Consider the following 144,179-nt stretch of genomic DNA (forward strand, 5'->3'; position numbering starts at 1 on the left):
GAAGAGGGGTTGCAAGAAAAAAATAGAATGTCAGAAGCATTCACAAACCATTAACATCAGGGAGGCAGAAATCCACAAAATGTCTTCTGTAGGATCAGTGTTCTGCAAAGGAGTAGCCAACAATACGCGTAGTTTATGAAGAGAGAAAAATCACATCATTTCTGCTTCTGGAGTTGCTGTCTTGACTCTGTTCTTATGGTGTGTGTTTCTGAATATGCCGCCCGTGCCTGTCTCCCAACTTGCATACGCTCCCTGTCCCACCTCTGTTTCACTCTCCAAACTCTACTCTCTGGACAGCCTCAAATACAGATACTAAAACAATTTTCCTCAATCTCAATTTTTAAAAATGGTGAGTCATGCCACTTGTCTGCCTCTCTCTCCCTGTCACGTCCTTTCTAATCCTTTTCCCAGCCTGGTGTCCTATGCAGTTCCTTTGAGCCTTCCCTAACCCTAACTTTCCCTACAGCCACACATGTGCCTCTCTTAGGTAAAATTCACCTCACTCATTTCAAATTCCAGCCTTGAATCAGTTTAAAATCTCCCTCATCTTCTCTGGATTTCCACTGGACATGCTCTTACTCCTCAGCATGTATGTGCTTATTGAAATGGTCTAACTCTGGGTCCCTAACCCCCAGGCCACCAACTGGTACCGTTCCGTGGCCTGTTAGGAACCGGGCCACACACAGGTGAGCAAGTGAAGCTTCATCTGTACTTACAGCTGGTCCATATTGCTAGCATCACTGCATAAGCTCCGCCTCCTGCCAGGTCTGTGGCAGCATTAGATTCTCATAGGAGTATGAACCCTACTGTAAATTGCACACGCCAGGGATCTAGATTGTGTGCTCCTTATGAGAATCCAATGTCTGATGATCTGAGGTGGAGCTGAGGCAGTGATGCTAGTCCTGGGGAGCAGCTGCAAATATAGATTATCATTAGCAGAGAGGTTTGACTGTACAGTAAATGTAATGTGCTTGAATCATCCTGAAACCATCCTCCCCTGTCCCCTGGTTCGTAGAAAAATTGTCTTCCACAAAAGCTGGTTCCAAAAATGTTGGGGACCACTGGTAACTGACAGTTTTCTTTGCTGTGTTTTCTTTTCCGCCCCCCCCACCCCGGACTCTCAGAGGACAGCCCCTCAGTATTGGCTGTCATTTCTTCTTGCAATTCTCCTCTTACCCTCTGTGCTAAGGCATTTTTCTGCTTTTTCACTTTCTATTTTCTAAGAGATCCCTTTGTAAGACTATCCCCTAAGGGAAAGATACTCCCGCAAAAATTCTAGCCCTTAATTTTCTGTTTTTCTTTCTGCATCACCCTTGAAACTCCTGCTTTGTTTAAGTAGATGACTCTCATTTTTGTGTCTCCAGCAGCTTGAACTGGTATCTCATATATTCAATTGCCTAAAGGCATCTCCACTTAAAAGACCTTGTATTCCTGCAAATCTCAACATGTTCAAAAGTGAATTAATCTTCTTTCCACAATTGGATTCCTTTTTCAAATTTTTATTTTTATTTTTTCAGTAAAACAATTGTCCCTGGCTGGTTTTCTTCCATTGTCTATATTCGATTTGTCACCAAGTTGTTTAATTTCTTCCTTCAAATTTTGCCACATATTTATTATTAGAACTCTTTTTTTTCACTGTCACCCTAGCAAAGGTTATCATCATCTTCCTCCTCAAATTAAGAACAATTGTGTTAGATTTCTTGTTGAGATATAATTCACATACCATAAAATTTTCCATTTTAATGTACAAAATTTTGTGGGTTTTACTATATTCATAAAGTTGCACAACTATCACCACTATCTGGAACCACTTCTCTAGAACATTTTCATCACCCCCCAAAGAAACCCTGTACTGGTTAGTAGTCATTTCCCATCCTATTAGCCCCTCCCCATCTTTCAGCCTCTCATAACCACTAATCTACTTTCTGTCTCTATGGACTTGCCCATTCTTGATATTTTGTATAAATGGAATAATACAGTATGTGGCCTTTTGTATTTGGTTTCTTCAGTGAGCATAATGTTTTCCAGTTACAGCCATGTTGTGGCATGTATTGGTACTTCATTTCTTTTTATTGCTAACTAATATTCCACTGTACAGATATATGCCACATTTTGTGTGTCCATTCATCAGTTGATGGACATTTGGGTTGTTACCACTTCTTGGCTAGTCTAAGAACATGTAACGCTTGCTGTAACAAGTAAAATGACATGCAGTTGTATAAAAGTGTGAAAGTAGAGATGGAGAGAAATGTGCAGACTTGGTATCTATATTTGTAGTAGAATCAACTGGATTTGTTGATGGATTGGATGAGAGGGATGAGAGAGAGAAAGTAATCAAAGATGAGTCCATAAACTTATGGATTCTCTTTCCCTAGGGGGGAAAATATACTTAATGACATAGAGAAAATGTTGCCTATAAAAGGATACTTGGAGTCTGAGCATCTGTACCTTGGTGAGAGAACACTTGTTCTGTATCTTTTTCTTCAAAGAACTCATTTATGCAAGTGGATTTAAATCTAAAACTTTCATGTATTTATATGTGGTATAACATATGCATATATATATACATACATATATACATATGGGTGTGTATATATATATTCAGATCTGCTGAATATTTTTATGTGACTGTCCAAATACTACAGAGAAAATACTAAACTTGTAATAATACCTCCTAAAGATGCTCCTTTGGCATATGATGTCTGTCTTAGTTGTATATGTCACCATTTACTCCTGTCGCACATACTAACAATGTAAGACTCACGCTTGGCTGTGACCTTTATTCTAAATCCACTCAGGCCCCTAACCATGCCTCTACTCTTGCCATAATCAGTTGTCAAACACTACTAATTTTAACTCTGAAGTCCTTTGTATAATCCACTTCATTCATCTTCTTACCCTCATTCCTGTTATTTCTTACATATACTCAATCTATGACATATCTCTCTCTATCTCCAGATTTGTACCCTTAAATTTATGGTCAGAACAACTGCCAGCATTATCCAGATAAAATGTAACTCTGACCTGTTTTGACACTTAGAAATTTTTAGTGATTTCCCATTGCCTAACTGCAACCTGGGTTAGGGCCTTACACATCCCTAAATAAACTGTGTATCACTGTAATACACATGATACATACAGCATGTTCTATATACTATATATATTGCAATTATCTGTTAATATGTTGTCTTATTTTTTATTTTAAGATAAAAATAGAAATTTTAAGCTAGTTCCTGAAATATAACTTATTGTAAGCTTCAATTAATGCTATTTAAATGTATAAATTGTATAGATTAAGATAGACTAGTATAAAATAGATTTTTTAAAGTTTTATTCCTACTCCAAGCAAAAATTAAAAAATAATAACACTGTCTACAGTGCTGGAAAAAGATACTTCATGTAAAGATTTAGCATCTGAACTCTAGTATCTTAAATCTAAAACTGGTAATACCTACTGGAATGTTGTACAACACAAATTAGAATACAGGCGATTATAGAACTACTTAATAATTTAGTGCTTTAAGTGCTTGTTTTCTTATCTTCATAGTGGTTACAAAAAATAAAAACAAAGAAAAATGGGTTTAAATGGAGAATTGTCTGCTCTAATAAAAATATATATAAAAAGAAAAGTGTGAATATTATTAGGAGAAAAATATAATAGCACATACAGAGCTCTAAATCATACTTTAATGATGCAAGCAACCTTTCCAAAGACAAATTCACCCTGAGTCATTCAGAAACCTGGTTATTACATGTAGTTAATATATTCTTTAATTACTTTCAAGCTGAAGTTAAATACTTCTAGCCTCAAGGCTGAAGATCTCAAGGCTATCAAATTTTGAATTTGGAAAACCTTTAGGTTATACCAGGGTTTTCCACACAAAGTGTTTTAAATCAGCAAACATACAAAAGACTCTGGTGTTTAAAATTTAGACTGATTTTTTGTGGTTCTTTGAAGTTCTGAAACTTTGAAATCTTATTCATTTAGGTGAAGGTGTTGGTTGGTCTTCATACTCTGGGATAGGGCATTTATAAAAGTCTTAACAGCCAATAAATTCTTCCTCTATTTCCAAATCAGTGTGATGGATAGTAGATCAGTATATCAATACTCCTCTCCTTACCTCTACTACACCACCAAAATTCTGTTAATTCATGTTAACACCTTTAAGAATTAATCAAATCTCACCTGTTCTATGAAGCCCTCTTTAATTAATTTGATCACTTTTCTAATGATCATGCTCCTCTCTATTCTCTATGAACTTGAATTTTCAGTTTCTCTTTTATCTTTTTTTAAATCTGTTTGGACTTATTACTATTTTCCCATTATTTCTTCCAGACTATAAATGTAATATTGGTGGTGTAGTAGACATGGCTGATCTCAGTCCCATCATTGAATTCATCTGTGGCGAGGCTTGACCTGTCTCAGCACACCAAGAGTTTCTCATCTCTTTTTTTTCTTCTTCTTCTCTCTTGAGGGATTCTTTGGTACCCTAGGAGCTTGCTTCACCACTTATAGACATAATCAAGAAGTGCAGGGAAATAAATGGGCACAAGTAGTCGGTAGAAACATGACACAATCTCCCTGGTCTCTGAAGGATGATGTAGAAGCATTAGTCACTGTTTCTCAGATGGTCCCCTCAGTTAATTTGTTCATTCATGTTCATTTTTTATATTTTGTCCTTGGTATTCTCTTCTACTTTCTTACTCACGGTTCTTGGAATAACCTTCCAAGTAAATTAGCTGTCCTTAATTTTTTGTTGTAAAGTCAACTTCTGAGTAAATCCAGTTTATGACAGTGTTTCAACAAGCCCTTGTGGAGTGAACCAGCACAGTGCTGTGACTCAGACACCATATCAGTATCGAAGATCTACGTGAGAACAAGAGAAGTACCACAGTCATATTGGGAGAGGGGCTACATGTTTCTTCAGAGTTTTCCCACCTCCTTCTTCTGAATTCTCTTTCCTTGTTTTAGAAAGTCTTTTTTCAGGGCCTGGTTTTATCATGCTTGCTCCACATTCCTGGACCCTCAGTGTTGTTCTTTACCCATCTCCTCTCTTAGGGCAAGTTCCAAAATGCCTGATCTCACATTGATGATTTCATTCCCTCCAAAATTTCTTATGTTGCAACTCATTTTCTCTAGGATTTGCTCTATATAAACACATTTATGTCCAGACCCAAGGCATACTGTACTATCTTTTCTTTTCAGAATAATTTGCCTTTTAATGGGGGGATCTTTGAGAGATTCATTGCCACAGCAAAGACACGAATTACATGCAATCATGAATTCTAATTGGAAAAATTCCAGGCACTGTGTTAGGTTAGTAGAAGAACTAACGTTTAGAAAAAAGGGAGCTATTTTACATTAGAACAAACATATAGTGGCTTATTCCAACTGCTTACTGGGCTGGATTTGGCTATAGACAACATTCTGTCCACCTTAAAGTCTTCTTTATAGTAAAACAGAAATGTTTCCCAAACCATGACTCAGTTATTTTCTTTGTTCCCTTTGCTGATCTTCATTGTAGGTATGGAGCAAGGCTGGGTGAGGTGCAGAATGGCAGAAGGCAGCAGGAGAGAATCTGAGCATGTTTTCCATTCTTTTCTACAACCAATAGCATAGAAATATATACTTCCACTCAGTGAGTGGGAGCTATAGCTGTCCAACCTAAGTGTAAGAATTGTTACATTTTGACTGCTGAAATTTTTTGTATGCCAGTACTTTCACCATTATTATTGGCAAGTTCAGTTATCTTTAACCTTTTGTAAGGATGTTCATGAAAGGATGTTCTAATAAAGATTTGACCTTCAGTTTAAAAGTGTCTTCACATCCATTTTGTCATTAAAATTATTAGATTTTCCCATTAGATTAGCAAGGGAGACATTCTCTCTTTCATTTTAAACTTATAAATACCTACAATTAATCTATTAGTTGTACCTGACTATAAATTCAGGATAGTTGAAATCTGAAATACCTCACTTGTGAGCTAATTCTATCAGTCAGTGTGTAACACAGTTTTTAGCCTAATTTCAGCACTTGGCACACCATATCATACCTAATATTCCCAATAAAATCATTAATCAATATGCTGTTCTTGTCAACATCTAGACTAGAACTTTTTAACATGATGATTCACACCCTCCTACTACTTGACATTGATCATAAATCACAACTCTGAAGGTATAATCACTCAAGCCATTAGGAAGACAACCAATTGGACACTTATTTGACTCAAAATGGCTTAATTTCATCTATAAAGATATTTCTTTATGGCATCATTTTAATACCCTCTTTTAGAAGACAGTCTGATTTAATATTGGGCTTATCCCTTTATGGTTGGCAGATTTTACCTCTACCCCAGAGATTTGCCATTATTTATGATTTCTTAAAGCTCATTGGCTTTGAGAACTCTTCAAAAGTATCATGGAATCTAATTTTCTGACTTGGGCAATTAGAGCACATTAAAAGAACGAGCAAACTGAAGGAGAAGGTGACATCTCTGAGTGGGGGCTAGGTGTCAGATGCTGTGCGAAAAACTATGATTATGTTTCCCAGATGGATAAGCTACAGATCCAAGTATCAGTGATCTGTGTGGGGTACCACTGCTACTAAGGGTTATATGCATGGTTGTTGCACTGACCCAGGCCTGTGCTTTAATATTGAGGCAGTTAAGCTCTTAATTCTGGAATTCAGTTTCCTCTTTCCATGTTTTTCCATGTCTATATATATACACAAATACATATATATACACACACATATTTTTCTTTTTATTCATCTGAATTCAGAAAAAAACAAAAAGTTTTACTTTTATTATTTACAATTAATAATTTAACATCACTGGCCTCAGGGGTTAAATCAATCAATTCCTTGTATATTTGGGGAAAGAGGGAAATATATATACCTCCCTCCCACTTTTTATTTTATTTTTCTTTGTTTATTTGCTCTTCATTAATGTTTTTCTCTAATAGTGATACATTTAGGACTATGCCTTTCAGGCACAATTTACAGATCTTAAACATTTTTTTTTTATGTTTGTTCTCTACTTTAGTCCTTTCCTTTCATCTAAGCTAGCTCTTATCTATCCAAGCTCATTGAAAGGTCCCTGTATGTTGACATCATTATTATTATTTATTTTAATATTTTATTTATTTTTTTTTATTTCATCCTATTGTTATGGGGGATACAGAATTGCAGGTTACATACGTTGCCCATGTACCACCTTTCTCCCCAAGTCAGAGCTCCAGGCGTGTCTGTTCCCCAGACAGTGCGCGTTGCACCCATCATGGAGGTAAATATCCCTCCCTTCCCCACCCCCCCTTCCCGAGTCAGCACCTTCAAGCGTTACCATTCCCCAAACGGTGCGCAATGCACTCATTGTGTAGGCATACCCCTATCCCCTCCCCCACCCCCCACCTCAGTCTGATATCCGATTGGTGTCGTTCCCACATGTGTACTTAGGTGATGTTCAGGGAAACCAATTTTCTGGTGAGTACATGTGATACTTGTTTTTCCATTCTATTTTAATATTTTAAACAGATTAATTATTCAATTGATATACAATAAACTTCACACATTTAAACTGTAAATTTCATAAGTTATGATTTACATAAACCCCTGTAAATCCATTAATGCAATCATGATAATGAACCATCAACATTTTTCTCATGCACCTTTGTAATTCACCCCTCCCACAATTTCTTCCCTCTGCATACCATCCCTAGGCAAACACTGATCTGTTTCCTGTCTCTATAGACTAGTTTTCACTTTCTATAATTTTATTAATACATGAATGGACTAATACAATATGTACATATTGGTTTGCTTTTTCTTTATTTAGCATCGTCATTTTGAAATCCATCCATGTTATTGTATGTATCAATTGTTCATTTATTTTTACTATTGAGTATCATTCCATTGTACGAATATACCACAATTTGTTTAAATATTCACTGTTAATGGACATTCATGTTGTTGCCAGTTTGGGGGCTTGTGCAAATCAAGCTGCCATGATCATTCATGCCCAAATCTTTGTAAAGCCATGTACTTTCATTTTTCTTGAGTAAATATTTAGGAGTGGAATGGCTGGGTATCATATAGTAGACATGTTTACATTTTTAAGAATCAACCAAACTATTTTCCAAAGATGTTAAACACTTTTACATTCCTACCAGTAGTATATAAGAATTCCAGTTTTTCCATATCCTAGCCAACACTTTTAACTATTGTAATACCTATGTAGTACTCTCACTGTGGTTATAATTTGAATTCTCCTAATCATTAATGATGTTGAGTATCTTTTTGTGTGTTTATTTGCCATCCATGACTGCAGAACTCTTGCACATTTAAAAAAAAAATGGCATTTTTCTTATTAAGTTTTGAGAGTTCTTTCTTTACCTCGGATGATAGTCTTTTACTAGCTATATGATTTACAAATATTTTCTCCTTACCTATTGTTAATCTTTTGATTCTCATTACCTTTTGAAGGAAACTTTCGCAGTCTGGAAACTCTCTCAAGGCAGTAAGCTGGGACAATCACAGAGCTCACCTCATGTAGTTCCTGTCTCTTACATATCCTGTCCTTGTTGCTTGACAGGCAGTGTCATGAAAACCAGGATTTCATGTATTTTTTCTGTTCCTTTGGTTGTTTCAGGAGGAAGGGTAAATCCAGTCCCTGTTTCTCTTTCTTGAGTAGAAGTTGGAGTCCCCTGGTCCACGTGGATGGTTTTAAAGACCTCTGTCTTTTCTCCTTCATCAGGAGGATATGCAAGTATATTGTTAGATTGTAATCTCTGTAAGACACATAATTTCCTTCAACGTGTTTTTCCATTTATTCTTTTATTTTCTTTATATTTTCCCCCTCTGTTGCAACCTCACCTGCATCTTAGGGTAAGACTTGAAGTCTAATTTCACAGTATGATCCAAGGAAACACATTATGTGTCCTGTCCCCCTCCCCAGATGCTACAGCCCACTGACTTTAGAGAACATCTGTGCACCAGAAGCTTGGGCTTGGTCCTCAGGGTCACACAATATCTTGAGCTTGTTACTCAACCTCTCTGAATATTTGGCACAACTGGCCTCTCCTAAAATACAATATTTTCCTCCAGTTACTTATGTCTAAATCTCTGAATGTTTCAGACTTCTAAAAATCAGACTTCTGCTCTTTCTATAGCAATCTCTTCCTAAGTTTATTTCATCTAGACCATCTCTATGTAGATCTCTGAAATTATTTCTTTGACGTCTCCCCTGAGACTCAGATTTGCATACAAGGCCAATTCAACCTTTCTGTTTGGCTACCTAATAAACATTTCAACTCGATCTCAATACTTTATCCATAAACACTTCACTTTCCTCTCATCCTCTGCCCAGGCAATCAGCAAACCTTCTAGGCTCTACCTCTAAAGTAAATCAAGAATCTGACCACTTCTCTGTTTCTCAAAAAGTCTCATTTTATCCTAAATCGCCACCAACTCTCATCTGAATTACTGTCTTACTGGTCTTGCTTTTCCTATTCTTACCATTATTCTTATACAATATCCTTTCTGCTTCTACTTTTGCCCCATATAATATATTTGATTTATAGTAACCAAAGTGTTCTTTCAAAACATCAGATCATATAGCTGCCCTGACTAGATGTTTTAATGGCTTCCTGTTGCACATAGAGTAGAATCCAACTGCCTTTTACTTGGCTCACAAGGCTGTGCCAGTTCCGACTTGCCCCCTTCTCTGTCTTCAGTAAGCTATGGCCTCACAGGCCATTTTCTCTCTTGCCAATGAGCCAAGCTCTTTCTTTCCTCAGTAACTTGGTGCCAGCTGATCTCTGCGCTCCCTCCATGTGTTCACAGGGCTTCCCTGTCCTTGCTATCTAAGTCTCTATTCATATATCACTTCCTTAAAGAGAACTATCCTGATTCACTTAGCTAAAGTAGCCTCATTCACACTGTAAACCTGGGATCTACCATTCTGCTCCCTGCTTTGATTTTCTTTCACCTAGTGATATCTAAAATTGTCTCAATTATAATTATTTATGTCCTTATTGATTGTCTCCTCCCTAAAAAAAATACTCCATTTCTCTTTTTTCCTTATTTACCAGTTCTTAAAACAGTGTCTGACTCAATATACATTGTTAACTAAAATAATAGATGTGTAATATTTTCTTACTGAATTGAATCTATTTAGTAAAGTCTAAGGCATGTCATTGATCATCATTATTCTTCTATCCTTACTACTCTTTGAAGGCATGGGTATTTTTTACTGGTGTTTCTACCATATTCTCTTCCTTCCAGTATTTCTACAGGTGGTAGATTTATTGTAAAGAGGCCTCAATTTTCTAGCATTTTATCTTCCCTGCCCTTTCCTATCTGACTTTGTAGTTCCTTGCCTCATGATATGTGTTTTGTTTCCCCATGCTTTAAATGTGAACTGAACTTGTGTGGCTTTGGCCCATAGAAGGCAGCAGAAGTGACCCTCTGCCAGTTCTGAGTAAGGGAATAAAGATGCCTTGTGTGATTTTGCTCTTCCTTTTCTCAAATCCTGTCCCTTCCATGGGAATGAGGCCGGGCTGGCCTGCTGGAGGATGACACACTGGAGAGGAGACATAGAGCTGGCTGACTGCTGGACATAAAACAGTGTTCAGTCAAGATTAAGAAAGGTGCCTAACAGAGCTACAGCTGATGACAGATGAATGAAGGAGCCAGCCAGTCCTGCCAAGAACAACTCCCATCCCACCTATAGATCTGAGAACACTAATTAAGGCTTATTGTTTTACGCCACTGAGTTTTGGGGTGGTGTGTTACATAGCAATAGCTAACTGATTCATTCTCATTTCCACTTCTTCTCTCTTAAGAGTCAAATAGTAATCCTTCTATAAGCAAGTTAGTGAATTTCTACATATGATTATACTTTTTGAAGGTATAAGTTTTAAACAAATTATACATAGTTATGCATGTTAGACTCTCAAGTTCATTTTGTTTATTCCCATGTTTTATGTATTTTCTTCGTATGTTCCATGATAGCAGAAACTAGATCCCTTCTTAACCTAACACATAGTTAAGTGTTTATAACATTATGGATGCTTGACATACCTTTATAGAAGGAATGAATAAATTAATGAATAGATATGTATTCCTAGTGCTCTTCCAAATTATTTTTGCATATAACTGTTCATATTTTAATGGCACACATGATGCTTTCCATTGTGTATAGTTTGGAATTGTTTTCTTTATCTGAATGCATTTATTTAAAAATGTTTATTAGCTACATCTTGGGTGTCAGGCACAGAGATTTGCTCCGGGCTATATCAATGAACAAGGCAGGCAAAGTTCCAGCCCTCAGGAAACTTAGAGTGGATTGTAGAAGATAGATTTTAAATACATGTGATCAGAGTTATTTTAAGAACATGTGTCTTTATTTCATTTTATAATATTTTCTCTCATAAGGTATGTTCTTGCATATATTGTTTTAAAAAAAACCTTCCTCAGTTGGTTTCTAAGTAGAATGATTGGTAGCGCTTTTAGATTATCTTCTTCTTTTATTCACCTCAGTTTTATATTCCATATCATATCCCTTTCTGATCATTTGTTTACAAATTACTTTACCGAAAAGGCAGTATGTGCCAGACCCTGTACTAAATGTAAATGCTGTTAGGTTATATGGCTGGATGGACTGCCCTTTCCCCTCACCAATAATGCCCTATTTTCTTCATGTGTCTTTGTTATTTCTGCCTTGAGCTACCTTGAGCTACAACCAGGAATTCCAGAAAGGAGAATATAGAGCAACCTCAGGCAATCATGATCATAAAATATTCAGCCTATGTGTGAGTATGCTGGAGAGAGGGCTGGGCTGGCAGGTGGTGATGCCTTTCCTGCCCATCAGCTTCTACCAGCATATGGGCCAAGGCAGCAGTTTCATTTCGTCCTGCTAGGGAATTTTGCTGACCACTTCTGGTCAACCTTGGTGCTAAGAAGGGAACATTATTGATGCTAGTATTGCAAGGGAGTTCTGTTGTAGAGAAAGGGTCTGGAAGGAGAAGCTGAGTGGGGATAATTTGAAAAAGGAGTGGTGACTGAAATCCTGTTTGACCTTGACATTTAGAGCTACAAAATCCCCCAAAACTCAGTCTGACTCAATTGCAGAAATCCTGTTTGACCTTGACATTTACAGCTGCAAAATCCCCCTAAACTCAGTTTGACTCAATTGTTGAGCATTCCAAGGTGACTTCTTCTCTAGTGGTGCATCTGGCTTCTATCTCAGGGAAAGTAAAGTGAGCACAAATCCTTTTCTTATTGTCTTGAAATCCTACTGATACATTGGCATTTATCAAAAATGGATTGGAATTTCCTTTATTTATGAATTGGAAGAAAATATCATGATGTAAGGCTTTCCTATACACTTAGAAATATATGTGCTTTATTTAAAAAAAATCAAGGAGATGATATTAAAATTGATCTCTTTCTTATAAAGTGACTTCTGCCTAAGTCCATTTGCATGGGCTTCACTATCGCCTCAACAGTATTTTTGCTCTTATATAAGCTTATAGTTGCCATTTTCACTTATAACTGAAAGTGCTAGAAAGTTAGGAAGTTGTTTTTTGTTTAGGGATTTTAATTTTGCAGTTACAGATTTGGGATAAATTCTATTCTCAAGGACATTTATGGGATAAAAATATGATAGTTGTTATTTTTTATACCATCTTCCCCTTGGCTTATCTCATTTTCCTATCCAAATGTGATCTCCCTCTCTCTCTCTCTATTGGTATAGATCAGGCTCTGTGCTAAGTATCATTACATTATACTAATTAGACCGCGGTGTAGTCTGCAACCTTTTGTAGGTGACAGTTTAGTTTGAAATTTTAGATTTCTTAGACCTAGTGATTCCTGTCAAGTCATGCTGCACAGGGATCTACCACTTATGCTTATAGCATGTTATATTGAATAAACCACAACACAGGTGAAACAATGACCAGCTTATTCTAAAGAGAAAAAATACTATTTTATATTTCTTTTGTATTTTAAAGTTTTAAGTATGATTTCTCATGCACTTCCTTTCATCAACCCAGCAGTGCTCTGAGTAGCAAGGCTGTTCTGAAGGATATGCATTGTCATTTTTGCTAAGCTAAACCTACATTTTCCATACTTTCCTTCCCTGGGTTAGTGTGGAACCCAAGAGAGAGTTTGCATTAAGTGGTGGAAGAGAGGCAGCAGCCATCTTTCTTTAACAATCAGAAGCTCTGGGCAGGGGTTCTAGTGCTGTTTCAGCTCATAAAGGTCCCTTATCTGTTGGATCACCTTACTGGCACAGGGCAGCAGCCAGGTCCACAGCTCCCTGGGCATCTGTCAGATCTTGCTTCACCTTTTCTGACTTCTAGGTCCAGCAAATATTTAGGTCCATAGAAAAGGGCACCAGCTTCTCCTGCAAGTAACCTGTATTGTTGAAGTTGAAGACATACAGGTGACAGTGAGACACCAATCTGGGGTCTGTTGTATCCTGTGACTCTCAGTTGGTTCTTCTTCTTCCTCATTTTATATTTTTTTTCTTTCCCAACTGCTGAGATCAGGCTCCAAAATCACAGGGACAAACCACAGGCTTACATAGATTGTTTAACCAACCTTACAACAATTGTAAAGTTAAATTCCTATAATAAATCCCTTATTCTATGCCAGTCATAGTAGTTCTCCTTTTCTGATTGAACCTTAACTGACAGAGATAGAGAATAGTCTCCCCTTGTCTTCAGAGAATACGTTGCAAGCCCCCCAGCAGATGCTTGAGGCTATGGATAGTACCAAACCCTATATATACTATTTTTTTTTCCTTAGTGAGAACTTTCACCTTTTCACTTAAATGAAGCACTTCATGGCTTCTCTTTGGCATATCCGAATTGCCAGCATCACTACTCTCTCACTTTAGGGCCATTATTAAATTAAACAAGGGTTATTTGACCACAAGTACTGCCAAGCCATGACAGTCAATCTGATAACAGAGGCAGCTACTAAGAGACTAATGGGCAGCGAGTGTAGACAGTGTGGATATGGTGGACACAGGAATGATTCACAGCCTGGTGGGAAGGAGCGAGATGGTATGAAATTTCACCTCACTACTCAATTGGTGCACACTTCAAAACATATAAATTGTTCATTTCTGGAATTTTCCATTTAATATTTTTGAACCATAGTTGACCACAGGTAACTGAAACAATGAAAAGTGAAACCACGGATAAGGAGAGAGGACACTGAGTTATTAGGCTACTTTTGTTTATGAGGAAATGGAGTCTTCAGAGGAAATTAAGTAGGTAGTAAATGATAGACGTAGACAAAACTCAGGTTGATATAAGCCCATGAGCTATAATAATTTAATGAATTAAGAGTTTAGGGTAGGATGGAATAGACTGGGACACTTGCTAGAGGTGGTGGAGTCCTTACTTGTGTTCTCAAAACTAGAATGAGAGGTCATTTACATGAAGAATTAGACCATAAATCTAATTCATGGTATAGAGCTTCCACGTTTAACATCTCTGGTAAATTCTCTTTTCTTTCCTTGTATTGCTGCTACCAGTTTTGCTTTCCTCTAACCATATTGTTGAAGTTACATCTAGAGTCTAGTAACCCTTTAATTTCTACAGCTAAGCAGCAGATCTTTCTTATAATATCTACTCAGAAACCACTCTACCTTCTATATTTCCTTATTGCTTAGATCCATGATTGTCACATATATAGCTTACTTTAATTTTATATGATCAGTTTGGCTATAGCATTCAAGATTAGAAAATGTCATTAGCTAAGCAAAAGTAAGACATTAACTATGCAATTTCTCTATTGCATGTTGGTAGACAGAATGTCAAAGGGAACATCTCCAAGTAGGTCACTTAGAGATAAAAGGAGATTCCTGCCACAAAAAAATCTTTTTTGAAGACAGCACTTTAACTTTTCAATGTATTTCCAGTTGAATTTCATCCCAAATCATTGGCTTTGGATAATAAATGATTCTGAATACATTTTTATAGTTTGATATAAAATTTAGAATTATCGATTCAACTTTTCACTTTATTCTTTTAATAGTTGTTAAAGTAAATATTAAAAAACACTGAATAATAACTGGTGTCTACCACAGGAAAAAAAATCATTAACAAATATATTATTCAGATTTTGGTAATGGATAATCTCTTACCTCGACTATAGTATATAAATGTCTGGAATATAAATTTAAGATTAAGAGAAATGTCTCTTTTAAATGGCCAATATGTGTTTCTGAAAGCAAATTTTCCAATGAGCAAATGACTGGCATGGGAAATGCAGCTAAATGCAAGGTCTACGCTCAATCACTTGACAGACATTTTGACAATATGTTCTGTATTGGGAATTATCCTAGGTCCTGGGCATACAATGACAGGCCTTACATGGTCCCTTCTTTCCCTTAAAATAGGAGATAACTAGCTAAACACATGTGTTGTGCAGTACGCACAGGCTATGATTAGGGATACACATAGATAAAGTTAAGAGCCTGAGGAAAGGCCAATCCATACCTCTTGGATGGACCCTGAAGATATATGAGGGTACATTTGTGCTGGATCTTAAAGCACAGAAGCCTCAAATCTATGCTTCAAACCAAGCAGGATTACAGCACAAGAGAAGTCCACAAATAAAAGGGTAGAGAACTGCCAATCATTCAGTGTCCTTAGAACAGAAGAGTGCGTGAGGAAGAAAATCAGAACATAAATGTGGAGATATGGGTAGGGGCCAAAACATAAGTATTTTTTAAAATAGTTATTTTACAGTACAGCATTAGAAAAGTAAATGGTAGAGGAGCAGCCTTATTAGCAAATTAATTCAGAGTTTCCCCCCTTAACTTTATTTTCCATTGAGTAAGCCAGGATGAATAGTGGAAAAAATATTTCAGTGTATTCCCGTAAAATGTATTTGGTTTTTGAACAGAAAATTACGTTTTTAAATCATCATCATCATCATCATCATCATAACTTTTAAGTCAAAACATCAGATTCATTTTGTCTTCTGATCTTGAACCTAAAATACTAAATGCTGTCAATATTTGAACAATGACTACATTTTTATAAGTAGGTTGTTGGCCTTAATTTCCCTAGAATCTATGCCATATGTGCTATGGTGACATATGAATTCTAATAAGGAGAGGTGGTTTCTGAAGTACAAAGTTGGCAAGATATTCTTGGTGAATAAGAGCTCAGATTCCTAGTTATTGCCACAAGCCAGTGTTTACTGAGATCTAAGTAACATGAAGTAGATCAGAGGGGAATTAGCACATCCATCAAAAAAGGAGAAAATGAAGCCTCTATCTCAAAGGACCCTACCATTCTGGGGATATGGGCTGTAGGGAATCATACTGAATAGTAAGGATCTCTGGTGCACATTGCTAATTGCAAAAAAAATATAAGTTTTTAAAATTCCATGTCAGTGGCAGTAGAGTCTGTGCACAGCAAATCATTTGGGATTCATGTTTCATCAGTGAGGATTTAAGCAACAGATACAGCACATATCTCTTCAAATGCAAGAGCTCACACTTATCTTCCCCTACCCCAACACACACTCCAGTGAACCACAATCTCTATGACTTATGTGATTTTGATGGTAGAAACGACAGTATATTAGCATTCAAGACTTTGCCAGAAAAGCTCTGGTTAGAAACAGGAATTTCTTTAAAGAAATTAAATACGCCTTTCAGATAGTCTCTAAAACCGCTAGTTTTTATGCCCCATTATAAGGGAGAGAGAGGGAAAGGTGAAAGAGAGAGAGAAAGAGAGAGAAAGACAGATTTTTTTCTCTCCCTCTTTCCGTTTGACCTTGTAGAATTGCAGAAGTTAAATGGAGCACAGGTTGGGAACATCCATTGTTCTCATCCCAGCTGCTCTGAACTCGTAGAGCACATTGTCAATGAAATGGAAAAGAAATTAGCAACTCATTTTGTGCAGAGTGAACTTTGTCTCTCTGTCTTGCTCATGCTTGATGGGCACACTCTCTTTGATAAATCAGTTCCTTATGCCTTATTGCCATGCATGAACTGGAAGTAAGAAATGTCAACAGTACTCCCCTGCTTCCCTCAGAACTAATCAAGTTTTTTTTACCTGCCAAGGTAGTAGTTAACTTTGATTCAGTTGTCTCTTTTGGGGGGATCAGGTTGAGAGGACAATTAGGAAGATAATGGGAAACATATCACTCAAATGTCCCAAACAACTAGGCATTGAAATAGTTATATGCTATATATGTTAGTAGTGATGTGGGAAAAGGCTGATTCTATGTGCTGTTGGAAGGAGGTTGTACCTCATTGCACATTTCCAGAGTCCTTGTAGGCAAAGTTTAATTAGCAGTTAAGGATGGGTTCAAATAGATTTAAAGAATTAGTCATTTTTGAGACTTTTATGGGGAAACAACTTAGTTGTGTTTTCAGCCAGCCAAAAAGAAAAAAAAAAAAGAAAAAGAAAAAGAAAGAAAGAAAATCAGCAGGAGCTAGCTGAATGTGCAGATGTGGCATCATTGGAGCATCTAGAGATGAGGGCAAACTCAGTATCTGCTGAGTAGCCAACAGTTCCAGGACAGTAAAGGCTATTTTAAGGTCATAGGAATCACTGTCTGAATGCAGTGCATTGGCAATAGCAAATATTCAGGGAAAACTGGTGCTCAAAAAAGACTGAAGGTCAGCATTTTTAAGAAAAAAAATTTTTTGAAAGTGAATATGTTCCTTTATAAATCTACATTTCATGAATAATGCCTTGGGAAAGGTGACCTCCTCTGGCAATCCAGTACAGGGCCACTATTCTTAATCACTCTCTTCTGGGTCTCAAAGTACACAGCCTTTAAGTGATAAGAGAAGATGAGTTTTCTGCAGCTGTGCCAAAATCTGTTTTGGGCTCATTGGCAAGAACGTATTTGGGAGAGAAATAGATGGTGCATTGGTTTGGATGGCTCCAGAAACTGAGGGCTGGGTAATCTTTTATATCATTTCCTCTTTACTGTGTGTCAGTTGGGGTAGACCAGTATAGGAGCTTGTTTGTTATCAGTAACATCACAACTATCATTTCAATCACTTAGAAATTGCAGTTAGATGCATAGAAAAATTATAAAATCTAGAAAAAAAATAGAAAATTTAGAGGTAGTTTTTAACACAAATTCACCATGGATCTATGCTTTTTATACTTTTTTTTTTTTTTTAAGCAGAGTCTCACTTCATGGAGACAGAAAAAAAAAGTTGTAATCTAACTGACTGTTTTTTCTTTCCATCATGGAATATTGAACTTAATGCCTACACAAGCATGACGTTTTTTCATCCAGGCCAGAGTGTGGTGATGTCATCATATAGATCACTGCAACTCCAAACTCCTGAGCTCAAGTGATCCTCCTGCCTCAGCCTACCTAGTAGCTGGAATACAGATGTGCACCACCACACACAGCCAATTTTTATTCATTGTTGGCAGGAATGCAAATTAGTACAACCTCTATGGAAAACAGTATGGAGAGTCCTCAAAGAACTAAAAGTAGACCTACCATTCGATTCAGCAATCCTACTACTGGGTATCTACCCAAAGGAAAAGAAGACTTTTCATCAAGAAAACATCTACACTTAAATGTTTATTGCAGCACAACTCACAATTGCAAAGATGCGGAATCAACCCAAAAGCCCATCAATTCATGAGTGGATTAATAAAATGTGGTATATGTATACCATGGAGTATTACTCAGCCATAAAAAGATGAAATAATACCTTTTGCAACAATTTGGATGGAGCCAGTGGCCATTCTCCTAAGTGAAGTATATCCAGAATGAGAAAACAAATACCACATTTACTCGCTATTAAATTGGAACTAACTGAAGAACACACATCTGCACAGAGGGAAGTAAAACTCAGTGCAAAATAACCTGGGGTTGGTGGGGAGAAGGAAAGGGGAATAAACTAACCTAATGGGTAATATGAAAACTATTTGCATGATGGGCATACTTATAGCCAAATTTCAAACATTAAAAAAAATCCAGTAACCTAAAACATTTGTAACTCATTAATATTTTGAAATAAAAAAAGAAAAAAACAATTCTAAAATTTGTGTGGAACCACAAAAGACCCTGAATAACCAAAGCAATACTGAGGAAAGAGAACAAAACTGGAGACATCACACTCTGGCTTCAAAAGACTTTAGTAACAAGCAAGGCTTCAGTAACCAGAACAGCATGATATTGGTGTGAAATAGGTCCATAGATCAATAGAACAGAACAGAGAACTTGGAAATATAGCTACATATTTACAGCCATCTGATTTTTGATAAAGGTACCAAGAACATACATTGGAGAAAGGATATCCTCTTCAATAAATGGTGCTGGGAACACTTGATATGCACATGCAGAAGAATGAATCTATTCCCCTACCTCTCACCATATATAAAAATGGATTTCATGTAAATGTAAGATTTAAAACTACTAGAAAAAAATAGTAGAAATGCTTTAGGACATTGGTCTAGGCAAAGCTTTTGTGGCTAAGCCTTAACAAGCATAGGCAAATGGACAAGTTAAAAACATTTTACACAGTAGAGGAAACAGTTAACAGAGGGAAGAGACAATCTGTGCAATAGAAAATGTTTACAAACTATTCATCTGACAAGGCACTAATATCCAGAATAACAAGGATCTCAAATAACTCAACAGGAAAATAAACAAATAATCTAATTAAAAATAGGAAAATGATCTGAATAGACATTTCTCAAAAGAAGAAAATAAATGGCTAAGGATATAAAAAAATGCTAAACATCACTAATTATCAGGAAAATGCAAGGAAAAGCCACAATGAGATATCTTTTTCCAGTTAGAATGGCTATCATCAAAAATGGAAAAAATAAATGCTGGGGAGGATGTGCCAAAAAGGAAGCTCTTATCGACTCTTGGTGGAGATGTAAATTAGTATAGCCATTATGGAAAACAACATGGAGGTTTCTCAGATAACTAAAAATAAAACTACCATGTGACTCAGCAATTCCACTTCTGGGTATTTATCCAAAGGAAAGAAAACCAGTGCATCAAAGAAATGCCCGTAATCTCATGTTTATTACAGCTCTGTTCACATTACTCAAGTTATGGAATCAACCTAAATGTCCATCAACATATGGATGAATAAAGGAAATAATGCATGTGCAATGGAATACTATTCAGCCATACAAAGAATGAAATCCTGTCATTCACGGGAACATGGATGAGATTGGAGAACATTATGTTAAGTGGAAAAAGTCAGTCACAGAAAGATAAATACAGCATGTTCTCTTTCATATGTGGGAGCTAAAAAATAATTGACCTCACAGAAGTAGAGAGTGGAATAGTGGTTATTAGAGTCTGAGAAGAGTAGGGGAAAAGGGAGGATAGAGAGAGGTTGGTTAGCAGATATAAAATTGCAGTGAGATAGGAGGAATATCCATGAATATGGTTAACAACAATTTAGTTAATATTTTTGAAAAGCAAGGACAAAGGATTTTAAATGTTTATAACACAAAGAAAGATAAATGTTCAAGGTGATGGATATACTAACTACCCTGCTTTGATCTTTATACATTGTATACATGTATCAAAATATTACTTTGTATTCCATAACTATGCACAATTATTACATGGCAGCTAAAGATAAAAGGAAAAATAAAGATTTAAAAGAGAGAGAGAAAAGGAACAAATTACAAAAATTAGTAATGACTAAGGGGACATCAGTAAGGATTTTACAGAAATTAGAAAGAATTTGAGTAAATCAAATGAATAACTTTATGCCAACAAAGTCCACCATTTGAGTGAAATTAACAATTTGCTAGAGACACAGATTATGAAATTGACTCAACAAAGAATAGAAACTCTGAATAGACATATAACAAAGAAATTCAACTGCAAATTAAAAATCTTACCACAGAGAAAAACCCAAAGCAAAATACCTATGGTAGGTTTTATCAAATATTTAAAGAAGAAATAATATTCTCTCTCACAAACTCTTTCATAAAATAGAAAAGAATGGAGAACTTTTTAACCTGTTGTAAAAGGCCGATGTTAGCATGAACAAAAGCCATATAAAAACTTAAAAAAAGGATAAGTATCACTAATCAATAGAGGCATAAAAGGGTTCAACAAAATGTTAACAAATATGTAAAATAGATTTATATACCATGACCAATATGTAACATGAACAAATGTGATTTATATCAACCAGGAATGCAAGGTTGGCTTCATATATTAAAATCAATTAATGTAATATATCATATTAATATACAAAAGACAAAAAGTATTTTATTTCCTTAATAAGAAAGCATTTAAAAAAATCAAACACCCATTTATGTTCAAATATTCTCAAAAATTTTAAAAGGCAACATCCTCAACTGATGAAGGGTATGTATGAAAAACCTACAAATGAGTTTTAACTTAACAGTGAAAAAATGAATATTTTAGTTTAAGATCGGGAGCAATGTGAAAGCGTTTACTCTTGTCATTTCTATTAACATTGCACTTGCTCTTTTTGCCAGTTCTAGAGAATAAATAATTGTAGATTTACAGAAAGTTATTAAAATAGTATGAAGAGGTACCAGTCACCCAAAGCTAACCCCTTACATGCCTATATTCAAAACCAGGAAACTGATATTGTTATAATCTTCAGACTTCACTCAAGTTTCACCAGTTGTACATACAGTAATTTGTGTGTGTATATGTGTGTATGTGGTTCTATGAAAATTTATCATATGCAGATTTGTATAACCATGACAACCATCAAGACAAAACTATTCCCCTCATCATAAAAATATCCCTTGTGGTATTCCTTAATAAGAACACATCCTCACCTTACTACCACCTTTAATCTTTCTTACTTCTTGACAAGTCTTCTCACTCTAGACTTGACACCTCTTCCCCAAGGACTTATCTTCATTTCTCCTCGTTTTCCAATGTATTTTATATTCTGTTGCAGGAATAATGTGTTTCAAAATCCACAATTGCTACCTGGTCTCCAAAGTCTTTTCAGACAACTATCTTCCACTAAACAGAATTTATTAATAGTTATTTTCTGTGTGTTCTATTTAGCACTTAAAAGGAACCACCATAGACTGAAAAAATCAAGTTTTCCTACCATTTTTGTCACATTTTGCATTCCTAAGAACAAAGAATATATTTTATTTCTATTTGCATCCCTCATATCCTAACACTATATATTTTACATAGTAGTATTGCCTGAATCCACCATAAATTGAAATAAATTGCTATCTAATTGTTATTTATCTGTGTACCTTATCTTCCTACTTTTTCTTCCTTGAGGTAGGGGATCAGACCATATTTTCTCATTCCCTTCACAGTCCCTAACAAACACTATGCATAGAGATTCATTATATTGTTAAATTGAATTAAATTCAATCAGAAATTTTAAGAAAGGGAAGAAAAAGTGACAACCAAGTTCTTTTCTTTGATTTTGTTGCTTATGTATTGCAAAGCTTTGGATAACTCACCTAAATACATAGTACTTCATTTCCCTCATCTCTTAAATGTCAATAATGATGCTTTTCCCCCTCGGTCCATGTGGAAATAATTAATGTCTTTTGTAAGGGCTTGAAGAATGCTGGAGAGGAACACTATTAATCACCATCAGTAGCAGCAGAAGAAAGGACATTCTAAGTACTGATATGTGTATGATTCTCTGCCGAGCAAGTTAAGTGGGCAAGTTCTTTGCCCTCTGGAAGCTATCAAAAATGGACAACACATTCAGAGGTAACATACTCAGAGAAAATATACACTCAAGGGCACCCAGGGAAATGCCGAAACAAGATTGTAGACTTCCTGAAGCCAAGTCTTAATACAAGCGGACTTAACATAGTAAATAAACCAATCACATCTTGAAAAAAATAATTTTCTCATTGGCATGTATTAGGCGGGCTTGATGCCAACTCTTATTGACACCTTAACAATAAGGGTCAAATGAAGATAAAATCCAGGCAGGTAAAGATACATCAGGTACATAAATAATCCTGGGCATACTAGACTGCTGAACTGGAAAGAGAATGGGGTGTGTGTGTGTGTGTGTGTGTGTGTGTGAGAACCATGTAAGTATGTGAATGAATACAGCTCAGTGGTGGGTTTGGAGATAAAGCAGGTGACATGTAGGAAAAACAATAGAAAGAAGCAGATTGTCATGATATAAATGTGGCCCATTAATGACTTTTTAAAGCTCATCACACTTGTTTAAGTAAAGAAGAATGCCCTGATAGGTGGTAAGGCTTGGCAGGAGAAGTTACTTAATAGTAGTAATGGTATAAATAATTCTGGTTTGAGCAAGAGTACAGAGTTGGGATAATAAGTAATAGATTCTAACTTCCTATGAGCTAAGCAGAGTGTCTGTCATCCTAGCCCAATGCCTTGGATAGATGTCTGGCACCTGTAAGAGAATAAAAAACAATCAAGAAACTGTGTTTTACCAAAATTATCACACAATTAATTGGTCACATAGAAGAAAAACAGGAATGAAAAACCACACTGAGTAGTTTGACAGAATGTTCAGTGTTTGACCAGCTATGCTGGCCATGTATTGACATGTAGCCACTGCACTGGTTCCTATTAATCCTGGGCTTAAGATGGTCTATAATGGTGTTAGTCCCAGAAAAAATTGAGTAGGACTACTTAGCCCCTGGCTGCAATGGGCAGCTCAGGTCCAAAGTGACTGCTTTGTGAGTCTGTATTCTAGGGGGCTGGCAGGACCCCAGGCACTTCACAACTGAATCACTTTGATCCAAAGTCATTTGTTCAATCATGGTTGACAAAAGGTAACAGAGACTTTCTACTGTTCAGAAAACAAATGGATCTCTTGGCTGTTTTCATAAAGATCGACGGGGACTTAAAATAGCCTGAGGTTAATATTATAAATCTTTCTAAAAGAGATTTTCAGAGCATATTCTTTATCCCAGCATTGGATCAATCTCACAAAATGACATATTTTCAAACTACAGTAAAGCAAACAACTTATTCTTGAAAAAGTTGAAAATATTAAGAAATCTTTTCTTTTCCTGGCTTTTTTGTTTTATTTATTTGTTTATTTGTATTCTTCAACATCAACCAAAGAAAGAACTTACACAAAACTGTGTGAAGAATACAGATTGACCTTTTCAATAGCTTTGTGCCTGGTCACCTAATCTTTACTGGCATCCAGAGTTCCTTGGATGCCTACAGTAGATATGAGCCTGTGGTAGGCTCATGTGAGGTGTGGGCTTTTAACATTGCATGCAATAGGAAAATCAAAAACAGAAACAGAACAGGATAAAGGAATTCTATCCCTAACCCATATAACCATGAAGACCTGCTACAAAATTAAAATTCACTGGAAATGTTGACTAGTAAATATTTCTGGCACCATCCCATACATGATGATTAAATAAGAGGACACTTAATAATAAAAATGTACTTTGATCTTTGGATGAAAATATATTTTGAGGAGGTATGAAGGAGTCTAAATTAAAATTGAAGCAGTGAGCATAGGGCTCCAGACTTCAGGGAAAGAATAAATACTGTAGATAAACAGAGCAGACTATGCCATATTTATACCACTTTCTGATAGATTTTACCAGTTCTACTTTATAAAATACTAAAAACTTGCCGCTTTATTTCCTCATATATTTCTTTTTCAAAACTTATTGATGTCTTCTGTTGCACTGGAAATTTTTTGGAGGAAGAATGAGTTGATTTTTAGTTGTGGCAATGTGACTTGCTGGTATAAACACAAGGTAAGACTGTTCAGATTGTCCTCTGCATTATAGTCACCATGGTTATTGCCTAACTCTGTCCTTCTCCTTCCATGGCTCATAGTATCGGTTTGCTTAGTGTGTGTGTGTGTGTGTGTGTGTGTATGTGTGCTCAGAGATGTATGGGAATTGGTGCCATCCCATTTGAACAGTAACTTGGACTGAAATCAAGGCTCAATCTCATTCCCTTTTAGGTTGGAAGACACTGTAATAGCTACACAGATTGGTTGTTTCAGAATGACTTATCTTTTAGCCAGGTTGTCTGGCTGGGAATCTGCATCATGAAAGAAGTCTGGAGGGTCTCTCCACCAGCTACTACAACATGACCATAAGGACATTATTAGGGAAAATAACCCCTCATTCTCCTGATTTTGAAAAAAGAGAGATCGGTCAAGAAAGCGCTCTATGGAACAGGTATACTAAAATAAAGCCATGTTTAGCAACAGTAATGAAAATGAAAAGAGAGCAAGGAGATCTACTGAAATAGTGGTTCTTACTAAGAAAATATAAATTTTAGGAAAATTTTAAAACCTGTCATCAAATTGTTGACATTTTAGATTTCTGATACAAAAGGAATCCATCATCTATGTGCATATGTGTGTACATGTGTATGGATGTATGTATAAAAATAATGATCAGTGCAAAAATTCTTATCAAGAGATGAATATTTAGCAAAAGTTGGAAAGTAAATTTATCTAGAGTATAAGAATATCTATGAGAGACTGTTGGATCTCAATGGAAATGTAATTCAAGAGAAATATATCTTAATGACTTTAGTCTTATAGAGTCATTAAGGGTGTGCAGAGGTCACTTGCATCTTTAATATTTTATGGCTTTTTATGGGGGAAATTATGTGAGAGTAATATCCAATTTATCGATTAAAGAGTCCCCTTTCCATATATCTACAGGGTTCCTTTTTATCCTCTACATTTCCACAGTATCTATTATAGGATCAACGGAATGAGTTTTTCATGAAAATATTATTGACTTTAACATAGCTTGAGGAGAGGAAGTAGCTCGGACCCTCCTTCAATTCCTTAGGATCAAGGCTGTCCTCAGGCAAGTTAGAGCTTGGTTTCCAATTCTGGCTTTCTTCTGCCACTTTCTGGTTTTTTAAACTTGAGGAGTCTTTCTGAGACTCAATTTTCTCATCTGTAAAATGAGGTAATTGAATACACTGGTCTCTAAAATCATTCCTAATATTTAAAAGAAAAACTTAAAAAGATAATAAGAGGTCACAAAAGTAGAGTACTGAAGAATATTTGAATACTCTTGCTTCCTGGTCTGGTAGAGAGAGGCACAATTTGTCATGCACAGATCATGAACTGCAGAAAATGCAGTGATAAGGTAGGGAATGCAACTCAGTTTTGAGGCCAATGCACGCTCATTGTTATGTAATTTTTCTTCAGTGCCAGGTGGGTGCACTGTTTGCCAGGGATTCATAGTTTAGAAAAACAACAGTGCACACCCAGACAAAGGACTTGGTTGGGATGTCTTTGTTCAGGGAACAATTAAAATGTATTTGCACTGAGTGATAAAAGCTTTCCCTGAATGTAAGGCACTGGGGCAAAGCACAACGTGTGGTTGCACTTTTCAGGTAACAATGCCATGCTATTTGCCTTCACTTGCCAGTGGAATTAACGCAATGAAAAAGAAAATTGCAAGAGTATTCGAAGAACAGCCTAAATCTTCATCAAGTGCCCAACTGTTAAATATACTACAGTTTTTAACTCCACATGGAATTTGGGATTTATGGAATTTTATGGGATAAATAGAATGGACATAGGATTGACAATTTGAAAGAATATTGTTGATCCCAAAAGTCTCCTGGGCAATCACTCTTCTTGGAAGGAGTAAGAACTCTATTTCTTAGTCCATTTCAAAAATTGTTTTCACAGAACCAAAGTCTTTGGATCAATGTGACTCTTTTAACTGTATGTTCCCCTTGGTAACTTCACCCCTAAACTGGGGATTTTCAGCCCATACCCTGAAAGCTAGTGAGAATAGAAGAAAGGACTTCATTTTCTGCAGATGAGTCATCTTGCTAATAGTAAAACAGGTTTTCTTCACCGTAGACTTCAGGCACCACAGTAAATTTTGCCTTATGTTGTTTTAAAGTGTAGCCTCAGAAACAAAAGGGTTTTGGAAGAACTTTCTTGTGCCCACTAGGCAAATCTTTCCAACATAATTTCTGTTTGTCAGAAGGCTGTCCCCATTTATGGCTTGAACTTAGTTCACTGCTTGAAAAAGTATCTCAGCCGCAACCACATTTTGTTTTCTTCAGAGCCATTTTTGCAGCATCATTTGTGATAGGAGCCATTGTGTGCTCACCCAAGCCAGATCATCTCTCATCCAGAAAAAGAAAATCAATTTTAATTCTTCAAAGAAGAGCAGCAAGTGATATTTGTTATTTATACAGTATTTAAAGAAGGGTCATTAAATACTCTTCCCCTTTTTTCCTCTCTCCCTATGTAGGGACTTAAGGAGGGGGATTTATAGTAAATTAATAGATATAGATTAGACCATGCAGATACCTTGACACTCTGAGAATACACCTAAACTAAGGGCTGAAAAAAGCAGGAGTCTATCTGGATATCTATTGTTGGTTTAGTGGCAAAGTCAGCAGGTCATACCACTTATCTGAGATCTGTATTGTGGCTTATATTTTTATGTGATGAAATTTAGCCTTCACACAGAGAAAAATTTTGTTCACAAATTCTCTCAGAAATGTCATTTTCAGCAATTCATGTATGTTAGCCACTTAGTTACACTCAGTTACAGAAAATAGTGGGAAGCAAACATTCAATATGTATTCATTGGTTTGAAGGAATGATTGCACAATGTTATGTCCTGGGAAATGTGAGGCCACAAATGCTGTCTTTTAGGCTGAAAATAGTATGTCTTATTTTTTAGCTTTAGTTGACCTTCCATAATTGAACCTACCTTTTCTTTCCTTGGAAGGGCTATTTAATTCTTTACCTAGTGACTATATAATAATAAAATATGTAAGCTATGAAGACATTTACTTATAAGGAGAGGAGGAGTTAAAGATACTAAGTTTATGTCCCTATTCTGGGGTCAGACATTCCTGAACATATCTTAGAAATCTGATGAAAGTTTCAGATATTAATAAAATGTGTTTTATTGGTATCAAGAACTAAAATGAATGATAAACAAGCAGAATAACAACATAGAAAAGATTATAAACATATCCATGAGTGGCAGAGAATAAAATTAGTTGATCAATACTTAGACAAATATTATATTATATGTTGATGTTGAGTACCTAGCTCAAAGTTGGCACATACTTGGAGAATAATTAATACTTGTTAAAATAATGGATAATTATTTAGATAAATAGGTTCATAAACAATCAGACAGCATGACAATCTGTAAGAACACAATTCAGTGTCATACAGTCTAAAGATAAAGCATAAGTTCAGGGACTTTCTACTTCTGTAATCCAGGGTGAGGAACCTTGACTTTTACAAATCTCACTTACTTCAACTCTAAAAGTGGGATGACAGTACTACTATTTATCTTCTAGGGATATAATGGGAAAATATATGTATATACATATATCGTGCTTAGAAAAAGGCCTAGCTGGTAAGATACCCTCAACTAACATTGGTTTTTGTTCATGTTAATTTTATTTTTATTATTACTAACAGTTCTAACAACTACTGTCTATAATAGAGACAAATTGCAATTTCTAGCTCTAAAATGTAAAGAATATTGATGAAGAAAAAATTATATCCTTGATGAATCCAGATGTGATAACTAGTTTTGGACAATTAACCAGAATGTCCATTGAACTTTAGTGGTCCATTAACTATTTCTCTGAGTATACATTTAACATTTCCTACGAACCTAGTTCTCACCTATATGCTCAGTGTATTTCTGGAGAACTCAATTTATTTGGGAAGGTAAGACCTAAACACATTAAACCTGTGAGACTCGTAACCTGGAGTCCACAAACCTCCCAAGAGATTAATGTATAGATTTCAGTGGATTATGAATATGAATGAAGAAAAAATTGCATCTTTCTCTTCACTAACCTCTAACTAAAATTTATCATTTCTTTCAATTATGAATGTAGGCTACAATCCGCAGTATTATTAGCAGTATCTAAGGCTGTCAACAATAGACACCACAGATATTTTCACATTACATTATTGTTGTTTCAGATACCTTGAAATGGCATTCAAAATTATAGTAGTTATTAGACCTGCTGCTGAATCATGTTATATATGTGACAATCATGCATAGTAGTACATCACAGATTTGGCTTTTGTAATATAATGTAACTGTATTTTAATATAATTGGTTTCTTGTATAATCTTAAATATTTTATTTTATCACTTAAAATCATTTTTCTGAGAAGGAATCATAGCCTTCGCTAGACTGCTAATGGGGTTCATGGCACACAAAAAAATGATTAAGAATGTCTGGAATAAAGACATGAGTTGGAGGAGAAAGAAAAGTGATTATTGTTTAATGATTAAATTATATTGTGCAAATGAGTGTGTTAGAAATCTCCAGAAGAAAACCAGACTTCCTGAATTTTTAAAAAATATGCTCACTTAAGAGTTTTAGGACTACCTGGAAGGCAATGGAATAGACTTACAATAATTGGTAATGTGTTCTGTGAAAGAGATCTTCACACTAGTTTGATTATGTACCCCTTAGAAGAAAATTCTAAGTTGGCTGCTAAAATTTTCATTATAAATATAAATAGCTGAAAGAAGTGTCAATTCTGGTATATTATAAATAACAGTGTTTTAAAATAAAACTATTACATCATTCTCAAAACATTTCACATGAAATATATATAGAAAGATGATGTAATACCCAGCAATGCTTATTTATTTAATATATAAATATGCTTTTTTAACTGTTGGAAATTTTACATCCATCCTTTATGTTTTCAAAATCATATTTCTGTTCCTCTTCACTCACAGAATTGTATGTTTTTTAGAAGTAGTACAGTTGGCACTACTCATTGATATTTTATGGATCAATTTATCATAAGTACAATAAGTACATAAACAATAAGCACATAAATTGAATTTTTAAAATTTTCTCTAACAAGATGGCTCTAAGTATTTAAGAATTTATGGAATGTATGATGATTATGGTGATTATTACTGGGGACCTGATCAAAGCATAAATGTGATAAAATTTGGGGGAAATATTTATAAAAAGGTAGTGCATTATTGGAATGCATCACTTTATGAGATAGTTGGAGGAATGTGGTATGTAGCTTGAAGTAATGATCACAACCTTGCCTCCCATTTCTGCAGTTGTGACTTTGTATCTCCTCCTATAAGGTGATGGAGTCTATGCTACCTACTATTGAGTATGGGCAGGCTTTCTGTCTTGCTTTGAGCATCAAATGTAACTTCAGTATATGCAACTTATAGGGATAAATCTTAAAAGGCTTTGAATCTTCCATCCTTTTTCTTTTTCAAACACTCTCATCTCCAAGTAAGGAAACCAGACTAAATGTCTGACTGATTGGCAGCTATGGGGAAAACGATGTCCTGAGACCACAAAGAGAGGGGGAGCCTAGCCCTGTCAGTATCTCATGTGAGCCCCTATTCCAGCCGACCCATCAGCTGCAATCTATAATTGAATAAGTGAAGTCAGCTAAGGCAAAATAAAAATAGAATGTCTGCAGTCCTAAGGAAACCATGGATTGAAGAGAAAACAGCTAAGTAAGATTGTAGGAGGTCTCAAACAAACTTCAGGATTTGCAGAAGAAAGAACAAAAGGCAAGAAAAAAATCAACAGGTAGCAGAGGCGAGGGCAGGTAAGGAGAACTTTGGAAAAGGCCAAAATAATTATTGCTCCAAAACAAAGAGATATATTGATGTCTTTTTCTTTTTTTAAAAAAATCTTTTATTTTAAAAGTCTGAATCTTCCAAGATTAATACTGAGAGAAACAGCACTATGATCTAACTTTTGTGGATAAAGTTTTAGGTTTTAAATGATGATGATATTTTCTTTTGTTGTTTTATATTTTGAAAGCTATAAAATATTCCTATTTTAAAATACTCATTGCCTTACATTTACAAAGGGAAAAATAAGTTCCTTTTAGACTGCCTTTCTGAAAAACAAATGACCACAGAGCTGAAAGTAACCTCAAAAATGTTACTCTGTCTCCTGCCTAAGCAACACCCAAGGCATTGTGTTTCTGCACATTATTCATTCTTTCCATAGTACATAATAGCATCCATTAATTGAACAACTAGTCTGTATCAGGCATTATGCATATCATTTAATAATCACCATTGCACTGCAAAGTAACTTTAGAGAAATAATAAGGCTAAATAAATGCCCCAGTTTGTAGCAGAGCTGAAATTGGATCCAATGTCAGCAAGTTTTCCACCTATCATGGGGTGGCCACCTCTCTTCATGGTCCCATAAAACTAGTGTCCCTATGTTCTGCCATTCCTACTCTCCCTAACCCCATTGTCTTCTCTGCCAGAGATGAAAGGTCCATAATATATACATTTTGAGGAATATAGATCATGTCATTATCTCCATGAATGTTATTTACAGTTTAATACCGTGAAGTGGAAGACTTGACTTTCTGTTGGTTGGACTTTTAAGGTTTAATATTTCCTAAGGGACAGGTTTGCTATATACTCTTTTGGTTACCTTTCTTTTTAGGTTTAATCACTCTTCAGACCAAAGCTGATAAAACTGTTTTTGAACATAGCGATTTAGACCTCCAAGGGTTGCTCCTGCTGGTTAAGTCTGACCTTGAAGTGCTGTTGTCAGCAGATCCATCTAGCTGACACTATCTTCAGGCTTGTACAATTCCTGGGTCAGCTTCCTTTTCCATCTACATTCCTTTCTGCTTTCAGAGTTGACTTAGGAAATGGGGGATGTTCTTGTAAGCATTTGCACTGCCCTCTGTTTCTCAAGCTGTGAGTATACAGCACTTACTACATTCTGCCTTGTATTGAAGTTAGTGGTTAGTTCTTTATTAGTTGATTAATATTTTTTACATTCTTGCCAACACTGTCAGCCCCTTTATCAGATGTACAGCATGGAAATATTTTCTCCCATTCTGTAGTTTGTCTATTTGCTCTAATGATTGTTTCCTTGGCTGTGCAGAAGCTTTTTAATTTGATAGGGTCCCACTTATTTACTTTTGCTGTTGTTGTGATTGCTTTGGGGGTCTTCTTCATAAATCCTTTGCTTAGGCTAATGTCTATAAGAGTTTTTCCAAAATTTTCTTCTAGAATTCTTATAATTTCATGCCTTAGGTTTAAGTCTGTTTTCCACTGTGAGTTGATTTTTTGAGTGGTGAGAAGTGAAGATCCTGTTTTATTCTTTAAACAAGTCTTTAGAGAAGCTCAAATCCAATCATAAATCTTTTATAGTATACATATAGGCTCATAAACCCCTTCTAAACATCTTCCTCTGTAACCCAAATTAGATTTATGGTAAATTAGAGTCTCAAATTTGGCCTTCAGTAAATATGTTAGATAGAATGGACTGTGACTAATTCCCAATTTTCTAGGAATGGCATGGAAGATGCTCTTATCTTTAACTTTCATCAATTTTTTTGTTCTAAAAATTTCTTCCCAGTTTCATGTACCATGTGAAAGGGAGCAAATTTCCAGCAAGTCCTAATTTTTGTCATCTATGCATAGGTAAACAACAGTGAAGGAAACACAAACACCCTTGACAGCCCCATGGCTTTGATTAAAACTTTCTTTTCAGTGATTTTTTTGGAGTGTCTGGAACCATACTGGAATAAAATCAACAAATAAACTTTGACAACTATAACAAACAGGAATATAATTACAATAATAAAACTGACAGAATTCTAGAATAAAGGAGAAAATTGTGTAATCTGTTTTTTCTATCTCAGAGATCTTGTCCAAGTAAGCAAAGAAAAATTAGAGCCTTCATTGGCTATATGTGTATAAAATGGTGCTACTGAAAGGTTTGAATCTCAGAAGCAGGCAAACCACCATAAAGGATATCTGATAAGGTAGAAAGAATTCCTTTTGTAGGTGCAATTAAGTACTTTTCTTCTAAAGTCCAGAAGCTGACTTGCAGTGAACTTTTAGTTAAGTAGTCTAAGACTTTGAGTGGATAATGAAAAATGGCCCATTTCCACTGCAGAAGTAGCAATGAAAGGTGCATGTGTGTGTGTGTGTATGTGTATCTTTTGGAGCCAGAAAAGGACTAGGATGACTAAGGAAAAGAAGCTAACATCTTAGCCCATTGAACAAAATTAATACATATTTTTATCACTCTCAATTTCTAACAGATTGCAAGAAATGACTATATGAAAAGTCAGTGCATCTCTAAAGAACAGTGTAAAGCAATACTAGGCCCTGGTGAATTATTAGATATGGTTGAATAGAACTGATTTTATACAGCCCTTAATATATATTCCTATGTCACAGAATTTCTAGCAGATTCTGTAAATGTAATGCATGATGTGAGCCACGGAGATTTGTCCAAAATAAGATAAGATAAAGTACAGGGTGGAGAATAATTAGATCCATTTGAAAGTGAATTTAGATCAAACATGTATTGTTTAGACTCAAATAAAAAAATCTGGAGAACACTGTTTTGCTGACAAAATTCTAGAGGTGATATTATTATAGAATTGTCCCCATCATAGTGCACTTACCAAGTAAGCTTCAGTTATCAATATGACACTCTTAACTTTACCTAAAGATTATGGGTTTATAATATATTATTTTATTAAAGTAAAAATGACTTGTTTTAAAACTCTTTTCACTGTAGCAAACCCCAGTTGGGTCCCTGACAACCTCTTATCCCCATGCCTTCCTTGGCTTAATCTCTACAATTTAGTGTTTCTTATTAATAAGAATAGATCTTGACCTCATTATTTATTATGCTTTGAATTTTAAAACATATGTGTTTTTAGCTGTTGCCTCCTTGCTTGCCGGCTGCCCCTGCTCTGTTCTTAAATCAAATTCTAGGAACTGCTTTAGTGAGGTTCATTCACATGATTGGTGTCTAATTTTATTTTCATTTTTCCAGCATTCTTCAGTTGGTAATTGAGACTACAGATGTGCTACTTTTATAAAATGGAATATGTAAATAATTTTAGCTAATTTAATATCCTATAATAGATACTCCTGTCGAATACTAATTTTTATCCAAAACACATCATTATTATTCTCCATCTAATGTACTGCATATTCTTCCCTACCTGCCTGAAATAATTTTCTTTTAACTCCCTTCATTTATCTAACTTCTTTCTCTTCTCTTTTCTTCTCCTCTTCCACCTTTCCCTCTCTTATTTTGTTCTCCCCTACTACTGTTTGTTTTTCATAACTTGGATAGAATCTTTGAAGGTCTACTAATTCAGACCCCCCTCTCCTCCCTCTTCCTCCCTTGAGTGCAGAGATACCATTTGAAGCTATGAAAATATCTAGTGAACAAGAGGGAGCAGTCACGGGGTTGAGGCCAATCTCTAAGAATATAATGGCAGAATGAATCTGAGTCCCTGATGGCATTGTTAGACCTACCATTGGTTCTTATTGTGGAAGAATAACAAAATACACATACATAAACCACAACAACCAAATAAAACCAAAACCAAAAAAGGTCTTATTTTAGTCACTTAGTTTTTCCATTAATTTCTACCAGCTTTATTTTTAACTGACAAAATAATCCATAAATATTCTTGAGTGGATGAATAAATGAATGAATATAGGCTTGTTCATTGCTAGATTTTGCTCCCAATAATCTTTCTCCTGTAATCTCTTGTACATTTTTCTTGGTAACATTCTATACAGAATTACTATCAGGTCTTCTATGCGTATATGTAACCTCATCAGAATTAATTCTAGATCTTTCAGAGGCAGAAGATGTGACTGACTCTTTTCTATCTGCACTAGCTTCATGCGTAGTATATAGTAGGAACATGATGATAATCACGGTGATGATAGTGTTAAAGATAAGGGTAATAAAACACCTGCAGTGAAAAGAATTTAATTCTACTGTCAACTGCTCACTTACTTCGAGCCACGTCCAGCTATATTTTATTTTCAAAGAAAGTCACCATGATAAACATTGGAGTTCATTGGAACTATCACAACAGCAGTTGACCTTCAATTTGCCACTGCTTCTGTCTCATGTTGAAGAGATCTTTGAACAAGGTCTCTGATGAATACCAGCATCGGCATGAACCTCAAACTCACAAGTGTTCCCCTACAAGCTTGCAGACAATCCAGTGACTCTCAGGGAGAACAACAGTTAGCCTAAGCTAAATTTATTACCAGCACAGCCTGTTCTACAAGTAAAGGATTTTTACTCTCAGTTTTGCTAGCAAAAATATGGTGCTTTTTTTTTTTTTTTCCCCTCACTCTATTTAAGGTCATTCTGCCATGGGTAGAATACAAATGAATAAGGATGGATCCAGAAATACAAGAAAATGAGAGGACTTCCTCACTGAAATGTGCAAGAGTAGCCAGGATCTTTTTATAGTCAGTGGCTGCTCGAAAATATAGTCTACTCTCCCCATTACTCTATCAGTCTATCAGGCATTAGACACAGCTCTTTCCCTGAAATCATTCTTAGCCAGGTTAGGTTAAAGAGTCGACACAACTTGCAGTGTGCATCCTCCAGCCTGGAGCTTTTCATGAAACCTACTTTATAACTACCGATTCATTAAAAATAAAACCTACTAAACTCAGTATTTAAAGGCATTTAGAGGGAAAGATTGTGGGATATTGAATCCCCTTTCACCTTTTCTGTTACTTGTTTTTGTAAAGTATACATTAGGCCCTATTTACTCTGTACCAGGCATAGTCATCGTAGCTTCTGCTCTTGTCCAGTTAATGTTATGCTAAGTGACTATTAAACCCTAGAAATAAAGTGTATTTAAGGACAAGAAGTTGTTGGGTTGATAAGACCTGGGATGAGGTTTTGAAAGTGTGTCAATTTAGAACAAAGTGACCCTAACCAACTCAAACTGATACCTTATTCATGAAACAGATTTCTTTGCAATTGCTGCTTTACCACCTTCATATAGTTCAAAAGCAAGGCATAGTTTTTCTCTAGCTGCCAAAAGAACTTAGCTACCCTCTTTTCTATCTCATCCTATCTATATTTTCTCATTACTCCTACAGGTTATGCCTTTTTTTTTAGTTACTGAATATAAGCAATTTCTGAGCCATTGTAGCTTGACATTGTATTTTGAACTGAAAACTTGACATTGTATTTTTGAGACTGAAAGACATACAAATGAACCTAAGATATTATACAGCAAAGCTTATATGCATTGATGGTAATAATCTCTTACTTTGTTCTGCATTTTAATAAGGCAAGACCAAAAAAACATATTTTATGATCATCAAAAAAATTCTGGGTAATAGGTTGAAAAGAAATACTATTCTGAGGCTTTGCATGGGGAAACTGAGGTTCACAGAGAACTTTTTCAAAGCCTTACAGATAATAAATGGAGGAGCTAGAACATCATGCTGGATCTTCTGATACTGAAACTCTTTCCTGTCTCATGCAGAGCTGCCACTCAACCTCAATGAAGTACTTGGGGTGATTGCTCCCAAACACCTAGCAAATACCAACTGCATTTTAAGTATGCATCCAGGGTTTAGAAAAGCCAAGAATAGTTCTTTTTTTATTCCTTCACAAACAGCAGCTGTTGAAAGTCTACAACACTTCCAAAAACTCAGCAAGACACTTATATTAGAGTACTTTGAATATGTAAAATTGTGCTCCATAGAATTCAAATTCATCCCTATGTTTCTTATGCCAGATCTTAGAGGTTTGCTACTGCTCCTTTTTCTGTTTCTTTGGAATTTTCCCCAAACAGGAAAAAAAAAGGCCACAAAGAAGTGTCAATGTGGTCACTTCTAGAGTAATAAACCAATTAAATGAAAAGAGAAACCTTAATATAATACATACCAGTAACAGTCAATTTTCCTAGCGTATGTGTGGCTGGGTTTGCATGTGTGTGTAATATATGTGCGTGTACAGTTGTTACTATTTATATAGGTGATATTAATGATAATCAAGGAGTTTATTACATTAATTTAAACATTTTAATAAATTAATGAATGATAATAGTGAATTTTTACAAAGAAGAAAAGAATGTACTAACTCTTTCAATGCAATTTTTATACAAGTAAAAATGGTTTAGTTGATGACTTATAATCTAAAATCAATTATCATTAAGTACAGATAGTTTTGTTTAAAAAAAGTCAGTTTTTCCAGTGTGTTGAAACAGTACATCAATGGTGGAATAAAAACACTGAGGGCAGAGGTCAATTTTCTGTTTTTTCTTTGTATCTGGGTTGCTTCTTCAGTACCTGTACACAACAGGCATGCGCTGTCTTTATGTTCAATTCTTGTGTAGAATCAAGTAATTTTGAATTAGGAAGAACCATGAGAGTCTTCTCATACAAACTCTCACTCCAAATTTTCTCATAACTTTTTCCTTTATAGATAATCTTTTTGCTGAAGTATTTCAGTCAGCGGAGTTCTCTGTTACATGATGCAGAAGACAAGCTCTTCAATTGTTGAAAACTTTCTAATCTGAGTCAAAACCAGAATCTTTGTAACTTTCTTGGAATGATTTAATTTGAGTCATTTGGAAGAGAAGAGATAAAATCTGTTGCATTCCTATTTCTTACTGTTTCTAATATTAATAACCTTTAGTTTTGTCTTCAGGCAAAACATAGCTAGTGTCTTTGATAGCTCTTAGAGTAATGCAATTTCTTGACCCTTTGCAATATTTAGCAGGTTCCTCTGACCCCCATCCCCCATTTTGCCAGTATTTCCCTAAAAATGCATAACCATTAGTGAGGCATGAGCCTCAGAGGTGATCTGACCTATGCAAAATGCAGCAGAACTATGCTCATTATGTCAACCAAATCTATACATTAATGAAGTCTAAGTCTATTTGTAGTACATTATGGCTTCCTATTCATTGGCAGTAAGCTAGAAATCCCAGATCTTTTCACATAGAAATTTTTAAGCCAGATTTTCCCTACTTAAAACTTATTAATTTTTTTGGAACTAAATTCAACACTATAAAATCTATCCCATTTCATATGTTATGGGTGAAGAAATATTATTTTATTCAGAAGGGTAATTTTGAATCTAGAGTCAGATATGGTATTATTTATTTTTCTTAGTTTTATGTAATCATAATTTTGATAAACTTACCTTTGATATCATAATTTAAATCTTTGATAAATTTCTGTCTTTTGCAGGGTCAAAAGCAGAATTGTAAACACCACATAGAGGACTATTTTAAGCTGACCAAGAACTGTTAAATGGTACTTTAAATGGGGAGGGCTGCTGGGGTAATTTTTCTACCAGTTGTGAATCTATATATCTGTGTTACCATACAACCCACGTTTTTCCATTTAATAACAGAATATTAGACAAGACTTTCAGAGAAGTTGAACAAAAACAAAACAACCTAGATCTAACAAATTCACTTGTTCCAACAAACTACCTTATAAGAGGTTTGCAATGACAGTTTTAGCATAAGAAAACCAAACTGACACATCAATTATCTGTTTAATAATATACCATAGAATTTGAATGTAATAAAACAGTAAAATAGTTACTCTAATTTCTAGTATCCACTTTTTTCTTTGCCAATATTTTGTTTTGGCAGAGGGTAGAGCATTGTAGGGTGAAAGTAAGTAACACAGTTTTATTTATTATTCATTATATTCTATTTTTTATTTGTAAATCATTTTTTGGAGTAAATTGTCTTTTTCTTCAAGAGTTTTAGAAATCTTGGTGAATGATTTCACAGTATATAGTATGGTATTTTAAGCAGATTTTTTTTTTTTTAATTTGGAGATTTTTAAACTGATTAGATGCTGAATGACTTTCCATATCCTGGCCTCAAATTTTTCCTGCAGTATAAAATGTAAATAATGACTCCCCTGTGGGAGAGACCTATATGAGCCTGCTTTTTTCTTAGCATGTTTTGAAGTTACTCTTTTATTCAAGTATTAGCAAGTGTCTTTGGGTTCACTTTTCTTTCCTCTAGTAAAGGCTTATTTGGTGTTAGCCAACAAGCCAAGCAATCAACTAACTAACCAAGCAATGAAAGCAACATCTCTGAATTTTTGTGAGTTCACTGATGGACCATTTTGTGAGTTCCTTTGTGAGACATTTCTATGAAATTTTCTGTCCTGCTATTGTGATGAAGTAAAGGTTTATAAAAAGGTGAACAGGACCAAGAAGGTAATAAACACAACAGGAGAGTCAGAAATGTGTCCATGGGTCTTTACATCTTTGCTTTCTAAATGTTGTTAAGTCCAAGGTCATGTTGTGGGGTCTTCAAACAGAGCTTTGGAGTCCAAAATCTAAACAAATTGCCCTGGTATAGATGTAGAATTCTCTATTCTTTTAATAATGAAGATGGCCTCAAAAAAGAAGGTAAATAACTGACTTGCCCAGTAGCATTACTATGTGTAATATGCAAGGGGAAAGAGGCTAGTCAAGAGTCAACAGGCTAGAAAGAGTGGAAAAGGACATGGTGAAAAGGAAGAAGAAAGACCGAATGGGTCTAATTAAGAAGCAAGATTTGATAAATGTTTGAGGAGATGGAGATCCCAATTACCAAGATTTGATGATTACACATGTATACTTACATCAAAATATCACATGTATCCCATAAGTACATAATTATATGTATACATTAAAAATTTTTAAAACAAAGCAGAATTGAATGTCATCTAGCAAATATACTACAAATCTGTGCAACGCTTCAATACTTTTGTGCTGGATTCCTTTGGGGGTAGAAATTCTTGGCTTTGTGTGAAACTTGGCTACTTGCACTGGCATTGCAAATGAATTTATCTGTGTTACTATCTTCATTTGAACTCACTCATTCTTCCTCTTTCACTGTGCTCCCCATTTTGCCAAGAAAATTCACTTTCAATTACACATATATCATAACACTTAAACATTAGTTTCACTTGCCTCTGGTTAATAACTCACCTTATATTAAACATCCATCAACATAAAATCAGCATAACAACTTTTATGAATCCCTTTATCATCAGCACATTCTAAATGCTTATATAATTCACTCTCCAGATTCATATAGGAACTTGCTTAATAGCCCTTAAAGTTACTATAAACCTTCGTTGCTTTTGATCATAGCAATATTTTTCATGTTTTCAGAGAGAGCACATTTTTGGTAATTGTTAAAGTTTAAAACCACCAGAATAGCAATATAGTTATCCCTATAATATAAAAAACATTTTTTTTAAATCATGGAGTCTCTAGAACATTTAGCTGAATTTTATCTACCAAGGATTCTTCCTATCTATCTTGAATATAGGCTTGAACCTGGAGATAAATACATCTGGGTAAGAGTTCTCGATGAGGAACATTTCTGAATGCCCCATTTTTCTGGTTTGGCATGACAATGGAACAGGTGATTCTGTTTTAACTTAAAGTTAATTCACAGCCACCTGTGGAACCTCACCTTGGTTCACCCGTGGCGGTGAGATCATGTTCAGGTGAATGACATTACTGAGTGATGAATTGGTTTTCAGGCAGTCAATAAGCTCCAAACGAGCACCATGTGTGGATGAAGGAATGTTTCTGGACGGATTAAAGGAGCACAGAAAGGGAAGGTGAGAGTTGGGCAAAGATATATTTTCCCTACTTCATCTGTTCCTGTGCCAATCTTTGAATGATGCTAGCTGTTTTTCCTGCAATTCAGCAATGATGCATATGGAAATGGTATAAGCTATTTAAAAATAATTACATTCATTGAAAATGGCAATAAATATGACAACAATAGATACAAAATGAATTTTAGATGTCATAATTTTTTCTGCCTGCCACTAGTATTTTCACTTTATTGAGACTATTCAAAGAGTAAGACATAATTTAACAAAGTCTGATCCCTATAATCAAGTTGTAATATTTCATATTCATCTCAGTCCATATCTTCAAAATGACATGTAGAAATTGTATAGGAAGGAATAGAACAACATATAAGAAGATCACATTTTTTTTTATTACTGAACACAAACTTGTGAAAAACCACTATTTGTCCACTGTACACATACTTGGATTAACTTCCATAGAAAAGAGAAGTTGATTCTGAAGCCCTCATCCTTGAAGAATTCTTGGTTTAGCAAAATAGTATATGAACAATATATTATCTTAAACAATAAAATATATGTAGTATATTGGCACAAATGACTATGATGACCTTGGGCTAGTTACAACACAAGTCTGATTTCAAATTTTCTTCAAGTTTTTTTCTCCCACACCTAATTTTGATGATTATATGGTTTCATATCCTAATGATATATCATCATGTTCAAAGTCCTATGCTAGTTTCTGGAGATACAAAGTCAATACTTAAGATGCTTTCCATTTAGTTAGGTAGACAGGATATATGTTTTTCCTTCTTGTGTGGTTTTTATTTTTCAGTTATGTTTTTTGATTCTTTTTTTTTTAATGTAGAGGAGCTGATATTTCTTGCCCTAGGAAGGGTTATGTGAGTAAACAGATTTTGCACTAAGAATGAGTGGGCCTCCACTGCTTAAAGATTATATTTTGACAGAAAATTTTGTGATTCCTTGAAGATTACCACTCTCCGAGACTCATAGTAAAAGAAACTGACCCCTCTAGAGTATCATTTGCCTAAAGACCTTGTGAGAGTGAAGAACACTGAGTCCTAATACCCAAGATCTGAAATAGAGAGACCTAACCAGTGGGCAGAGTGGCCTCTCCCAAATCCCAGTAGAAGGAAAAGACGGTGAAACTCTCTGAATTAAACTGCCCTGCAAAAAGGAGGAGATACCAGACCTAAGCTTAAGACAAAAATCCTTAAGATCTAGGCAGTGGGAAGAAGCTGATGCCAGAAACGGAAGTTCTTTCTGACTCAGTACCCTTGGTAAACAAAATCCTACACTATATGTGGTGAAGTAATGTAATTTTGTGATCATCTTGTGACAGAACAGAATATGGGCATACGCAGGCATGAAATATACAGGAAGTCCAAACATAGGACATGATGTTTGGCACTTATTCCTGAAGGAATGGAATCCTTTTCCTTTATGGCATCCCTATTGCCTATCCAGGAATCTGAACCAGCCAGGGAGATATTGCTGTAAGGACCAGCTCTGAAGGGTCACTCTTCAACAGCTTCATCGTAGGATAGCAAGAAACAATATTTGGAACAATCTTATTAAACTCCCAACCCCCAGCCTTGGGTTATGGGAAGGCAAGGCGGCTGAGTTTTAAAAAAAGATTACACTCCTTCTAGAAACTCTTGAAGGACCCAAAATATTAATTAGAAAATTTAGGGTGCTCTAACTGTATTTGTGCTCCAAGTTGTAAGCCAGGTCATAGCTATTATAAAACTATTTAATCAGGTAATTTTGAAAGTATGAAATAAATGTGCTACCTTAGGATGTTCTTTAGGAACTGAATGAGAGATATGGATGGATGAAGCTGCCCAGGGAAAGATCAACTTTGTAGGGGCAGAAGCAAGAAGGCACCCCAATGAGGTTGGAGTCTAGATATTAGCCAGTCTTTGAAAGCCTGGAGGAGTTCAGAAAAGCAGAAAGGTAAGAATATTTCATTAAGGAGGATGGCATAAAGAAAGGTATAGAGAAAAGGATATATATAATATATGCTGAGGGATAATGAAAAGTAAAATATAAGGCACAGAGAAATTCCTTTTGCATAATTGCTGAAGGGATAGAACATGAAGGAATTCATGATAAAAAGTGACCCCATCTAGAAACATCTCATCAAAATAGATACCTTGTTCTAGATGTGCAAATGGATATTTAGTTCTAGTATGTAACACCAATATTACACACTGTGTATGATTAATCATTAATAGACCATGTGTAAGTGAAAATGTGTCAGATTGACATTTATTTATTTCACTGACCAAGCCCCATTTTCACCATTTAAATAAAATAATGACCATTGTTGATTTCAACAGTTCAGGATCCACCAGACCCTGTTCAGGGTTATTGATTTTCACAATTCCAGAGGTCATCACTCACCTTTTGTTCTATTTGTAGGAAACTCATGGGTTGAGAATTGCCCAGTATGTGTTGTAGTAGATGGTTACCCTGGACTGTAATGTTCCTTTCATTATGTGTATGTATATGAGAATGTGGAATGCCAAAAAAAAAAAATGATTCCAAACCCACTCCTCTGGTTATTTTGAAATATACAAAAAATTATTGTTGACTATAGTTGTCCTATTGTGCTACCAAATGTTGGATCTTATTCCTTTTATCCAACTGTATTTTTTTTTACCCATTAACCGACACTTCTTTACCCCTAACCCAACACTTCCCAGTCTCTGGTAACCATTATTCTATTCTCCACCTCCATGAGATAAATCTTTTTAGCACTTTCCTGTATCTCCTATCTTACTGAACTTGTGCAATGTTAGACATACGGTAATTTCACAGTAAAGACTCATTGATGGAGTCTCTCTCCATCTCTGTCTCTGTCTCTCTCATCTCTCTCTCTCTCTTTATACATAAATAGATAAACTAATAAACATAGGTATGGCTATGCACATATGTACTTGTTTATATTTTGCACAACTTGAACACAAATTTGACGGATTTAAACTCACCATCATCTGACAATACTTCACTTCACAGTCATCTGTGCTCTGTTTGAATTAAGATAAAAGAGAGACAGCATATGAGTAATGCTCTTCATTCAGCGTGACTCCCGTGGGAAACAATTCTCATCAAACCGTCTGGAATTCTGTGTTTTCGTAAACTTGCCTGCAAGACTTAGGTTTCTTTGATCCGAAGGCCCACAAACATAATGGAGAAAATAAGCAATTTGGTGTGTAGGACTGCTGGAATAAATGTGAATTAGAGCTTTGTGGTATGAGTAACACCGTGTCTTTTTACTTTTATCCCCGTCATCGTGTGTGCGAATCGTCTTATCTGGTGATGCACTCCCCCAATAATTTCTGCAGTACGCATTTCCCTAAATATCCCCTGGCCTGAAATAGAGAAATGTTGTCATGATCAAATCTATTTCTTCAGTTTCCTTCAACGTAAACTTTTACTAACTTCAAAGAGAATCTTGCCGAATGAGTGCTGTAGTAATTATTCACTTCTGGGCCACAGGCATTATTTCACCAAGACAGTACTTTTCCAGACTGATGGACAGTGTTTTTAACATTGCTCGTAGAAAAATGAAATCACTTGCTACAATTTGATTTTTATGTTGCTGTGGTTCGATAGAGGTTAGTGTCAGCCACCTTGCTTTTAGAATTGAGCTAAGCTGAAACAGTTCATGAAAACTGGTGTTCTCACAAAGGAAAAAAAAAAGAGATATAAATGTAAGGTTTGATTATAGGGCAATCAAGAATCTAAAATATACAGCCAAATTATGAATAATAAAATATATTTTTAAGAAGCTGAGCTCGGCCGGGCGCAGTGGCTCACGCCTGTAATCCTAGCACTCTGGGAGGCCAAGGCGGGTGGATCGCTTGGGGTCAGGAGTTCGAGACCAGCCTGAGCAAGAGCGAGACCCGTCTCTACTAAAAATAGAAAGAAATTATCTGGCTAACTAGAATATATATAGAAAAATTAGCCGGGCATGGTGGCGCATGCCTGTAGTCCCAGCTACTCGGGAGGCTGAGGCAGAAGGATTGCTTAAGCCCAGGAGTTTGAGGTTACTGTGAGCTAGGCTGATGCCACGGCACTCACTCCAGCCAGGGCAACAAAGTGAGACTCTGTCTCAAAAAAAAAAAAAAAAATAAGCTGAGCTTACTAAACACATACTAATTTGACATAGAGACATATTTTTCAAGGCTACTGTCTTAAGATTCCCTTATGTACCTGGGCAATTCTCATCCCTGCTATAAAATTAGTCACTCCTGGCAATAGAGGTTTATTAAAATGAAGTGATGATATAGGTAATCAATCTGGAAAAGGTAAGGGTCACAGGAAAATGTCCCCACAGAGTCAGCAGGGACCTGTGTTTGGCGTCCAGGAGCAGGACTTACTGAGAAAGGCTTTGCTTATTTATGAATTGCTTTAACACATAATCTCTATGCCACAGTGTCACCAATGAGTACACTAGCATATTATCTTTTTATCTATATTAATATACTGACTTTTCAACTAGACTGAAAAGACTGAGCTTTGGAATCAGAGTTTTGGTTAACTGTGTGTCCTGGTGCAAGTCACTTTACTTCACTTAGTATTTTAGGGTTTTTGTGAGGATAAAATAAAATACTCATATACAACACTTGCAGAATGTTTAGTTTATGGTAAGTGTTCAACAAATGTTTTATCCTCTTATTTATTTATTTATTTATTTTTTACCTGAAGCTTCGTAGGTGATTAGGGGGGTGACTGTGTAGCAAAGTATAAAAATTGCAGGGTTTTGTTTTTTTTTTTTTTTTTTTTTTTTTTGAGACAGAGTCTCACTTTGTTGCCCAGGCTAGAGTGAGTGCCGTGGCATCAGCTCACAGCAACCTCAAACTCCTGAGCTCAAGGGATCCTCCTGTCTCAGCCTCCCGAGTAGTTGGAACTACAGGCATGCACCACCATGCCCGGCTAATTTTTTCTATATATATTTTTAGCTGTCCATATAATTTCTTTCTATTTTTAGTAGAGATGGGGTCTCGCTCTTGCTCAGGCTGGTCTCGAACTCCTGAGCTCAAAGGATCCGCCCACCTCGGCCTCCCAGAGTGCTAGGATTACAGGCGTGAGCCACCGCGCCCGGCCAAAAATTGCAGGTTTTTGAGCAGACTGGGTTCAAATGTAGGCCCCACTACCTATTACCTCTACGACTTTGAGCTTCACATCTCAGTGCCTCAGCTTTTCATCTATAAAATAGGAATCACAAAATTTTTACCTTGTAAGATTCTTGTGGACAGCCCATGTGTTAGTAGGTATTAAATGCTTATAGCAATGGCTGGCATTTAGTACGTGCCATAGAAATGCTTGCTATTTAAGAGAATGATTTCGTGCCCTGGGACTCTTGCGCCACAGCGTGTGCTTGATGGGAGCAAGAAAGCTGTCTTGTGCATGCGCCACTGTGATGAATGGAGGAAGATCTCAGGAATGGAAGAGAGCTAGACTCCTTAAAAAATAAAGGCAAGGTACGGCAGTCACATCTTCTGGCAAATAAGTTGAGAATTTGAGACCCTACACAGACAGGCAATGACAATGAAAAGTCAAGGAGTGCAAACAGGAAGACTTAGCAGTTGTCTTCTGAAAGTAGTAAAGAATTTATGTGTTGAAAACAGGCTCTGGTGCAGATGGAACTTTCTATTGAATTACCCCCTACCTGGAAGACTGAGCTGCATCTAGCCTGAACATACAGGCAAAGAAACTGGACCTCAAAAAGGTACAGGCTTACCCCTGACGAGAAGCTTCAGACAAAATATGCCCAAAATATATTTGAGGGTACAGAGAGTGCTAGATCAAGGGCAAAGTAAGATTTCTAGCACCCAGACTCAGATACCACCATGTGGGATAAAAAAAATACAAGAAAAATAATTACTTCATAATTTAGTACCATGAGTCAAATGAAAGTGAAGTTGCTTTAGAATTTAGCAAAAATAAATAAATAAAAATAATGTACCAGAAAGGAAAGAGTGGAGCACAGCTTCTACTTAGGGTTGCCTTATTTATTTAAAGGACCATGAGATGGACATTCTTTAAAAGATGCCAGCCAAGTTAATGTGGGAGATGTAGAACATCTAATATTAAGGTCTAGCAAGAGTGAAAAGAGATAAGAAATAGGATAATATTGGGATTCAGGTCAAAGTCAAGTTGCTTAATCTCCCGGCTTCACCTTTTGCAAGAAGAAATGGAACTCTCTTCTTTCTGCCCCTCCTCTACTGACTCCTCCAAGGACCTCTTTTAAATAGGTTATTTGGTAATTGTGTCATCACAGATGTGATGTTTGCATTCCCACAGGGCAATCTTAGGAAGAGGGCCATGATTTAAAACACAAAGGAGTGCCCACATAATGGCAGACTCCAAGCAGGGCATTGCCATTTGGGAGAAAGGGGCTCCTTCCAACCACGGCCACTCTGCCTGCCCATAAAGACCAGCCCCGACTCAGGCTACGTGCTCCTTTCTCTCACAGATCCCCTCTGCAAGAGAAAAGAACATTTAGGTCACTTCAGACTGGAACATTAAAACAAATGCTGATAGTTCAAGGTTAATAGATGCATAAAACAAAAGTAATTCCGTGTCAAAGCTGAGATGACAGGCGATTTGACTTGAGGCAGCCTTACAATCACTCTTTTACATGTGCTCCGTGCTGAGACCAGGCGAAGGCGTTATGTTTCTGACATTTACTTGTCAGGAAGGTATGACAATAGAGATTGTTTCTATCTCTGCTGCTCCCAGATGTTAACCTTCCAGCTTTAGTTTGTAATTGGGGTTCTGTGGAGCTTTAACATTTTCTATTGATTCAATAGAAGCGATAACATTTCCAATCATAAGACAGCATTATAGAAATATCAGGCAATTCACATATCAGAGTGTTTGATAGCTGGGCTCGCCGCATTAATTTCTGTCACCTTTGCCAGGAACCCTTTATCCTCTTTTTAATACTGAAGGACACGTGGGAGTAGTTGCTGCCACTTTTATTGTTCAATAAAGTAGACAAAAGTTTCAATTAACAACCAAGGGGCCTCTAGGAAATTGTGAATGAGAATATATTTTACTCATTTTACTATATTTCTTTTTTCTAATGTGCCATCTGTGACTTCGAGGCTGTACTTCACTCAGCGCACGCGCGCACACACACACACACACACACACACAGCCACAGTCCTCCCAATCCAGTTTGATTTGTATTAAAACATTCCGCTGAGGAAAGCCAAAAGGCGGCCGGTGAGAATGTTGAAAGAAAATTGAAGTAAGAAAAAAATGGAACTCAGGCAAGTGTAACCAGAGGGACAAATGTCCCCAGGTATGTAGCACTGGGAGGCAGGAGGTTTACCAATTCCATGTCCCTGCCTTTGGTCCTGAGACTGAAGTACCAAAAATCCTCTTCCACTGTATAACTGATACCTCTTGAAAAAGAAGATTATGTATCTTGTATCATGTATTCACTTAGAATCTCATTCTTTTATTAAACATTTTTATGGGGGTTCAAAACATTTATTAACTATATTTAAAACCAATAGTTAATGAACAGTAAATAAATTGATATCTATAAAGTTAAATTAAACGTGACAATAGCATGATTTTTCTAGATGCCGTGTTTTGCCTCATTCCAATACAGCCTTTTCACCCTTTATGAATAGGCTCTTCTATATTTCTACGCAGGCCAGGCACATTTTTGATCCCACACCTTCTTTATTATATTCCTCTCAATCTTTTCTAATGTAAACAAGCACTGCCACCATCTCATCCTGCCCATCTGTCCTGCACTTCACGGACAATCTCAAGTCTACATCCATGAGGCAGAGCTTCTTGACTATCCCCTGGCCTTCCCTACCTTGGGTTGCATAAACACTAATTCTTAATTTTTAAAACATGCAGACCCCTTTAAGAATCTGCCAAATTTATTATAAAATTTTGCATTTTCTTTTACAAGTTCCTATACTTAAACGTTATAATAGACCATAAGATAAAGACCTGTAGAAGAAAGCATTCATTGACTTTTGCACAGGCTCAGTATATGACTTGTCACTTCAGTAGCCTGTCAATATCTTTGCTATCCCTCACAGCTCAATGCTATGTAAAATGTAGATGTCAATGTCTCTTTATTATAATTACCTAATACAGTCAGTGGATTCTACATCAGTGGATTCAACAAAAGAAGGATAGAAAATGTTTGGAAAAAAATTTATGTCTGTATTGAACATGTGCACTTTTTTTCTTGTCATTATTACCTAAATAATATAGTACAACTTATTTACATAGAATTTACATTGTATTAGGTATTATAAGTAATCTATAGATGATTTAAACTATATGGAGAGATGTGCATGGTTATATTCAAATACTGCGCCATTTTATACCTGGGATTTGAGTATCCGGGCATTTTGGTATTTGTGGGAAGTCCTGGAACCAATCCATCACAGACACCAAGGAACTACTGTGCATTAATAAAATTGTTAGATAAAAAAGAACAGATCTAACCTATTAATATTAGTCCAACTCTAGAAATTTCTACCAGTGTACCTTAATCAATTAATCAGCCTTATTTTGATACCGTTATTCAAATACTAATGAGTGAAAGCAAATTTTCTTTTATTTAGTTTATATTTTTACATTTTTTTCTCAAATTTAATGAGAGTGGCATTGTCAAATATTTTGTGGAAATCCTGACCAGAAATATCTACTGACAAAGAAACTCATCTATTAGAACATGACTTGTGTAGTAGATACTCAGGAAGTCCTGTTTTGTGGCTAATATGTGGCTAATTTTTCTTAGGCACATACAAGCCAGTCCCTTAATAACTATTCTAGAATCGTGTCTAGAATAAATCTTACTAGTCTATAGTTTGTAGTAACTTCTTTGATCCTTACTTTGAAAATAGTAATGACATTTTTTCATGTCCTGTTTTTATGAATGATGAAAGCCATGCCTAAGAGAAAGTAAATTAATAATGCCATTGCATTTGAAGAATAGGGGTTTGATATTATTATCAATATCCAGAAATGAACTCTATGGACAAACTCTGAAATTGTACCAAAGAAAATGGAACATAGTTCCTATTTTTCCAAATTTATATTAAATCATTATTTTGCCCTACTCACTGAGTTGGTGAAAATATTGTCCACAGTTTTTGAATTCTTTGTAACATTGTCTAACCTTCCTTCACAGCGTGGTCAATCGGCCAGTACCACTGACATCACTTGAGAGCTTGTTAGAAATTCAGCATCGTGGGCATTAACTGAGAAATTCTTCATCAGAGTTTAGATTTTATCAAGACACCCAGAAGATTTGTATCCCCATTATAGTTTGAGAAGCAGGGTGTAGATGGCCTCTCTGTCTTTAAACCTGTTCCCTTTACTCTACGTACTCTTGTAGCCAATCATCTACCTGATCTATGTCTTACCTGACCAACAATAATATCTGCACTATATAACTTGTTCCTGCTATTACCCAAACAATCCTCAAAATGAACAAATCATCCTACCAGATATAATCCTTATAATTAATTTGACATCTGGCTCCCAGAAAAGTTCTTTTAACCTTTAGTACATGTCAGAAGTTAAAAACCTGGTTATTCTTTTGAATTGCTTGATCAGTTTTCCACAAAGTAGTTCTTTCTCCAAAGGCTGCTTATACTGCTTTAGCTGTTAAGAAAATCAGACCATGGGGCTGAGCATGGTGGCTCACGCCTGTAATCCTAGCACTCTGGGAGGCCAAGGCGGGAGGATCTCTTGAGATCAGGAGTTTGAGACCAGCCTGAGCAAGAGCAAGACCCTGTCCCTACTAAAAATAGAAAGAAATTATCTGGACAACTAGAAATATACATAGAAAAAATTAGCCAGGCTTGGTGATGCATGCTTGTAGTAACAGCTACTCGGGAGGCTTATGCAGAAGGATTGCTTAAGCCCAGGAGTTTGAGGTTGCTGTGAGCTAAGCTGACACCACAGCACTCTATCCTGGGCAACAAAGCAAGACTCTGTCTCAAAAAAAAAAAAAAAAAAGAGAAAGAAAGAAAAAGAAAAGCAGACCCTATATCTCCAGGGTATACCACAAATGAAAAAAATATCACTCAATATGGTCAGTGTTTGGGGGTTATCTTAAAGGCAGATTAATCACAGAATTATAAGTGTTCAAAGGGATCTTAACAAACTACTTCTTAATAATACTTTATACAAAGCTATATGTTAGCAAGTATTTATGGAAAGAATTAGCAAGCCGAAAGGAATTTTGTGATATAGAGATACAGATAAGCCACAGTGTATCAGATGGAAAGACTATGCAATCTTATCCCGTTCAATAGAAATTATATAGACAAAGGCTGTTTTTCCTTATGGTCTATTCAGTTGACCTCTTCTAGTTCCACCAAGGAGAGATCTCCTCCATCTCAGAGGCTGTGTCATGCAGGAGACAGACATTTCCCTCAGTCACAGTGTAGAAGCCAGACACCAGTTTCTTGAAACCAAACAAATATGCAATTTGTCAGTCTGCAGATAGAGTGTTTCTGCCTTCAGATTCAAAATGGTTTTCATTTATTCATGTAAAAAAGAAGCATTTCAGTTATAGTTGTAATATTTACTTATCTGGTTTCCTCATGATGGATAACAAATGTACCCAGAACCTCCATGCATCAAAAAGATGCCACTTCATAAAATGGCAATACAATTCCATATTACAATAAAAAACAGATACAATTCAAAATGCCTCAAATAGCTCTAAAAGCAATTATGACATTTCAGAAGTAAACATTACTTATAGATTCATAACCACCCATCAAAATTATTTCACTAGGGTAAGTTAAGGAAGCATCTGCTACAATTTATGCATTTGAGTCTTTCTTATTTTTCATAGCCAAAAAAAAAAAAAAAATGCTTCCAGCAAGAAGTGCAGTCCAGAATGGAGGCATTTGCCATTTACCTAGGAGCACATCCCCTTTTTAAGCTGTGGCTCAATTCTTTTACTGTAATAAAGGTATAAAATTCACATTTTCATCCAAAGGAACAAGATCTGACCAGTACCATCTGTGGGGGAATAGTATCTAAGATTAGCAGTCTTATTTCTTTGCCTAAAAGAATAGCAGAATAAGCTCCTTTTAAAGGCTGAAAAGAGTCATTCTTCATATCCTGTCCAGAATAATGCTGAATTATTTCTCAACTACAAGTAGTGTTTCATAAATCACAAAAAGAATAAATCTTATTAAATCAGTTGTAGATTACAAAACCCTAAAGGCAAGGTCCATTCTCCAAAGGACAGTGCTGTCCTCATTGATTTTTTATCCTTTTACTTATTTAAGAGGAGACAGCTTCTTTGAGACCTACTTAACTGAAAGAGGAAACTTTTTTTTTCTTTTTAGGGGGAGTCAAGTGGCAAATAACCATATGGACAAATCCATCCACTACATGTCTAAATACTATAACTTTTAGCATTTTGTATGTAATGGAGAGTGTATATATAATGCATAATGTGCAAATAAACAATTTTTACATTTAAAGTTTGAAAAATGTCATATTTATTACATGTATTCAGAAGATTAAAGGAACAATAACTTGGTATACTCTACACATGCTGGAAAACAAACAAACAAAATCTTACAATTAATATGAAGTAATAGACTAAAATTTATTCTTGAATAGTCAAAATATTTTTTATGTCTAGCTCTTCATCTGATGCAGTCTTATATTCACAAAACTTTAGTTTTATGTTTCAGGAAAAATAAACTCACTTTTGCATGTCATAGAACAAAATATGAATGCAAAAGTTATGGTTCTCTCAGCAGTGTGAACTTTGCACATTACAAATAACACATTCAACAAGGTGGATATTTTATAGTCTGCCTGGTGATGAAAAATTCAATATGCATATATTTATGTATTGACTAGATTTATAGCCAACACGCCCACTGCCACTTGGCCTCAGTTCACTTTCACATCCTTGAAAAGAACACATTTCACACATTTTAAAAAACATTTAGAAGATTTAAAAGCATTTGCCAGTGTCACAAAGCAACAGCAAATGGTGTATGCATCTCTAATAAGTTAGCCTAGAAATATGGAATAGGAAATGTGCAATGGGGTGTTTTGTATTCTGAACTGAAAGGCTTTATAACTTTATTGACTCACATTGAGGGTGAGGACTGGCTTCAAAAATTTAGGGATGGGTGGATTTCATTTTGCTCCAATCTGACACTAATGTGGTACCATTTGACCTGGATATGAGAAGTTCAGTTTTACTGAGCGTGTTCCGCCATAATAGAAAATAGATTGCAAACATTTAAGGATCATTTTTCACAGCACACAGTATACTTTTACTCATTTTGAGAGGTACTACAAAATGTAACATAAGAAAGATCACTATTATAAGGGAGATGCACCACATAGCTAAGTGGTACTAGCACATGGGAAAACGTGGTGGGAGAGACGTTCGTTGACTTTGGGTTTCTTTACCGATACTATCAGTGCTTTAGCCCTATGTCATTGCCCACTGTTTATTGCTCTGTGATGTTCCCTGGTTCCATCTGTGGCCTAGAGAAAATGCTTTTTTTCGTTAATATAGTCAACAAATATTTACTAAGCACTTTCTATGTTTTAGTCACTGAACTAGGCTTTGAGGATGCAGTTATGAACAGGCTGGACATACAAGGTTAATGTTTGCATCACAATGAAGAATATATACAAGTAAATAGGCCCTTGCAATGTGGGGTGGGAATGAATGCAGTGGCGGAAGAAGTATGAGGTCTTATGAGGGCCAATTAAAGGGGCATGCAACGTAAACCTGGAGAGTGAGAGAAGGATTCCTTGAGGAAGTAACATTGAATCTGAGAACTAGAGGTTGAGTAGAATAGAAAGAGGCCAGATAAAATAAGGAGAGCAAGAAGCATGTTCCTTGAAGAGTAGTTGGCATGTGCAAGAGTCAGAAGTTTCAGAGAGAATATAGTCCAACTGAGGAAATGAAAGAAATTCTGTAGGGCTGGAGTTGAACGTACAAAGGGAGAAAGTAAAAAGAGATCGTGAAGGGGGGACAGAGAAAGACAAAATCAAAAAGAAATATGGAGTCTAAAATCTATCCTAAAACTACTGAAGACATCACTAAGATAGGGGATTAAACAGTGTGGCGATATGTTCACTATATTTTAATTGGTTCTACTTTGCTGCAATGTGAGGATTGAATTGGTGAAAGACAAGATAAAAGGCAGTGGGGAGGCAATTTTAGTTACCCAAGAAAATATGATGGTGGCCTGGACAGAATAAAGGGAAAAAAAGAAGAAATGAAATGATGAAAGGATAAGCTATGTCTTCAGCAAGTAATTGGCAAAAAAGAGTATATTAAGCATTAATATGAGACACTATCTTAGTACCTTTTCCAAAAGTTCCCAGAAGTCATTAATGTTGTAAATATAGAAATGGGATGGATCTCTGGAGTTCAAATTTCTTCGGGGACTTCTTTAAGTCATTCTAGCTTAGTCTATGTTGGTCCCTTCTCTTTACAAAATGTTCTTCTTCTGCCACACCCTTTCTTATCCTTTCTTTTCCTTCTTAATCTTCATTTTGATATGTGTAAATTAGCATGGATAGCAAATATCCTACACTATTTCAGGGTAAAACATCATCTAGCTTTTCCAGAAGTCACTGGTGCTGCAGCAGTTCACAGATGGTAAAACCTACTTTGCACTGGAAGTTTGAGAGAATTTGCATTCATTGAGTCCTAGCATGCACTAGGCTCTTTCTATACATTGTCAAATTAAATAATAACAATATTTTTATGAGGCTGTTATTATCCACATTTTGTAAATAACAAACAAGCTCTGAACGGTTGAGTAACTTGTCCAAGGTCAGAGTTACTACTGTGAGATAAGCAAATTTGGTTCCTTTCCATATTAGCTTACTCTGCTAGAGAGATCTGTAGTTGATTCATGAAGGCCCCTGTGCTAGGCACTAGGCTTAAATCAGCCAAAAAAAATGAAGAGGGTATTTCAGGCAAGTAAAGAATATAACTCAGAAAGGTAGAGATGGCAATACTTACGGCATGTGCAAAGAACAGGGAGTAGAACAGTTTCTTTGGAAGCAGAAGATTATGTAGGGCAGCTCCTTCCAAATTTACTTCCTGAGGAGTACCCCTCCCAGCATGCAACATAGTAGTCAAACAATATAAAAAATGTTCACTGCTCAAATGTCTTTGAAAAAAACCACGTTAAATAAAGTTATCCAACTTTCTTTCCTGCTTATAAACTTAGAATATTTAACATCTTGCTTTGCGTCATGAATCTGCAATAAAAGGTACTCACACATAGCATTTCCTACATGCATTCATTCACAGAAAAATTTCTTCTTGGTTCTACAAAGCATGAATTGTGAAAATAATGCCTTCTCCCACACACATACACAAAGATAGGAGGACATGTAGATGATTGCCAAGGTTAGGGTTGAGGGAGGATTTGACTGTTAAGGGATAATTAGAAGGTATTTCTTTGTGATGATGGTAATGGAACACTTCAGTATCCTGTAAATTGTGGTAATTATGTACTATGGTTATGGTCAACATTGTCATTGGGGAAAGCTGAGTGAGAGGTACATGAGAATTCTCTGTACTATTTTTGCAACTTCTTGTCATTCTAAAATAAGTTTTTTTAAAAATATAGAGAGAAGAAGAAAACAATTTGAAGGGATACAAAAGCTTGTCATGAGCCTAGAGCAGCCAGCTCTAAGTTGCCTCTCCCAAGTCTTTCACAGGTTGGATAAACCCCCATTGCCTAAGGAGGCCAAGGCTCATTCCATGTTGCCCTCCTGCGGGAGAATTGAAGGAGGGACCCAGTGGATGTAACTCGGAAAGAGACCATGACTCTGACATTTTGTTCCAATCAATGATCTTGAAACTGATTATGCATTCTTGTTCATGCAACTCCTCTTTGCATTTGAATTAGGTTGGAATCGGGGAAGAAGGGCAGGCTGGAGCTTTCCCTAGTGATCCAAATCACATAAAAAGAAGTGGAGCGATATTGAGGAACCTTACAGAGAGGTTGTAAGTGTTTCTAATGCTTAATAGGAAATTATTAATACTGCCATGGAAATGAAAAACTTCTATTTTCTTGGTGGATGTTGTGTCTATGCTGTATCACTCAAACTGAGTTAGCTTAGTCACAAAACAGATTTTTTTATCAAAATTATTTAGTTCCAATAGTAACCAGATTACTTGACTTTTTTGAACAATATACTATTTTTCCAAATTTGAGATTTTTTTCCTCTTCAGAATATTTCCTATAGAGAAGCCAATAAACAACTGGAAATTTGAAATTTTTCCTCCTGCTCTCTTAGATTTGCTAGCAGTCTTAGTTTCTCTGGGACAGAAGCAAGACCATGAGGCTAGTCCCATGGAGAGATGCTCCAGTGCTGTTCTAAGGGGCCACTGATTGTCTACCATGTGGGTAGGACCAGCTGAGGGCAAGTTTGTTCTGACACTTGAAAAGCACTTTCTTTTCCTTTTGTTTTCCTGTATTTTGTTTGTTTTTTTCTCCCTCTGTAGGTCCGGTCTTATAAACTATATAGTAAATTCTTTTCCATGGTAAGTTTGCACAAACTTCCAGTATAGTGGTAGTAATGCTAGCCTTCATAAATCTGAATTCTAATTTGTAGGAAATAATGTTCTTGTGTATTGCTCCTGTAATAATATAAATGCTAATCATTTGTTTAAACCATTGAATTCCTTTCTTTAGTGAAGAGTTCTACAGTGAGATTCCAAAGGAATAATAGAAACACTAATTATTTTGATTAGAGCAAAGGGGAGATTCTATTAAAAGTTCCTGAAAATAGTTGCTTCTTTAATTTTATGTGTTTTTTGGCTTCTTTTGAGATGAAACTGAAGCTGTATTCCAGGATTTTACTTTTTATGCAAATGGTTTTACTCAAAATGCTCTTTTGAGTTCTTATTTTTAAATGGACTCTATGTGAGAGACTGAATCAATATCTATTGTGTATTTCAAATCTCCATAATTGTATTGAATAGACGGAACAGTCAAGTAGAGAAATTGATGAATATTACTTTGGGAGAAGGAGCTGGTATTATTTGAAAATTTGTTTGTTATGTATGTGTGATATGTGACTACTTAAAATACTTCAAATGAAAGCTTTATTGAGGTCAGTCTCTTTTCAAAGTATTTAGGTTTTTTTTTTTTCTTTAAATCTGCAGGCTAAGAGGATGTCTATACAAGGATGAATGTTCTGTGTCTAAACAGATCTAAAATAACACATTATTCTGTATTTTTAATAAAAAATGAGCTGTTTGATGAAAATATAATTTAACCAGTACTGGGAAGTGGAGAGGGGGTGGGGATGAGAGAGGTGGAATAACTAATGGTAAATAGAATGGACTCTGGAATTGGGTAACTATGGATCGATTTCCAGCTCCACTACCTTCTAGCTATATGACTCTGAACAGGCTTTGTAAAAACTCTCTAAGTTTCAGTTACCTTATCTGTTGTGAAGATCCAACAAGATAATTCACACCAAAAGAAAACCACATATCTGGGATATCGGAAGTGATTAGAATTTGAATCACTCTTACTTGTTATATTAGTTATACTAGTTAACTAGCTACACTATTACTAGTGTTGTTATTTTCTGTTACTATTATTGTTATCTCCACTGCAACTGCTTTAACATTAAGCAAAGTCATCCAAGCAGAGTGGTGCTCTATCCATCTTTTTTAAATTTTTTTTGAGACAGGGTCTCACTCTGTCACCTAGCCTAGAGTGCAGTGGCATAATCATAGCTCACTGCAGCCTCAAACTCCTGGGCTCAAGCAATTCTCCTGCCTCAGCCTCCTGAGTAGCTGGGACTACAGGTGGGGGCTACCAGGCCCAGCTAATTTTTCTTTCTTTCTTTTTTTTTTTAATTATTTTTTGTGGAGATAGGGTCTCACTCTTGGTCAGGCTGGTCTTGAACTCCTGGACTCAAGCAATCCTCCCGCCATAACCTCCCAAAGTGCTAAGGGTTACAGGTGTGAGTCACCATGCCCAGCCTCTATCCATTATTTTATTTCTAATTGTCAAGCACTTCTTTTGGTTTTACCAACTTTGATATAATCCAAAAATAAAAATCATTGCATGCCTACTGGATATCAGGCTTTCTGATAGGAACAACATTTACAAAGACACACGTCTCTCACAGGATGGGGGACAGCCATTTAGACAAACAGCACCTTTTGAAAAGTGTAGTAACTGAAGCATCTATTGGGATAAGGAGGTAAGGAAGTGGTAGCCCTGTCTGGGGTTACAAGGAAGGATTCCCACTGGAAATGACACATAAAGTAATCCTTGGAAAAGTTATAATGGGACATTTTCCTAGAGACAAAAGAGGGAACAGGAATCCAAGCAGGGGGAACAGTATATGCAAAAGCATGAGGTTTAATAAAGCTGACTTGGTTTAAAGCATTCTTTATTGTTGTTAATTATAGCTGGAACAAACATGCAAGATCAGAAAGCAGTGGGATATGCGGTTGGAGAATTAAGCAGGGACCAGGTTATGTAAGGATTTGTGGGTCATGATGAATGGCTTAGCTTTACTCAGTAAAAATACACAGCAGTTGAAAAGCTACAAGTGGACCAGTGATGACTATGGACAGTTCTATGGAGAATAAGTTGAAAAATGTGTTTTGGGAACAGTACTTAAAGTGGAGGAGAAAAAATCTTTGAGGCTATGGCAAGAATCCTAGTAACACACAAAGAAGAGAGTAACAATGGAATGATAGGGTAAGATTGAGGAAAAAAAATCCCTAGAGGATAATATGAAAAGGTCTTGGTGATTGACTTGGCATGAGGGGTTTGGGAGCTTAAGAGATGGAATGGGCAGTCTAGTCTGGCTAGTCTAGGGGAGAAGGAGGAGAGAGTTTCTGACTCTGTGGCTCCTGTGTGAGTGCACATGAGACTCGGAGGGGCTGAGCCCTCCATTTGCTGAGGCTCGGTAGGGTTTTGGCTGTAGGTTCTGAGGCTTGGAGAAGAGGTCAGGACCAGAGATTTAGCTCTGAGATACACAAGAAGTAGATAGAACTCTACTGGGAAAGAATGCAGTGTAGGAAAGAAGGAAGAAGGAGGTTGATATCGTTGGTATCGCTAAAGTGGATAATGTAAAAAAAGCTGAGGCAGCCTTGAAAGTTGGCAAAGATTAAGCCAGGAGAGAGTTTCTTGATAAAGAGACTGGTCAGGGGAGTCCAACTCCACAGGAAGGTCAGTAAAGTGAGGTGTAAACCACGTCTATTAGACTGGCAATTAGTGTGACCTCGATGAAGACAGTTTCAATGAAGGACAGTGAGCAAAATCCAGATTGTGACATTTAACAAGCGAAGGAAGGGGACTGAGAATGTTGTCAACTCCCGTATGTCAAGTTATAATTCAGGGTCAAGAACGGTACTAACAGAGCTAATGTGTGATACCTCAGCCACACGTCTGATGTAGCAAGTGCTCTGCTAGATCCTAGCTCACTTATCTTATTGGTCATCGTAACAGCAAATTGTCAACCAAAGCTGTATCCTGTGTTATGTATCCTCTGTTATGAAGGAGGGCTGAGGACTAGAGAATAAAGATAAATGTTCTGACTTCCAATATCAAATACATATTTGAGTCTCTGGTTACTTGACTCTCAGCTATCAGCTTGAAAATGGTTGATCTACAGCCACAATCCCAGCCGGAATGTTCACATCTGAAGAAAGTTTGTCGTTCCAACTTTCCAAACTGTTCTGTTGGACTAGAAGAGTAAAGTACATTATCTCCTGCTATTTCATTTTTATTAAAACTGTTTGAACTTGGAAATGAGGCCTGATGGTCCCATTTTCAGAAGGCTGAAGGTCACTGGGTGTTTCTGTTCAAAAAGAGAAAACAATGTGTAACCCCTCTGGCACCATAATCGAAAGAAATAGTGTGGTGATTACAGCCCTGCGCTGAGCTGGCGGCTGCTACAAATACTGGAACCGAATTTGATAGGATCCTGTATTACCTTATAACAGAGTATCATTCCTTACAGTTCCAAGGTCAATGTCTCTTTCTCAAATAACATTTCGGACCTATAATTGTTCATCTACATGCCAGCAATTATGGGGGAATTGATCAGCCAGTAATTAATGCCATGCTATTACACTTTTTAATTTGTAGATTATGCAGCTGCAAGCGTTCTCACATTTTTAATTTGTATATTATACAGCCACAAATGTTTACAATGCCCTTTTTAATCTCCTTATACTACCACTGCCATTATTCACTATAGATTAATGATACCCCGGATGCTGGGGTTTATTTCATTTACCACGCTTACCAGGAGAGCAGTTAACATTACTGTGCTCTATTACTTAATGTCTTACTGCAGCTGCTAGTGAGCATTGGTTACCCTTTAAAATATTACCAGCCAGTTATTTTTTTCCCTATTTTTTTTTTTTTTTTAGTTCTCTTGTCACCAACAATATGACTCTGTGGTAATATTATACTTTATTTCCAAATTTCTTTCAACTGGTTTTACCACAGTTATTGAAATAATTCATTTTAAATAACACAAATGACCTCGGTCCCTCCTTACCTACCCTTGTCTATTTAAAAGCCTATTTAGGGTTATGTGACTAATACAAAACTTCTTTTTTTTTTTCCCCTCCACCTATTTTTTTTCCCCATACCTGCAAGCCAGATGAATTATAAAGAAAATTTCAAATAGTGTTAGACTCCTTTTCAATTAGCCAGATAGAAATACTCTCAATATTGATCCGGCATAAGTCATCTTAATATTTTAAGGTGATACAGATGCTTCTGCCTGGAGTTATTATGGAGCATACATCTCCCTTAGTTTTCCTTAAGGTGATCTGCAGTTTCAAGGGGAGAGTTGTATCTGCCTCCTTGATGAGGCATTGCAACCCCTTTAATGGTGGCACCACTCTAAGCCACCAGAATATGCAACACCCACATCACAGCAGAATTCTATGAAACAGATCATGTGCAAAATACTGTATTAGTTAGTGGACAGGATACACAGAAGTAAAAGAGCATCTATTATCAAAGCATTTATTTTCTTCTGTGTAGTGTGATAAAAGAAATATGTAAAATTTCATTCTTAAGTGCCAAAAGGCTCAATGCTATGATTGGGAGAAAAAAGGAAAAAGTTGTCCCAATCACCTAGATTTTCTTCTCTAAAATTTTATCCCACTAAAAACCATAGAGAAATGGTTTATGTATTTTCTCTATTGACCTGTAATTTTCAAAGGGCCAATCGATGCTTATTCTCTCCATCAAATCTTGACTCAGCAATTATTAAGAACTAACATAAGAGGTTGTAAAATTAAAGGACTCAGCAATCAATCTAACTCTCCTGCTGAAGGAGTCACCACAGATGTGTCTCAGAAATCATCAAAGTCTCAAATCAACATGATAAAACAAAGACAGGAAATGCAAGTTAATATAAACCAGTGAGTGGTGTGAAGGAGGGTATTTGCAGGTTGAAAGAGAAGAGGTACTTCAGTACAACACAAGGAATCGCTTTTGAATTTCAGATCCTATAAAGATAAAGAAGTGCATACAGCACACTAAGGCCCTGACCCTGCACCCCAGGGACTTGAATAAGAGCAGACAGAGCGCAAAGCTGCAGAGGCCTGATGTGCCCTGACACTATCTCCCTGGGTAGAACAATGTAGATAAGCATTTCAACCCCAGAGTGTTCTTGGTGTCTCTGGCCCCACTGTGGGATGAAAAAATAAAATGAGAGAGATCCTTTATTTTACCTCGTTTGCAGAGATAAACAAAAAGGGAGTTCTCTGTTGGTGAGAGCTCTGAAAGGGAAGAAGCATTTGGCAGGATTCCTCCAGGAAAGCCAAGGGAGAGAAACGCTGATGAGTATTCTCAGTAATCCAGCATGCATAAAGGAGGTCTCCGTTAAAACAGGGGTATTTCCTCCGTGTTTTGAGACACCTAGAGGAAGTATTTCTCAGCTCAAACAATCTTCCCTCGTAAGAATGCTTTCTCAAACTCACCAAAGAATTATCTAAGGAACTGGTAGGTAATTAAATATTCATGTATTTATAATAAAATAATGATAATGAGGAAAATGATTTTGCTTTTTCATGTAAAATCTATTTGATATGTGGGACTGTCTTTCATTCTAAAATGATTTTCTTTCTATGTTTTTAGCATTAAAATACTATGTATTTTATGAAAAAGGCACTACGTGCCAATAACTTTAGAAGCACTTTTGAATTATACAGCACTTTCAAATATTTTTCAATATATTTTTACACATATTCACAAAAATAGTACTCACAGAGATAAAGAGCAGTTTTTTTTTTCTTTTTTCTAAATGAAGTAGTAGAAAACTTTCATGGAGTAGGTAAGGTGGGTGTTTTTTTTTTTTTTTTTTTTTTCCCTAAGTTAGATCCTAAAGAACAGAAAGAGGCAGATATCTAGAAGTAAAGCAGAACATTCTAGGCAGCTTTAACCTAATGAGCAAACGTGGAAAGGGCTTTGCATATTTAGAAGTGAGTATCCCAGCCTGGACTGACAGAGGGTTTTGGAGAAGTGAAATGAGAGGTAAAATGGCAAGATTGGATGATGCCAAGTTGTGGATGACTCTGAGTTGTCAGGACAAGAATTCTGAACTCTATTTTTTTAAGACTCTAAAGGATTGATTGTTATGCAGGGATACACACCTCTAAAACCAAAACTGGCAAAGGAGGAGAAAGGGAACTTCATTTTTCCTTCCTTCCTTCCTTCCTTGGCATGAATTTGTCACACAAATAAGATGCACAGTGGCTCAGCAAACCGAGCTCTGAAACTTGCTTAGAAAGGAAGCCCTGTTTCTTCAGACTTCTGGTATGAACTGAGTAGGTTTCTAGAGTATCCCCAACAATAAAGAAAATGCCAAATGGGGTGAGCAAAAAAAGGTTCTAATGGACCACTGTGCCGTCCCCGAAAATAGAGCCACCTGATGAAGCTTTCTAGTCCATTTCAGAGATAACCTACTTTGGAATTAAGCGATATAAATTGTATTCCTAAAATTGCATTCAGCTCAGGATGTCCTCTTATTATCATTATTATCTTATCCATCCTGCTTTCCCTTATGTGTTTCAGATTGATCCGAGATTCATGACTCTAAACTTCCTAGCTCCTTTTTGTGACAATCAAAGAAAATTAGTCCCCAGTGAAGCCAAACACTGGGAAGCCTCATTCAATCCAGATTGGGAGACACAGGTCACCATTTTGTCGCTGAAATTAGTTTATGGAGAAAGGTTTTTTACCCATTCAACTTTCAGTTTCTCTGGTTTGAACATGTGAAGTTTTCAATTATGATTCATACTAAGAATGGGATTTTTGGAACATCCCAGAGCCCCCTAAATTGGTTTCCTTCTCACCCTCTCACATCACCTCCTTTCCTATTGAGATTAAGGAATGTATAAAATACAACCTGTTATTGCCAGGAGGGATTACTGCTATATATTATCACTCACAGCTCATTAACCTCAAAGCCCTGCTAACTAAGAAAATCCTCTCTAATGAGGTTTCCCTTGACTGCACTAAAGAACAAAAGGTCTAAAAGTTTTCCCTATTACCAATGTTCCTCAAATTATTGCACTGTAATTAAAATGTAACTCTGAGGCCAACGAAGAAGGGAAAAAAAAACTTTAAATTAGACCTTGTAGAGAACTTCTGCTTTGTCCTTCAGTAGCAACTAAACCATAGGAAACCATTTAGTTTGAGGAAGATGATTTTTTTCTCAGAACACTTGGATTGTCTGTCCCTACATTACTCAAGACAGGTAGGCATGGATCCAGATGATTCAGACTTAAATACTTTTGTAATACAGGAAGTAAAAGTGAATTTCTCACTTCAGTGATTTAAACATACTTTTTATCTTGCTACAATAATCCCTTAGATAATAGTACAAGTCTATTTTTCTTGGCTGAGAGAGACCTAGTAACTAGAATTGGGATTAGTAAATTGATGGGTCCTAATGTATTTCTTATTCAGAGCCCTAGAGTCAGGGTTATTTGTGTGGTTGTATCACAGGAATCTTAAGGAGTAGAGATATAGATAAAACAAACAGAAGGAACTGCATTCCCAGGAGAAATTTATAATCTGGTGCAGTAGCAAGAATTAAGTATCCTCACCTCTGAGCTTTGAGTTTTTAAATGCCCAAAATGCAAATAATAATTACCACTTTTAGCTTCCTTGGAAGCCTGATTTATGTGTGTAGCATGTCCTCAGAGAAACAGACTAAAGAGTTAGGGACTCTTAGTCTGGAAAATGAAGGCTGGGAAGGGAATACAACTACTACTTCTAAAATAGTGAAGGGACCAGCGTGAGGGAATACAACCTTGACCATTGAATCCTGGAAGACTAATTAACAAGCTTAGGTCTTCTTGAAACTCAAACAATTTAAGTTTAAGACATTAAAAATAAATCTTATTCCACACAGGAAGAGTAAACACGTGGCACTCAGCAAGCAAAAATCATTGCAATTTGAAAGGAAATAAGACTTTTAAATTTGGATTGTACCTTCATAATAAGTTCCTAAAAGGTACTGAAATACTTGGACATATCCCTGATCTTTGCATTCAGATCAGGAAGAAAAACTTATGGACAATCCCATAGTGCATCGATAAAATTGTGGTTATAAATAATGCTGGATTTATTCATGATTTGTTTGCATGTTTTCCTTGAAACTGCAGAAATGGTCTGCTGAGAGATAATGCGAAAGCAATAAAATAGGAGATATCCTCACTCTGTGCCCATGATGGCAACAGGAAAAAATTAAAATAGGTGGTGGATATGCTAAACAGTGATCATTAAACCACTGCCTTCATACTGACAGTTTCTTTAATTTAAAAAAAAATTCAAAGTACAAATAGATACATTGTGCTATTTGCACTATAATGAAAATTAAAACACACCCTTTCCTACTGTCAAAGAGCTTAAAATTGATTGCATTTTGTGAAAAACAAATGGATTGTGATCCCAAAGGCATCCATTCTAGTCTTAGTTCTAGCATTAATCTACATTAATGTAAGAAACTGATTTACCCATCCTGGGATAAAATGTCTTCACGCTATATTAGACATAATAATACACATCTTCCTATACCACTAGATAATTTTAAAAACTAAATATAATAAACACTATAAAAGTACTTTGAAAAGTAAACCACATTCTTAAAACACTATACAACTGCAAATTATTTTTATTAGCGACATTATTATCATAATTCAGAAAATTTCATTTTTCTTTACCCTTGCAGGTATTTCATTTAAAAGCAAAGCAAAAACTACAAAAAGTACAAAAGCTTCTTGTGCCATCTTTATACTTTTGACAAATTGAGTAAATGTTTATGGCCAAGTTGGTTTTGAAATTCTAGAAAACACAGAGTCATTGGTTGGAATATCTGAAGCCTATCTTGGGTAAATCCAAGGTTTATGAAGAAGGTGTAACTCTCTAAGTAGAAAGAATTGAGTATCTTGTTAGGTATAATATATTCAGAACTGCCATTTTGCCATTGAAGCCCTGGTTCATGGTACGGATACTAGGGATTTCGTGGGATGTGGTTTCTCCATGACGAATGGAAAGTGTGTCTTCACTAGAGTCCCAGGACTGTAAATGGAGTGATCCTGTGATGGCAATCATGGTTTCTGCTCTAAAAAGGTTTTTCATTTTCTGTACAAACAACCAGCCACCAGAAAATGATTAGAATCCAATACAAGAAATTATGTAATTGAGTGCTAGTTTTTGTAAAGCAAAGTTTAAGGAATTAGAAAAGCCAGAAATGATGAGATTTAATCATATGTGATAAAGTGGTAGAGAGAGCTAGCTGATCTCCAAATGTATTTTTCCCCTGCTCGTTGTTCTTCCTTCCATAGTGAAGACTTGTGGCAGGAAAAAGATGTTCAACCAGGGATATTTCTCAGCTCCCTTGCATCGGGGGTGGCTATGTGACTGGAAGGAAGCTTCTTTTTTAAATTTAATTAATTAATAAATTAATTTTTTGAGACAGTCTCACTCTATTGCCCAGGCTACGGTGCCATGGCGTCAGCCTAGCTCACAGCAACCTCCAACTCCTGGGCTCAAGCAATCTTCCTGCCTTAGCCTCCTGAGTAGCTGGGACTACAGGCATGTGGCACCATGCCCAGCTGATTTTTTGTCTATATATTTTTAGTTGGCCAGCTAATTTCTTTCTATTTTTAGTAGAGATGGGATCTCGCTCTTGCTCAGGCTGGTCTCGAACTCCTGAGCTCAAGCGATCCACCCGCCTCGGCCTCCCAGAGTGCTAGGATTACAGGCGTGAGCCACCGTGCCCGGTCTAGAAGGAAGCTTCTTTCCAAACTCTGACACCACCCACTGACTGGCATTCAGCACAGGACTCCCAAGTCAATCGCGGAGGGAGGCATGAAGAAGTGGGTGGACCCTTGCCCTCTGCATCACAGACCAGAGGAAGCCACCACAGACGAAGAAGCCCTTCATGAGTCTCCTATCTTGAAAGTTGATTGTTTATTAGATAGAATTCCCCCTTCCACCCCCCAAAAAATATTCCAAAGAGTTAATTTCCACAGAGCAACAAAAGATGAGCCAATTTACAAATGAATGGTTTTAGGGAATTATTTCTTTTACAAAATGAAGGTATAGCTGCAGGGATTATCATGATTAGACAGTAAGTAAGAAACTAGGCTCAATCCAGAGCCTAATTATTTTCACAGCCTTCTGAGTAGCATGTCAGTAGAAAACTCTCAGCATAATGGCTTCTTTTTTAAGTTCTGACAGACCCCTCCCCCCTTAAGTTTGACTTCAGCAGATCCCTGAAAGCTTTCTAAGAGCCGGATTCCCTCGGCCCCAGGAACAGAATGACAGTCACTGAGGCTGCAAAAGGCAAAGGAGTTTATTGACTAGCTAGCTAGGCTCCAAGCCCCCAGCACCAACGCAGTGGTCTCTTTCCATGGGCAGGGACCCCGTGCAGCGGGAGTACATGTCTTTTATACTCTTTGCTGAAATTCGTTACAGTCAGTTACTTCCGATAAGGGGACATACGCCCTTCACAAGCTTGTTCACGTGTTGATCAGGCCTTGGCCCCCTTATCAGGAAGCAACTCGTGGTTGTTTTTCTCTAACTGCATTGGAGCATGTTTTTAGCTCTCTGTCACAACCAAGCGTTAAGCAAGCAAGCCTTGTATACAAAAGCGGAATTTGGCTGTTAGCTATAAGCAAAACAAGTCATCACAGAATTAACTAAAATATTGTTTCAGTCCTGTTCTACAGCTTCTCACAGTCCTGCAGAGAGGAGTAAGATAGTCACTAAATGAATAGTTTGGGGCAAAATCCAATGGAAAAAAGGCAGAGACTTAGAAAGAGACAAAGAAATAAAACACAAAATCTGAATGAAACATTGTACAATTTTTCTGGTGTCGGGTGGGAGTGGGGGTTATTTTAGAAACAGGTTTTCTGAGACAAAGAGTGCTTCTCCTCCATTCTTTGAGTACTGCTGAGAGGGAATCATGGTGGTAGGTTCCAGTGCTTTTTGTGTAGGATCCAGGAAGCACTTCATGTCCACAGGCACCTCACAAAGCCAGCTCTGGCTAGGACTGACCTATTACTACTGAAGGAGCCCTTGATAGTTCCAGAGAGCTTTCTAATTGCTTCATCATAAGGAGCCCCAGGGATAATGTTTGGATTAATCAAATATTGATTAAAAAACAAATTGGGTATATGTATTTACATATATGTATACATATTACATATTATATGCTATATGTAACCATTTTTCACATCTAACAATTTTTTTTTTTTTGGTATTTCTCATAAATACCTACATTGAAGCCATGCTGTTTTGTGGCTGAAGTACGTGGGCACACACACATATTAATACATTAGTAACTGATCATATTTAATCTCCAGAAAACTACTATAACTTGGCATCACATGTTGAGTTTCTTACCAGTCGGAACCAATTGCTATTATTTTTCTCCCTGTTAAATGTTTGCTCAGGGAAGCCCTTCCTCTGCGGCAGCCATCGGAGATTCCAGCCCTGGCTCTGCGCTACCCCACGGCTATGGGCCTCAACAAGGGCTCAGGGTGACCAAGAACTTGAGCAAGATGAGGCACAGCCGCCGCTGCTGGCTCCTCACCAAACACATCAAGTTTGTGCGGACATGATCCAAGAGGTGCGTGGCTTCCCCTGTACAAGCCGCGTGCCATAGAGTTGCTCAAGATCTCCAAGGCCAAACGGGCCCTCAAGTTCATCAAGAAAAGCGCGGGGGAGACACCCATCCGGGCTAAGAGGAAGCGGGAGGAGCTGAGCAACATCATGGCCGCCATGAAGAAAGCAGCTGCCCAGAAGGACGGAGCCCCTCCCCTCTGTACACAATAAAACTTTATACACACACACACTGAGACACACAAAATATTTGCTCAGTGGCACAAAAAGGTGTGAAAGCAAGTGTTGGGGGAAACTACGAAGACCTCCCCAAAGTCCTCTGTGATTTTATACCGTCACACAAGGAAGGGACAGATGTTTCAGCATTTATCTGCAGCACTGCTGGGGTTAGTCTCAGGAGAACAAATATTTTGTGGGAATCTCAGATTCATTCAGCTTAGCGTGTTACAAATGGCTTGATTCTTTCAGCTGCTGGGAAAGTGAAAGGCTAAATGCTTTTACCAAGAGCAAATGCAATATTCTCAAATAAAATGAAATTTTTTTCACCTACATACACACACACAATTATAATCCATTTTCTTCTTGTGCCTTTTTTCCATTAAAGAGCAAAGGAAACCATAAACATTTGTAAAGGACACAACTGCTCATGTGATGTGAGACCTTAAAATATAATTCACATTCACCTTTACTCCAATGGACACATGGTTCATTCTTTTCTATAAACCTAAAGGGTTTATTAGTGTTGCTATCTTCTAAAACGTGGCAATGATATAGAAATCTCTCCCACCCATCAATCTACCTCATAGCATTGTTGTAACTTTGAAATGAGATATAACAAGTATGAAACCTTCTCAGATTTTGCTCTTAGGATCAGAACTATATGCTCGGCTGCTTTTAGCTCAGGTAAAGAATATGGACTGCAATAAACCAAAATTTAGAAGTCTCAGCTAGTGATTTATGGAAATGAAGTATGTAAATGTATGTGAAAGAAGTGAAGTTATTTAATGTGTAAAATAAGCCTACATTTCATGACTTAAAACAATACACATGTATCATCTCCATTACTGTTGATCAAGAGTCCAGGAAAAGATAACCTGAGCCCTCTGCTTCAGTGTCTTTCATAGGTTGCAGTTGAGGCTTGGGGTTCCATGTGAAGGCTCAACTGAAGAAGGACCTGTTTCCAAGCTCACTTACCTGGTTGTTGGGAAGATTTAGTTCCTACGGGTTGTTTGACTGAGGGCTTCAGTTTATGGCTGGCTATTGGCCAGAGGCTACCCCCAATTCTTTGTCATGTGGGCCTCTATGACGTGACAGCTTTGTTTCATCAAAGCCAGCAAGAAAGAAAATCTACCAATAAAATGGAAATCACAGTCTTATATAACTGAATCATAAAAGTGACATCACATCACTTTTACAAAATTCTACTCTTTATAAGCAAATCACTATTTCTAGCCCAGACTCAAGGGGAGATCCCACAAGACATGAATACCCAGGGTCAGATATCTCTTCAAAGACATACCAGAAGCTTCCAGGTGTAAATATTATTTGCTTCTCTGTAATATCATATTTTTCTTTTTAAAATTCATTTGCTACTAAAATTCAACAGATACAATGGTATGTTTACTTTGTAACTAATGTAAATTTATAACTACAGATTTTTTTCCTGTATTCAAATTCTAAATTCATGTATTCTATACATAATAAATCAAATCATTTTAATGGATTCACCAGCAAAATAGCCACAGAGCTATATGCTATAAGGAAATCTAGATACATATGACAGCGTCCCCCATTCTCTATTGAGTTATAATTGAGAAGAAAATTGAATTTTTATGGTTTTTAAAAGTTAATACAATAAGAAGCTTAAAAATACCAAGGCTCTGAAATACCAATTGAACAAAAAATGTAACAGAGATATTAAATGCTGTGATTTCAGAATTGGGAGAAATCATTATGGGGTGGAACAGTCCATGAAACTCCATTGAAGTAGGGGGACTGTAAAGCTAGATCAATCAACAAGACTGTGTAGTATTTTAAAATGAGAAGAGGAGAGAGAATATTCCAGATAGAATATTGTTGTCTGGGTATTGAATGCACACCTTTGCTGAAAGAATTCTCTCAGGAAGCCAGGGTTAGGACCCCAGCCCCATAGAAAATAATTGAGTAGACTTCTAAAGATTGAGGGTTGATGTATCAAGAACGTACATGAGAAGGAACCCCACCCATGAAAATGGAAATAGTTTTTGAATAAAACTATTTTGAACAAAACATATTCTGTTTATGCCACTATATAAAGGTATGCTACCAAAACCAGGAGAGTTTTAAAGTTTCCTAGAGCAAGGTCTTGAAATCAGAAGATAAAAGGCTTTTCTTAACTTTTTTTTTATTTCAGCATATTATGGGGGTACAAATGTTTAGGTTACGTATATTGCCTTTGTCCCACCTGAGTCAGAGCTTCAAGCATGTCCATCCCCCAGACATTGCTCACCGCACCCATTAGGTGTGTTTATACCCAGCCCCTCCTCCCCGTTCCCATCTGCCTGACACCCAATGAATATTATTACTATATGTGCACTTAAGTGTTCATCAAATTGGCATTAACTGATCGTGAGTACATATGGTGCTTGTTTTTCCATTCTTGTGATACCTCACTTAGTAGAATGGGTTCTAGTTCTATCCAGGGTAATACAACAGGTGCTATATCACCATTGATTTTGTGGCTGAGTAGAACTCCATGGTATGAGAAAAGGCTTTTTAAAAAAGAAAACAATAAGTAATATTATTGTTTTCCACCAACATCAATGATTCTGGAAAATTTATTGCAAAAATATTGACACTGTATCCTGTCCTTAAATTTATGAGCCTCATTGGTTCCTTCCTTTTGGTCAGTGTATTCAAAGAAAATTGAATGGAAACTTTAACACAGTCTTTGCCAATTCCAAACCAATTTTTCATTTTTTTCATCTGATTGGCAAATGTGTTGATTTCCAAGTCATTATCAGGAGAGACTGGTCACAGGATGAAAGGATTAGCTCTGTGTGTGAGAATACCCTGAACTCAAGTGTAATAAAGAATTCATGGAAGCTTTCCATTCTCCAAGGTTGACAATACAAATTAGGCTAAGAAAATATTCAATTCTGAAAGAATCACTTGAGCGTGTTTTACAAGGGTCAGCAAACTAAAGGGCCAGATAGTAAATATGTAAATATGTAAATATGCAAATATGGTTTTGTGGGCCATCTGGCCTCAGTCTCAACTATTCAACTCTGATGTAGTAGTACAAAAGCAGCCATAGACCATTGGTAAACAAATGAGCGTGGCCTTATTCCAAAAAATCTTTATTTATGGACATTGAAATTTTAGTTTCACATAATTTTCAAGTTCTGTGAAATATTATTCTTTAAAATTTTTTAATCATCTAAAGTGTAAAAAAAAAATTCTTTGTGAGCTATATGAAAACAGTAAGCAGATTTGACTTGTGGGCATAGTTTATAAACCCCTGCTATATTTTAATGCATTGTGGGTTTTTTTTTCTCTTTTTTTTGAAGTTTTTTAGTTTTTGAAATTTTATTTTTTTAAATTTTAAGAAATTAAAATGTTCTTACTGTAGCTTCTGTGGTAATTGCAAAAATAAAAGCCAATGTGGATAAAGTATGTAATAGAAGGTAAGAAGTATGCCTATGTAAAAAGTAGTTTTTGTAGGTAGAAATGAAGGTAAGAACCAGAATCCTGACACTAGTGAGGATTAAATAGTTTACTATTTAATGCAATGAATCCCATCTTCAGACAAGTACCAAGATTACATAGACTTCTTCTAAATTCCATGGTCATAGTAGCTCAGCTAGGAGATAGAAAAGTATGCTCTAGGTCTTAGAATAAGGACAGTCTGTGGCTTATGAAGAGTTTAGATTGTCAGGAGGCCTCTAGGATGAATGTTAAACAGTGATATCTCAAACAAACACAGAGCCCTTCTTGGCCTTGACCTTACTTCAAAAAATAAGATATACTCTTTAATCTACAGCAGTGTTATTGTTTGAGGTCCAACATATCATGTTCTTCCATTGGATGTTTTGTAGAATGAACACATTGCTTAGTTTCCTTCTCACAAAATCTATCAGTAAGCACTTATCAAGGCAACATTCTTTTGAATCCCTATAGATTTTGTTGTTTATGATTTGTACTATTTATTTAGCAAACTCTGCCTGATCTATTTCACATCATGAACCTTGTAATGATGATAACATAATTAAACAAGCCTAATACAAAATTGGGCACTCAGCAAATGCTCAACTAATGTCTCTTAATTTCTATCCTGACAACAGTCTATCCCAATTACTCAACAATATGAGCTATGCCTGTAATAAGGGATTTCTAATGATGATGACAGTATTAAAACCATTCCTGATTCTTTAGCTTAAAAGCATTTCAAGTGCCTGTGTGTGTGTGTGTGTGTGTGTGTTACCAGCAAAAAAGACGTGCCATAAAATAGTCTGGTGAAACAGTGAGCTTTCCTTTCTGTTTTCTTTTTTTGTACAATGAGAACAATCCTTAAATTGATTGAGAACAATCCTTAATTGTCCCTTGATTTTCTAGGGACAGTCTACCATTTTTTTTTTCTTTCTTTCTTGAGTCCCAATCTCACAGCCTGGATAAACTAATCATAAAACAGTTTATTCTAGTCCTTGACAACTTTATACTGGATTACAATAGGGTGACCCATAGAGTACTTTAAAAAAATGTAACAAAATTGGACTTTCCATATCTATAGAGAAGTTTTCTGAGTTGGAGTTTACTTCAGAGGCTTTCTGTCAGTGTTTCAGCATGTCTGTGTCGGCTCTTTGCTTTTATTCTACAAATAGGACAGAGTTCAGAGGAGGTCATAGTCTTATTTTCTTTCTAAGTGTTTTGCCCAGTCTAAATATATTTCTGGATTATAGTGGGTCAAGAATCCCATACTGTTTCTAGATTTGATAAACTAAGGTTTAAGACAAAAAAGGAACTAATAACATCTGAAAATAAAGCTTTAGTCAGGCACACTATTTTTTTAAATAAGAAAAAAATATGAGTCCCTGCCCTGTAATTTTATTTCTTTGCTATATAGTTATCAGGCTTAAGTATGAGGGAGGAACAAAGAGCAAAAGTTAATAAAGCCTTATTAGAAGATATTAGAAATGAAAAAGAAATATGCCTTTTAAAAATATATTGTAAATGCAAATGTTGTGAAATCTGAGAGAGTTGGAGGAAATTAAAAAATTTATCTTACCATCTTTTAGGGAATAAATATGGGCAAATTAAGAAAACCAATTAAGATATAAAAACAGCAGGCTTGATGGTTTCAAGGCAGGAGATAGCAGATCAAAAGTTCCAGAAAGAGACAGACAGATCTCTTAGCTTACAGCAAAAGAAAGCATATGAAGTTTGTCAGCCTTAGCAGAAACTAACATGAGGTGAAAGCGTAAAAATGAAATGATCAGAGAAAATGAATACAGGCCTTCAGAGTAGGAAGATTGAGAAAGTTTTCCTATATTTATTTAATCGAGAGCCACAAACAGAAAGAGATAAAGAACAAAAGGCATATTGAGGATAAATTTTTGGCAAATGCCCATGAATGGAATGAAATAGAAATTTCCAAGTGTTACCACCTAAGAGTTATGGTTATTTTTTTCTTCCTTGAAGCTAAGTCAATGAAGGAAAGAAGAAAACATTTTAAGAATCAAAATAGATTCTAAATCCTCTCCAGTAAAATTACATGGAGATGTGTAACCCAAAACACCGCCTTTAATTACAGGCTTGTGGCTGATCATATAAGCTAAATCAATTCAATTTGAAGAATCTGCACTAAAAACTGTACGGATATTTCAACATGTACTGTGTTAGATCACAAATGTTTTGATACTGCTCCCTTTGAAACATGAAGGTCTCCGTCCCTTATGCCTGAAGCTGGGCAGTCTCCACGACTGCTTGGCCAAGAGAATAAAGCAGAAATGATGTCCTGTCAGTTTCTAGGTCAAGTCCTTAAGTAACAGGTAGCTTCTACTTCCTGTTTCTCAGAACACTCAGTCTTCAAGTCCTGACCTACTATGTGAAAAGTTCAACTACCCTACTAAAGAGAACACTTGCAGATGCTCTGAGACTACATGGGGAGGGAGAGAGGCTCAGAATAGCCCATTCTTCCTGCTATCCCTATCCTGGTGCCAAACATGTGAGAAAAGCCATTAGGTAAACATCAGACCAGCCTGTCTGTCAGCTAAATGTCAGGTGAGCAAGGCTGAAGTTCCAGAACAACAAAATTGTAAAATTAAATAAAATAAATGTTGTTTAAAGTCATCAAGTTTTGAGGTTGTTTCTTACTCAGCAATAGACAGCAAGAACAGAATTGTTTCCTCGAAGTGGAACTGAAACAAAAATCTAGGACATGTTGAATGGAGGCTGGAGGAAAGAGGTTGCCCTTTGTGAAGTGGCCAAATGTTTGTCAACGCTATGGTCTGTGGCAGCAGGGGAAATAGAGAGGACACTGAATGAACTCATGGATTTTACTGGATAGATTTTTCAGGACAGAATATAGAAAGTTCCAGCTGAGTTTGTCTAGCTGTCCACGATAAAATAGGAGAAAAATGAAGGAGCTGTTAAGATACCGAGCAGAATTTAGAAAAAATATAAAATAACCAGAAGTTTAAAGGTTTAATGTAGACTGTTTCTCATTAGTAATCTCTACGAAAAAATAGATTCTCAAAGAAAAAAGTGATTTTACGGTGAAAAGCAAATCCACCAGGCTACCAGAATGGGATGGCCTCATAGTAAACACCTTTATAAAATGACCAATTCTGTTTTTTAGAAATCAAGAGTTTAAGGGCATGCCAAATAGGGCTTTTAATATTTGTAAGAGTATGCCTTGTAGTTAAGCAATAGGGTTTTTAAGAAAAATGTGTTGTCCCACAGTAGCCTCATTGGAGCCCAAAGTATAGAAGAGCATTATCTTCTATAGTTGTCATTGAATAATTTTTATCTAGTGTAGTGGATTATATTTGTTCTATAGGAACTCTATCCATTTTTTAAAGTAATTGTATTAGCATAGAATAAACAGTACAGAGATAGTAAAAAATGGAAAGAGGCTTTTGAACTCTCCGTTTACTACATCAGAAGTTTTCTTTTTTATTTATTTAAATAAGGGGTGGAGGCTTGTGAGGAGGGGTGTTCAGTTGCCTTGTTTGTTTTTGTTGAGGCAGAATCTCATTCTGTCACCCTGGGTAGAGTGCAGTGCCGTCATTGTAGCTCACTGCAACTTCCATCCAATGGGCTCTAAGTGATCCGTCTTCCTCAGCCTCCCAAGTAACTGGCACTGTAGGGACCTGCCCCCAATGAATGGCTGAGTTTTTTTTTCCCCTTTCCTTTTGGTAGAGAGGGGGTCTCACTCTTGCTTAGGCTGGTCTCAAACTCCCGAGCTCAAGCAATCCTCCCTCTTCAGCCTCCCAGAGTGCTAGGATTATAGGTGTGAGCCACCGCAGCCACAGAAGAAGTTTAAGAAAACTACTCAAGCCGGGTGTGGTGGCTCACACCTGTAATCCTAGCACTCTGGGAGGCCGAGGCGGGAGGATCGCTCGAGGTCAGGAGTTCAAGACCAGCCTGAGCAAGAGCGAGACCTCATCTCTACTAAAAAATAGAAAGAAATTAACCAGACAACTAAAAATATATAGAAAATTTAGCCGGGCATGGTGGCGCATGCCTGTAGTCCCGGCTACTCGGGAGGCTGAGGCAGGAAGATTGCTTGAGCCCAGGAGTTTGAGGTTGCTGTGAGCTAGGCTGATGCCACGGCACTGTAGCCTGGGCAACAGAGTGAGACTCTGTCTCAAAAAATAAAATAAAAAAAAAAAGAAAACTACTCATCTGCAAACATGGGTTATTTCTGATAGAAAATAAAGGATAATTCAGAGTACAGAGACAAAAGCCATGATGAATCATTTCCAGGGAGGAAGATTTAGCAATAATCAATGAACTGACATTATATTCCTAGCTAGGTTTTAGAAATGCCATGAACCAGTGACTTCTGTGTATGTCTTAATTCTCCTCTTTTTCAATGGGATGGTTTAGATAGGCTGCTATCCTACCTCTCATTATATTTTTGTGCACGTAGGGACAAATAACTTCACTGTTCAATCACAGGACTTGAAGAACAGCTACTGTGCTGCAAGAAAGCTCCAGCAGCTCTATGGAGAAGCCCATTTGTAGAGGGACCAAGACCCAGCCCGGCTCTCAGCTGGCAACCATCACCAACTTTTCACACATGGACGTGAACCATTTGTAAGTGGATACTTCAGCTTTAGTCAATCTGCTAATGTCATGTGAAACATAGATGAGCCATCTGCACTGAACGTTGCCCAAGTTGATGATTCATAAATAAAACAAAGTATTGGCATCATCTTAAGCCATTGACTTTGTCCTGTAAAAATAAGTAACTTGCATAGTTTTATGAGGTAGAGAACAAAATGAACCTATGCTCTCCAGGATAACAAGCAGGAGTGGCAAGAAAGAAACCCATAAAATAGAACAGTTCTCTTCATAGAAAACACAAGCACACAAATTGGGAAGTAAAGGAAATAAGTGAGGCATTGATATCAATGTAGATTATATGATAGTTATGTATACACATAAAATATTATAGATATAATCTATAAGCAAAATGATTCAGAAGTGTCATAATGTTAATTTTAGATAAAAGGCATTACTATAGCAAAGTTGAAACATTAGGTTATGTTTATGTATCCCTGAAGATCTGATTATCTACAAACAATAGATTCCATCAATACTGGGCACAGCGGAAGTAGTCAAGTCTCTGAATTGAGAATGCAGAGTGCTTATCAAAATAAATAGGAAACAAAACAAAACAATGAATGGTCAAGAAAGAAAGGTATTATAAGCAATCCTAGGAGTAGAGATTATATAAAAGCTGCTAGTAAACAAGTTGGAGGCTTTTGAAATTCATGAAAAATTACAGTAGATTGGGTCTGCACCCTTGGATAATTCTAAATGTACTATCCCTGTGAGTTTAAAGAATAGACTTATTTTATACATACTATAGCTTCTGCCATTGTTTTATTTATAAGTATGTGATTTGGAGGATTTAGAAAATAGAATAAAACAAAGAAACCCACAAATTTAACTATTTTTATTAAGAATGCTGCATCATTTAAACAAAAATTTCTTACTGGTAATTATAATGGCATATTTTCAGGGAAAAATTTATGGATTTTGATATTCACATTTTTCAAGGCTGCAGAAACCCCCTGTACTCTCCCTAGCATGAAAGTTCATTGTGTTGGGGAGCTAGATCTTATTTTATTGGATAATCTGAAGTAATTTTAAGGGAGTATTGAGGAACATATTTTAGCTAGGAAAAGCATTTAAACACAATCAAGTCCAGTGCAAAGAGTAAGTGTATACACAAATAATACACCCGGACTGTGGGAATAGTCACTTTCAACTCATTGATCTCTTTTAGGAATAACAGGTCATTCAAACAGCCTCTCCTCACAATCCTTGTCATGTCTATTTTTAAGAGTAGATGAAATGAAAAGGCACTCAGTTAATTTGCAGCATAAGATTCAATAACTGAAAATAAAATGAAGTAGTTTTCTATTCGTGAAACTACTCAAGGTGCTTGATTTAAATCAACTAAAGTAGAAGAATCTAGATGCTAGTATTTTATGTTTTATGGATTTGAAAATATTATCCAAAACCCATTACACATAGGAGAGTGATGGAGTATAAGTTGGAAGAAAAATTTCTTTTTCTCTTGTACCATTGTCGTACTCACATGCTCCATTCATGTAAATTAACTGGCACTGTGTCTCAAATACTCCCACATTTCTTCCCCAGTGGCTGTGTACCACCTAGAATTCACTTGTTATTTGTCTCTATATCTCTAAGTTTTACCCACTTTTAAGACTCAGCAAATGTCACTCAGACTCTAAATGGCCTATTCTGGCCACTTGTGTTTGCAAGAATCTTTTTCCCTTCTAAGAACCTAGAACACTATTGCCCTTATTATGTATGTGTCATTATTGTTTACTGACTTGTATAATTATTTGATGGTTTTGAATAAGCATCATCTTCCCCAATACATACAGCAACACATATTTCTATGATGACTAAATGACCATTGAATAGAAGCATATCATTTAATCAATCAGAAAATATTTATTGAAAATCTATTAGATAAAATTACTAGGTAGAACTTGTTTTCTTGCCAATGTTCTTGCCTATATCCATTAATATATGCTTCTTTAGTAGTATAAAGTGATCCTTTTCTTCACAGCCTGAGTGATCCTGGGCATAGTTATTTTCTCTGAAGATCATCAGTGTGAAAGGTAAGAATATTAGTTTATTAGTATTTTAATTTCCCTTTCTTTATTATGAGAGTATATACTTTTAATGTATTTATCAATATTCTCAATTCTGCACAGCATTATATTTTATGACTATAGTGGAGAGAAAACAAATCCTCCTCCTTTTCTTGCTTTTCCCCATACTCTAGGTTTTCACTAGCTCTGTTGGAAAAACACTCTTCTCTAAGACTCACTTCCCCTAAGACTGTAAGTTTCCCACATTTCTCTAAAATCTCATCAACTTTCATTGTCTCTTGGGCCTTCTTCACTTGAAGTGTATATTGTGGATTTCATCAGCACTGAGAGAATAGGATTTCCTCAAAGTTAAAGTAGAATGAGTGTGTAAAATTTCTTATAGGAGAATAATTAAGTCAGTATTAGATAGCTTAACAACAACCTCCAATATGTGGGTAGGCAGCAAAATCAATCTGTTAGAAAGAGAAGCAAGTGATAGTTCGAACATTTAGAAACAAACATAAAGTTTAAATTTAGCATTGGTAGATTGTGATTCTGAGCTCCCTGTTTTGTTAAATAGCAACGGTGTGAATGCCTGCTCAATTATCCTTATATGACAAAACATGTGAGCATGAAGCTGCAGAGTGCCAAAATTTAGAAATATATTAGACATGGTAAATATTTAATCATTAAATTATTACAGTAAAAATCATAGAAGTGTAAGTTGGAAGGAAAAGTGATGTAAATTATTTACCTTGACTTTCTATCATATCTAAGTTAAGCGGACACACAGAAGTTTAAAAAATCAATACTTTTAACTATCATGTTGCTTATTCTTCATTGTTCAAATGAAACAATCTATTTTCATTTTTCTCAATAGGATCTGGGTAAATTAAATGGGATATTTGATACCTTTCAATGAGAGTTACATCCCTTATGACTTTTAACATCCTACACCAAGGTTGTTAGTTTCATTTCAGAACCACAAACAAGGACGTGGTATCTTGTGTTCTTGGCAAAGCCGAGTCCTGACTCGTCTCCAGTGGCTGTTCTCTGGAAGTGAGCCTGAAGGGCGTGCATGGAGCAGAATTATCTCAGTAAAGTGTATTGCCATTTAGTCTTTGGGGATCAGGAGAAGGTGTGCCATTTCTCTGCTCTCCTCTCTAGAGTCGAAACTAACGTTATCATTTGGGGAATATATTTGCCAATTAGTCCTGAACACAAAAGCTATTTGCATAAAGCAAATCTTCAATTGCTCTTGAGGGGGGAAATGTAGACTAGCACTGTTTTCTATTGTATGTCTAATGTGATGGTGCTTAGCAGCCTCCAAGAGGAGAACATGATGGGAAGAGTTGGAATTGCTCAGCTTGGAAAAGGAAAGGAATTTGAAAGTCAGATCAAGAAAGTTCTGGCTACATGTTTTATAAGATATATCTGCTGTGAAAATAACATATGACAAAGATTATCAAATTGGGGATGGGGGATGTTCCAAAAGAATCAATATCTTTAATAAATTAAGGTACTAGCATCTGCTTCCTGTTGCCTGAGGAAAATGATGTAATGTAAAGAGACCACAGAATTGATGATGCCTGCCAAGAAGGCACTGGGGAGAATATACTCAGGCTAGAACCAGCCTTAATAATTTGCTTTTCAATATGCTTCATGGGAAAATATTTCTTCAAATTTCAAAAGAAAATGGACAAAAGAAACCAAACAGGAATGAGGAAAAGAATTCCAGGGTTTATAGTAAATAAGGCCTTGATAAAAGCCAAAGTTGCTAGCAAAAAGCAGAATCACCTAAATTTCAGAGCAGAAATATTTGACATCTGGATAGGCAACTGTCAATCTGGGAGGCAAGGACTCCTTGCATGCTTATTTGTGGTATGGAGTCACTGAATGGGAGACAGAATGAACCAGGTTAACGAGAACAACCTGGAGATGAGATTCATCACTGCTCCAGCACAGGAGGGCTGCTCCTTCATAAGAACGTTCTGTCTCCTGAGGCTTTTAGAGTGAAAACTACTAAGCTATCAAACAGAACTCTGCACCTTTCTGGACACACAGTGCCAACATTAGGCTGGGTTTCACATAAAAATAGGGGGGAAAGCCACTTTTTCTTTTGAACTTTCTAATACTTGATCATCTGGACTATGAAGCACCATAGTTTTGGTGCCTCTAATTAATACTATACCTTCAATTTCCATCTGCAGAGGCCCGTTATATGGGGGAAGGAAACAAATTCTAGGGCAAAACTGGAAACAAATTGCTCACTACAGGAAGGTGGTTCTAATTAGGGATGATAGAGACAGACCAGTGGTCAATACAGCAAAAACAAACAAAGCCAGTGTCTTTATTCATTGGAGGGCTCAGTAGGACACCTGGCTCCAGAAATTTCCATAAAATTTGTCCTGGTTTAATTTATATTTGAATGAGATCAGATACAAACATTATATTCAATTTTTTTTGTAACTTGGGAACTATAATATTAAATTATTTATTATTCTCACCAATTTCCATTTTTTTCTTTATTTACTAGTAAAGCACCTAAAGGAGTATTGCTTGTCTCAGAGACCAAAAGTTAGGAAATTAGGAAAGTTCCCTATTTTTCATTGGCTCTCAGAAGACATTAGTTTCTATTGACTATTAGGCTTGGGTATGGTAGAGTCAAATCTTACCAGCTGGTGAGAACTGACAGTGTGTAGTTCTTCCAACTCTGCAATGTGATGTTACGTTCGTGGCTTGAAATCAGCCAAAGAGGGAATAATTACACCACAGGAATTGACAAATGCTATATATAAGTCAAGCATTCTCCAGTTATTACATGTTTGCCAGCATATGACTAATAGTGGTTGGTGGCAAGTAGGAGGGATCAGATGTATCAATGTCTAAAAGCCAGGAGTAAAATTAAGGTCATTGATGGAAAGACAACTCAGGCCAATAAGTAATCTGAAAATTATTCAATATAGGACAGGACATTTTATTCTTCCTCAAATACCAAAAAAATAATTAATTAATTAATTAAAGAAAAACAGTGAGTAATTACATAGTTAGAAGAAAAAAATATTTAACTTTATATGCATTATATATCTTTATGTAGCAGTTTTCAAAGCACAAACAACAATATCATATTAATTGCTACATAATGGCACTTATTGTACTGAGAGTTATTATTAACCATATTTTATCGGCAAGGAAACGAAGGCTCATTAAGATTAAATCTTGCCTGTGTTTGTATAGTTGATAAAGGACAAAACCAAGAGTAGCACTATTCAGCTGATTTTCCTAGTATTCGGCACCAGAGAAAGAGCTGTATGTTATGACTCAAATGTTTTCCTAGAAGGCAACTATTATCAATTAATATTATTCTTGACTCATTTTATTTTCTTAGGTACATGTGAGGAGATTAGCCACAGCCCCAAGCTCATTCCTCTTCTACTGCACACGCTCAGCTTCATTGAGGTTCCGCACTGGTTGTCCACCAGATGTTCAATGTTATCTCCCTACTGAAGGTTGTGACAAAACCCCAGGGAGTAAAACGACAGCAATCTGTCAACCAGTCATCATTATACTTTTTTTTTTCATTTTCCATTATTCTCCACCTTATGTCACTGTTTTTAATGTGTAAATTGCTCATTGTTTATTTCTGTTCATTTCTTCCATCAGTATTTTTAATCTTAATGACATTCGACTGCTGAGAATATTCTTCCTAGTAAAAGCTACACTTATCTTTATTGAAGAAAAAGACACCCAGGATATATCCCGTACTCTGCGAAATCCAGAGGGGCAGGGTGTTTTGCCATTAACAACAGGAAGTGTGATAGATGCCCTGATTTACATTTTAATCCCATCAGATTGTTCTTGAAAATTATGATAGAGTAGTTATTTACCCACTAAAACTCTCATGATTTAATTGAAAAAAGGTTGAATTTGAAGAATATTGCAGGCAGCCAAAATTTTGATTGACTGCTTAGAAGTACAAAATGTCAAATTGTTACCACATGTTTTGTTTCCTTCTCCTACGCATTTCCTCTTTCTAAATCTAATACAATAAATCAACAAGTTAAATTCCAGCTAATATAACAAGTAACAGGTTCAACAAACATGACCATATCAACAAAGGTCCTCAAAGAGTTTATGGGTTTGTCCCCAAAATATTGTCAAGAAAACAATTTATAATAAAAGGTGATAACAGGCACATAAGAGGTAGAAAAAAAAGGACTATGGGATAACAGAACAGGAAGTGATTAATTTTCAGTAAGAACTTGGAAAGTCCTTACAGAGCTAATGACATTATATATGGACATTGAGTAATGAAGGCAATTTTTCTATATACACGTATTAAGAAGTGTACACTGTGGACTAAGTAAAATATGGCTAAAAATCACAGAAGGAATTAATGTTGGTCTTATAAAATAGTATGCAGTAGATTTGGTAAAATAGTAGGAGATAAGGATTAAAATTTAGTAAAAGATAAACTGTGAAGAACTTTGAATGCTGGGCTAACTTTTCAGAAATTTGTCTAATAAGTACTACTGGTCTCATTAGAAGTTTTTAATCATTCTCTTTGTTTATGTATGAGCCTCACAAAGGACTGGACTTTAATCTCATTTTCATTCATCTTCTAAATATTAGGTGAAAAGAGAACATATCCTTGGTTGAGTAACTCTTGAATAGAAACTTCATGTTCAGTTAATTTATACCACAAATATTTTGGGCACTTCTGTTACACCTCGGATTCTGCCAGGTAATGAAGTATAGTGGGGGAAAAACAGACAAGTTTCATGACTAGACAGGATTCCTCTTTGAAATAGTTAAAACTGTTCATCTGGCTATACAAAATAATTCTGGCTTAAATATCCAGGATTTAAGAAAACATTTGGGATTTTAAAAAAGATGATCTTTATAATTACCTATCCTATTCCACTTGGTATTTTTGGACCCAATTTTCACTTGCTGAGTCAGAAAGGATTATGACTAATTTTCAGAATCCATTGATTATTAGAGTTAATGAGTATTACCAGAGAATTAGTAGATACAGGTTCCTACCATTTTTTGGATGCCTATTAAAAACAATGTCTTATACTTGTTAGCAATTTAGTTAACACAACCCTGTAAGTGAGGCATAGGCAGTATTATTATCTCTATTTTGAGTATCAGAAATCCAGGGTTTTGAGTGATTAGATAAATTGGCTTGTCATTGGTATTAAATAATTGCTGTAAGTAAGTTAAACTTAAGTTTGTCTGGACTCTAAGATCAAACCGCAACACTATGTATTTATTTATTTAAATGTGTTTATTTGTTCATATACTAGATAGGGAGCTAAGAGATCATCAAATGGGCTGAAGTAGGTCTTTCTATTTTTACCTATATAAGGACTAGTAATTAAATAATTATTAAATCTTAACTAAACACCCATTAATACACCCTGAAAAGATAAAGATTACATGTTTGCTTGTTTCTTTAGGAAATGACAGATATTTTTTGCCGAACCAATCAAATTTGTTACATACAGCCGAGTCTCTATCTTCGTTTTGTTTAGAAAACTGTTTGTGTCTGAAAAGATTCATAGAATATTACCCATTTGATGATATCAAAGCCATTCCTATTTGATTAACATTCAAAATTTAAACTTATTCCTGCGAATTAAGTAAAAATATTGCTAATGAATACAGTAATGTTTCTTTAAGAGCAAATATATTGATTTTATTGCACTGAAACAAGTACACACAATTGAAGAGTTATGAAAAGAAATGTATCTTCTTACAAAACATGAAAATTCCACATAAACTCAACGTGTTTTGAGTTTAGAAAGAAGGGGGAGTTTTTCATAAATATCTGATATTCTTTCTCTATTAAAAAGTTCTATGTGTATATATTGATATATATATATATACATATATGCATATGGTCAGAACACACAGATAGATGTTCAAAAGATCAAAACCTAGCAACTAAAGTATCCGCGGATAATTTTAACATTCTACTATAGTTTTTCAACTAATCTTCATCTTGTTTTATAAATACTGGATTTTTCATAAGGCATTAGCTGAAACCTTGCTCGCAATTGTCTTTGTCTCAGTTCCTTAAGACTTTATAAGCATTGGAGCAACTTTGCTCTTGCAACTGAGGATGGGAACTTGAAAATGGCATTTTGAATGTAGATGCAAATTGAGTCTGCTAAGGAAATTCTTCTGTTTATCCATTCGCTGTAGACAAAGTTTTTCTTGTGTGGGGCATCACAGTGTTAAAAATGGGAAGTGTAAATTTAGGCCTGCTTTGTGATTTAGGCCTGTATTGTGATCTGTGATCATTGTAAGTAAGAACACTAGATATTCTGGAAATCAAAATAAAATGTCCCTATTAGGCCTGTTACCCCAGCTCCTTTTGTTGGCTTTTTCTTGAGCTTCCCATTATTTGCTCATCTGTGATTGCACACCATAGCTATTCCTAACCAGCAGCTGACCTCTTAAGAGGTGAAAAGATAAACTGTCAAAAGGCAAGCTAGATATGTAATTTTGTAACAGGTACCATGTTTCTATCTTTACAAGACATTGAAATAAGAACAGTACAAAGAATCAATGGGCTCCAGCACGGGAGGTGGAGACCCGACATTGCATCTGGGTACCTACTAGTAGGTCTTTGGTGAAAGTTGCTTCCTTTTATCCCTAGAGATATCCTTAACCATGAAAATCAGGTTATGTTAATTCCATTTCATGACGATCCCAGGAAAGGACACAATGTGTTATTCTCATTGCTGGACTTCAGATTCCTTTGCATACATTAACCTTCATGGTATTTGTTGAGTTATTCGACTCTTTGTATATCATGAATAATTTCATTAAACATTAAGAATTTACCCACACTGTATCTTTGTGTATTTTTAAATATTTACAATTTGTAATACTGAATAAATATGTAATAGGTGGGTCAGGGTTTCTAGGATTTAATATTGCTTAAACCTGTCATGTATTATAACCTTTTGGGGCTTATATAATATTCAGCTCCTTAATTCAGCGTCAGAGCTGTTATCATATGTTGATGGGAAAATAACAGCCATGTTGGGGCTCTCCAGTCACTAATAATTCCTATTTTGATTTGATTAGCATATAAATGTTCCTAGATTTATGCAGTGTCAGGGGAAATTGTATTAAAAATACTCCTCAGGGTTCTCTCTTTCTCTCATTTTAATCAGGCAAGAGAGAAAGAATCTTGTCATGCATGAAGCCTAACTTGCTTTTTCTTCAAATCCTTGACTTATGGAAGTTTAAAAAAAAAAATTGGTAAAAGATGACATCAAAGGAAACTTTATTTCATAGTTTATGAGGCAGGGTCGTTGGTAAAATAGACCCCCTTTTTTTTCAGTTTACTTTTCCTAGGATGTGCATAATGTAGTGGAGGAGTGGATAAAGGTTGTGCTCATAGAGACATCTCAACTAAGCTCTGGTCAGATCACCTGACAAATGGCAACGTTTCTTCTTTAAGTACACCTATATAATGGGCGCCCAGTCAACCAAAGTTATAAAATAGGTTTACACACATTTCTCTTTCTCTAACATGCTGAAAAACCAAACACATCTATTTTGCCTCTGGTGCTATTAAAATTGGTCCTCAAGAATGTGACCAAATAGAATTTTGTGATACCACAAAAGTATTGTTATAGTCATAAAGACATAGCCACTTTAAAGAGCTCAGGATTCATTTTATTGGAAAAAAATGAAAATGGAAAGGAAGAAGCAATGCTAGAATAACCATGGGTGAGCATTATAGCTCTATTAGACCTAAACAATCAAGTAAAGGTAGAATATAACTATCCTGTAAATGAACATTCTGGCTCTTAGCATGGGCTCTGCTCATAAAAGGAGCTTAGAAAAGAGCAACGTAATCAAAATACAAGAATTGTGAATTATCAAATATAAATTAATGTCTACCTAGGCATGAATGAGTCATCTCTCAATAAATATACTAGGTCAAAAATAAGATTCTAATTTAGATGAAAAATAAAAGGAAAACAAAATCAAGGATAAAAATCAGAATTGAAGTTTAGAATGATATCTTTAGGAGAAAAATGTTATTTAAAAGTTATGTTTAGAAAAAAGATTAAAGAAATTATCTTATCCTTACATGGTTAAATTACATTTATTTTGCTGATCAGTTTTACATTGTTATGTGTTCTTTTTTTGATTGCTGATCATTTTCAAAATCATCTTGCTCTGAACATATTTCTAGCTAAGATCAAATTTTGAAGGCCCAAGACTTTTTATTCCAAACTTTACCTCAGTTTGAGTTTTATCTTTCTTGACACCATTCAGTACACATTTCATACACCATTCAGAAAGATATTTGCTACCTACCCCCTTGTAAAATTACCTTGTTGATTTTTTTCTTGCTATTTATATCACATGTTCTTTTAAAACTTTATTTTTTTTTAACCAAAGGAACTTCATTGTCCTCATAGGCTACTTCCCACTTAATTCTTCTCATCAGAATAATTTAAAAATGTTATTGTTTCACTTATTTCATATAATAATCAGAAACTTGTTAGTGAGAAATTTGCTTCTCTTTGGGGTTTTATTATTTCAGTTAAACACACGTAATATAGCCTGCCATTTATTTGACCTGTGTGCAATTTGACTTTGCAAATCTAGGGTAAAATTATATTTCTTCCCTGGCTATCAGGCTCTAGATGACACAATCACTTCCTCCCAAAGTGTCATTTTATAAAAAAAGACACTTACACTTGAATGTTTATGGCAGCATAATTCACAGTTGCAAAGATGTGAAATCAACCCAAGTGTCCATCAACACATGAGTAGATTAATAAAATGTGGTATATGTATATCATGGAGTACATGGCTGAGTACTACTCAGCCATGAGTAGTGGTGAATTAATACCTTTTGTAACAACCTGGGTGGAATTAGAGACCATTCTTCTAAGGGAAGTATCACAAGAAAGGAAAACAAATACCAGTTGCACTCACTATTAAAATGGAACTAATTGATCAAGACTTTTATGCACATATGGAACTAAAACCCAATGGAAATCAAGCAGATAAGAGGGAGAGGAGGATTTGGGTACATTTATATCTAATGGGTACAATGCACACTATCTGAGTGATGGGCACACTTATAATATTGACTCAAACTATACAAAAGCTATACATGCAACCCCAATTTTTGTATCCCTATAGTATATAACTAAGGGTAAAATATTAAATATTTTTCCCACAGTTGAGAATTATGCAACAATTGTCATCATTATCATTTCTTTTCAACATTGTTCTTTATGATCCCAAGCAGTGTAATAAGTCAAAGAAAGGAACATATGTAAAACTGATAATAAATAAATAGTAATACAAGTATAATTTTTTTCACAGATGACATTACTAATATTAAAAATCCAAAAGAATCTATTAAATATCATAAATGTTAATAAGCTTAGAAATACCAATACATTCTTAAAGGGTAATATCTCTATATATGCCACAAACAGTGAGAATATATAATTAACATATTTAAGACATTCTGCAATTTGCACAAATATAGAAACATAAACCAATTAAATAGAGTAATCACTCAGAAGGAGACAAACTCTGTGTAAATGGTTAATTTTTGACAAAGAAGTCACTGAAGAACATTGATGATGCTATAATATCTTAAAAATGATGCTGAGTAAATCAGACATACATATGAAGAAAATAAAATTCGACCCCTACCTCACATATACTAAAGCCTATTTCAGGTATATTATAGTTATAAAAGCAAAAGATAAGTCAATAATTCTAGAAGATAATCTATAATATTTTTTCTAATATTAGTGTAACTAAAATGTTCTTAAACAGTACACATTAAGCATAAACCTATGAAAGAGATATAAATTAAACTACATTAAAGTTAAAAAATTTTCTACATTAAAATAATGAAAAAGAAAGACACAAAGTAAAAAATATATTCAGCATATATAACGCACAAAGGTCATGTATTTAGAATATATTAAATAGGTAAGTGAAAGGGCAGCAATATTTAGTTGAGTGTACCAGCGAAAACCATTTTTTTTTTTGTGGAGGAGAAAAATAGCAGCCACCACCAAAACTCTTTCCAGACCTATTTGCCGTATTTTTCCTATTGAACAAAAACCTTACTATGCAGTGGAAAGGGAATCAAACTGCAGCCTGTGAGCGCTTTTGGGAATACATTGTAGCCAGAGATACAGGAACATCAAAATAAAAAAGCATTTCTCCTGAGAGAAATGAGGGAATATCTGCTAAGCTCAGCACTGTATCTACAAAAAAGGCAAGAATACTTTTCAGGGCCAAGTTCCAGAAAGCTAGGTTCACAGTTCCTAAGACTGAGATTTAATCAGAATTTCAGAGATCACCCTCCTTTCCTGTCCTCTGCCATGACACCAACAAGTACTGAGTAAAAATAATGTTGGAATACAACTGAGAGAGTTGCAGTAGACAGATTCTCTCTAGGAGCCATGAATGGAAAGACTCAAAGCCAAGTGAGAACACCAAAGTCCAAATAGAAAATAAATTTCAACCCCAGCCTGACTTTGGACTAGTGTAACATAACCCTCTACACTGAAAACAAACAATAAAAATAAAAATTTATATTTAAGCATAAAATTATTTAATTCAGACTACTGCTGTATATAACATGTCTGACTTTCAATTTAAAATTGTGAAGCATATATAAAAATAAAAAAAATCAGTGAAAAAAACATGGAAACCAGACTTATATATGACATGGATATTAGAACCATCAGAGAGAAAAGTTAAAATAATTATAATTAATATGTTAAATTTTCTCATGGTAAAGAGATAGTAAACAGTATCAGACAAGTAATTTAAGCAGGAAAATAACAACTATAAGAAAAAAAACAATTGAAAATGTGAGAAATAAACAAACAAACTCAGTAATGGTAATAAAAATGTCTTCAATGAACTCAATAGGGTATTTGACATACTCACAGAAAGAATCAGTGAATTTAAAGGTAGGTCAGTAGAAATTTAACCAAACTTAAATAAAAAAATTAGTGGAAAGATAAAAGAACAGAAAAGAGCATACAAGAAATGTGGGGCAATATTAAGTAGTCTAACATCCATGTATTATTATTCCAGATAGGGAAGGAGATCATAGGAGAGAAAATATATTTGAATGAATGATAGACAATAATTTTCCAAAATTAATGACAGATTCCAAATGACCAGTCCAAGAACTTGATAGAACATCAAGCAGCTTAAATTCAAAATTTAAAAGTCACAAATTAAGAGAATAAATGGGCACACAATCCATACGAATATAGGTAATCTGAAGAACACTTTCAAATAACATGATTTCATTGGCATTTGTAGAGCATTCCATCTCTAAGAGTAGAATACACAATTTTTTTCAAGTGTACATGGAATGCTCACCCAGATATACAATATTCTAGGCCAATAAAATAAATCATAACAAATTTAAGGGATTAGAAATTATATTAAGAATACTAACAATATACTTCCTGATTTCTAAATATCATTCTCCAGATAAAGGAATCGGAGAACCCTCAAGAAATGTCTAATTATATAGTTGAACAGAGAAAATGCCAGGTTATTCTGGATCATCTAGTAGTTCCAAAAGTTAAAGAATTACAACAAAATAGGAAGGGTGTATTAAAACAACACATAGGAGGAAATCCAAAAGAATTTCCAATGGCTAAAGCAAAAATAGTTTAAGCAACAAAATAAACGCAGAGAGTAATAGATTATAACTCAAAGAATTTAAAAATATATATGAACATATGCTGATATAAATGAATGATTGAATAATAATTAAATAATAAGTAGTATGAGACAATCTTCCCTCCAGAAAAATTTCAATAAATAAGTGTAGAAGGAATGAGGGAAATAGAAAATCATCATTAGAACACCACAGTAATAATTACTTCAGGCAATATCCACTGATGAAAGCTAAAATTAGTGGGTGAAACTTGAAAGGGAGATAGGAAATTTGCATATCCTTAAAGTGATTTTCTATAATATGTATTAATAACTGAAATGATTTTAACATATGTTCACAAATTCTTTGATACCTTCCCTACACTAGGTGGATCTTAATTTCTCTCCCTTTTACTGTGGGCTGGACTTAGTGTCTCAACTGTAAGAAATAGAATAGAAAAAAAATATAGTAACTTTACAAAATCTGGAAGATACCAACACAATCCAGTAATTAAGATTAACATCACCAGCAACAAACTATTTTGATATCCCTGATATGCAGTGAGAAGGGCACTTCACTCCTTGGTATATTTTGCAAAACATCCACAGTCCATATAATCAAGAGAAAACATTGCACAAAGCCAAATTGAGGAACATTCTACAAAATACCTGACCAGTGCTCTTCAAAAGTGTCAAGTTTATGAGAAACATAAAAATACTCAGAACTTGTAATATATTTCAGGAGACTAAAGAGACATGACAATCAAATAATACATGGTATTATGAACTGTATCCTTCAACAGAAAAAGGGAATCAGTGGTGAAATACACATAAAGTCTGTAGTTTATTTAAAACTATCATACCTTTGTTAATTTCTTAGTTTTGATAAATATATCAAGATTATGTAAGATCACAATAGTGGAAGAAGCAGAATGATGGCTAGTGGGGAATTTTAATATTTATGTAGCTCTTCTGTAAATCTAAAAATATTTGAAAATACAAAGTTTAATCAAATAGTACTCAATTTCATTGGAAATAATGGAAATGTGAATTTAAACTGTACTAATAAGTAGTCAGAAAGACAACTTTAATAATGTTTTACAATACTAAGTGTTGGGGAAAAATTTTATAGTGCAATGAGAACTTCTGCAAGTTCTAGAACTACTGCTCCTTCTGATTGTATAAATTGATGCCTACGCTTTGAAAACTGTTAAATCTAAATGTTATGTTTACCTATGGATCAGAAAATCTACTATTAGATATACCTAATATAGATCAACAAATTTGAGTGCACATGTGCACAAAAAGGGAAAAAGAAGAATATCCATAGTGGACAAAAACAAAATTAATGTTGCACTACAAAACAGTTGAATAAATAAATTGTGCTAAATGCATACAAGGAACTACTCTAGCTAAACAAAATCAAATCAGCTACATCTGCACACAACATCAGTGTATCTCACAAATATGTTCAGTAAAAGATCACACAGACAAATAAGTATATAATGTATTTTTCCATCTATATAAAGTGAAAAATAATCAAAAAAATATGTTGTGATTTAAGTTCGGATAAAGGTTAACTTTGGTAAAGAGAGCAGGGATGGTTATGACAGTAACAAGAGGAGACATTCCAGGATGCTGATAACATTTTATTTCTTTATTTGTGTGGTGGTTACATGGTTTACTTAGTGATAATTTATTAAGTTGTCCATTTACGATTGTGGACTTTTCTGTATGCATTTCCTACTTTGACAAATATGTTTTTAAAAATATATGAGTGAATAAAAGATTAACAGAAATCAAATGCATAACTGTCAACCCATCAATAGAAAATAATGTACAAATAATACCAGCAGGCTTTGCTTTGTAAGAATCTAATATGCATGGATGTCAGTTACCATGGTTTAGTTAAATAAAATGAGACCCTACAACATGATTCAAATTTTATTTACCACATATATTAACTGTGAGTAATTGCATAAAATCCAAACTTTAATGCTAGCTCTTCAGTCCATAAATCACTGCATAAATAAATGATGCACATCATGATCAGTGGTATCATGTCACTTCTTTCAAAATCTGCTGAGGATTGGTTACTGTACATCTGTTATTCAGTTTATACACAGAGAACAAACGTGTAGTTTTTGCTTCTCCTTTTCTCTAAGTGTTAAACATTGTGCCACTTTATAAAAATAAATAATCAAAAGTGAGAATTGGACAACAAAGACAAGAGTGAAGTAAACAAATGAAAAATAATATGTTGTGAAGGAAATTGAATTTTACATAAACGGAGCAATAGAAGAAATAGCTTATCAAGGAAATGTTGACACTAACATCATTTGAGAGATTCTAGATAAGCGGCCAGAAGAATTTAGTAAAGACAAACTTATTAACACAAATTAGGAAAGTGATTGTGACAAAAAAGTTGAAAATGTCTCCCAGGAAGTAAAATCAGGAAAAAAAATTCATATTAAAGGAACTCTAGTTGTTTAAGAATGTTAAAACACAATGATAGAAAATTTAAATATATCAGAATGAAAATCTCTTTTGCACAAAATTAGGAAATTTCCTGTTTTAGTTTATTTGTCTCACATTGATGGCCTCTTTTTCTAAATTTCTTTAGTAGTTGGATATTGGTCCACATGATTCAACAATTTATTTCATTCCCTCCTGTGTTTTTAGTGGAAACTGATACTTGCTTTCTAGCATATTTTCTCTTCTTGTTCCTTAGTAATAAAATGAACTTCTAGCTGGTTACATGGTCAACCAGATAAAGATCACATTTCCCAACCTCTTTGCAGCTATATCTGACAATGTGACCATGAGTGGCTCAATGAAGTATGAGAAAGGGTGTATTATGTGACTCCAGAGAGCTTCCTTAAAACAAAGTGTCACACCCTTCTATTCCTTTCCACCACCTGCTACTTCAAACAGTACCCAGCCTGGACCATGAAGTTGGAGGCCATATCAAGGGATGGCTAAACAGAGAATTGGAAGGCTTTTGGGTTCCTTCCACTGTATGAAATGTCATACAGCTCAGTCTGTTTTCTTTTTAAAAGAAATATCTCTCTTTTTTAAGCCATTAATTTTTAGTTCTTTTTTTTCTTGAATCCACAATTAAGGCTAACAGATGCATATTGCTTTATAATTGTTTTAGTTTACTTTTATTTATTTTTTCTTCTTCTAATACTGTAAGCTCCTCAAGTGCTACTGAGCTATTTTACCTCTCAGAGGAGAATGGAACTCAGTTCCATAGTAATAATCAGTAAAAACTCATTAGATTGATTGATAATCACCATTCTGCTCCCTAAATACCCAGGAGCAGGACTCCAAACTGTGGCAGAGTTGTGAAACAACCCCTATGGACAAGTTTATAAATCATTTAAGGTTTACATTTATCTGTGAAGTTTCACAGCACTGTTCCTTAGGCAATGTTAGACTATATTGTGTGCACATGTGACTCCCTCTGCTTCTTAAGGTATTTTAAAGCCTCATAGCAAATATTTAACTCCATACCAAGTTCACTGTTAAGAACCCAAATGGCTATTTGCGTCTCTGTTCATATATTGATACAGCAGCATTTATTGATTTGTATGCTCTGCTTGTCACTATGACATTAATCCTTATTAACACTAATACAGCTTACCATAAGTCTAATTAAGATTCACTGGGATAAAATGAGATTGGGACAATTCTCATTTTTGCTTAAATCAGCTTGTCCATTCCCATTTGTTGGACTTTTTCTATTCATTTGTTGGAACTGTTGCTTTTCATCAAATTAGCAAAGTAATGTTTTGTTTTGATAGAATGGTGCCTGAGAAAATCAAATGGTATTTTTAAAATTCATTTACAAAAATAGAGAAAAATGAGCATATGAAAGGAATCAAATAGTATCATTAATGTTAATAATAATAACTACCTTTGAGAATTTTTCATCATATTTAGGGATTTTAAAGTCTGGAATTACATTAAGCTATAAATCTAACTGCTTGGGTCTTAAATGGAGAAAACTGTAATTTTGACGTCTTGGAGGGTGGGGTCATGGTGACACATTACTGTGATGGTATGTCAGTTACATGATGTGATTCTGGAGGTAGAAATACACTGTAGGTTCACTTTTACATTCAATCGACTCACCATATATAGATTCCTTTTAGTCAGTAATGATGGGGTCTTGAAATAATGTTTCCCCAAATTTAAACTTCTAAATATATAATCTATGCTATAAAATATTACATCACATGGTAAGAGGGCTTGTGAAGACCATCATGCCTTTTCTTTGCTTCTCAGTAACATTCTATTTTAAACATTTCCATTCATACAAGATTTGCATAGGGAATTTCGTAAGAGAATAGTTGAGCTATCGCCAACCTAAATTATGCCTTCTGAACATCAGGGCATTCTTATCATGCTGTTTGGTCCTCAGCAATGACAAGAAGATTGCTTCCCATAATGGTGCTAAAAGATGATGAATTCTTTAGCAAAATCTTTATCTCAAATGATATTCAATTACATTTAGGAAAGACTATAACAAAACTTTTGAATACATCTGAAATAACCACTAAATTTTCTTTATTTAATTAATTCAGTTGTTACTTTATTATTTTTATATGTGGGCTGACAGAGTTTCCCATCTATTTTAAACAGTAATTTTACTTAGATTTTTAGTTAACATATAAACACAATATCAAATTCACAATATAAAAAAGGGTTTAACCGTATAAAGAAAATTAAATGTTCTTCCCATCCTTTTTCCAGGTCATCTAATTCCACTTCTAGAAGGCAACTACTGTTACCAGTCGCACATATATAGGATCAAAGACATTTTGTATGTATAGGTATAAATACATAAACACATATATGTGGTAACAAGTTATGCATACTGCCTGAAACTTTGATTTTTATACAGAGAAATTAATATTGTAGATCTTTCTATATCTATACATAAAATTCCAAATTTTCCGAATAAACCATACATAAAGTAAAAAATCAAATAAATAAACTATAAAATATTTGCAATTCATATTGCAGAAAAGGGATACATTTCCCTAATACATGGAGAGATTTCTCATTCTTAATAATTTTTTAAAAAGATAATTATATGTCCAACTATATTCCATAAAGACTGTACCAATTTGCACCTTACCAGCAGTTTATAAGAATATTCATTGCTTGGTAATCTCACCAACACTTTGAGTAATTAAAGCATTTTGTTCTTTTCCAATAGAATAAGTTATAACTAGTAGATCATTGTTTTAATGTGAATTTGAACTATCTGTTTCCTTTGTCCATTTTCGTTATGGGTTTGACTGTCTTTTACTTATTAATTTTTAAGAAATCAATGCATATTTAAAAAGCTATTCACATATTAGAGAAATGTATCCCTTTTCTGCAATACGAATTGCAAATATTTTATAGTTTATCTATTTGATTTTTTACTTTATATATGGTTTATTCAGAAAATTTAGAATTTATGTAATTAAATTTTATCAATATTTTCTTTTGTGCCTCTTGAGAGACAATACTTCTAAAGCTTTCCTACAGACCAAGAATGTATTTGAAAAGCTATTATATTTCTCTAGAATTTTAATAACTGTTTTTACATTTCAAATTTTGATCCATTTGGCCTTTATGTTGATGTTAACTTGAAATACAAATCCATTTTATAACGTTTTCAGATTCCTAATCAGCTGTCTCACACTCATATTAAATAATCTATTTTCCTATTAATTTGGAATTCCATCCTTACTATATGCCAAATATTGTAAAGATAGTACTGAAGAATATTTACAATGGTCCAAACCACCCTCAACACTTTACATATTATAACTCATTGTATTCTTAAAATGATCCTATTCTAATTTTCTATGTATTTCTTTGTATGTGGAACTGGCTTGTACTGGCTCCCAAGAGAAAATTTCTAAGATTTATGATGCCAGTTCTTAAACATAGTCATTATTAAAAATTAAATTATCAACATGAAATTAAGCAAATTACACTAAAAACAAAAGTAATAAATATTTTTAAAATCTCTGCTTATTGTACTATTATTTCTGCTTTTGAGGTGCTTTACATCTATAGATTTATACATCTCTTTCTAATTCTGCTTTTGATAACATCAGGTTTATAGCTTAGAATTTACCATGGTGGGAGTATTCACGTAATAGAAATTGGCAAATGCTAAAAATCAACCCTTTTTTTTCCTCTTCAAACCTGTTGCTAACCATTTACTCACACACAGTTGTAATTATGTGTTATGTATATGTTTATGTCCTACTATATGTGTATGCACCATGTACAAGAATGTTTATATGTACGTGTGTGTATATAAACATACATATGTATATGTTTGTCAATACATTTCAACTGTTCCAATTTTTTTCTGTTAATCTTAATCTGTATGTCTATTTATCTGTTAGTACCAATGGGTTTTAATTATTGTGCCTTTATAAGATGTTTCTGTATGGTATGAGAGAGTCACATATCCATATTTTCTACATTCAGAAATGTTTCCTTCTATTAATGCTTTTTAAATTTTCTGCATTATTTTTATTATATTTTCATCTAGTTTTCCCAATAATTAATATGGCATCTTTTAAAACTAGGATTATGTTAAATTTATAGATTACTTAGGGAGATTGGCATGTTTAACGTGTGGAGTGTATTTACCAGGAACACAATATCTGTTTTCATTCACTAATATTTTCTTTTGCTTTCTTCAAAAGCTTTTCTGAGCCTCCTTTGCTTTTCCTCTGCACTCTTATTAAATCATGTTGGTCTTATTTTTTCCTTAAAGATTTGGTTAAATTCTTCTTTTGAACCTTAGGCCTATTTTTCTTGTTTGTTTTGTTTTGTTTTCAAGTGTAGAAGTTGGTAATGGGCGTAGTAAATCACTTGGCTATTTTCTCTTTTACTTCTATGGCAATTTGTCTGTTCAGATTTTATTTTCTGGGTTCAGCTTTAATAATTTTATATTTGTCCTGAAAGTAATCTATTTTATGCACATTCCCAAACAGATAGGAGCAAAGCAGCCCACTGTGCAGCAGCAGTGAGGGCTTGGCCCCATCCCTCAGGAATTCTCCAGTCAGCATCTGCATCTCTTTGCAAAGGGCCTTTGTCTAAACTGTGGAAGACAGCCAGAAAATGCCTGGGAATTAATTAATAGCTGCTGGGAGCAGCATTTAATCAATGACTGATAGAAGATGGTGCATATATATCCCAGTTTCCACACCCCATGAATGAAGGAAATCTGAGGCTTGTGCTTTAAACTCATTCTCAGATTAAGCCCCAGTGACCATGGTGATGGCTGTATTGATGACAATCTTCTATTGACTATTTTGTCTTTGCTTTTTCCGTTTCCCTTGAACCTCCCAAATAAACTAATCTCACCAGAATCTTTACTTGTGAATCAACTTCTGGGCAGACCCAAAGTAACATACAGATTAATTTTCTTATCTTTTTATCTGTATCTCTGATAATTTATTTTTTATTTATTTATTTATTTATTTTCCTAAATTTATGTTTATTTTGTTAATGTATCAGCTTACTATCTCTCTTATCTTTATTATTCCATCGAAACATTTTCTTAAACGTTCTTAACTAGGGAAACTCCCACTTTGAGAAAGTATTGAAAATAAATAGGGCTTCTAAAAATGATTTTACTTCTCAAGCCCAAGGATGCTAAATTCTGTTCATTTGTCATCATATAGCCTCATAAAACAAATAATCTCCTTCCTAAAACATGAATAGCAACCCTGTTGGTAAGTCTCTATTGTTAGGCCTTCCAAAGAACCAAAGTGCTATGCTTTTCTGGTTTTTTTTAAAAGTAATTAATTTGTGCTTTAATATATAATTATTCCTTCCTTCTGTTTACATTAGATTTATTTTGTTTTGCTATTGTAACATATAATTGGATTCATAAGGCTTTGTTTACATTTTAAATTCTTAAATCAATTTTATTCAAATATTCATGGTTATAAACATTTTTATAGCTGAATCTTATAGTTTCTGCTATGTAATATGTTTACTACTCTTATTTTCTAACTATTAAAACATTTATTTTTGATTTCTTATCTTCAAGAATTTTTAAGATATTTTTTCAAACATTTTCTATGTAGTATGGTTTATTATTTTGTTGTTTACTATTAATGTCTAACTGTTGAATTATGAACATAGAATAAACTATATTATTAGGTCATTTAATATGAAATGCCCAATTTTGAATCAAAAGTGTAGTGTATTATGTCTCACACAAGAAGCAGTACAATTAGTCAACTAAACTATTGACACAGTTTTGCCATCTTAATGGGAGCTTGTTTATGCCAGTAGTGAAGAAACCTGGAGAACAAGTGGCAATGAAATCACAAAAGGTGTTTTCCACAGCTTGTTGAGAATTGAATATTTTTCCTTGCAATAATGGTCCAAAGCCTGGAAGAAGTGGTTAGTCAGTTGGTACAAGGTCTGGTGAATATAGTGGATGACAAAGCGTTTCCAAGACCAGCTGCCATGGTTTAAGCAGCATTGTTTGCACAACATGTGGTCGAACATTGTCTTGCATGAGTATTGGCCTGTCTCTATTGACCAATCTCAGTGCTTAATCACAAGCATTCTCATCATTTCATCCAGTTGGCTGCAGTAGACATCCACTGTAATAGATTGACCAGGTTTCATGAAGCTATGGTGGATATACCAGCACAGGACCTCCAAACAGACATCATTAGGTTTTTTTTGATGAATATTTGGTTTTGGACTATGTTTTGGTACTTCATCTTTGTCCAACTATTGTGCCAAATGCTTGCAATTGTCAAAAAGAATCCATTTTTTATCAAATGTAACAATATGGTGTAGAAATGGTTCTCCTTTATGTCCTGACAGCAAAGAAAGGCAAGCTTCAAGACTATTTCTCTTCTGATGCTTGTTTAATTCATGTGGAACCCATCTATCCAGCTTCTTTACCTTGTCCATTTGTTTCAAATGGTCCAATATTGTTGGAATAGTAATGTCAAACCTTGCTGCTAATTCACATGTAGGTTGAGATGGATTTTCTTCCACTACAGCTTTCCTCATTATCCACCTTGGTCTCAGGTTGCCCACCTGGCTCATTTTCAAGATCAAAACCGCCAGAATGGAAGTTCTCAAACCATCAACATACTATGCTTTCATTAGCCATGTCCTTCCCAAACACTTTGTTGATATTTCAAGCTGGGTGTGCTGCATTGGTTCCATGATGTAACTCATATTCGAAATTAACACAAATATTTGACTTATCCATGGTTTCACAAAAATTGCTCTAAAAAAATGTGAAAGATAATCACAAGCCAAAACATGCATTTGCAAGACTGAGTATGTACCTTCACAATAAACATAAAATAAGAAGTGTCAAAGTGAAACATCAGAGCTATCAACTGTCAAATTTAGCATGAGGAAATCAGACATTTCATACTTAATAAAATATTACTTCCACATTTGAAAACTTTCAAGGTTTTCTTTGTGATTGAATATGGGTCATTTTCACTGTGATTATTCATACTTGAAAATAAAATGTATTTTTGTGATATTGAAATACTGTTCTTTGAAATGCTAATTACACTATATACTATTCTTTGATATATTAATTATACTACCATATGAATATGTTATTTTGATCTTTTTTTCTTATCTGTCATGAACTGAAAAAGTTTAACATTTTGTTCTAATGGGGTTTTTTTGTCTATCTGTCTCTATATTGCCTTATAAAATTTGATGTTATGCTATTTATTACATCTATAATCATAACAGATCAATTTTATTTGTGTCTGTTACTATTTGTCATTTTAAAGCATATTTCTTTGTTACTTTTAACATTTTTACCTAAATTTTATATTTTTGATAGAATATTATTGTTTACTCCTTTCTTTTAATTCCATATGTGACCAAGGCTTTTTCCAGGATTAAAAGTAGATAGCAGTGGGTGTGTATGTATATGCATATGGGATTGGTACATTTTTCCCTTTATATCATTTGAAACGTAGTATGTAGGAATCCATTAAATTGTAGCTGCTATTATTGTTATTGTTACTTAAAAAAGAATTTAGAAGAAGAAATAAGATTTCTTCATATTTAGGGGGTAAATTTATATCCCATGTATGTTTGTGGCTTGGGGCACTGTTCATAAAACAGAAACATATGGTGCCAGATATTGTGTGCTGCGAGATGAGTCACATTTTATCCTTAAGACATAAGGAGAGAAAAATTTTATGGAGAGATGAATTCTCTGTATTATTTATTGATATACATGCTATTCTCTCATATGCACCAACTAGTCTAGGTATTGGGTTTATTTTTATAAATGAACTTGATAAATAATTGAATATGAAACTGCCCCTGATTCTGTCCTTGGACTCTTGGGGCATTAAGAATTCATGCCTCTCTTGACCTGCAAGCTTCTACTCCTATTCCAGCAGCCCTGTGTGGTATCTGAGAGGAAACTTGTCGCTCAAGCTGAATTGTATAGTGTTTTTCTGATGTGCAAAATGTTGACCCAAGGGAAGCCTCTGAACTCATTTTCATTAGTGATCTAAACACATTTTGAGAGTAGAGTAGGGGTTGGGCAACAGATTATTTGCCTCTCAGCATGGCAAAACCACACTGATTGTCACTGCCTACTGGCTCAGAAGAAATCAACCTCCTAAGCATGTAGTTTCTTCTGCACTTCACTGGGCTGATTTGTGCTGTTATTTCGTTCCTGGGGATCAGTGACGGCCAACTCTCCACTGATTAATCAGGTAGAACAGAGCCCCTAGGAACAAGGCTAGTCCTTACCCTGAGCCCCTTGCTTCAGGACTCTGTTCTTTATTGCATCTGTCTTGAGTTGTGTGCAGACAAGAATGTCAGCTAACTTTGAATAACATTAAATACAACCTTGTTTTGAATAAGTTATCAGATCCTTTGCTACCTAATCATTCAATATCTATGAACGAGCTATTAATGTATTAGAAATGTGAAACCTACTCCCCTGGTTGGTATTCAGAAATCATTTTGCCTTGTCTTAGAGGTAGGTTTTAGGGCTCAGTTTGAATATAGCCCTGGGTGTGTGTACTACACTGTCATAACCTTCTGTAGTTTTTAAACTACAAAAAAACTCATGGAAAGCCATGAGGTTAGGTTTATTGTAGCCTACAGTTAGAAAAAAATATTAGTGAAAGAGGTGAGGCCAGCAAGGCTATTTCATAATGGTAAATATTGCCCTGGATATTATAAATACCAGAGGGACAAAGTAGCATCACTTCCAGACAGAATGGTCTGGATAGTTTCACAGCAAAGGAGAAAAACAAAAATTCCTTCTCTCACCTTTCAGAAAAGAATTTAGTTATCTCTCTGCGGAAGCTTCTGTCATTTATCACTATCTTTCATCCATAAAGAATTTTTCCACTAAACAAATTTCTTTCAAAAGCTCAAAGTAATGCAATGGAACAAAATTGTTCAAAGTCCATTTAAACACCAATCATATTAACTTCCAAATTGTTCCTGGGATTGCTGGAGATCAGACTGCAGTCTTGGGCTGGGCGGTTTAGCCAGCGAGCCAAGCAACAGCAGGGCCTCAGCCATTCAATGCTTCTCTCAGGTCCTGCAGAGAGGATCACTGGTCAAGGGCCTCCTGCTGACCTCTGCTGCTGTCTGCCTGTATCTCTCTCAGCCCGCACCACTTCCCTACCTGTCTTTCTCTCTAATTTTCTTTAACCAAGAAAGAAAATATTTTTTTTCTCACCAGCTCTCAGCTGTTTTTGATGTACCTGAGGTTTCACTTTTCTGGAGGTGGCAGATTCTTCAGGTCCAATTCTGAAAGATTTTGATACAAAGGCAGGGGTGTCAAAGAATCTGCACTTTTACACAGCACTTAAGTTGATTCAGGTACAGTGAACTTGGAAACATACCGGGAGGAATATTGCTGTAAAGGAAGAAACCCTGTTTTTTAATTAATTTATTTATTACTGTATATATTTAAGGTGTATACCATGGACAGTTTTGATATACATACACATAGTAAAATGATTATTACAGTCAAGCAAATTAAAATATTCTTTTAATTGACAAAGTTATCTTTTTTGTGGTAAAAGCACCTAAGATCTATTTTCTTAGTGAATTTTCAGTGGATGATACAATAATATTAACTAAAGTCTTCATGCTATATGTTTGATACCTAGACTTATTCATCTTACCTACCTGCAACTTTATACGCTTTGACTCACATCTCCCCATTTCTCTCCCTTCCCCCCACCCCTGTTAACCAACATTCTACTCCTTTTCTTTGTTTTCAGCTTTTTCTAAATTCCACGAATAAGTGCTATCATGTAGCAGTTTTTCTTTCCATGTCTGGCTATTTTCACTTCGTTAATACCCTCCAGCTTCATTCATATGGCCACAAATGTCAGGATCTCCTTCTTTACATATATATATATATATATATATATACACACACACACACACACACACACATACACACAAACACACACATGTATTCATATATATGTATGTGTACACACGCCCACACCCACATGCAATTTCTATATTCATTCATCATCAATAAACTCTTAGGTAGTTTTCATACTGGAGCTGTTGTGAATAATGCTACCATGAACATGGGACTACAGATATCTTCACAATATATTGATTTCATTTCCTTTGCATATATACCCAGAAGAGGGATTGCTGGGTCATTTAGTAGTTGTTGTTTTAATTTTTTGAGGAAGCTTTATATTTTTTCCATAATGTCTGTACAAACTTACATTCACCAATAGCATAAATTGCTTCCCTTTTTCCATACCCTGGCCAGTACTTGTTTGCTCTTGTCTTTTTGATAATAACCATCCCAACTGCCATAAGATGATATCTCATTGTGATTTTGAATTGCAGCTCCCTAATGATAAGTACTATAGAGCATTGCTTCATATACCTGTTGGTCATCTGTATGTCTTCCTTGGAAAAATGTCTATGTAAGTCCTTTGCCCATTTTTCAAATCAGGTTTTTTGCTATTAAGGTTTGTGAGTTCTTTATTTTTGTATTAACCCTTTGTCAATTGAATGGTTTGCAAATATTTTTTCTCCAATCCATAGGCTTCCTTTTCATTTTGTTGATTGTTTCCTTTGCTGTGCAAAAGCTTTTTAGCTTGATGTAGTCATACTTGTTTGTTTTTGCTTTTGTTGCCGGAGCTTTTGGTATCATATCCAAAAAATCATTGCCAAGGCCGATGGCAAAACATAGTTTCCCCCCATGTTTTCTTCTAGGAGTTTTACAATGTGACTCTGGTTTGGGGATTTTGTTTGTTTGTTTTTTGTTTGTAATGACTAATTTTGTCAGGATGTTGCAAGATGATTTATATTCATTATCACATTCAAGACTCACAAAACACCGTGAGTTAGGTATTATTATTAGCTACATTTATCAGGTGGGGAATAAAAACAGGTTGAGAAACTTTTAAGTACTTGCCCAAGGTTACACAGTTAGTGCACAGCAGAGCTGGGATGAAAACTCAAGTTCGTCTGATTCAAAATCCACCTCTTTTCACTGCATCATGCTGCCTCCTCAGGTAAGACGTTGCCAAGATGCTTGCCAATGAATCTGGCAGCCACTCATGCTGGCATGCTCCCTCTCTCATCTCTAGATCCTTCTGTGCCTCCATAAGGACTAAATACCCATATATTTTTGGGCTGTGTCCCAAATAACGTGGGTGAGGCCAAAGAAAATTGAAAATACATTATCTGCTCTCCAGGATTATGAATTTTATTGGCAAAGACAGGTGTCACACATAACAGTATTTACAAAGAGTAAATGACAATAAATGTGATTATGACTTGGGACTAACTTGGTTTTGAGATAAATAGTGCTTTGTTTTTTACTTAAAATGAATGTTGATGTTATGGAGGTTTCCTATGCAGTCATGATGTCATATGTCAGTGTCAAAAATGTATATATATATACACATATATATGTATGTTTCTAATTCTTATCAGCAAAATTTCTAAAATATTATGTCTACTAAACTTTATGGAACACATTACTTCTGAGGGAAATCTTTGGAAAAAAGGAAATTTGAGAGTATTTCACAATTAAAATCATAACATATTTAAAGTAAAAATTATTTTAAGCAAACACTGATCACCTTGGAGAACTAACTGAAAAAAAGAGAACCCTCTCTGTCTGTAAATACAGGAAATGGGTCACAGGCATCAAATACAATGCACACCAAGAAACAGAATCAATGATGCGGAGTCAATACAGCAAGCAAAAGTGTTAGAATCTTAGGAACACAAATGCAAATAATGATTTGAAAATATATGATCAAATAACTGAATAAAATACAAATTTATAACAGCGCTCTAAAGAAAGAGAAATACAAAGATGTTAAGATTGAAGAGAGCAATCAAGGCAAAAGCAGTAGGTCTTAAAAGCTACAAATTAGGATGCTAACATACAGAGACCAGGTGCAAGAAATAGGGGCATGAGCCTGAATAGGGTGAACAAATTAGAATTGAACCACTTGCATAAATCCCAGGGTTCTAGATTCTCCCTATAATTTTGGGAAAATACTCTGGGACACTGCACTTGGCTATTGAGATCTCTCCTGAGAGAAAAAAAATATATATTCTTCCAGCTATAGCAGACAGTCCTCACCTAACAGCAGTTTTGGGGGACTGCCTCAACTGAAGAGAGCTAGTTTGACCAAATTTATACACTCCCCTTAGGCATATGTTTGATGTCTGAGCATAGAGATATAATGGCCTGGCTTCTCAACCCAACTCAGGAAAAAGTTTGTAAGGTCATTCTACCTGGAGACCTCCTCACCAGGAGGTGAGTCACCTACAGGTAACGTGTAGCTTGCCGTTCTCCTCTGCCCAATACTGAATTCTCTTCCCTTCCGTAGGTGCTGATTGCAAGAGTACTCTTTATAAGCCTCCTTCTGGAAAGTCCTTCTGCCCTTCTGCAGAATGCTTCCGTTAGAGAACTCAACCCAAAGGGATTCACAGGAGTACAAGCAAGCTTGCATTTTATTTTTCATCTTAGACAGTGGATATAGAAGAGAAGAAAAGAAGAAGAAGGAGCAAGAGGAACAGAAGAAGAAGGAAGAGAAAGAGGAGAAAGAGGAAGAGGAGGAGGAGAAGAAAGAGAAGAGGAAGAGGAAGAAGAAAAGAAGAAGGAGGAGGAAGAGGAGGAAGAGGAAAAGGAGGAGGAGGAAGAAAAGGAGGAGGGGAGTGGGAAGGGGAAGAGAAAAAATAAATGATCAGAAGTTATAACCTCAACAATTCACTGCATTGGTTTGGTCTGAGTTTACACTATCTGTTCAGTGAGTAAAAACCAAAGTCATTAAATTGTTATTAAAATTGTTCTGTAACAAATAAAACTACTGGACCCAAGTAGATATTTCTGTCATGACACTTTCGTGCACCACAGCATACAGGACTTTCAAAGAATAAACCACCTCACTGAAGAAAGGCAGACAAGCAAAAATTCGATATTACATGAAGACATTTACAAAAGCTGCCAGTCTTGAATTTTATTTGAGTCTTGTATTCCCAGACAATAACAATGTCAAGAAATACTTCCATGTCTCTGTGTTCTGAGAAATGGCTAACTGGTAAAGACCATGCTGCTCTTGCATATTGCTCCTCGTGGCTCCCATGAGACCCCCTTTCTTTTCTTTGAGAAGTTACTCATTAATGAATGCACTCTATTGTGATACCTTGAACAAAATCATCTCCTTAATCCTCTGGTGCATTTTGTCTTTCACAGTTTTGGTGCTGTGGTGGCTCACATAGGCTGGGACCCTACCTGTAGATCACTACTCAGTTCAAGTAATGAGCCCTCTGGAAGCCTCCTGTGCTCCTGACGGTGCTGGACTCAACAGTGAGCCTAGCTCTTTATCCTATGTTGCTGACTCTCCTTCTGTTGAATGATAAGGAATTGATTTTGATTTTTTTTTGATTTCTTATTTGATTTCTTTTGGCAAATGCTTTTGGCTTTATTGTCTAACCATTGGCTTTCTCTGTAAATCGATTGGTGCTTTACAGAGATCTTGTGTCTGTCAGGAGAAAAACAGAGAATCTGTCTGGCTAATCTTTTCAGTTTGTCTGTTTATTTTGAGCTCAATCAATTGAGAATTCATGCCCACCAGGAAGTGTATATCTGGACAGGTAAATTTGTATTTCTGTGTTTATGCTTGACCAATGACTGAAATTTTAGAATTGAAGATAAAAGCTTTCTTCTCTGTATGATGTTTATGTGCCTGTAACATAGAAAGAACTTTACCTTTCCCTGTGTGAGTGTATAATATTTTCTTACCTCTGAAGGTATTCCCAAATTCAATCAAAGAATCTCTTTAAGGTGTTCTAATTGGTGTAGAGATAAGTAACCACTAATATAAATTGAAAATTCCTAAATGTCCTAAGAAATAAAGAAATTAACTTTTAATACTTTTAATGTGGAAAATAAAGGTTATTCTTGTAATTCAGAAATGTTTTAAGAATTCAAGTTTATATAATTTAGGTAAATCTTAGGCTAACTAGACTACTTTAATAAGTTTGGTTTAATAATAACAGCTGTATTTCTTTTATTTGTCAGTGTTAAGTATAATATGTAAGTCGATTTTTATTCCACTTACTAATTTAATAAGTTAATGTTACTTCTATTAAATGTTTAAGATTATTAAAAATGTAAATTTGTGAAGCCACATGAATCATTAGTCTGCCAAACTTTATTCCAATAGCAATTATGTTTTCTAATATGTCATCTTGAAGGTGGTTTTTAAGATCTTTAGGCAACTGAAAAACTTGAACTGATAATAAATTTAGTTCATAGATATTCATTATATGCCTAAATTATTTCTAAGATAGCATACTGAAAAATTAATTGCTCAGCCTAATTTTAAATAGTTTATAAACTTTTTGCTTCATTTTTCAGTGGTGAAGAGTGGCTATATATATATGGGTCTGATAATGAACATGTTCACTTGCCCCTTGAAAAGGTGTACAATGAGGGATATTTATGGATATAGAAAGTTGTAAAGGTATATGAAAATGGGAATTTTCTTTACCATGGTCAAGCTAGCTAAAATTTGATATACTTATTTGTAAGACTTTCAAAAAGAGCTTTAGCAACAAATGTATATAAATGTAAAGCTAGAGTTTGGTTTTTTTCTTGGTTAAAATGAAAAGAAAACAATTAGTGGTCTGCCCTTAATAAGAGACTGTAAAAGGTATGCTTTACACCCTGAGTAATCTTCTTAGGTAACAAAGACTCTGTGTCTGATCAAAATAACCTTTTATAGTTTATTTTATTATATCTTTGATTATTTAAGTAAAAATAAAGCTTTCTCATTTAAGAAAGAACTAAGACTCTTTAGAAATCATGTTATTGTCTTTGTTTTTTTCTTAAATATTTTACTGTCACTTTGATTAAATAGGTTATGGAGTATTATCACAAAACAATCCATCCTGCTATATTAATCAAGTGTTCAAAACCGATGTTTGATACTCTGCCTAAATGATATCTTTCGCATCTAAAACTGTCCTTCAGATATCTCAGAGGGTTCCTAAAAAATCACAAAGATATTTTTGTTTATTTCTCCTTGTAAAAAAGAGGTGCTAGAATTAATTAGGTTTATTTGATATGTTATATAGAGTTGTATGGGCATTGTCGTATCAGAAGAAATGTTTAGTTTTCCTTTGGTTACTATATATGGGTAAAATTATATTAATATAAATAGCTTGGAAATTGTATGCTGCACAAGAAGTTCCTAGATATTTGTCAGTGCCCTCCCTGGCCATGATATGATTCTATTCATTAGTTCTCATGTTGTTTTCTTCTCTGTTAAAATTATCTATTTTTAAAAAATTTAAATATAATATCTATTTTATAAAAATAGTCATCACATTAATATTTATAGATATTTTGTCTAAACAGTTTTTGAGTTGATCATTATCTTGTCTTGCATGCCACATAAACAAGCAAATTTCCTTGTCATTTGCATTACAAATTGGGCGTCCTAATCCAAAAATCTGAAATCTGAAATTCTCCAAAATCTGAAATGTTTTGAGCGCTGACGTAATGCCATAAGTGGTAAATTTCATACCTGACACCTTGCTTTCTGATGGATCAATATACACAAACTTTTTTTCATGCACAAAATTATTTAAAATATTTTATAAAATAACCTTCAGGCTATGTGTATAGGATATATATGAACCATAAATAAATTTCTGGTTTAGACTTGGGGTCCCTCCCCAATGTATTTTGTTATGTGTATGCAAATATTCCAAAATCTGAAAAATTTCAAAATCCAAAACCCTTCTGATCCCACAGATTTCAAGTAAAGGATACCTCAACTTGTATTCTTGTAATGAACTCTCATTAGAGACTTTCTATGAGTTCACTACAGTCATTTTAAGTCGTTTCATCATCTACAGATAATTTTTAGTTTGATGGTTTGCTTTACTCTGGTGCTCTCCTGAAAGTTCTTACCACCAGTCACAGGCTAGGAGTGATTCATGTTGAAGAGTGACTATCTCAGAGGATCATGTAAGACTATGCCAGGTACCTGTAGGTGCAACCTTTTAATAGCACCACTTAAACACATTTGAGATCATACCAATAGTCTGAGTCAAGATTTCCAGAAATTTAGTTGAGAAGAAAATAAATTCATGGCATCACTAACTCAAGATTTATGAAAATAAAAGTTAATTACATGGGGCTGAATCAACTGATAGGGATGACTGTTCTTTTTGTTTGAATTATTGTAGGGGTTTTAATGTTCTATTTTTTGGATATTCAATGAAGTCTTTATTCTTCTCTCTTAAGCTATCTATAATTAATCTGTAAGTTATCTATAACTCATAACAAATTAGTAAACTATAATTATGCACACTAAAATAAAACATTTACAAATGATATTTTATTTTCCCTATTTGACAATCTCAGAATCATGAGGATTACAGGACAGATGTGGCAATAGTTCAACATTTAGCCAAATACAACAGAGAGGTAAAACAATGAAACATTCAGACAGTGGTGAAGCACACACTGTCAGTTCCCCACTCATATCTCCAAACCAAACATTATCCATATGTATGTGAATGATTGTTTTTAGTCCCAATCTTCTGTAACTATTTGCCTGAGGGGATTCCCTGGCCACTAGAGTACACCTGGACCATGCACAAACAGCTGCAAGTGTCAAGGAATTAATGTCTATGGCAGTATTCTTCAATAAATACTAGTGGGAGTTGGTAGATAAATGCCACATGTTTTGAGGTATGTTCAGCAATACCTCCCTAGAGGTCCCCAGTAGTATTGACTTTCCATTGCCCACAGTGGTAATATGCTTATTATTTTACCTTATACTGGCTTCCTTCTTGTAGTAGTCAACTAGGGCTGCCATGACAAAGAACCACAGTCTGGATGTCTTCAACAATGGTAATTCATTTTCTCATAATTCGGAGGCTAGAATTCTGAGATTAAAACATCAACAAGGTTGACCTATTCTAAGGCCTTTCTCCTTGGCTCGTATGTGGCTGTCTTTTTCAAGAATCTTCACATGGTCTTTTCTCTGCATGTCTATTATGGGCTGAATTGTGTACTGCAAAATTCATATATTGAAAGTCTAACTCTCAGTACCTCAAAATTTGATGATGAGTACCTGTGGTGCTTGTTTTTCAATTCTTATGATACTTCACTTAGTAGAATGGGCTCCAGCTCTATCCAGGATAATATAAGAGGTGCGAGATCATCATTGTTTTTTGTGGTTGAGTAGAACTCCATGATATACATATACCATGTTTGATTAATCCACTCATGTATTGATGGGCACTTGGGTTGTTTCCACATCTTTGCAATTGTGAATTGTGCTGCTATAAACATTCTAGTGCAGATGTCTTTTTTACAGAATGTCTTTTGTTCCTTTGGGTAGATGCTCAGGAATGGGATTGCTGGATCAAATGGTAGTTCTACTTGTAGCTCTTTGAGGTATCTCCATATTACTTTCCACAGAGGCTGTACTAGTTTGCAGTCCCACTGGTGTATGAGTGTTCCTATCTCTCCACGTCCACACCAACAATTATTGTTTGGGGACTTTTGGATAAAATCCATTCTCATTGGAAATAAGTGATATTTCATTGTGGTTTTGATTTGCATTTTACTGATAATTAGAGATGTTGAGAGAAATAAGAGAAAAGAGCAAAGCCTACAAGAAATGTGGGATTATGGATAATAGAATTAAATGTAAGAGTTAATGCTATGAATGTCTTGTAAGAATACATAGGGAAAAAAACATTATGACGTTGCATTAGGCAGATTTCTTAATTACAGCTCTCAAAGTGAAATCCATTAAAAAAGATAAACTCCATCAAAATTAAAAACTGCTCTTCAAAAGATCTTTATCTGATTGAAAGACACACCAGACTGGGAAAAAAGATATTTACAAATCTTAAGTTTAATAAAAGACTGTGTCCAGAATTTTAATTTGCATAGATAATTGAATAGATATTTCACAAAGGAAGACAGGCAAAAGATCAGTAAGCCCACAAAACAATGTTGAACAATATTAGTCATTAGGAAAATGCAAATTTAAACTAAATGAGATACTACCTCACAACCACTAGAGTAGCTGTAATTTAAAATATAAGCAACAAGTATTGATGAAGGAAGTGGAAATATTGTAATCCTCATACATTCCTGGTAGGAATATAAAATAGTACAGACACTTTGGAAGATGATTTGGGAGAGTCTTAATAAATTACATAGATTTAACATAGAACCATCAATGCTACCCCTAGGTATCTATCCAAGGAAATGTGATATATATATATATATATAGCAGTATTACTCATAACAGCCAAGAGCCAGAAAGAATCTCATCGACTGGGGAATGGATAAAGGAAATGTAGTATATGCATAGGATAGGATGCTATTAAACAACAAAAACTAGGGAAACTGAAACATGCTACAGTGTGATGAACTTCAAAAACAGGCCAAGTCCAGATCTGGAAACTTTTGCTTTAAAGGGCCGTATAGGAACTTCTTTAAGCTTTGCAATCCATACGATTTTTGTTGCAACTACTCAGCTCTGACCTAGAAGGAAAATAGCTATAGATGTTATGTAAATTAGTGGGTATGGCTGTAGCCAGTATAATTGTATTTCTAAAAGTAGGAGTCAGGCAGGATTTGGCCGGTGAGCTGCAGTTTGTTGACCTCTGTGCTAAGGGAAAGAAGCTAGATATAAAAAGTCACTTTTGGTATGATTTCCTATGTTCAGAAAAAATGAACCTGGGGATGGCAACTGACAGTGAAAAGCACAGAAGGGATCTTTTGGGGGTGATAAAAATGTTCTAAACTAGGATTTTGGGGATGGTTACATAACACTGTAAATTTATTAAAATTCTTTGAGTTATAAACTTAAAATTAATTTTATGGTGCAAATGATAACTTACAACATTATTTTAAAAAGACCTCAAGTAAATATGACAAAATATTTGCATTTGTTAAATACATGTAATAGATACATAGTTGTAATATCATTTGGTACAATCTTCTATAATATGAAAATATTTCATAATTAAAATGTGAAAAGGTAATTATGTCAGGTTCCAAATCCTCATTTTGAACACAAATAAGACCCAGAGAAGTTACATTACTCATTGATAATTACATAATCAATTAATGCAGATTCACAACTCAGATTCAAGCCTTATGTTCATTTCTTTCACACTGAATTCCATTGCTCTATTCATAGAAAGGGAAAAATGTGGAAGCAACAGAGGATATTCTGTTTTCTGTTCTCTATTTTTGTTCCTAATTTCTCCATGTTGATCTGATCCATAATAAACTAGCTCACAGAAAAAACAGTAAACTCCTAGAAGTTCAGAGGAGTAAATTCAAACATTAGACATGGAAATGGTATGTATTGGGGACATCTTTGGTATCTGATAACCCTGTAAATGTTCTTTGCTAATCTAATAAAATATTGGAAGGACATCATCTTAATAGCATCCTGGATTTTTTTTGTCATCTTCTTTCAAATACTTAGTGGTAGCCTAGGCATTAATTCAATGAGCCAGATTCACAAGGATTAATATATTTTATTAGACATGTGCAATCTTCAAATATATAGAAATTATTTTTACAAAATTTGTTAATTTGCTATGAAATATTAATGTGTTCTTTGTGTACATGTGATTCTTTCATCTTTAAACCACCACCACTATAATAAGCACCCCTCCAAAAAAAGAGGAGCACTTTAATTCATTCCTGTTTGTCTATGTTTTCAAAATTTTAGAGTTATTTACTATTAGAATATGCCAGAACACTAAAATAAAATTTTGATGGAAAGTTTAGTACCAATGATGGTTCTTATTTATTACTGATATTGATTACATTCCATTCATATGTTTGCCTTTGACATTTCTTTAAATTAGGAAAAGCCATTATTGTGATTTTTTTTCTATATCAATTTATATATCTTGTCTCTTTAGTTGTTTCTAGAATACTAACTTCATTTCTCATAAGGATACCACAGACCATTACATTTAGCAATCTGTATCTCAAAAGTTTTATTTCTAAATTATTATTTTTTTAATTTTGTGAGATATTTGCTCGCAAAATTTCCATGTTTGTATTAGTCTTTAACAAGACAAGATGAAGGTTTATCAAAAACATGAATCAATTTCTGTAGAGCTCAGCAACTGTTTCTCTCCCTGAGCATACTCAGAGCTATGCAAAGGGAATGAGGTTTGGGCATATTTGGAGCAATTTCCCATTCCATACCTCTCATCCCTCTCTATTAGAAAGCAAAAATACAAAACAAAATGAAACAAAACAAAAACATTCAAATGAAATAAATGCAAACCATGGGAATGTGTGCAGGTGGTCAGGAGGAAGTATTTTAAATTTTATAGAATAGACCCAAGCTTATTTAGTGCCAAGCTGAGTTAATTGGGACAAAATGCTGCTATTCACGCTATTCTATTAGGTTGGATTTGAAGTTATTACTGCAGGAGATTAGGTCAGAATGTACTACAAAGCCAGCCAAATTTCATCTAAGTTGTTTATTTTCACTTCTCTCTTTAGACTGTGTATGCACATGTGTATAAAATAGTCAACTGCATATAAGATTTCACATTGGTTTTAAATTGCTCTTATTTGTGAAGGGTACTTAGTAGCCTGGATAGCTGAATCTTTGTGATTTAACCCTCTGCCTCGCGATACTTTATTAAACCTAAAGGGCATTCTTTTGAGTCCTCTACACAAAATGGGCACTGGGACTTTGGCTCCTCTTTATGTAGTAAATAAGCTTTAAAATGTTGGGTCAGCTTAACTGGCGGTGGCTTTTAAAGACAAGTTAAAAGAAAAAAAGAATGAACACATGCAAAAAAATACTTTTGTTTCCTGTTGAATTTTAATTATCTATGGGGAAGGGAAAAGCGTGATGAATTCTGGACACCATGTGAAGCTATTTATTGAATGATTTTGAAAAGGGTGCTCGCTGCTGCTAATTTACTAATTGGGGAGATACTTTCCCCAAGATAGAGAGTTTTTTTTCTCCTTGAGGTGATGCATGTTTCATAAGAGAAAAAGCTCTAGATATAGATGATGGGGAAGGTGGTAGAGAATACTCAGCACCACATAAATGCCAACAGCTTGTGTCTCACGACATTTGTCTCATTAACCATTTTGCACCAAAAAATGTAGTGCTCAATTTAATTACCTCAAATTTTTTTTTCCAACAGTCTCAATTCTAAGATTTGCTAACTTTTACAGAGTTCTTTACTATATCAAAGGTACTGTTTGAAGCTTTTTAAGTATATTAATTTATTTGATTCTACCAATGCCTCTAGAAGGTAGATATTATTTATTCTAACTTTACAGACAGGGGCAGGTACAGAGAAGGTAAATAATTTACCCAAGGTTCCCAATCTTAAGAGACAGCGACAAGATAAACACAGGCTTTCTCATTTAATTCTACCTTTAAAAAAAAGTTGAAACTTTGTTATGATAAGAAATCTTTGAAAGAAATGCATCATGAGCTTTAAAGGCAACACCCAAAGGGTCATTCCAACTATGTTTGTAATAATATAGGATTTTTGGAAGGGGTGTGATCCTCTCAGGTTCTCATTTCTCTTTTAAAAGAAAAACACTCCTGGAGATGCATAAGTTCTCATTTGTATTTCAAAAATGAAAGCTGCCTCATTTTAGCCATCCCTGGAATGCTTGGAAAAGTGATGCATTTCTGGACAAGCATCCTTCACCAGACCATCCTTCACCCTCTACCCCCAACACACACACACACAAACACACACACACACTCTACTCCAAGCCATTTCTCTCTGTGTCAAAGTATATGATTGCTCGTGTTAGATTTTCACGCAAACTCATTTGCTTTGAAAAGAATCTCACTTCACCCCGATCAGGTCTTTACTCTGCAATTTGTCACAGAAGTGAAAGCCCATGAGGACAATGAGAGGGACTTTCTCCTACTCAGGTCTGAAGGCTGCCCTGCTCCTGCCATCCACATCAGCGGGTCAGATAGTCAGCATGTTCAAGTCCAGATTCTTTGACCTCTGGCTAATCAGGAAGGAAGCCTGGATAATGAGAGCAGATTAATGCAGATCTGGAGTTAAGCCCACATGGACACTTGTGCTTTTCACTATGGTCAACAAAACAATAAAACTGTTTCAAGGGTGGTGGGGTCAGTACTTACTGTTGATCTCTGCAGCCCTCAGCATCCAGCCCAAACTCATCATATTATATAAATACCATTATTCATTATAAATTTGCCCAGCTCTTCTACAACACAGCTCTGCAGTATTTGACTTTGTGACCTATTCTTAAAGTGACTCTTGGGGGTTGACCCCATGCTGTGTGTAGAGAACATTTTTTTTCCTTTTATTTGTTAAACTTATCTCAGTCATTAACCTTTTCCATAACCCTTAGATCTCCCCTTTCCACTGGTTTAAGCATCGGAGGCAAAAATAATTGACCTGTTGTCTAGAACCATTTTAATAGGAAACCTCATAATGACGTCTTCTTAGAAGCAATTTCCCTAGTTGGGGATGAGCTATCCTGACCAAAATCTTGCCTTAATGTCCTCTTTACTAGCGGCCAATTCAAGCACCCCAAACTGCTCTGCTATAGGGCAAGTTATTCCAGAGTTTCCTGTGATGAGATAAATAATCATACATTTGGGGCTGTGGGCCATATTCTCTGCTCTTAACCGAATTTTCTGACCAAGTTTAAAGAGGAGGGACAATATTTTCAAAATAAAGTTAAACAAAGTCACTTTTGGTAGTGAAAATCTCTGGCTGAAGAGGAAGAATCCAAAAGTGAAAATATAACGTACTGGAGACAGAGCAGATAGGGCCCAGCCACGTCCACCAGCAGGTGGGTCAATGGCAGGAGCCCAGGCCACTGGAGCCAGCCACTGGGTGCTGAATCTTCCCTCCCTAACCTGAAAGACATGCAACAGTCCTTTTTTTTTTTTTTTTTTTTTTTTTTTTTGAGACAGAGTCTTGCTCTGTTGCCCAGGCTAGAGTGGGTGCCGTCGTGGCGTCAGCCTAGTCACAGCAACCTCAAACTCCTGTGCTTACGCGATCCTCCTGCCTCAGCCTCCCAAGTAGCTGGGACTACAGGCATGAGCCACCATGTCCAGCTAATTTTTTCTATATATATATTTTTAGTTGGCCAGATAATTTCTTTCTATTTTTAGTAGAGACGGGATCTCGCTCTTGCTCAGGCTGGTCTCGAACTCCTGACCTCGAGCAATCCACCCGCCTCAGCCTCCCAGAGTGCTAGGATTACAGGCGTGAGCCACTGCGCCGGCCACAACAGTCCTTTGAAAGTGTGCACAAAGGGCATTCCGCCAATGCACAATATCCTCGAAATTTTCAACAGTCACTGTGCCATGTTCTGTTGGTGGGAATAGTGAGAAGAATATTCCCTTGTCACTACTAGTTAGTCGATAGATATTTGATGGATAAAAATATTGGAATATTTCAAGAAAGTTTGAATCACTCTAAGCTTCACTTACTTCATTTTTCAAATTATGAAGGTGCACTAAGACCTCTGAGATTCTCTAAGGATGGAACCCAGAGTAACCGAGTCAGCATCACTGGGTCAAGTGCTAGAAATGCCCATTCTCAGCCCCATTCCAGACCTATTAAACCAGGCACATTGGGGACGCATGTTTTAGCATCATTTTTTGGAATCCATTTTGCTACTGAAAAACCACTGGGTTTCATTTCCCTGTGTGAGCTCACTGTGTCTATACCTTAGCTATCTGCTGGCCTACAGTTGATAAAGGCGTTAAATATTGCTGGAACCCCACTAAAACCTCCAAAAAATCTCAGAATTCCCAGGGGAATGATTCATGGAAAGATAAGAAGAGTTATTCTATTTTTTGTGTGTGGATTAGGGTGATGTGGATCTGGGTATGTGTGAGTGTAATGTACTGGTGTGTCTGTGGTGATGGTAAAGTTGAAAGAATTTATTATGCAGAATATACAACAAAAATTATTAATTGCCCACTTTATTTTCTTAAAAGGTCAACCCTCAAATAATTTGGATTTTAAAAATTTACTTTTCTACCTATACATAGTCTTGAGTTTGCCTTGATAATGTCCACATATTAGGCTCACAGAGATATTAGGCTTCTTACTTCCTCTGTGTTTCTATAAAACATCTGGCATCATTGAACTAGGAAGCCAGATCTCCCAACTTCCTTTAAGGGCCCTTCAGGGTAGATGATGTGGTTGAGCTATTTGCAGGCCATGAAAGGGTCTCATCCTTCTTGGCTTGGGATAGGTTTCATGAGCCTGTTCCTACTTACATCGGTGGTTGATAATCCTATTAGAAAGTTTAGGAAATTGGGAATTGAAGAAGCGTAGAAAATAATTTAAATATTTTTAGAATTTCCAGAATCTAAAGATTGTTAATCTTAGTTTAGCTAAGGACTTAATAGCCATTCAACACTTGAAAAGTTCATTTCTTGATCCCAAACATTAAGCATACATTGAATTGTTTTAACCAAAAACAACAATGACAACAAACCCTACAGTGAGAAAGAAGCTACTGCTCTGTTCTCTCTCACAGGCTATTTCTGCCTGCTTCTCACTTTTTAGTACTATGTCCTCTTATACCTCACACATTTCTCCTGAAAGCCCAGGACTTCTAGTTTACCTCTCATTATAGTGCAAGGTCAGTTTCTTTCCATGCCCAACTCCCTCTGGTGAATTCTATGTTCTAGCTAGGTCTTTCCTTTTCCCTCTCCCTGGCTTCTTTCTAGCAGAAGGATTCTTTTCCTCCATTCTTCAGTGTGAGTGTTGTTAAACATGGATAAAACATTTTTTTAAATTTTATTAATTTCTTCATTCAAGTAGGACTTACAGAACTCTGCTTTGTATAGGATAGCATTCTCAGTGATGGGGACACCAGAGAATTAGGACATTGCAACGGTAACTACACGGAGAAGTCTACTTTAGACTGGGGAGGAGGGGGGCGGTCAGGGAAGGCCTGCTCTGTTAGATGACATTTGAGCTAATACCTGAATATTGAGAAGGAGTCAGCCATGTGCATATCTTGGGAAGATAACTCTAGGGAGAAGAAACAACAAGGTCAAAGCTGCTGAGGCAGGAACAAGCTTCTCATGTTAAAGGAAAAGCAAGAAAGCCCGAGAGGGATTAGATAACAGTGAGTAGGTGAGCAAGAGGGAGTGGGAAGAGTTAATGTTCCAGGCTGCAGGCCATGGTAAGTAGTTTGAATTTTATTCTAAGTGCTTGAGAAAACTGCTGGAGATTTTAAAGGAGTGACATGATTTGATTTAAAGGATCACTTGGGTTACTGGTGGAGGATAGATGGCAAAGGGGTAATGAGGAAAAAGTGAGACAAGTTAGGAGAATGATGCAAAAATGCAGGCCAGGCACAATAATGGCTTGGCTAGTTTGATAGCAGCGGAAATGGAAGTGGCCAGATTCAGCACATATTTTGGAGACAGGGTTTCTAGGCCCTGCTGATGTATTAGTTGCACTACAATAAAACAAGTGAGTTACATCCCAGTGGAATTAGCCATTTAAAGGAAGAATCTTTAAACCTGAAATGCCTTAACTCAGATGAATGCATTGCTAATGGTGCAATTCTATTTAGGGCCATATTAGGGCAGGTGCCTTTTACAATCCCTCGAATAACACCCATACATAGATTAAGTGCACTATTTAATGCTCAGTAACTTGCTTAACCAAATCCAGCCTTTTCCTCATCTGCACGGCAAACAAAGGCTAATTATGCTTGCTAGATGACTGCAATTTACTGAGAAATAAATAACGAAAAGCCAAGTTACCAAAACAGGGGTAGAGAAAAATAAAAAAAAGAAGAAAATAAAAGCAAATGTTTTTGTACACCAGGTTGATGCATCTTGATTTAGACCTTATAAGTCTCATGTTCCTTGACCACTGTGATCTGTGCACACCCATGGGCTGGATTCCTTTGGGAGGCAGCTTGTCCAGGACAGAAGCAAACCCCGTTAACATCAGTTGACCTTCCTATCACTTTCAAAACAACCACAGTAACAACAGGAGTCGCAAGAGCAGCAGCTATAAAATCCCCTGGCCCGACTCTCCCTCCCTTTTATTTTACTCCCCTCCTATGGCAGTGAACAAAAAGGACAAATCTGTCATTAACTATTTGCAAATGATCAGCTACCCACGGCAGCTGTTTGCGCACCAGATCGCCATGCCAAGCACAGCTGCTCAGATGCGCCAGCCCAGTCGGGCTGGGCCACTAACCACCTACTCACAACTGCCCCCAAACTGCCTCTGGAAGAACAGGACAGGCCAAATCCCAATCTGGCAGCAGGAACTTTGCTTTCTAATCCCAAAGGATCTCCACGTTTCCACTTCCCCAGGCCTTCTTGGACCACATGACGAGACTGGCTAAGAGCTGCTTGACCAGCAGCCTCACCTCCTGCGGCTGCTGCTGCTCTGAGGACGGAGGGGCGATAACTCTGGAGGGGTTTCTGGCCAGTTCCTAAGAAAGGCAGCCTAACTGCTTCCTGGGTCCTCTGGTCGCATTTTTTTTTTTTTTTAAAGCAAGCAGCTTTGTGCTTTCACTTATTAATTTTCGCCAGCTTCTAAAGGTCAAAGACCTGGCAAGCCGAGATTCACAAATAACAGGTGCAGAGACTCCACCGCCTGCCTCTGTGGGACGTCGCTCTGTCACTTTTATTTACTGAATCAATCCACCAGTGTCCAGCAGGAGAACAACAGCTAAATGGCCATTAATTGTGGGCTGATGTGCAGATGAAACAAATCTCCAAAGGGACTGTAAACCTTTGTTCCTGCACCTCCTCCTGCTCTTGCTATGGGATTAGCAGTAAATCATTCAGCAGCCTCATCTCCTTATTATAAATTTACCATTAGGGTCGTCCCAGGTGAGGTAATGCTAACCTCTCTCTCTGTCTCCTTTCCTTTCTCATCCTTCCCTCCCTCCTTCTTTTCTGTCTTCCCCTCCCCCTCGTTTCTTTTTTAAAAATCTTTTCCATCTCTCCTGTAACAACTTTTCTGTCTCTGTTTTTCTTTCTCTCTCACACAGACATGTTCATCCCCAAACATAATGGCCTTTCATTCACGTTGCATCACCGTCCCAGGGAGCACCATTTCCTGCCATGCCCTCATCCGTCTTTGCCCTTTTTTCACGTGTGTATGTAGAGACACACACAGTATGGATGCAGCTGGGATTCCTGTGGAAGGAAAAAAAAAAAAAATGAAAAAAGTTCTGTTCAAAAGGAGTACCTCCTCTCTCCTTCTCTCTGTCATTATTCTTCAGAAAAGCTCTTTAACTCCTCAGAGTCCAAAAGGAGCTTAATTAAAGTGTAAAAGGGAATTTGAAAATAAGCAATAGACAAAGAAGAAATACTATGGATCCGAGCTCTCTTGAAGAGTCTGGGGAATGCACTGTAAGACTTTTTATTATTATTATTATTTCTAAGACATGCACAGCACTGACTTAGCCCCCGGTGGTTAGGCATTGGTGCAGTTTGATTGGCGGGGCATGAGGGATGCAGCTCCCCAGCCTCAAAATAAATCCCCAAAGGGATCTCCACATTGAGTGCAAATCCATACTGGATTTCAATATATTTTACATCTTTATATAAAGCATGATTTCATGTGCCCTTTAAAAATAATGTATGTTTTATGCTAATCAGTCATCTACACCTTAACATAAAGTTTGTTCCTGGGGTCACAGGAGGATTTAGACAGCAAGAGAGTAGTGGTAGAATGGATGAGAGTGGAGTGGTCATGAAAGCCCCCAGAAAAGACATTTCCTCAACACAGAAATGGTAGAGAAAATGAGGGAGGAAGGGCAAAAAGGGTAAACTTTCCATATTTCATACCAGGGCTAAAAAAGAGCTGGGAAGTAGGTTCCAAAAAACTTAGTTTCCAGAGTTGGGGAAGAGGTGCAAATCATACTTGCTTGGGGCTCACTGCTGTTAATTAAGTCCAATTACAAATGGACAGAAACCCATCCTTAGTGAGTTATTCATGACATATTTTTGTAGCTGCATGGCATAGCACATTGCGTGGGACACAGGAGGCAGTAAAACTAACTTGCAGAAGTGTCGTAAAATATTGATGGCTAGGAATATTCACAGATGGGATTTCCTGGTTATTCCACATTCCAAGGTAACTGAAGAATAACCAGATTTTAAAAATTCATATTGAAAATGTATATTTAATGTTGTTTCCCTAATAATGTTTACAAAATGTTTTGGAGAGGAAACATAGTGTAGTTTTAAGAATACACACCTCTTCCATGTATTAGTTGTGGGACCCTGGGTATTTTGAGCTTTCTTTAATTTATTCAACAAATACGAAGAGCGTATGGTTTCTAGAGATACAATAGCAAACAGAAATTGACAGTGGCCCTGCTTCCAGAGACTAACAGCCTAAAGATAAAATCCTGACTACAAAGTGCTAAGAGGTACATGAGGCCATGAGACAGGATACTTGGGTTTTGAGGGGTGGATAGTTAGCAATGTTTTGCACCTCTGGGATGTGGGGTAAAAACACGTTACAGATGTGTACAGAATTTGGTCCCCTCCCCCGAGGGTGACTGGGTGGGCTCAGGCTAGCTGGAGACCCAATTATAGTTGCTCCCACTGTGAGCAGTGCCTTAATTTTACTCCAGTGTGCTTTTTGTCACCATGATATGAAAAAAATTTGGAAACAACAGAGTTAAGAAAAACTTCACTGAGAAATTGATTATTTTACTAAAATGTAAGCAATGATTAAGAGTTAAGTAGCTGAGGACAGGTATTGAGGGTGGGTTCTAAGCAGACTGTGTTTGCTGGCGTGGGAGCCAAGTGATTTGGGCTGCTCCAAGGACAGTGGAAAGCCATCGTGACGGGAACACTGAGTAAGGGGAGGCAAGGTAAGGTATGGAAGGAGAATGAAGAGGGAGGGTTCTGAGGACACAGGCCCTTGTCAAGACCACACTGGAGGCATTGGCCTCAGGGTCAGGGTACATGTTTTAAACAAGGGCATCTGGTAAAGACTCATTGAACTTTCTGGAGTCTCAGAACCATGAGACATTGTGGGATGTTATGCACCAATACCAGCTCAGTTACAAAGTAACTGTGTGACCTAGATAACATATTTGGTCCTTAGTTTCCTCATCTCTGAAATTACAGCTTTTAAGATCATTTTCTCTAAATTGTTTCTAGCTTTACAATTCTGATTATCAACTTTCTTGATAGAGATACAAAGGGTACAGAGGACTGATCTTGGAGGTATGCCATAATGTATCACAGAATTGCCTGATTTTTTTTTTTTGTTTTGTATTTTTGTTTTCTAAATACATACTGGCAATTAAAAAGCATGCAACTTAACTTGATAAAAAAATAGTAAACTATACTTTTGTTGCAGCCATAGAATGTTATTCATAAGAACAGACAAACATCTAGGTTTCGGGAGATTTATCTATACAATTAAACAAATGCATCTAATTTCAAAAATTTCTTAAAATATGGAAATAAAGAGAGAAATGACAAATATGGAGTAGCTCCTTTCAAGTGTTTAAAAAATCCCTTGATTTTTTGATCAAGGGAATCCCTTTAAAGCCAATCATAGATTTGTAGGTAGTCAAAGGAACTGGGGACATTCAAAGTACAAGAAGGGAAATTCCAGCCTAGCTTTTATGAAAACCAGGCAGCCCTTTGAACTTTGTATGTGTGGGATAGAGCCAGGTCCCACTCAATGATGATTTATGTCTGAACCTCAGTTGGATACCTCTGAAGTTGACTATATTTCCCATATACATAATTATAGGGAACCCTTGGTTAGAAGAAACTATTGAAAAATTTTAAAAAATCAAATGTGAAGAAAAGAGAACACATTAGCAAAGCTTTATATAAATTAACTGATCATTCTGAAATAAGGACACCTCACTGAGTAGCTTACAGTCAAAGGCTCCTCAACATCCTGCTGATAGTATAATTTTATTTTCAGGTAATAGTAAGAATGAAAAGTTGTATTGGCATTCTTACTGAAATTAAACAAAAAGTGATTTGTCTCCCATTTTACTCCAGGCTAGACACAGCTCTACTTAACTGGAAAACCTACCTGGATCATTATGAAAATCATAGAGTTACTTGGTAGTTCATTGGTCAAGCAAATTGTTAAGTGCTTATCAGATGCTGTGTCCAGTTCGAGATGCTCACAGACAAGACCAAAATTTCCACCTTTGTGAAGTTTATAAACTGGTATCTGAGTATGAGGCGTGGAGACTAGCCTGCATAGGAGCATAGAAAAGGGAGCCCCAGTCATGAAAAACTCTGAGAAGCAATGTTTAAGCTACGACCTGAAATAGAAGTTCAAGAGCCAAGCCTGAGAACTTAGGAAAAGTTTTAACTTCTCGAGAATTTGAGAGCCAATCAATCTCGAACTTTTGTCTTCATTTTAAGAACACCCTCCAAGATGCAAGCTTTACCAAGTTTTTGACAGTGAGAACTTGACTTGCAGAACTTTGTTAAAAATCTCCTGGGTATCTTCACATGTATTTCAGCCTCAGCACCATTAAGGGATCGCACATGAATATTCTTTAAACCTTTGATCATTTCAAGAAGGTAGGATGGGATAGGAGGATTCTTTCATGCTGGAAATTCTTATGTCATTGTCCAATGTAATACATAACACACCTGTCATCTTCACAGGAAAAAGCCCTGTTGCCTTTTAAAAATTCAGCCCTAAGGGTTTCTCCTGTGATATGTGACCTAGAAGACAGATAACTAGGGGAATTCTTTAAGTGAAGGAATCCTGGATTTTATTGCTTTCGGATGTAACCACCTCCAGAGCTGGGGAAGGAGTTGCTATTTAATTAGAGAGATTAAACTAGAATGCACTTTTCTCCTAACAAAAGAAAAGGCCCGGAGCTCAGGTGAGTTCTGGGTGTCTATACCTTGCCCAAAAGGCAGGATTTGCTTCTTTAAAATGACTCCACCATATGTCTGCACCTGGGCTGTCTAAATTCACCTTGTTTTACATTTATACTCATGAGCGACTGCTCAGTGTCCAGGAGATAGTGGGTACATTTGCATGTCTGTTTTCACTGATGTGGTTCAACTTATAACAAAAGGACTCGAGATTCTTTAATAGAACAAGTGCAATAGAAGTAACTGTTTATATAAACTAGGGCAGGAAAAAAAAAGACCACTTATTTTTATGGAACTTTAGGGGTTCACAGAGGGACTTTGATTTGAGAAATATATTTGCCTTTGACACCTTGTTTTTGCATCGCTTTGACACTTTCTTTTTCCAGATGGAAGCAAAGTACAGATTTAAGATACACGAGGACTATAGGTGAGGATCACACATAAAAGGTGTGGCTGGGACTAGCCATATCAATGGGTTTACAATGAACTTTGTAGGCCACAGAGACTCATTCACAGTTTCCAACGGGAGATCACCATGCTCCAGCCTTGCTTTCATAATAATGATAAGATGTGAGGCAAAATCCAATAGAATGGATCTGAGCACAGTTCTATATTATTAGTATGAATGAGATCCCTAGGCTGATTGGAATTGCAGAGTAACCCAGATGTCCTAGAGGAAACTCAAATGACAGCACATACAGTTGTAATGGCTACCATCTTACTGCATTAGACAAATTTAATCCCTATTCATTGTAACCAGTGAAGCTCCTAATCATGTGCTAATCATTCAACACTGCATTTCAACTTTAAATTTCATGCTATTCCAGACCTCTCATCAGGTAACTCCACCAAATCCCTTTAACTTCAGCTAATGTTCCTGCATCTAATTTATCTGATACTCTGGTCCTAATAGAATCTTTATAATATTTTAATCTGCATGTACTTCCAAACTTTCATGTGTTTGCATATGGTGTTCTCTTTGGTCAAGATTCCTTTTTTTTTTTTTTTTTTTTAGCTCCTCTTCTGTTCTCATCAAATTTCCGCATACCTTTAGGACCCAGTTCAAACCTGACTTCCATTTCAAACATGGCTTTCTTAAGTTGGTTTAGTACTTCCACTTTCACACGAACATGTTTGTGCCCTGTTTTAGCACTTCATCCATTTAACAAAATGTTTTTAGTAAATGTTGTGCACCAGGTACACTATTAGCACTTAGGATACCATGGTGATCATGTAATATTGCAGTTAATTGTTTTCGTATATGTCTTCCCCACTAGACTATGGATACTTGAATGATGGACTCTCTTTTAATTTGTATATCTTAAGGACCTAGCATAATTTCTATTATTTAATAAAGTGCTCAGTAGTTACCTGATTTATGAATTGATTGAATAAGTATATATTCATGGGCCCCTGATTCTGAACACAGTAATACTATCTGCATCCTTTGGTATCAACTATCCCCTTAATGCACTTTGTATTTCACGGAGTTTATAAAATCATTCATTCATTTATGTACCAAAGCAGTTTTGAGCACATAGTCCAGATCTTTCTGTTATTCTCTCGTTTTCTCAAACATCTCCCTTGTTTCTATCCTCTAGGCCATTTTCTTAGGAGTCAGCCATTGTGACCTTTTTTTACCCATCCTCTGGGCTTAATGAAGTAGAAATAGGGGGCCAAAGAGAAACTTTTAAAGATCCCATATTTTCATTGTACTGTGTGGGACTACAGGGAGTGGTGAATCTTATCATAGGTCTTTCATATTTCATATTGGACTAGTTGGAGTTTATAGAATTGGGAGATTTTACAGGTCACCTAATCCCACATCCTGCCACAGCATCTCTGTCATCCTTGACAAAGGTTCTAGGCTCTATCTGAACGCTTCCACTGAGAGAGGCCACACAATGTCTCAAGACATTTTAAGCCATGTTTAATGTTTTTAAAGTTGCTTTTTGTTGATGTTGTTGTTCTTACACTGATCCAGTCTGTCCTTTTATAACTTCCTAGTACTAGAAAGTCATTAGAGTAACTAATATTTAACATGTAACAAGTTGCAAAATCCTGTAGGAAAATAAAAACTCTTATCTTAGGACAAGGTTGTTGAGTTGAACTTAAAAGTCAGTGTACCAGCGTCCAGGCTGAGCTCTTACCCTAATTTTGCTTCTGTGTGACCCAGAGTAAGGGGTTGAGACTAATAGTCCTTAAAGCAATTAGGGACTCTCTTCGCAAGTTTCTGCTCTATGGCACCACTAGAAGCTCTAACTCACCCCCTCTGGGTAATTAACTTGCCTGTTGGATCTTGGCCATTGACACGTTTTACTTTCCTAGTTTGTGTCAGTTAATCAACACTTACAGAGTGCCTGCTGGGACAGAACTCTGTGCTAGGCTCCACAGAAACATTAACCAACAGTGGCCATGGGGGTCACACCTCTCCCCCTCCCTCCACCCCCAGGAGCTTTTGTGAAAGAGAAGGGAAAAAAGAACATGGAAAGCAGCGCTCAATTTCTCATTCTTAGTCGTCTTTGTATAAACTTTATGGTACATCCTACTGAGGACAATGAAATATCTCTTCCAGAAGTCTCTGGGGCTTACATTACAATTAATATGCTTAAATATTCTTTAAGATGCAACCACATTATTCTTTCCTAATGTACACACGGTTATATGACTGAATGTTCTCACCCTATAGAGAAAAAGCCCGGTGTCTGACCATGTTTGCCTCAGGCACTAAATTTGTCACCCAGCAGGGATCATACTTGGTTGTATCAGAATCCTTAAGCCAAGGTCCGTGAATCCATAGCATGTCTACAAATGGGCTTCATGCTTTAACCCTTCCCCAAATTCCATGACAATGTATGGGAGTATGGGAGTTCATGCTTTCTTCAGAAAAATAAATGCTAGCTTATACGAACTGCACAAAACCATGACAAACAGAAGGTGAACATGCGCAGCCCCTGCTCTATTTCCAGTAATTGTCTTATTCAAGTAATTAGTCTTCTCCTTATGGTGGCTTTATCTTTTTGCTCTCTGCCTACAATGCGGAGCAACAAAACAAAATGAAAATGGAACGTAAACAGCAAAACTTTATGTAGACTTTTTTTTTTTTAAACAGTTCTATGAGTATATGAAAACAGTTAAAAACAGAGCTATTGAGGTTTGCCACACAGAGGTAAAATATTCATTCGAGGTTAACTTCAGGGTCACTCTACATTCAGCATTGATCGGGTGATGTTCTCTGCTCATTATTTACCCGTTGAATATAGGTTTTTAAATGAAACAAAAAGTGGAAACAAAAAGGAAAAGATGGCATTGTATTTAAAGCTGGTGACAAAGTGGGTCAACTATCAAAGCTTTGTTTGATAGATTATTTTTTTCTTTGTTTCATTATTTCTGGACCCTGTCAGATGCTCTCGAGAGAGAAACGGTGCGCTCTTATGCGTTTTCCCGAGGAGGAGGTGGGGGATGCAGTTAAAAGGCTTTTGAGTTCAACAAATGTGTCCTGAGAGCCAAATGGAACAGGGTGAAATCCTAGCTAAAACCCGTGGGGAATAATTTGTTAGCAGCATCTGGAAAAGACGTGTGGCAACGGCTGCAGTTTTGTTTAGAGAACAAATGGAAGAAAAGGGGCTTTAAACCGGTAGGTTTGAAGGTGGAGAGTGGAAGGGAGAGAGTGACGGAGGCCTCGAATGAGTTTGGGGATTTAGGAAGGAGATTTAATAGACTGAATAGCAGGTCACAGCTAAAGAAGTGAGACCCTGAGCCAGAAGCATCAGTAAGAATGCGCGGTGTTGGTGCACGGGCTGCGGACCTAAAGCAAACTCAAATTAAATAGTTTATTATTCCTCCGGCTGCTTCTACCACTAATAATGCGTTTTCCCTCAAGAACTGGGCATTTTGAAAATCTAAATTAATCATCGAGACCAGTGTTTGTGCTTATCCCGTGGGCGGCCTATTGCTGAAGCCGCCTTGATTCTCGCCCCGCTGCTGCTTTCCGGGGAGCGGCAGAGGCTGCGGTGGCGGCGCGGGCTGGACCCGCTGCAGGGACCGGGCATCGGGGCGGGACAGGCGCTGCTCCCGCGGCTCATCCACGGACAGAGCTCGCCGCTCCTGTCCACACTGCTCGTTTACCCGCCCTGGGCTCTGCGGTGTAGGACCGATATTTCAATTACAGGGGAAGGGGAACATAAAAGCCATAAATACTGCGGCAGAGGATGTTCTAGTCTCAAAGGCCTTTGGGCACCATCCTAACTTTGTCTTTTCTTCCCCCATTCCACAGCTGTTCAGAGTCTGGGCGGATGGACAGGGCGAGGAGGACTTCTGGCCACGGTGTGGTCCCACCGCCCCCATGGCCGCATCGCCATCGCTCAGCCAAGGCCAAGGGCGTCCCAGGCTGCTCGGGCTTGGCGCTTGGCTCCTTAGGTCAATCCCATGAGAAGAATTATGTTGACTCCAATCTGGGAAGCTCGCTTTCCTTCTAGCATATGGGGCAAATAGTGGTAAAGAGCGAAGCGAAATGAGGACTTAGTCAAGTTCACTTTGGGGTATTTGCACTTCCCTTTTCCTCTCTCCCTAACTGTGAAGCATCTGGGCATTCCTCCCTTCAGGCTCATCTTCTGTTCACACCTGAGGGCTCCGCAGAACACTTCGCATGAGCAGGAGCTAGGCTGGTGCTGGCCTTCCTGCACACAGTTAACCGTTACGGGAGATTCAGACTCAGAAAGAGCTGTCATTGCTTGGGAGGATAATATAGCGTTGCTGTTCGCGGCCGGAATGGACTCTGAGGTTGGAGGGTCTAGGTTTGAATGTGGCTCCCCCACTTGCTAGCGAGATTTCAAGCCAGTCACTAAACCTCCCAGTCTTTTCAGTTCACTTGTCTGTAAAATGGCTTGTTGAAGGGAATAAATGAAATTACATACGTAATGTATAGACTAGAACTAGGATCATAAATCTCACTACATCTGTGTTACATATTCCTATTATATATATCACAGCATTGCCATTTTCATTGTGTCCTAGGTAGTGCATAAAGTGTTTACATAGTTGCTTATTTTATTTAAGCAATGTCATGGTATGTATTTCACTTATCATCAAGTCTACACATTAGGAAGAGTCAAAGCCAGTATTTAAACTTAGATTTCCAGACCCTGTGCTTTCTATCCTATGCAAGTATGTCACTTACAAAGAAGGTAATTTACAATATTAAAATTTCTGTCAGGATGACAGACGACAGAAGATATTTTAGATATATGATGATATTTTCTATATCTTATAACAATTTTCTTTTTATTTATTTCTTTTTATTACTTACACTGATACCAAGCACTATATAAAACCAACATTTCATTTTATCATTAACAAAACCCTACAAGGCATCTTTGCTTATTATTCCCATTTAACAGATAAAGCGCCTAAAGTTTAACGAGTTTTTTAAAAGCTACATACAGTTACTGAGCTAGTAAGTGATAATGATGAATTCATATACCTGTTCAGAGCTCTCTACTTCTCTACCACTAACTTCTAGTTTTCAGCTGAGATTACAGTATGTGCATATGGATGTGAAAGTCAAACCAGGGGGCAGAATAATAAAATAATAATAAAATGATAAAAATATACTATTAATTACTTTAACACTTTCATTTAGGAAACATGGTTTGATCAATTTCTCTGTACTAGACAGAATTTAGTTGCAGAAAAGAATAGATATGATGGGCATGATCTCTGATCTCAGGGATTTGAAAGTCCGTGCATAAAATAGACAGAGCTATAAATCACAATGACACAATACTGTAATAGAGTTGAGAAGCAGGGCTGTGAAACTTCCAGGGTTGAAAACTAGAGTCTGTCTTAGAAATCTAGGGAGACTTCAGAGAGGAGAGGGTATTATATTTGGGACCTGGGGGGATTACCAGCAATTCACCGGGCAGAAGAAGGATGTGAGGAAATGTGACTACCGTTGATCATGTGAGCCAAGAAAGGTTCATGTGCAGAACCATTACCCAGGTCATCTCTCTTGATTAGAAAGAGTTCAGTGATATTAGTGTATGGAACTATGTGATCACAGTCAATCCTATTTGCTTATACCAGGTAAAGTTATTTGGGAAGAATACAGGCTTGAGTATCAAGAAAATTCCCAATGCTATATTCCTGACTTGCCACTAATTAGCTGTGTGGTCTCAGAGAGTCGCTTTACTTCTTAAGACCTTGGCTTACTCATTCATTAAAGAGAAAATGAGAGAGAGAGAGAGAGAGAGAGAGAAAGTTGGTCTTAATTCTCTAAATCTAAATACCAAAATACTAAATCTCTAAATACTAAAATACTAATCTCTAAACACTACAATCTTTTAGTATCAGTGCATAATCCTCCAAACCATGACCATGACAGAAGCATTTGTTTTTCCCACCCAATTCTGTGGGTGAGCCTATGATCATTCAGCCCAGGTGTTTTCGTAATTGTGATAAATTGAACAAATACTGAGTGCTCAGTGGCCTTCAAATATCATCTTGCCACCTGTGTCCTAAGCTGTCCTTCTAATAGTGGTTGAAGAAGCCATCTACCCATTGACCAATTCTACTAGCTTGGGTATTTCAGATGTGAAATTTTATGAGACTTTAATAGGCCAATAAATTTTTCCAAATAGATAATATACACACACATATGTGTAAATTTAGGAATTAATTCTTCTCCTTTGAAGAGTGAAATGTCAGAATCCATAGCTTTCTATTATAGCATACCTGAGTTAAACCTTAGAATTCCTATGACATTTTGGTTAGGCCCTCTAGCTTGCAAATAAACAATCAAGGAAACAAAGACCCATTCAAGTTCTATGAAGAAAAATGAACCAAATTATAAATACACATACTTGACTTAGAACTTAGCAAATAAACTACCCAGGAACTGATATAGCTAAATGAAGGCTTATCTTCTATTTCTTTGTCTCATGTATAACAAGGTCTTTCTTTCCTGTACATGTAGTTCTTTTCTCTTTTCCCTTTCTATAGTTGCTTTCTTTCTTTTTTTTTTTAATAATGAAAAGTCATACACTTTGCGTGACCATCAAGATATCAAGATATATGGTCTTAACACTACTTCATAATTTGCAACCTCAACTCCTACCACCTGCTGTCCATTTTCACATCCCATAATTCAATTTTATGAGAAATTGTTCCATGAAATATTTATGCTGCACAACATCTTGCATATGCTTTCTAAAAAGTCTACTAGGGTATTTGTCAATTCCTTTTCTCCAGAGCCAATCACCATGATATAATTTATGGAGTTACACATCTTGATGTCTTATGGAAGGATGAACTTGTCTAGGGTAAGGAAAATCAAAATATGACACAAAAATAACTAGAGAATTTTGGAGTCCCTGAAGTAAGAAGCCACCCATGACAAGTTAAGAAGGCAAAAAGCCTCTGGTCATTGGGATAAATGAGAAACCAAGAAAAAGTATACTAGAACAATTGATAGTTAAAAATCAAGCCATACTGACCTATTTCAATCAGGAGACCACATGGAAAATGGTAGATGGTACTGGAATAACCAACTGATTACTTTGATGGTAATCTGCTGTGATTCTCCAGGTCCTATTTGTCTTTCCCCTAGCCACAGTGGAAGAATAACTTATTTGTTGAGTATTTAATATATTCCTACCATGTCTTTTACCATTAGAGCATGCTTATCACTTGGGGTTGTCAAGAAGCAACAACAGAGCCTCTAGATGAATGTAGGGGTCATTAATTACTTTAGGATGATATTGTGATTGCATAAAGCCAAAATGATAAAAGAGGGAAAACATTTGCCTTGAACCAAATAATGTGACTTCTTTTCCTCATTCTTTCTTCCCTCGTCCCCTCCATACCACTTCCACTGCTACCAACATCACCGTCAGCCATAGTCTCTGCAAAATCACCAGGCAAAGATATATGCACAGAAGAGGAAAAGTATAATCAAATGGGTTTTGCCATCTTGGAATTTGGATTCCATTGCTTACTCAACAGGACCCCCTTTTTGATTAGGCTAGGTATATCTAGATTTTAAAATCTCTATATAAGCATATTTTAAACTCTATACCTCATAATACCAAACAAAACCTAGGCCTGCATTTGAAATTGTACCACTGCAGTTGAAAAAAGTTATATGCGTTCCACACTTATAGGAGAAAAAAAATCCAGAAAAAATTAAAAAGGAAGTTAACTGAAGTGACTATACTAGGCTGGTCCACACCACCCAGCAGATTTTATAGAAGAAAGAGTCATTATTTTTCAATGGGTAGATAAAATAGGCTTTCAAGGGGAGTGGCTCTTAAGCAGAACCTTGAAGAATGAATAAGAATTGGACAAGCTGAGAGAAGGGGAGAAGGGGATAGAAAATTCTAAGCAGGAAGAACAACAAGGATAAGGCACAGAGTGGCCACAACCCTGGAAAATTTACGGGACACAGGAAAGAGTTTAGTTTGGCTAGAGCTAAAGGTACATGGAGAGTGAATTAAGACAAAGGTAATAGCAGCCAATGACATTTTTGAGTCAGAGAGGACACAATTAAAGTTCTCCTTCAGGAAGATTAATATGGTAGAAAAGCATAAGATGAATATAACTGAGAAGTGATTGGAAGTAGAGACACTAGTCAGGAAACTACTGAAAGTATACAGGTAAAGAAGTAATGAATGCTACTCAGGCAGTTACAATGGAAACAGACAGTGAATGGGAGATGTATTATGAAAGCTGAAACTAAAGAATTAGAAACAAAGTCAGTGTTGTGAGAAAGGAAAAGGAAAAAATAAAAATGATGCAAAGATGAAAGTTTAAATCTGAGATCCTGGGAGGAGTCTTGCATCATTACTTAGAAAGGAAAGATAGACTTTGCAGGTAAAATTATATATCTACCCTTAAATGTGATAAATGTAATGAATTGAAAACGTCTGTAGAACACCCCAAATAAGAGTTCTTGCAAGATATTAGAAATGTAGAAATACAGTTCCAGAGAGAGCTTAGCATTGCAGTATTTTTGAGAGACGTAATTTTTAAATTTATAAGACTGGATTATATTTTTTATAGAGTCAGTGCAGAAGGACCAAAAAGGGGGTGGTGGCGGAGTAGATTTTTAGGAAACACATATACTAAAGTATAGGAAGCAAAAGAGAAGAAAAATAAGGAGCAAGAAACAAGAAAGTTCAGTATTATACAGAAAAAATATATTCAAGTTGGTAGATGCTAAAGGACACAGAAAAATTGAGAATAGTGGAGAATTAGAGAAAATAAAAACATATATTTTACATCTGAAAGTATTGCAATCTTTTTTTTAAAAAAAATGCCATGTGAGGCTTGAATAGTAGGAACAAAATTCAGACTGAGATATTAAAAAATACGTTGTCAGTAATCAATGCAATGCATGATTTGATCAGCCCTTCATCTACAAAGGGGCCGACAATATGGAGATGAGGTACCTCCCAGTATCAGGAGTCTGTGATTTTATTAATATTCATTTTGTGCGTCTGCTTTGAATTGAGTTCAGGCTCATACTCTTCTAAGGTGATGGACAATAGAAGTACAAAATAGATTCCTAAAGTACTTAAAATCTTATCAAAAATAGAATGAGCTATGGAGTAAAATGTATCATAGGCTTTATCTATAGCAGACTAACATGAGGTTTAGTTACCCCCGTTAGTCAGAACTCTAGGTTCTTAGTATATAAAAAAATCTGTTAAGTATTTTTGAAATAAAAAGTTGATTTCTTGAAGATTTTTTTTTCTCTTTTCAGAAGATATTCCTCTTTTTCTAGCACATCTTATTGGTATTTCAACAGCTAGTTCTAACCAAATTCCAGCATCCACAGGGCATTGATTACAGAGTGAGGTTGATGAAGATAGCGATGGCAATGGTGATAATTGCTGCAGGAACACCTTCCACATTTCAGGTGTTCGATGAGCCAATTTATGCACGTTATTCTTATCTCCTACTTGGAGAAGAAAAAGGATACTATACTTTTTCCATAAAACCTGGATTTGGTGGAACCATCTCCCTTTGAGCTTACTAACCTGCAATAAGCATGATATTATAGTAATACTATTCAGAATTTCCCATCCTCAAAGTATTTGACAAATATTAGCTAATTAGTTCTCTAAACACTCAGGAGAGTTTTCTAAGTATGTATTATGGTTTTTGTTGCCTGGTCACAAATGGAGGCCAACCATCAATATAATTTTTCCAAGGAAGTGGAGGGCATTTTTGGAAATCTAACTCAGAAATGTTTAAGTTTTGATGCTGTCATCTGGCCCCAGGACCATATGACTCACTTTCTCTGGAAAGCATTCACTATGATGCAACTAGTCATATGAATTTTAAAGTATATCTGAAATATAACAGCATAACTTTTATTTCAGGGGCACTTAAATGTCTTCCTCCTCTTCCCCTCTTGTATGAATCCAACACACTAGGTGAAAATCATCTTTACGTATTATTTTATGGCTTTAGGTTGTAACTCTTCACTGGTGGTTTAGGCATTACTGAGACTCACGTAGAAAGATGATCTCGTTATTAGAGGCCATAAAGTTCCTCTTGTTAGTGTCCTTTCCTTATCGACTGAGTTGTGTCTTTACCACTTTTTATCCCAGTTTTGATTCAGTAAAGGATTCAATGGAGGAAGAGTTTATAATGAAAGATTCTGTAGCTCCCAATCCCTAGTAAGCCTTATTCACTTTTGACCCTAAGACATAATAAATAAGCTTTCATACACTTTTATATAATTTTCAAGGTGCCTTCTTTGATATTTCTGATCACAACTGATTTTCTTTCTTTTCCAAATCAGCTTCAAATTTCCATCTCTATGTTAATTTCTTAAACTTTTTTGCCAGTTTTATTTTTGTGTCTCCCAGATTGACATCAACCTCAGTTGAACTAAGACAAAATTGTTTATATTCTTAGCACGTCACCTCCTTTTCTTAGTTTTTCTGTCAATAGTACTATCTCTTGCCAGGTTGTCTCAGCCTCAAACTTTGAGTTTGGTGCTTTCTGTATCTCTCTTTAAGCTCCCACAAGAAAGGAAAATAACATCAAATCTTTTCATAGTAACTTGGTGGTATGTACCATCTCTTCTTTCCACTTTTTTATTTCCCATGGCCACCAACTCAATACAAGCCCATTATAACAGACTCCTAATTTGTATTCAAAATGCTTTGCCATGGTTATGTGCACAAGTCTTATATATTACTCAATAGGAATAATCCTGTATTTTCTAGCAGAGACAGGTAGAGGCAAACCAGAGGAGGGGAGGAAATGACTAACTTTCTGTGGAAGCTAATAAAAACTAGTGGGTTATATCAATTGGTATCTGAAAGATTCTTACCTTCCAACACCTCTCCCATGCTGCAGGGTGTGTCTTCTAACATCCAGATGGGTAGCTTCCCAGGCCAGCAATGGAGAATTCTAGCAGTCATATGCAAAATAAAAACTAAAAAAAATCAAAAAAGAAAAACAAACCAACAAGCCACCACCACCACCACCAACAACAACAAACCCATGAAGCCAGAAACATAGAAGCTCTTATTCTAGAAAATTACCAAGGGACATATTAGCAGGACCCAGCAGCTGAGAAAGGGAATTCTCCCAAGCTAGGTAGGGGAGACAAGGATGCATGATGTGAGTATCTGTTTTCTAGAAAAATTGTCATCCTATTTATTATTTTCAATGTTTTACTTGCTGGCTGTCCTTGTTTGGTTTATTTCATTTTGTTTTGCTCTGGGTTTTTGTTATTTGTCTGTTTAAACTGGATTTCAACTATGGTTTTGGATTTTTATCCCTAAAGAATACCATTCCACTGTGAAGCCTCGGTGGACCAGTCTGCCTAAGGTAACTGAATCTTAGTTGATTGAAGATCCCATTGGGATTCAGGATTAGTGCTTGTGAAATCAATTCACATCTCTGCAGAACTAGAGAAAATGTCTGAGTTGGACCAGCTGTGTGTTCACACCAGAACATTATGTTCTTTATTCTTTTATTTCTGCATTTCTTTTCTTTTGTCAGCTTCTCATTTATTGACATTTTGTGGAGAAACAACTCCAAGCGAAAAATGGCAGTTATTTGGGCCTTTCAATTATGTCGGTTGCTTTCTTATTAATTGGCTAGTTACATGCGTTTTCATAAGCCTTCAATGTATTGCCTGCTCTCTTCTCTAGCTTTGTTCTACTTTGTTAGTCCTGTGTCAGCTATTGGAGTATATGTTCTCCAAGGAATGACAAGCTAGGGCAGAATGTAGCATAACATTCACACTAAATGAATTTGTACAACATTCTAGATTAGCAATAAATTCTTATGAAGTGAATAAGTGATATTGTAGAGAAATCCATATCTAAGCCTCAATCTTTGCTTACTACTTTCCCTATGAATTATAATAAAAGATAATATGTAGAACAAGTACTTGTATTTAGGGGAGTTTGGGGAGAAGGCCAATATATTTACAAACCAGAAAATACTAAAAAAATCTAGAAAATATCTTGATTGTGTACAATGGAATGCATACCTGAGTAGTTAATGAATGTGAAAGACAGGAGAGGTCAGTTTGTGTCATTTTAAAGAAAAAATTATGAGAGCAAAATAAAACACATGATCCAGAGAACTAAAATAAAAATCTATTTCTCCTTCCCCACCTCAACCTTATTATTTCATCTCTCATAGTATCCTGTTTTTATTCATATTGATCAGTCCCATATTTTAATGGGAATCCTATTGTATTGCTATTATATGTAGATATCTGTGCTTATAAATAGGTTGCAAATTATGTTCATCCCTTTCATACTAACCTAGAAGGAAAGAGTGCTGCTGTTATTGTGGGTTATTATTCCTGCACAAGAGATGACAGGAGAGGCAGAAACTATTTGGAGCTCAGTCTGAATTGCAGTTTTAAGCACATCTGATGTAGTGCATGTCTGGAGGTGGCATTTCTAACCTTTTTATCAACTGGGTTCCATGGATCAGAATAAATGATAACAATAGCTCACCGCCTTCTGCTGGACAGATTCGCTACTTGAAAAATGATCAGGGCCCTATTAAGAGAAGCCACGCCGCCCTAATGGGGAGCGGATCACAGGCCAGGTCTCTCTGCGCCTGTCTCTCTCTGTGTGAGGGGACATGACCTTGCCTGTCTTTTTCCCTGGGATCAGTTGAATGATAGACTTCTTTTCTTTCTCTGAATTGTTACAGCAAGAGGAGAGGAAGGATTGCAGATTTTTTTTTTTTTCTTTTTCTTCAGAAAAGAGACATGGCCCATTTTAACATCCCCATTATCTAAATGTCTGTCCACAAAAGCTCTATTTGAAAAGGACCTATGGTTTCACAATGATGACAAGCCCTTTCCGATTCCAGCCTCCCTGTCCAGGGTAAACCTGGGGCTCCATTTTCATACTTGGAAGGGTAATACATTTGCTAAGTGCCCCCAAACCCTCCTTTCACTGGCCCACCCCTCAGATTTTGTTCTGGTCTTCCCTTTCATGAATGATATCCTCTCCTTCCTTTTATGTCCACGTATTGTAGTTCTCCTTCAAGACATAATTCAAATTCTACATTCCCTCTGAAGCAATCCTTACCCATTCTGACTCACAACACCTACCTCCCTCTTTTGAACTAACTATATGTTATTCTCAAGACCCAGCATAGACACTGAAGCTTATTATGCCATGTTCATTTATTTATGTTGCAGAACGTAAGACCTGAACTTGTTATATTTTATTTGATTTCCCCCCTTTATTCCCTATGCCCTTTTCATCTCCCCCATAATTACCCAATTTTATGTGTTTCATCTATAACCTTAAGACTGTATGTGTATGTATCCATTAAATCTTTAGAATGTTATTTTATGAGTATATGAGTTCCTTTTAACATCATATAAAGGGTATTGTGAGATATTTCTTATTTTCTTTCTAGCATAGTACTCTACCTTAAACCATGAGAAAAAAAAAATAGATGATATATGCAGTATCAGATAGCAGAAAGCAGATAGGTAGTAGATAGATAAATCAAGGAAAACTTCAGACTCATTTTAAAAGCCCCAGTGGAACCAACGTGGGGGAAGCAAGCAATCAAACCAAACTGTCTGTTCACTGCATAGCCCTCATTTTAAACTTCAAACAAACAAAGGAACAAACAGCAAATGGAGAATCCTTGGCCAGGGAAAGTATTTCCAGAAAAGTTGCATGACTCAACAAAGAATAAATGAGTTATTTTTTTTTTTTTTTGGTCCCACTCTGACTTAAAGACAATAACCACTGAACTATCTCAGAGTGAACTCTACTTCCCTAGGGTTTTGGACAAGTTGATGTGTGTCTGCCTATACTCCAGGTACAGCTGTGAATGTCCACATTAGACTGTTCTCTCCTTCATCTCAGGTTGAAATAAATGTTAAAATTGTAAGATTTTTAGAAATGAGTATACTTGAAATATGTACTTTATTTTTACGTAGAGTGAGGGTAGGGTTGTATTATGACTTTTGTGTATCTTAAGCACTTTTGCCTCTGTGGGTTTCTTCTTCCACTAAAAACAAAACAAAACAATAACAACAACAAAAAATATCCAACTAATCAACAATGTATATTATATTTAATGATTCTGTTGTCATAATGATGAATATAATAATCCGGGCTGGACTCATTATTATATACTCATCCTGGTTACAGTCATTTTTTTTTTCTGATTTTAAAATAAATTAAAATTAAAACATTTTCCTGGCTCCTAAAATCTTAAGGTGCTTTAGACACCGTACTTACTATATCCAATGAATAAGCCAGCCCTGATTGAGGTAAAGAAGATGAATTAACTATTTCTCCAACGACATCAGCAATTCCCAGTGACACTTTACAGTTTGTAAAACATTTAGGCATTATCTTAATTGTTACTTCTAGAAACTCTTTGTAATATGTAATAATGGCACTACTTTTAGCAATGTTGACAGTAAAGTCCTGCCAGTAGTGCTACAGAAATCAGTAAAGAGCCTAATGTTACAAGGACTTAGTTCTTAAAGGCCCAGTGCACTTTTTCCCCATTAGAAGATCAGTGTTAACTTCAGAGCTGCTTCTGTTTTATGCTTAGCTAGTCATCTGATTACAATTTAGACAAGTTAATCCCCCCCCTTTAATATGAAACATGGGCTCTTTTTTCTCTCATATATGCTTTACCAGATATATAAATATACAGATTTATTAAATAAATGTATCATATTGAATAAATGAAGACAAATATAAAGAGTACTCCTTAGGAGCCTAGCCTTTATTAACAACTGGCATCACCACGTTTTTCATCCCTTCCCTCAGCAAAAAAAAGCAAGCAAAAACTCTAACTTCACTTAGAAGAATTTATCTTTGAAAAGTTGTATGCACCTCAGAGCTTAAAATGGTTATGGGATTGGCCTGTTAACATAGTGTATCTTTGGACAAAACTTATTTTTGTAAAATATCTGAACTCTACAAGCTTTGTTCCTGAGTGAAATGCAGGTAATATGAGATTCAATATTTTTAGGAATATTTATAAAAGCGAAACTCTTCCTGCTGTTTGAGAGTTGTTCCTTTGTCTTTGTGGGGGAAACTACATGTAGAAGAGTGTCTGGCCTCTGTAACGCACAGCACCATTCATCTGTCAAGCTCTTTCATTTGAAAATAATGAGCAGCCAAGAGTTTGAAAAACTAAATCTATTAAGAATATTTATGCAGGAGAACTATCACTAAACACCTCCATTCACTCATGTAATGAGATTGGCATCACGATAAAATTCTTGTCTTGTAAGATAATGATCTTATGGCTTTTTCTGGCTCTTAAACCAAAGATAATTGGGTTAATCTCTGCGGGAAGTCCATCTGTTTCCAGTAAACCATTTTAATTGTGGATGACTTTATCTCAGAAACGTGGAGAAGGTCTTGCCATTCGCTTCCTGATCCTGAGAAATTACAAGACCGGATATCAAAATTCAAAATGTGGATGCATGGAAAATACGACTGTCACCATGGGATTGCCCATCTGCAAATAGTGTGATACCGGCAATATTTTGTATTTGTTGAGTGCTTTTCATTAAGGATTTAAATATTAAATTTTTGGCATTAATGCAGTGTTCCTGAGGCAAGGACAGAGAAACATATTAATGTTGAATATGTAACAGAAGGTTGTGCCTAGTCAAAGTTATAAAACTAAGACCATAAGTTTGTGTCTGCAAACCTTCCATATATAGTGCCATGCATGGAGCATTTGTCCATAGATAACAACAAATTGTGCTATGTTCTAATTGTTTTATGTGTGAGAATCCAATTTCATTTTGTAAGCTCTTTGAAGATAAACACTAGGTATTCGCCTTCTCTTTTATAGCCCACAATTGGTAGGCATATACTATGTGTTTACTATGTTTTAAAATATCTTATTCGTATTTGAGTTAGATAATAATTCTTTTAAGAATGCCATGAATTTTACATGGTAAGTTAGAAAAAATTGCTAAACACATTTGCCTCATATTTTTCCTATAAAACAGTGTTCAATGGATATTCACCTTCTACATTTCAGACTCTAAATCTTATCTGGTAGATTAAGATCCCAGCTCTGCCACTTAACTAGTGCTAACAATATGACAGCATTATCACAATGGCCAAAGAGTTCAATGCATGTAGCACATACTATGTGTGTGTTAGCCATTGCTGTAGTCACTGTTATCACTTTCCAATTATGACTATGGAGAGAACTATGCCATATGCAGACTTCTGGCTGCAGACAAGTTGCCGAGGATGCCCCTCCTTCTCTTAGTCTTTGTCTAAATGGGAGGAAGCCAGATTGAGAAATGCCCATTTGACTCTTGGTCTCTATCGCCAGCCATTCCATTTTCCAAGAAGCGATGTCTGCTCCAGAAAAACAATTCTATACCTCACTTTTTCAAGTTAGAAGAAATTCATTGTTCTCTATTTCTCATTCTATATTTTGGAAAGTAAAACCTAGTAAAGGCGATCTGCTTGCTGTTATACAAATAAGAACTAGGGCTTTCGCTGAAAGAAGATAACGGGGAGCACAAGATACAATATTTGGCTTCACTCATTCAATATATATTTATTGAGCATCTGCCATATGACAAGCACTATACTGCAAGCAAAACTGAGATATTTTTTGCCATTTTTGGCCAGGCAAAATCTGAGCCAAGACTCAGAATCATACCAACAAAGATACAATTGCAACTCTGACCAGGGATACAAAGGAGAATTTCTTGGTGCTGCAAGGGTGGATCACAGAGGGGTTTAACCTGGAGGGGTATCCAGGAAAGGCTTCCTTGTGATAGTTTTGATTGACCTGGGATTTGTGTTGGCTACTGGGAGGCAGGTGCTAGGCAGGGCAGTGATTTTTGCAATGTTCCAGGAACAGAGAGCATCATGTGGGAAGCTTTTTGATGGAAGGGAGCAGAGCTTGCTTGAGAGACTGGAAGCAAATGGAGAGACTGGAATGTGGACTGGAGTGGACCTGAGAGACAGAGTATTGCTGTAGAAATGCACAGATTCTGACCATCTAGGGCTTAAGCCCATGGAAAAAAAGTATAGGAAAACCACTGAGTATGTGTGTGTTTGGTAATTAATTGACCGATCATTTTATTTATCTATTTACTAAAATATACATAACATAAATTGACCATTTTAACCATTTTTAAGTATACAATACAGTGGTATTAAGGACTTTCACAATCACCACTATACATTTCTAGAATTTTTTTTTGTCATTCCAAACAGAAACTCTGTACTCATTAAATAATATCTCTCTAGGGTTTACTCATCCCTACAAACCTTTAGTCTTAGTTCATTTGGGCTGCTATAACAAAATACTGTAAGCTGGGTATCTTATAAACAGCAGAAATTTATTTCTCACAATTATTAAGGGGCAGGGGGAGTCTAAGATCAAGGTATTATATATTCGGCGTTTGGTGAGGGACTATTTTCTGGCCCATAGACCTTCCTGTTGTGCTCTAGGGTGGTGAAAGGAACAAAGAATCTCTCTCAGGCCTTTTTTATAAGTATCCCATTCACGAGGGCTCCCTCCCCATCACCTCCCAAAGGCCTTACCTAATACCATCAACTTGGGGGTTAAGATTTCAATGGGTGGATTTTGGGGGGTGGGGGGACAAAAACATACATATCATAGCACCTCTTTTCTACTGTCTCTATGAATTTGCTGGTTCTAGGTACTTCATGTAAATGGAATCACTCAATATTTGTCCTTTTGTGTCTGTTTTATTTCACTTAGCATAATATTTTCAAGACTCATTCATGCTGTCCGATGAGTGTGTCTACTGAGTGAGGGAATAGTGTCAAATTTATGTTTCTAAATTTCCCTCCAGAGGCAGGAAGGGAATATAGGAAACAGATATAGGGAGAGCCGCTAGGAAGCTGTTGTGATGTTCCTGATGAGAGATAATGTAATCTGGATGAGGATGTAGCAATGGAGATAAAGAAAAATCAGTAGATTCAGGAGATAAATAAGAAGAAACCATTTCCTTCAATGAGCTTAGCATCTATCTGAAGGACATAGACACATTTAAAGCATACAACAGCTAATTTATTATAATAATTACAAGGCTATGTACAAAGTCAACAGGTGTTAGTTTAATGGAATTGTGACTGCTGGATGGATAAACAAAGCACAATTCAGGTGATAATACTACACATGAAATATGTGACAACGGGAGAACAAGAAGAGGCAACATGATCAATGTTAAGCCCTGGGATGTGGACAAGATCCATAATAGTTACAGAAGTTCTGATAAGGGAAAAATGAATGGGAAATGGAATAATCAGGGAACTTCAGGAAGGAGGCAGGACTGAGCCAACCCTGATCCAGCAGTAGGGTTTACACAGAGGAAAAGAAAGAGCTTTCCCCAGGAGAGACAGAGTCAGAGTGTTAAGAAAATGCCAAATTAGTCCACAGACTCAAAAAAAAAAAAAATTCAGAAATGGATGAGAACTTTCTCAAGGAAACAGAGGCAACATTTCCACATATATTTAGACAATAATAAATATTGCAAGAACAGAAAATAAATTTAGCGAAAGACAATCTTTCTTTCAACTTATCCCCAGAATGTCCTGAAATAATCGACTTAAACACTTTTTCACCCTGAAATGACTCCGTGGGGATCCATGGAAATCTTTTAATTTGGAACAGTGTCCCCAGCTCACTGTGAAGATGAGTTTCCATTTTCTAACTAAGTTTAATGTACTTGAAGGTCTAGAACAAAGAGCCAGAAAAATAAATGTTTTCTGTAACATGCTGGAAAACTCAGATCTGACAGTCAAAGAGCTGAATCTACTTCACACTGCCAGGAAAATTGCATTAGTATCTTGAGCAACTAATATCAGTAGGTGAAGGAGATAAGTAATGAGGCAGAAAAAGAACAAGACGACGACTAGATTTACAAAGCAATCCATGGTGAGGCAAGATATTGATTTGAAATTACAGTTGATTACACTGGTAGGGGGCAAAGAAGGCAGCATTTTCTCAGATGTTGTGAACAAGTGACATTTCAAAGCACTTTTCATGTGTTTGAACTCAGACCTCTCATTGGGCCCTGTGTCGGCACAAAGAGAGGAGAGGAAGGTAATTGCATGAGGTCAGCTCTCTTTGTTTAGGGGGAAAAAAAAATCTCTGGTTAGAATCTGCTTTCAGGGCTTGAACACTGATGGATGAAAATCTATTATCATAAAGCCACAGCACTTACCGTTGGCTTTAACTACGAATTTCCGCATAACTTTATTTAGCTTCTTTATCAATCAATCCACCAATTAGTCAGTTAGAAATTACTTCCTGGGTTCATAGTGGAGCAAACAAAGCAGTGGATCAGACAGATTACTAAGGCCACCTCCGGAGAACTGAGTACAGAACACAGTATTATAAGTCACATGAGTGGTAAGAAAACAAATGTTACAAGATTTGAAAAGTCACTATAGACTAATGAGATCAGAGGTGTTATAGAACATGAGCAGGGTCTTGTCTTGAACATTTTATCAGGCACAAGGGAGAGAATATGCTTTCAGGAGGGACAAACTTGTGAGCAAAGTAAGACGAACCATGTTTCTGAGGGACAGTGACATTGAGGGTTTCTTTCAGGGAAGTCCCGGTTGGAAGGGCAGAATGAGGCTCTTTCAAGAAGTATTGACAACCAGGCTACCAAAAAACAAACAAACAGAGTGGCTTTATCATATAGATAAATGGGCCCCCATGATCTCTGAGAAAAGTAGAGATTTAATAAAAGATGGTATTTTGGTAAGTTTGACTAATGAGGAAGGACTAGGTTGGAAGAAAAGCTACTTTAGCAGTAGTTCGGGTGTGAAGGAGTAGCAACCTGTTTGTGATAAACCAAGCCAAGTCAGGAAGGAGCAAAGAGCTGAAGTCATAAGAACATGGGCAACTTTCACTGCCCTGGTTGAACTCGGCCCTGTCCTCGGGATAGATGGGCTCAGTAACCTGTTACAGACTTTCTCGGGAGTTCAGAATTTCAAAGTAAAAGCTTGGGAGGACCAGGGTAAGGAGGTGGAAAAGCCCACCCCACCCCACCCCACCCCTGCCCCGCTGAAGCAAAGCCTTTGGTGCTACACAATGGAATGATGCCTCTGAAGTTGTGCAATACAAGGCCTTGGACATAAAGCCAATAGCATACAGAAAGGGCAGGGTGTGACTAGCAGGCCTAGGACAATTGAGTGGTGGCAGAAGAGGGTAGAACTGTGGTTAGATGAGGAAAACAGTCACTTGCGTCAATGGAAACTGTTGCTGAAGGTTGCTTTCTCAGGGAGACACCTAACATCTCAGCACCCACTCTCCGTGAAGCTGTCTTTTATTAGTTAACACATACTCAATTAAGGGTGCTGATTCTACAGAGATATATGCTGATGGGTTTTGGTTAATGAAACTCTTTCTGAGAGGTTGCTCTGGCTGTCAGAGGGCCTAGCATTCAAGAGGACTCACATTATTCTCAAGCTTAGCTACAATTTAGAACCACTTTGGCAACTTTTACAAAGAGGATGGGAAGTTCTCCTCAAATCAATTAAATTGAAGTCTTTGGGGGCAGGACAGCAACATTATTTTTTAATTGCACAGTGATTCAAAGGGACTTACGAAGAATCTAGATTCATATTTGTTTTAACATGAATTGCATCAGCATTACCTTGGCAC

Source organism: Eulemur rufifrons, chromosome 5 (genome assembly GCF_041146395.1).
Source record: "Eulemur rufifrons isolate Redbay chromosome 5, OSU_ERuf_1, whole genome shotgun sequence".
Lineage (NCBI taxonomy): Eukaryota > Metazoa > Chordata > Mammalia > Primates > Lemuridae > Eulemur > Eulemur rufifrons.